The 144,179-nt window shown below is 37.6% G+C and overlaps 1 non-coding gene across 1 annotated transcript; it reads left to right on the plus strand.

The window, feature by feature from the left end:
• The first annotated feature begins 38,986 nt into the window (after positions 1–38,986).
• Positions 38,987–39,204, plus strand: LOC115833508. The gene has a single exon (XR_004028924.1). It is a non-coding gene; the product is annotated as a small nucleolar RNA U3 (small nucleolar RNA).
• The last annotated feature ends 104,975 nt before the right edge of the window (positions 39,205–144,179 follow it).

Genomic DNA, 144,179 nt, shown 5'->3' on the forward strand with positions numbered 1-144,179 from the left:
GCTTACAATAGCGAAGACTTGGAAGCAAACTAAGTGCCCACTAACAGATGAATTGATAAAGAATATGTGGTACATAAACACAATGGAGTATTATTTGGCTATAGAAAAGAATGAGGTCCAGTCATTTGCAACAACATGGATGGAACTGGAGATCACTATGTTAAGTGAAGTAATCCATGCACAGAAAGACAAACATCTCATGTTCTCACTTATTTGTGGCAACTAAAAATCAAATCAATTTAACTCATAAGCAGAGAGTAGAAGGATGGTTACCAGAGGCTTGGAAGGGTAGCGCAGTGTTGGGAAGGTTAATAGGTACAAAATAGAATAACTGAATATGACCTATTATTTGATAGCACAATAGGGTGACTGTAATCAATACTAACTTTATTGTACATTTTAAAATAATGAGTGTAATTGGATTGTTTGTAACTCAAAGTATAAATGCTTGAGGGGATGGATACCTCATTCTCCATGTTGTACTTATTTCCTATTGCACACCTGTATCAAATTATCTCATGTACCCCGTAAATACGCCTACTATGTACCCACAAAAATTAAAAATTAAAATTAAAAAATTTTAAAATTTGTGATGTTAGTGTATTTTTATAACCCAAGTGAGATGTAATGGATCTTTGAATGAGCCTGGTAGTAGAAAAGGAGTTACCAAAATTATTTCTATATCAGAAATATAATCTACAGTAGCCCTTTAGCTGATTGCTAACTCCTAAATTTGAGGTCTGGGCAACAGGATTAATGTAAAAATATAAAATTTGGCAGAAAAAGCTGATTGGGTCAGCAGTTGGCGAGATAAGAAATAATGAGATGAGTCTTGGACAAATTGAGTTTGAAAACTTAATAAGCCATCTAGATTTCTAACATAAAGTTAAAATCATGGACTTAGACCTAGGCCGGGTGGTTTTCAAACTTTGTTGCATATTGGAATCACCTGGGGGTATTTAAAAAATAATAATCTCTGGTTCCTATCCACAGACATTATTTAATTAGTATTGTGTGCATGTTTGGCATTGGGAGTTTTACAAGCTCCGTAAGTGATCCTAGTATGTATCAACTTTTGGAAACCACTTACAAAGGCAGAGAAATAGAGATTAAAGATGAAAACTTAGACTAATACACAGAGAGATGATGACTGAAGCTACTAGGGTTTTGACAATTACTTAGCAGGTATAATAAGATAATAATAGGGAGCAGATCCTTGAAAGACTCCTGTCCACTCATTGGCTATGAGAAAATAGTAGATGATTGACAACTGGGGTTAAGGATGCAGCCTCTGGCCACAGAAAGAATAAAACTACCAAAGTAATATCCAGGAGCCCATATCACAAATAATAATAACAATAATAACCTCTATTTGTCAAATTCTGCATTTATTACTCTACATCATCATTATCACCATCATAAGCAGTAGCAGCATTACCAGCATCATCATAATTATTATTATCACAGTCATCGAATGATTATATGCACTATGCACTGTTTCAGGCAACTTAAACATATTATTTTATTTAATTCGCACAACAATCCTATGAGGTCTTCATTTTATAAATAATAAAAGTGGGAGAGATTAAGGAACTTGCCTAAGGTCACGTATTGGCAGAACCAGGCTTGAATCCAGAAATATCTGACTATAGAGCCTGAAATATGCACCCATTCCATGTTCCTACCAGTTCAGGTAATTACCTTTAGTAATAAAAGAAAACAAGTTGTTATCGACTTTCCAACACAACTTCATATACATCTTTCACTTGATTCATTCAGAGAGGGTATTAGTGGCCTAGTTTTATGGAAGAGAAAGCTAACACAGACAGTGATTACATAACTTTCTTAAGGTCACACAATTTTATTGGTGGAGCGTGAATTATGTGAACACAAATGTACAGAGTTTATCAACTGTCTACCTGAAATAATTCCATGTCCTACCATCTCTCCCTGACTTAATTAGATGACTATCATCTGTCCTCCCTAGGCACTCTGTGTTTTTCGTTAACAGAACTTACCATACTGCATTGTAATTGGTTTATTAACAGTATCCCTCATTAGACTATGAGCTTAGTAAGAATTTTGCCTCTCTTGGCCTCAGAAATAACACCACACATCTACAATCATCTGATCTTTGACAAACCTGACAAAAACAAGAAATGGGGAAAGGATTCCCTATTTAATAAATGGTGCTGCAAAAACTGGCTAGCCATATGTAGAAAGCTGAAATTGGATCCCTTCCTTACACCTTATACAAAAATTAATTCAAGATGGATTAAAGACTTAAATGTAAGACCTAAAACCATAAAAACCCTAGAAGAAAACCTAGGCAATACCATTCAAGACATAGGCATGGGCAAAGACTTCATGACTAAAACACCAAAAGCAATGGCAACAAAAGCCAAAATTGACAAATGGGATCTACTTAAACTAAGGAGCTTCTGCACAGCAAAAGAAACTTATCATCAGAGTGAACAGGCAACCTACAGAATGGGAGAAAATTTTTGCAATCTACCCATCTGACAAAGGCTAATATCCAGAATCTGCAAAGAACTTTAATTTACAAGAAAAAAAACAAGCAACCCCGCCAAAGGTGGGCAAAGGATATGAACAGACACCTCTCAAAAGAAGACATTTATGCAGCCAACAGACTGCATGGTCATCATCACTGGTCATCAGTGAAATGCAAATCAAAACCACAATTAGATACCATCTCACGCCAGTTAGAATGCCAATCATTAAAAAGTCAGGAAGTAAAAGATGCTGGAGAGGATGTGGAGAAATAGGAATGCTTTTACACTGTTGGTGGGAGTGTAAATTAGTTCAACCATTGTGGAAGACAGTGTGGCAATTCCTCAAGGATCTAGAACTAGAAATACCATTTGACCCCGTGATCCCATTACTGGGTATATACCCAAAGGATTATACATCATTCTACTATAAAGACATATGCACATGTATGTTTATTGCGGCACTATTCACAATAGCAAAGACTTGGAACCAACCCAAATGTCCATCAATGATAGATTGGATTAAGAAAATATATACACCATGGAATATTATGCAGCCATTAAAAAGGATGAGCTCATGTCCTTTACAGGGACATGGAGGAAGCTGGAAACCATCATTCTCAGCAAACTATCACAAGGACAGAAAACCAAACACTACATGTTCTCACTCATAGATGGGAGGTGAACAGTGAGAACACATGGACACAGGGCGGGGAACATCATACACCAGAGCCTGTCAGGGGGTGGGGGGCTTGGGGAGGGATAGCATTAAGAGAAATACCTAATGTAAATGTCGAGTTGATAGGTGCAGCAAACTAACATGGCACATGTATACCTATGTAACAAACTGCACATTGTACACATGTACCCTAGAACTTAAAGTATAATTTAAAAAAAAAATACTATTCCTACACAATAAAAAAAAGAATTTTGCCTCTCTTATTTGCTGTTGTATACAGAGCCTTTGAACTGTACCTAGCATCTAGTAGGCACACAACAAAAATTGCTTCAAGTAAATGTAATTTGCTGAATGTGCTCTAGGTGACTTTTAGTGAATAGCTATTAATAGATGAGACAAATAGTTGTCCTATATCTAGACAAGTTTAAAACTGATTGGGCATTAATTACTCTATGCATTACAGTAGTCATCAAAAAAGTTGCAACAAAGAAAAATAAGGCTGTTGTGTGCAGCCACAGAATTTTCTAGACTCTGCCTCACAAATCTGAAAAGCTTCAACTGTTTTAAAGCTCAGCCTCATATAACTGAATAGCACAAATGGATAAAACAACTATATAACATTGATGAAATAAATTAAAGAAGACACAAATAAATAGAAAGACATCCCATGTTCATGGATTGAAAGGTTTAATATTGTTTAAAATGTTCATACTACCACCAAAAGTGATATAAAGATTCAATGCAATTCTTATAAAAATCCCATTGGCTTTTTTTAATTTTTTTTTTTTGCAGAATAGATTTAAAAAACCCTAAAATTCATATGTAACCACAAACTACCATGAATAGCTATAATGGTTAATATTTGCATCCTTCAATCCAATCAAGTTGACAAGTATTGTTCCTGGGTGTGTCTGTGAGGGTTTTGCCAAAGGAGATTAACATTTGAGTCAGTGGACTGGGAAAGACAGACCCACCCTCAATCTGGGTGGGCACCATCTAATCAGCTGTCAACGTAGCTAGAATAAAAAGTAGGCAGAACGTGGAAGGAGAACTGGCTGAGTCTTCCAGCCTGCATCTTTCTCCCAAGCTGGATGCTTCCTGCCCTCGAACATAAGACTCCAAGTTCTTCAGCTTTTAGGCTTTTGGACCTTCAACCACAGACTGAAGGCTGGCTGTGCTGTCTGTGTCCCTACTTTTGAAGTTTTGGGACTCAGACTGGCTTTCTTGCTCCTCAGCTTGCAGATAGCCTATTGTGGGACTTCACCTTGTAATCATGTGAGTCAATACTCTTTAATAAACTCCCTTTATGTATTTACATCTATCCTATTAGTACTGTCCCTCTAGAGAATCCTGACTAATACAATAGCCAAAGAAACCTTGAGAAAATAGAACAAAACAGGAGGCACAACACTTGCTGATTTCAAAACATATTATAAGGCTACAGTAATTAAAATAGTATGGTACTGGAATGAAGATGGGCATACAGAACAGTGGAATGCACCAGAACAGAGAGACCAGAGATAAATCCACACACACACAATCAACTAATCATTGACTAGAGTGCCAAGACATAAGGGGAGAATAGTCTCCTTAAATGATGTTGGAGAGACTGTGTATCATCCCAGTGCAAAAGAATGAAATTGGACCCTTATCTTACATTGTACTCAAAAATCAACTCAAAATGGACTGAAGACTTAAATGTAAGAGTAAAAAATCTAAAACACCTGGAAGAAAACATAGGGAAAAAGCTTCTTGACACTGGACTTGACAATGATTTCAAGGTTGTAACACCAAAAGCACAGGAAACAACAGCCAAAATAGACCAGTGGGATTACATCCAACTACAAAGTTTTTGCACAGCAAACAACAGAGTGAAAAAGCAATGTGTAGAATGGGAGAAAATATTTGCAAACCATAAATCAGATAAGGGGTTAATTTCTAAAATACATAAATAAGGAACTCAAACAACTCAATAGCAAAAGAAAAAAAAAACCCTAATAACCTGACTAAAAAATGGCCAAAGAATTTGAATAAACATTTTTTCAAATAAGACATACAAATAGCCAACCGGTACATGAAAAGATATTCAAGTCACTAATTATTAAGGAAATGCAAATCAAAACTACAATGACATATTACCTCAAACCTGGTAGGATAGCTATTATTAAAAAAAAACAAAGAACACAAAAGACAACAAGTGTTGGTGAGGATGTGGAGAGATAGGAACCCTAAAACACTGTTGATCAGAATGCAAAATTGTGCAGCAGCTCTGGAAAACAGTATAGAGGTTCTTAAAAATGTGAAAATAGAACTACCATATGATTTAGCAATCCCGCCTCTGGATATTTATCTAAAATAATTAAAATCAGAATTTCAAAGTGATATTAGCACTCATCATGTTTAACGCAGCACTATTCACAACAGCCAAGATACAGAAACAACCTAAATGTCCACTGATGGATGAATGGATGAGAAAAACATGAGATACACACACACACACACACACACACACACACACACACACACAATGGAATACTATTCAGCTTTGAAAAAGAAGGGAATTCTGAAATATGTGACAACATGGATAAGCTTTGAGGACATTATACTAAGTGAAATCACTCAGATAAGGAAAAATATTGTATAATATCACTTACATGAGGTATTTAAAATAGTCAAACACATAGAAGCAGAGAGATAAACAGTAGTGGCCAGGGATAGGGGAAAGGGGGCGATAGAGAACTGCTAATCAATGGGTTTAAAGTTTTGGTAATACAAGAAAAGTCACTTCTAGAGACCTTCTGTACAACTTTGTGCCGACAGTTAACAATATTAAATTGTACGCTCTAAAATCGGTTAAGAGTATAGATCCATGTTAAGTGTTAAATTTAAATTTAAAATTTTTAAAAAGACCCAGCAAGACTAGTAATAAAGCCAAAGTTAAAGATTGACATCTCAAGTAAGAACTTGACTTCATTCTCCATTAGCTACTTTTGTTGAGAGTGTATGAGGAAGAGGAATGTAGTTTCAAATTGGGCTTATTGTGAGTTCAGCCTAAAACAGAGCCTGGAGGGTTTCATATTTGTGAGTTTGACTAATTCCCTGATGTTAACTAGTTTTCTAATTATTTGCTTCTTTCTCCTCAAAACACAGAGAACATTCATAAGAAAATGAGATAACAAAATTTCTATTTGGTTTGACTGCATAGGGGATTCAAAATATAGACAACATGGACCCTGCCCTTGAGGAGATTCCAACTGAGATATAGAAATTGGTTTGACACAAAACTAAAATTAACCATTTAAGAATGATGAGAACAATTATATAAAGGTGAAAACTATGTGCATAAATGCACCCGGGGAAAGTCAAGTATCAGAAAGATCAGAGTGGGGACAAGAAAAAAACCCTTTATGTGGGCAGAATCACAAACAAAGTAGGTTGGGCTAGGGACAAGAATTGGAGCTCACCCAAGCTAAGGCATGCAGAACCACCCATCCTGAATCCTATTACTATCTGTTTTAAGGCTGCTTTTAAAAAGAAACGGGGAAGAGAGAAAAAGTTTTAGCCTTAATATAAAATTAGCAAAATTAACGAAACTGTAGGCCCAGGAACTGTCATGTGTGGGCTTATGAAACAACATGATTTCAGAAAGAGTTCAAGTTCTGTGATTTACTTTGCTGAATCAGAGAAATTTCTCTGAATTCCTAATTCTATACTTTGTCGCCAGCACACCCACCAGTCTGCAGTACTTGGTTTATGCTAAGCGAAAAAGAAAATCAACTCCTAGAAATTTTGCAAAATCCATTTTTAATATTGAATCTGTACATGTCATGATAGATTAAAAATAACAGAAATATTTGCTTCCATTTTTCAGCATTTGCAAAACAGACCAATTAAGAAATGAAAGAGCAAGGAGATGTCCATGGAAGTATAGAAAGATTTGGAGCACAGATTTCAGAGGGCTCAAAGTAGGAAATCAGGCAAGTGACTCATCATTTCAAGGCCTTAATAGAAAATGATAAATTGGGGCAATTGTCTGCATAATCTGAAGTACCCTACTGAAGGTACCTGAACCAGAAATCTAGGAACAAAAGCACTTGTTTCCACTTAAAGCAACTGCAAAATGACTGGCTGGCAAAACACAAGTTGCTAGGGCATCTTTTACCACTCGTAAAGGGACAGTTGTTGAGCTCTTACTTTGTCTTTGCAAAAGAAGCAGAAACACACTCTTCTCCATTCTATCTTAGCCACCCATTCGCAAACAGATGTTAGACTTACTCCTCATTGTCATCAAAAGTTGCATCCCTCTTCAAATCACTATTTCAGACATCCCACTCTGCGATACAACTTTCTGTTCTTCCAGTTTGCTTGCTCACATAGCTTCTCTGAAACAGGTCTTCTATTTCATTAAGACCTCCTCTCCATTTTCTCTTAGTCTTTCACTCCCCTCCTGCTTTACTTTCTATTTAGATTATATCTGATGGTTCATTATCCAATCAGACTTTCAGAAAGGCTGTTAATGCTCTTTTCCTTCTTTTCTTATTTTACGCTACCAGTAAAATACCAACACTGGATGAACCCCATCACCCCCATAATTTGTGACTACAATTGAAAGTTTTATTTAATATAGAAAATTCCAGAGTGAAAGAAATTAGGCATTACTTATAAATTTATGAAACATTATCAAGTTAGTACCAAATAGTTCAGAAATCTTATGTTTCTCTAGTAAGTGGGTTCTGTGTTTCAGCAAGGACTAGATTTCATTTTTTTCTTTCTTCTAACCCAACCAATTTACCTTCCACCTGCTAATATCTGTCTTGTGCATAATTGCGCCTCATATCTCACATAGAAAACAGCACTCAGGCATTATTCTATCTTCTTATACCGAATCTTCAAACCTACTTGCATCTGTGTTCGTCTTCTCCCACTGTCTTTTAGTTATAACAGAAAAGTAGCCATCATTCTATCAAAGATCAGATTTTTTGCATGTGCTATCTTATCATATCTTCTTCTCTATAGCATCTTTATAATCAGTGTCCAAAGATGTTTCATTATCTTCCATCTAAAATAAAATTTTCTTTATCACACATTCTTCCTTTCCATATCCATTCTCAACAAAAGCAAATTTCCTCAGAGTTATTTATACATTAACTCCACCTCCATGCTTTCCATTCCCTTTTCCATGGCTTCAATCCTTATCAGATCATTGAACTATCTCTTGCCTAAGTAGTCTGTTGACTTCCAGGTTGCTAAATCTAGTGGATTTCCATGTTGCTAAGCCTAGTGGACTCTTTAGTTCTCATCTTAGAGTTTTTGACATCAGTATTTGACTGAGTTAACCTCTCTACATTTAAAACTCCTTAGATTTCCTTACAATTTACTGGCTGCTTCTTCTCAGGCTCTTTATTCTGTCATAACAACTTCTTTTCTGAGCTTCAGATGGGTACAGAATATTTATGTACTTACTTGACATTTACAGGCATACCTCAGTTTATTGTGCCCTGCTTTATTGAACTTCACAGATAATTGCATTTTTTACAAATTGAAAGTTTGTGGCAAGCCTGCACCCAGTATGTCTACTGGCACCATTTTTCCAAGAGCGTGTGCTCACTTCATATCTCTGTGTCACATTTTGGTGATGCTCACTATATTTCAAATTTTATCATTATTCTTATACCTGTTGTGGTGGAAATTGATCTTTGATATTACTTTTGTAATTGTTTTAGGGCACCATGGACCATGCCCTTATGAGACAGCTAAATGTTGTATGTGCTCTGACTATTCCACTAACCAACCATTCTTCCATCTCTCTGTGTGTTCTCAGGCCTCTCTGTTTCCTGAGACTGAACAATATTGAAATTAGGCCAATTAATAACCATGCAATGATCTCTGAGTGTGCAAAGGAAAGAAAGAGCTGCACATTTCTCACTTTAAATCAAGAGCTAGAAATGGTTAAGCTTAGTGAGGAAGGCATGTCAAAAGCCAAGATAGGCTGAAAGCTACTTGAGTCAGTTAGCCAAGTTGTGAATTCAGAAGAAAATTTCTTGGAGGAAATTAAAAGTGCTACTCCAGTGAACACACAAATGATAAGAAAGTAAAACAGCCTTCCTGCTAATAGGAGTACACTTTGGTGTTCTGGATAGAAGATTTTGCCAGCCACAACATTCCCTTAAGCCAAAGCATAATCCAGGGCAAGGCCCTAACTCTGTTTAACTCTATGAAGGCTGAGAGAGATGAGGAAGTTGCAGAAGAAAGTTGGAAGCTAGCAGGGTTGGTTCATGAGTTTTACGGAAAGAAGTAATCTCCATAACATAAAAGCACAAGATGAAACAGGAAGTGCTGATGTAGAAGATGCAGCAAGTTATCTGTAAGTTATAGTTAAGATAATTGATGAGGATGTCTACACTAAAAACAGATTTTCAATGTAAACAATACAGGCTTCTGTGTAAAGAAAGACGATTCCACTGAGGATTTTCATAGTTAGAGTGGAGAAGTCAATGCATGGATTCAAAGCTTCAAAGGAAGAATTCTTTTGTTAGGGGTTAATGCAGCTGGTGACTTTAAGTTGAAGCCAATGTTAACTTACCATCCTGAAAATTGTAGGGCCTTTAAGATTTATGCCAAGCCTTCTCTGCCTGTGTTCTGTAAATGGAACAACAAAGCTTGGATGATAGTACGTATGTTTCCAGTATGGTTTACCGAATATTTTAAGCCTGCCATTGAGATCTACATCTCAGTAAAAAAGACTCTTTTCAAAATATCACTGTATATTGACAATGCACCTGTTCACCTGAGAGCTCAAATGACAAGGCGATTGATGTTGTTTTCACATCCACTAATGCAATATTCATTCTGCAGCCCACAAATCAGAGTAATTTTGATTTTCAAGTCTTATATTTAAGACATACATTGCATGAGGCAATAGCTGCTGTAGATAGTGATTCCTCTGATGGATCTGGGAAAAATACATTGAAAACCCTCTGGAAATGATTTGCATTAAGAACATTCATGATCCATAGGAAAAGATCAAAGTATCCACATTAATAAGAGTTTGAAAGAAGTAGATTCCAACCCTCATGGATGACTTTGATGCCTCAAGACTTCTGTGGAAGAGGTAACTGCAGATGTGGTAGAAATAGCAAGAGACCTAGAATCAGAAATGGAGCCTGAAGATGTGACTGAATTGCTGAAATCTCATGATAAAACTTGAATGGATGAGGAGTTGCTTCTTAGGAAAAAGCAAAGAAAGTGATTTATTCAGATGGAATCTACTCCTGAAGATACTGTGGACATTATTGAAATGAAAACAAAGAATTTAGAATACAGTTGTTCCTTGAACAACAGAAGTTTGAAGTGTACTGGTCCACTTATATGCAGGTTTTCTTCTGCCTCTGCCACCCCTGAGATAACACAATCAACACCTTCTCTTCTTTCTCCTCCTTAGTCTACTCAATGTGAAGACAACAAGCATGAAGACCTTTATTATGATCTACTTCTACTTAATAACGAATATATTTTCTTATCCTTATGATTTTCTTAATAACATTTTATTTTCACTAGCTTAGTTTATTAAAATAATACAGCATATGATACATATAGCATACAAAATACGTGTTAATCAGCTGTTTATGTTATCAATAAAGCTTCTGGTCAACTGTAAGCTATTTGTAATTAAAATTTGGGAGAGTAAAAAGTATATGCAGAAAGAAGTTTACTGTGGGTAAAATGCTATCAAATGGCATTTTATGCTACAGAGAAAACCTTTGTGAAAGGAAAAGTCAATTGATGTGACAAACTTCATTGTTGTCTTATTTTTAAAAATTGTCACAGCCACCCCAGGCTTCAGCAACCACCACCCTGATCAGTCAGCAGTCATCTCCATGGAGGCATGACTCTCCACCATAAAAAAGATGACAATTCTCTGAAAGGCTCAGATGATTATCAGCATTTTTAGAAATAAAGTATTTTTAAATCGAGTTATGTATTTTGTCCCTTTTTAGAAATAATGCTATTGTACACTTAATATATTGCAGTATAGTATAAGCATAACTTTTGTATGCACTGGGAAACCAAACAAACTGTGTAACATTTTACTGCAATATTCACTTTACTGTAGTGGTCTGGAACCAAATCTACACTATCTCCAAGGTATGCCTGTATTATTTATCACAAGCATCTCAAACTCAACAGCCCAGAACTGCACTCAATCTCCCTATCCCACCAAAAGAAGGCGCTCCATTTCTCAGTGTTCCTCATTCTTCTAAATCATACGGTAGCAGGACGAGCCACAGACAAAACCTCTCAGACACCGAGTTGTAGAAGGAAGGGCTTTATGCAGCTGGGAGCATAAGCAAGCTACTGCCTTAAAATCCGAGCTCCCCGAGTACACAATTTCTGTCCCTTTTAAAGGCTCACAACACTAAAGATTTTACATGAAAGGGTCGTGATTGATTTGAACAAGCAAGGGGTACATGACAGGGGCTGCATGCACCGGTGGTCAGAGAGAAACAGAACAGGGCAGGGAGTTTCACAGTGTTCTTCTATACAATGTCTGCAATCTATGAATAACATCGGTTTCTAAGTCATGAGTTGATTTTTAACTACTAGGTTTAGGCCAGGCAGGCCCAGGTCCGGTTTTGGGCCTGGCGTCATGCTGCCTATCTTTTATTTCACTTGTTTTTTTTTTCTTAAAACAGGTACTGAGTATAAAACAATATAAAACAATATGAGAGGGTCTCTCTCTTCCCTCAGTACCACCATCCACCTGTTTCTCATGAATTTCAAAGAAAATACCAAAACCTTAACAACATCCTGAACTACCAACCACTGCTATTCTTATCTTTGGCCAGTACACTTCCCTGCCCACTAAGATCCAGCCCCACTGGTTTTCTTTAAGTTTCTCAAATGTATCTCAAGGCCTTGGCACATATTATTTCTTCTCTTTCACCTTCACTCGTAGTTATACTTCAGAATTCAGCTTACATGTTTTTTTAATTCAAAGTAGATTTTTCCTAACCTATAATTTAAATTAGATCTCCTCATAAGTAGTGATTATAAATGTATTTTCATGAATGCTTATTTAACATCTGTATTACCATGAGATTGTTCACTCCATGAGTGCAGGGACCACTGTTTTATACATTATTGTACATGCAGTACCTAGCACAGTGCCAGTACATTGCAGGTAATTAAAATAGTTAATGAAGAAATTAATGCATAAATATATAAAGATAAAACATTAGTGGTATTCTCCGTGTTAAGAAAAGACCACCCTTTATTACCTCACTCATTAAATACAGTGTATACCTCTAAAAGTTTTTGCCAATAGGATATAACAAAAGTTTCAAGGGATTTAATCATTGAAAAATAGGTGAAAAATTCTTAGTATTTGTTCACTGTTTACCAAGAAAAACAATGAGATTGCACTGAAAATTTGATAGAACCCTTAAGATAGTTTAATAAGGTAATTAGTCTCAAATTAAATGTATAAAATAATTTTTTTCTATCAGAAACAACAAGTTAGAAAGTAGACTATAAAATAGATTTCAAGTAGTGAGAAAAAACATGTAATAATTAGGTATAAATAACTTCAAATCACAGATGTCAAAGTAAATGTGACTATGTCTCTTGCTCTGCTCTAAAACAAGCTAAAAACAAGGAGAATGAAAAATAGAGAAAACCTACGTCCCCAACGAAACTTTTTAAAAAATACTCTCAAGTGACAATCTATGCATAAAGCTGTCCAATGTGGAAAACAATTGACCTCATTGAATGACGAAACCAAGAGTAGAACACAAATCTCAGCAGATCTTTGGTAATATAGAAGGTTCTATAAAAGGGGATGTACATCCTTAGGGGCCACAACAATAATCTCTTAAAGATTTGTGCCTGAGCTCTCTTAAAACTATAGAATGGCAGAAAAATAAGGGATGAATGTTAGAATGCACAGATATGTCATCCATCAATGAATGAGGTGGGGGAAAGGGTCATTAGCAGCCAGCTCTGCAATATAGTTACAGAGAAATTCTGTAACACAAAAACTTCATTGCTGGTCAGTCTTTCAGTGGTTCTCAGCTGGATGTGGTACAATCTTTTACCTTCTAGGGTAGGTTTCTCAACCTCAACACTACTGATATTTTGGACCACATAATTCCTTTTGTGGGGGGATGTCCTGTGAACTGTAGAATGTTTAACAGCATTTTTGGCCTCCTCAGTTGTAGCCACCAAAAATGCCTCTAGATACTGCCAAATGTTAGTGTATTAGTCAGGGTTCCCCAGAAAGACAGAACGAATAGGATATTGTATATGTATATTATATATATGTTTATAAAATATATATTTATATATATAAAATATATATGTATATTATATATAAAAAATATACATATGTAATTATATATGTATATTTTTATATATGTATATGATATATATAAAATATACATGTATATGATATATATAAAATATACATGTATATGATATATATAAAATATACATGTATATGATATATATAAAATATACATGTATATGATATATATAAAATATACATGTATATGATATATATAAAATATACATGTATATGATATATATAAAATATACATGTATATGATATATATAAAATATACATGTATATGATATATATAAAATATACATGTATATGATATATATAAAATATATGTATATTTTATATATATCATATACATGTATATTATATATATATATAATATATATATAAAATATATATTTTGAGGAGAGATGATTTATTAAGAGAATTGGCTTACATGATTATGGAGACTCAAAAGTCCCATAATAGGCTAGAGAATCAAGGAAGTCAGTAGTATGGCTCAGTAAGTCCAAGTCTGAAAGCCTCACAATCAGCCCCAGAACTAAGGGTAGGGAAATGGGCACTGGTGTAAGTCCTGGAGTCCAAAGGCCAGAAGTTCTGATGTCCAAGGGCAAGAGAAGAAAGTTGTCCCACCTCTACAAGACAGAGAACAAACTTACATTTCCTCCTCCATTCTGTTCCATTTTGGCCCCCAGCTGGTAGGATGATGCCTACCCGCACTGAAGGTGGACCTTCTCCACTCAGTCTACCAACTTATACACCAGTCTCCTCCAGAAACACCCTCACAGACACAACTAGGAATAATGATTTACCAGGTATCTAGGTATCCCTTAATTCAGTCGCGTTGACATCTAAAATTAACCATCACAATCCCTTAGGAAACAAAACCATCCTGGTTGACACCACTGACAAAGGACATTTGTAAATGTGTGTGGATGTTTTTGATTGTTATAGTGATGGAGAGGTATATTACTGGCATTTAGTAAAAAGGTGTATGTGTGTGTCTGTGTCTGTGTCTGCTCCACTGGAAGTAGTAGAATAACTTCCTTCTGAATGCAAATTTCCAAAACTGACCAAGGTCTGAGCTGGAAGAAGAGGGTAAGTTTCAGATTACATGTAAGAAAAAAGTTTTTGTTCAGATTAGATTGAGTTTTGATATCTAAAAATATATTTTTAATTAATAACTGAAAATTACCAAGAAGCTATGAGATCTATCCAGTATGTCACTCAGGAGCAAGAAACATGCAACAAAGTATGCTTGAAGGAAAGTGGTAAAAGACAGATAAAGTTGATTACATTAATAAAATCCAACCCATGTGACACCTTAGTTATACAAAAGAAGACCAGAATATACAAACTGAATGAACTCACAATGTTCTAGAAAAGATGGACAAATATTAAAAAGACAAATCTTTGTAAAATTAGCTAATTTCAAAATCAAGGAAAGAATTCTACAGACATGATGCAAAATAATCACTTATGTATAGAAATAAGAACTCAGGTAAAGGACCTTGACAGCTCTGGATGTCCAGAAAGGTGGCAATGCAGCTGATGACAACATTACATCATGACATACTCCTGGCTGGGCGGCAGCTGTCGTGTTATCTTTGGCTACAGCAGTAGCCACTGCTGGTAGCCGGCAGATGGAAGGAAGGTGGGTGTCCGGCCCCGCTGGTGGACCATGGGGCCAAAGATCCCACCCTGCTCAGGGGCCAAGCCAGCAGTGCCTTCATCACAGCTAGGCAGCACTCTCCATCTGGGCTCGTGCCCCAGCTGCTGCCACCGACAGCCACTGACAGTCACCCAGGGAAGTTGGGGTCCAAACTGGATACGTACAGGGCCCTGGACCCCAGCACCGTGCCAACCCCAGAGGAACCGGCTCCCTGTGTCCTGCCTCTCTGGGAGCTCCACATGGGTAGCTAAGAAAGTGGTTAAATGATGGACAATTGGAAGCAGCTGTGGTCCATGGCACTCATGGAGTGGAATGAAAGGAGGAGTCAATTCAGCACATGCACCTGAGATATCTGGGTTTTTGCATTAGGACTGACTAGGCAAACAGCTTGACCCGTGGACAGTGAAGAGGGTGGAGGAACGGCCAACCCGGAAGTGGCATGGAGCCAAGGGAACTCCCACCCCCAGCCACGGGAAGCAGTGAGTGATCATGGGACCTCACCTGGGAACCTATCCTTCTCTTATTTGATCTTTGCAACCCGTGAATTAGCAGATCCCCTGTGAACCCACACCACTAGGGCCTTGGGTCTGATCAACAGAGCTGTGTGGAGTCTTGGCAGAGTGGCCGCTCAGGCACACCCAGGAGTTTTGCTTACATACCTGGGATCCATAGCAAGGTGGGAGATCCATCTGTACATGTTTCTAGGAAAAAGGCTGAGTCCAGGGAGCCAAGGGGCATCATTCTGTGGGCCCCACTTCCATGGCACCTCGTGGATTGAGACCCACTGGCTTGGAATTCCAGCCGGCTGGTGGCAGACGGCTGGAGACTGCCTGAATTGGGACTGAGTTCCCAGGGGAAGGGGCGGCCACCTTCTGCTGTTCAGTAGACTCAGTCATTTCAGCCTGCTGGCTTTGAAGAATACAGGCAGTCTGGATGAGGAGGGGTTTCCTACAGTGCAGCACAGCTGCCTTGCCAGATTGTGGCCAGACGGCTTCTTTAAGCAGGACACTGACTCCTCACTGGGCGAGACCTCTCTGCGGGGGCTTTGGCTTACCAACCCCGCCCCCCTCCCCCCCTCACCCCCGCAGCAAGGGATATACAGACAGAGCTCTGATCTCTCCCTGGGACAAAGCTCCTGGGGAGAGGGGCAGTTGCCATCTCTGCAGTTCAGTACACTCAGCCTTTTCAGCCAGCCAGCGCTGGAGAATACCAATGGTCTCGATGAGGAAGGGTCTCCCCCAGTGCAGCACACCTGTTCTAACAAAGGGACGCCAGATTGCTTCTTTGTACAGGTCCCTGAAACCATTCCTCCTGACTGGGTGAGACTTTCCAGCAGGAGTCTCCAGCCACCTCATACAGGCGTGTTCAGGCCAGCAACAGGTCAGTACCACCCTGGGATGGAGCTTCCAGAGGACAGAGCAGGCTGCCACCTTTGCTGTTTCACAGCCTTCACTGGTGATACCTCTGGGTACAGGAAAATTGAGGCAGCTAGGGTCTGCAGTGGACCACCAGCAAACCACAGCATCCCTACAGAAGAGTGGCCTGACTGTTAAGAGAAAAAAATAAAACAACAATAACGACTGCATCAACAAAAAACGACCCCACAAAAGACCCATGCAAACGTCAGCAACCTCAAAGATCAGACAGATAAGACCACAAAGATGAGAAAGAATCAGTGGGAAAATGCTGAAAACTCAAGAAACCACAGTGCCTTTTCTCCTCCAAATGACAGCAATACCTATCCAGCAAGGGCACAGAAAGGGGCTGAGGCTGAGATAGATGAATTAACAGAAGTAGGCTTCAGAAGGTGGGGGTAAATAACGAACTTTGCTGAGCTAAAGGAGTATATTCTAACCCAATGCACAGAAGCTAAGAATCATGATAAAACAATACAGGAGCTGATAACCAGGATGGCCAGTTTAGAGAGGAACATAAATGACCTGATGAAGCTGAAAAACACAAGATAAGAGCTTCACAATGCAATTGCAATTATCAATAGCAGAATAGACCAAGCAGAAGAAAGAATCTCAGAGTTTGACGACTATGTTTCTGAAATAAGACAGGCAGATAAGAATAGAGGAAAAAGAACAAAAAGGAATGAACAAAACCTCCAAGAAATATGGGATTATATAAAAAGGCCAAACTTACGACTGATTGGGGTACCTGAAAGAGACAGGGAGAATGGAATAAAGTTGGAAAACATACTTCAGGGTATCATCTAGGAGAATTCCTCCAACCTGGTCAGACAGGCTAACATTCAAATTCAGGAGATCCAGAGAACCCCAGTAAGATATTCCATGAGAAGATCAATCCCAAGACACACAATCATCAGATTCTCCAAGGTGGAAATGCAAGAAAAAAAGGTTAAGGGCAGCCAAAGAGAAAGGCCAGGTCACTTACAAAGGAAAGCCCATCAGACCAACAGTCGACCTCTCAGCGGAAGCCCTGCAAGCCAGAAGAGATTGGGGGCCAATATTCAACATTCTGAAAGAAAAGAATTTCCAAGCCAGAATTTAATATCCGGCCAAACTAAGCTTCATAAGCAAAGGAGAAATAAGATCATTTTTGGACAAGCAAATGCTGAGGGAATTCATCACTACGAGGTCTGCTTTGCAAGAGCTTCTGAAGGAAGCACTAAATATGGAAAGGAAAAACCATTACCAGCCACTACAAAAACACACTGAAGTATACAGAGCAGTGACACTATGAAGTAACCACATAAACAAGTGTGCAAAATAACTAGCTAGCATCATGATGACAGGATCAAATTCACACCTAACAATACTAACCTTAAATGTAAATGGGCTAAATGCCTCAATTAAAAGACACAAAGTGGCAAATTAGATAAAGAGTCAAGACCCATATACAGGAGCAACAAGATTTATAAAGCAAGTTTGTAGAGACCTGCAAAGAGACTTAGACTCCCACACAATAATAGTGGGAGACTTCAACATCCTACTGTCAATATTAGACAGATCATCGAGACAGAAAATTAACAAAGATATTCAGCACCTAAACTCAGCTCTGGATCAGGTGGACCTGATAGATAGCTACAGAACTCTCCACCCCCGAACAACAGAATCTACATTCTTCTCATTACCACAAAGTACTTAGTCTAAAATTGATCACATAATCGAAGTAAAACACTCCTTAGCCAATGCAAAAGAACTGAAATCATATAAAAGTCTCTCAGACTACAGTGTAATCAAATTAGAACTCAAGATTAAGAAATTTACTAAAGACTACACAACCACATGGAAATTGAACATCTTGCTCCTGAATAACTCAAGTAAATAATGAAATTAAGGCAGAAATCAAGAAGTTCTTGGAAACTAATGTGAACAAAGAGACAATGTGCCAGAATCTCTGGGATGCAGCTAAGGCAATGTTAAGAGGGAAATTTATAGCATTTAATGCCAATATCAAAAAGCTAGAAAGATCTCAAGTTAATAACCTAACATCTCAACAAAAGGAACTACAGAACCAAATCAAACAAACCTCAAAGCTAGCAGAAGACAAGAAATAACCAAGAGAGATAGAGACCTTAAAAATATTAATGAATCCAGGAGCTGTTTTGTTTTTGAAAACATTAATAGACTAATAAAGAATAAAAGAGAGAAAAATCGGACACAATCAGAAATGATAAGGGGGATATCACCACTGACCCGACAGAAATAAAAACAACCATCAGAGAATACTATAAAAACCTTTATGCACATAAACTGGAAAATCTAGAAGAAATGGAGAAATTCCTGGACACATAAAACCCCTCAAGACTGAACCAGGAAGAAATTGAATCCTTGAATAGATCAGTAATGAGTTCTGAAATTGAGGCAGTAATAAGTAGCCTCCCAACCAAAAAATCCCAAGAACAGATGAATTTATAGCTGAATTCTACCAGAAGTACAAAGAGGCACTGTACCATTTCTTTTGAAACTATTTCAAAAATTGGAAAGGAGGGACTCCACTCTAACCCATTTTATGAGACCAGCATCATCCTGATACCAATACCTGGCAGAGATACAACAAAAAAGAAAACTTCAGGCCAATATTCCTGATGAACATCAATGCAAAAATCCTCAATAAAATACTGGCATACTGAATCCAGCAGCTCATTAAAAAGCTTATCTACCACGATCAAGTCAACTTCATCCCCAAGATGCAAGGCTGGTTCAACATAAGCAAATCAATAAATGTGACTCATTACATAAACAGAACTAAAGACAAAACCCACGTGATTATCACAATAGATACATAAAAGGCCTTTGATAAAATTTGACATCCCTTTATGTTAAAAACTCTCAATTAGGTATTGATGGCTCATACCTCAAAATAATAAGAGACATTTATGAGAAACCCGCAGACAAGATCATACTGAATGGGTAAAAGCTGGAAGCATTTCCCTTGAAAACCAGCACAAGACAAGGATGCCCTCTCTCACCACTCCTAATCAACATAGTATTGGAAGTTCTGGCCAGGGCAACTAGGCAAGAGAAACAAATAAAGTGTATTCAAATAGAAAGAAAAGAAGTCAAATTATCTTTGTTTGCAGATGACATGATCCTGTATCTAGAGAACCCCATTGTCTCAGGCCCAAAGTTTCTTAAACTGATAAGCAACTTCATCAATGTCTCAGGATACAAAATCAATGTGCAAAAATTGCTCACATTCGTATATACCAACAACAGGCAAGCAGAGAGCCAAATCACAAATGAACTCTCATTCACAATTGCTACAAAGAGAATAAAATACCTAGGAATACAACTAACAAGGGAAGAGAAGGACCTCTTCAAGGATAACTACAAACCACTGCTCAAGGAAATCAGAGAGGATACAAAAATGGAAAAATATTCCCAGCTCATGAATAGGAAGAATCAATATCATGAAAATGGCCATGCTGTCCAAAGTGATTTATAGATTCAATGTTATGCCCATTAAACTACCATTGACATTCTTCACAGAATTAGAAAAAACTGTCTTAAAACTCACATAGAACCAAAAAAGAGCCCATATAGCCAAGAAAATCTTAAGCAAAAAAAACAAAGCTGGAGGTGTCACACTATCTGACTTCAAAGCATATGACAAGGCTACAGTATCCAAAACAACATGGTACTGTTACAAAAACAGGCACATAGACCAATGGAACAGAATAGAGAACTCAGAAATAAGACTGCACATCTACAACCATCTGATCTTCCAGAAACGTGACAAAAACAAGCAATGGGGAACGGGTCCTCTATTTAATAAATTGTTCTGGGTGAACTGGCTAGTCATATGCAGAAAATTGAAACTGAATCCCTTCCTTACACCTTATACAAAAATTAACTCAAGATGGATTAAAGGCTTAAATGTAAAACCCAAAACCATAGAAACTGTAGAAGAAAATCTAGGGAATACCATTCAGGACCTAGGCACAGGCAAAGACTTCATGATGAAAATGCCAAAAGCAATTGCAATAAAAGCAAAAATTGACAAGTGGAATCTCATTAAACTAAAGAGCTTCTGCACTAAAAAAGAGAACTATCATCCGAGTGAATAGACAACCTACAGAATAGGAGAAAATTTTTGCAATCTATCTATCTGACAAGGGTCTAATATTTAGAGTATACAAGGAACTTAAATTTACAAGAAAGAAAGAAACACCATAAAAATTGTGGAAAGGACATGAATAGACACTTTTCAAAAGAAGAAATACATGCAGCCAACGAGCATATAAAGAAAGCTCTACATCACTGATCATTGGAGAATTGAAAATCAAAACCACAATGAGATGCCATCTCATGCCAGTCAGATGGTGATTATTAAAAAAAAAAAATCAAGAAACAACAGATGCTGGTGAAGTTGCAGAGAAAAAGGAATGCTTTTACACTGTTAGTGGGAATGTAAATTACTTCAATCATTATGGAAGACAGTGTGGTGATTTCTCAAAGATCTAAAGCAGAAATACCATTTGACCCCAGCAATCCCATTACTGGGTTTATACACAAAGGAATATATATCATTCTATTACAAAGATACATTCATGTGTATGTTCATTGTGGCACTACTCACCTTAGCACAGACATGGAATCAACCCAAATGCCCATCAATGTTAGACTGGATAAAGAAAATGTGGTGCATACACACAATGGAATACTATGCAGCCATAAGCAGGAAAGAGATTATGTCCTTTGGATGGACATGGATGGAGCTGGAAGCTGTTATTCTCAGCAAACTAACACAGGAACAGAAAACCAAACACCGCATGCTCTCACTTATAAGTGGGAGCCAAACAATGAGGACACATGGACACAGTGGGTGGAACAACACACACTGAGGTCTGTTGGGGGTGGGTGGAAGGAGGGAGAGCATCAAGAAAAATAGCTAACAGATGCTGTGCTCAATACCTAGGTGACGGGTTGATCTGTGTGCAGCAAACAACCATGTCACACATTTACCTATGCAACCAACCTGCAAATCCTGCACATGTACCCTGAACTTAAAAGTTAAATACTTCCCATTACTGGGTGGGACTGTAAACTAGTTCAACCATTGTGGAAGTCAGTGTGGCAATTCCTCAGGGATCTAGAACTAGAAATACCATTTGAACCAGCCATCCCATTACTGGGTATATACCCAAAGGACTATAAATCATGCTGCTATAAAGACACATGTACACGTATGTTTATTGCGGCACTATTCACAATAGCAAAGACTTGGAACCAACCCAAATGTCCAACAACGATAGACTGGATTAAGAAAATGTGGCACATATACACCATGGAATACTATGCATCCATAAAAAATGATGAGTTCATGTCCTTTTTAGGGACATGGATGAAAATGGAAACCATCATTCTCAGCAAACTATTGCAAGGACAAAAAAACAAACAGTGCATGTTCTCACTCATAGGTGGGAATTGAACAATGAGAACACATGGACACAGGAAGGGGAACATCACACTCCGGGGACTGTTGTGGGGTTGGGGGGGGGGGGCGGGGAAGGATGGCATTAGGAGATATACCTAATGCTAAATGACGAGTTAATGGGTGCAGCACACCAACGTGGCACATGTATACATATGTAACAAACCTGCACATTGTGCACATGTACCCTAAAACTTAAAGTATAATAATAAAAAAGAAAAAGAAATTTTTTTTTTAAATTACTGAAAGCAAAAAAAAAAAAAAAAAAAAAAAACAAACCCTCAGGCTGATCTCAATCTTCCTGCTAAAATACAGTAGAACAGTATTCAGAAAATCCTCGGAGAAAGAGATTATGCCCCAAGAATGCTATGTCTATTCAATGTACCCTTCAAACATAAAGGTAACTGATAGCTGTTTTTAACATGCAAGAATGCAGAAATAAAGCAAACCTTAGCAATTCTCAGAAAAAAATACTTGAGGTTAAAATGAAGCCAAACAAGAGAACAATGGGAAAAAACCAATATGAAAAGAATGATAGCATTTACTTAAATGTAGAACTAAATTTAATGGCAAGTAGAATTACAGAACACACAAAATATATGGTTACAAAAATATAGAAAAACTAGTGAACAAAAAACAAACAGCTAACAATGACAGGTGATGGGAGGAGGCAGGAACTGGTTGTTAGTTGCCTATCAATGTCTATTCACTGCTTCTTCTTTACTAGCATAACACAACTTTTATTTGGGAAAGCAACATGTCCAGCTAAAAGTATTTGCTTTCTCACACTTTCAGCCTGGGTGGACATGAGACCAAGTTCTGGCCAATTAGGTCTAACAGCAACTTGCTAGATAACACTTACAGGAAAATTTTAAAGGACAAAGACTTGGTTGGCTGTTGTCTTGGTCTGGGGCTGCTATCAAGAAATGCCATAAACAAGGTATTTTATAAACCACAGAAATTTATTTCTCACAACTCTGTTGACTGGGAAGTCCAAGATCAAGGCAGATTCAGTATCTGGTGGGGGCCCCCTTCCTGGTTCACAGATGTCCATCCTCTCGCTGTTACTTCACATGGTGAAAGGGATGAGGGTCTCTTTGAGCCTCTTTTGTAAGTTGCACTAATCCCATTCATGAGGGCTCTGCCCTCATGGTCTAGTTACCTTCTAAAGGCCCTACCTACTAATATCATAATCTTGAGAGTTAGAATTTCAACATGTGAATTTGGGGAAACTCAAACATTCAGACCATTGCAGCAGCCATATCCCTTTCTCCTTGTTTCTGCTGTGAACATGAACTCATGACTGGAAGTTTAATACCATAAGGTGGCAAACATGAAGATGAATGTCCATGTGCTAAGGGCAGCAGGGTAGAAAGAGGAAAGAAGCCTGGGTCCCTGATGCCTTCTCTCAGGCATACCAACTTCAGATTGCCTAATCCTGGAGATCTTAGTGCATAGAATGAGCAAATTCCTTATGTATTTACCCATCATTAGTGTTGTATTTTGTTATTTGCAAACAAATGCATTCCAAAATGATACTGTGAGACACAGAGACATGGCATATGGGAAAGATATACTTCTCATTGTATACATTTTTGTATTATTATGTTTTGCCATGTCACTATCTTACATTGTTTATTTTTCATCTAGATAAATGACGAGTCAATGGGTGCAGCACACCAACATGGCACATGGATACATATGTAACAAACCTGCATATTGTGCACATGTACCCTAAAACTTAAAGCATAATAATAAAAAAAAAAAAAGAAAAAATATTAACCAAAAATGCTTAGTAATAAATAAGAATGTAGAATATATGTAACAAACATATGGACCTTACTGAAGTACCTAAAATAACATATTCACATAAGGTGACTTTAAAAGAGTTTAATTATTCAAAAACAAAATTTGAAACATATTTTTATGTAAAATTTACCAAAAGTTTAAAATATTTATCAGAAAAAAACAGATAAAATAGTCAACAAAATTTTGCAAAGAAAGTAATGAAGAGGCTGCTACATTATCTGACATTAAAATGTATTCTAAAATTACAAATTAGAATAAGATATAAGAATAGACAAACATATTTACATGATATTATAAATGTCTCAGAAGTAGATCTTAACCCATAGAAGAAGAGTATATGATTAGGCACCATTCCAAATTAATAAGGAAAGAAGGAATTCTTCAATAACGACACTGGAATTGTTGGTTGGCAACTAGGCAAATTTTTAAAAGTGGATTTTTTTAGTTTATACCATCCTCTAAGATAAATTCCATATGGACTAAAAATATTAATTGCAGACTTCTATTTCTAGCAAAATAGTGTACTAATTTCATGGACAAAATGAAAGAAGAATTGTTTAAATGCATAGATGTACTCTCAAGAAAGAGAAAGGAACTGGTGACAGAGCAAAGAGCATTAGGCAATAGGCACATAAGTTGACCCCAAATCCTCAAGAATAAAGGAAATTTAAACAATCCAATAAAGTGCAAGAAGAAGAAAAATGATTTTTTTTACTTTTTATTTTTTTAAACTTTTATTTTAGATTCAAAGATACATATGCGCAAGTTTGTTATACAGGTAAATTGAGTGTCCTGGGAGTTTAACAGATTATTTCATCACCTATGTAATAAGCATAGTACAGGATAGTTTTTCAATCCTCACCCTCCTACCACCCTTCACTTTCAAGTAGGCTCCAGTGTCTATTGTTCCCTTATTTACGTCCATATGTACTCGATGTTTAACTCTCACTCATAAGTGAGAACATGCAGTATTTGGTTTTCTGTTTCTGTGTTAGTTTGCTTAGGATAATGGCCTCCAGCTCCATCCATATTGTTGCAAAGACATGATCTCATTCTTTTTTGTGGCTACATAATATTCCATTGTGTATATGTGCCACATTGTCTTTATCCAGTCTACCATTGATGAGCATTTAGGTTGATTCCATATCCCACAGCAAATGTGGTGCTTACTGGTAAAATATTTAAAATGCAATCTCATTATTGGGTATATACCCAAAGGAATATAAATAGTTCTACCAAAAACACACATGTACTTGTATGTTTATTGCAGCATGATTCACAGCAGCAAAGACATGGAATCAATCCAGGTGCCCATCAAAGATGGACTGCATAAAGAAAATATGGTATATATACACCATGGTATACTATGAAGCCATAAAAAAGAGCAAAATCATGTCCTTTGCAGCAACATGGATATAGCTGGAGACCATTATCCTAAGTGAATTAATGTAGAAAAAGAAAAACAAATATCACATGTTCTCACTTATAAGTAGGAGCTAATCATCGAGTACACATGAACATAAAGATGGGAACAACAGACACTGGGGAATTCAAAACAGGAGAGAAAAGAAAGGGGCAAGAATTGAAAAACTATTTACTGGGGACTATGCTCACTACCTGGGTGACAGAATCACTCATATCCCAAACCGCAGCATCATGTGTATATACATGTAACAAACCTGCACATGTACCCCGAATGAAAATTTTAAAAGAAATGAAAAAAAAAAGCGAATAAAGTTTCTTATAGATGGTGAAAAATTATGGAAAATACAGTATTCCTTTTGAAGTTGAGAAAATGACAAGAATGACCACTATTGCTGCTTCTATTGAGCATATAGCAGAGGTTCCAGTTGGTAGAAAAAAAAAAGAAAAAGAAGTTAAAGGCCTGTGAGTTAAACATGAAGAACTACAATTGCTATCATTCACAGATGATAATGCTATAAAAGACAAACCATAAAGAGAGATGTACCATGCTTGTTAACACAGAGAAAATAAAGTTCACAGTTGTTTCCCAGTTATCAACAAATTCAAAAGAATTCCAGTCAAAATTTTGAAAAGGTATTTCATAGAAATGGGCCAGCTGACCCTAATTTGGAGATGACAAAGGCTTAAAAATAATAAAAAAAAAGTCAAAGAATAATAATAAAAAAACTTGCCCTACCAGATATAAAGATTCATCATAAAGGTATAGTGACTTAAAACGTGGATTTTGAGCCAGGAATAAAGAAATAAAATGATGGGACGGAATAGAAAGCCTAGAAACAGACCAGTATTTATATGGCAACTTGATATATGGCAGAGGTTCCCTTACTACGTCGTTACTTAAATGGTGCTGTGCCCATGTGATATTTATTTAAAGACAACCCTACCCCACACCATATACAGAAGTAATTTCATGTGAATCAAATACCTAAAGTTGATAATCCAAGCTTGAACATTTCTAGAGCAAGGAAAATATTTGTATGTCATTGAATTAAAATACTGTTTTTTAAAAAAAAAAAACAAAATAATACAAATCATAAAGAATATAGTGGATAGAGCTATATTAAAATTTAAAACTTAAGTATGATTATAACTTAAATGTAAAACCTCAAACTATAAAAACCCTAGAAGAAAACCTAGGCAATACCATTCAGGACATAGGCACAGTCAACGATTTCATGATGAAGGCACCGAAAGCAATTGCAACAAAAGGAAAAATTGACAAATGGGATTTCATTAAACTAAAGAGCTCCTGCACAGCAAAAGAAACAATCAACAGAACAAACAGACAACCTACAGAATGGGAGAAAATTTTTGCAAACTATGCATCTGACAAAGGCCTAACACCCAGCTTCTATAAGGAACTTAAACAAATTTACAAGAAAGAAACAATCCCATCAAAAAGTGGGCAAAGGACATGAACAGATACTTTTCAAAAGAAGACATACATGCAGCCAACAAGCATATGAAAAGAAAAGCTCAACATCACTGGTCATTAGAGAAATTCAAACAAAAACCACAATGAGATACCACCTCACTCCAGTCAGAAGGGCTATTATTAAAAAGTCAAAAAATAACAGATGCTGGCAAGGTTGTCAAAAACAAAACAAAGAAAAAGGAATGCTTATACAGTCTTGGTGGGAGAGTAAATTAGTTCAACCATTGTGGAAAGCAGTATGACAATTCCTGAAAGACCTATAAGCAGAACTACCATTTGACTCAGCAATCCCATTACTGGGTATACATGCAAATGAATAGAAATCATTCTATTATAAAGGCACTGCATGAGTATGTTCATTGCAGCACTATCCACAATAGCAAAGACATGAAATCAACCTAAATGCCCATCAATTATAAACTGGATAAATTAAATGTGCTACATATACACCATGGAATACTATGCAAACATAAAAAAGAAACGAGATCATGTCCTTTGCAGGGACATGCATGGAGCTGGAGGACATTATCCTTAGCAAACCAACACAGGAAGAGAAAAACAAATACTGCATATTCTCACTTATAAGTGGGAGCTAAATTATGAGAACATATGGACACATAGAGGGGAATCACACACATTGGGGCCCTTCAGAAGGTGGAGGGTGGGAGGAGGCAGATGATCAGGAAAAATAACTAATAGGTAGTAGGCTTAATACCTGGGTGATGCAATAATCTGTATAACAAACCCCCATTACACAAGTTGACCTATGTAACAAGCCTGCATTTGTACTCCTAAACTTACCGTAAAAGTTAAAAAAAGAAATAAATAGGGCCAGGCGCGATGGCTCACGCCTGTAATCCTAGCACTTTGGGAGGCTGAGGTGGGCGGATCACCTGAGGTCGGGAGTTCAAGACCAGCCTGACCAACAAGGAGAAACCCCGTCTCTAGTAAAAATACAAAATTAGCTGGGCTTGGTGGCACATGCCTGTAATCCCAGCTACTCGGGAGGCTGAGGCAGCAGAATCGCTTGAACCCGGGAGGCAGAGGTTGTGGTCAGCCGAGATTGTGACATTGCACCCCAGCCTGGGCAACAAGAGCAAAACTCAGTCTCAAAAAAAAAAAAAAAGAAAGAAAAAGAAAAAAGAAATAAATAAAACTTGGGTATGTCACAAATTATAAATTTAAAAGAAAAATTACAGATTTGTAACAGATACTTATTACATATATAACACACAAAGGATTTGGATCAATAAAAAGAATATAAAGAGTTTTCCATAATTTTTAAAAAGCAGTTTAAAAATATATAAGTGATATGAACCAGTAATTCACAAAGAACTCCACATTTATACAATTACATGTGCTAAAGTAGTAGAAATGTATAGATTAGAAATAGAGGCACCTATCTGGATAAATTTTAAAAGTATAATGTTAGATGACAAAGATCTGTTGGAAATGGATTGTATCTAGGCAGAATGTTAAAGCACACAAAACAATAAGTTATAGTGCTTATGGTTATAAATATATGTAGTAAATATAAAAACATGCGGGAAAGTTATGCAAATTTCAGCAGAGAAAGGAGAGCAAAGGGATAGAGGTGAGACTTTAGCTATAGCTGTAATTGTTTGCCAAAAAAAAAAATTTAACATGGCAAAATGTTAGCATCTGTTAAATCTATGTTTGGTTCATAGATATTGAGTATATTCAACTTATATACTTTTCTTATGTTTGCAATATATTATTATTAAAATTTCAAATTTTAAATGATTGTGAGAAAATACAGGTGAACATTTATTTGCTCATGGGGAAAAAAGAAGAGCATTTAAATATAAAAGCAAAAATAAATCACAAAGGTAAAGGCTGATAAATATGACTACATAAAAATGCAAAAAGGACATAAAAACACATCAAAAAATTTAGTTATAAGATGGAGCAAATATTTGTAATACGTGTGTATAAATGATAAGCATACATATAGCCAGTATTGTTAATGTAAAAAGAAAGTACTTTCAAAATCTAAATCTTCATCAAATGTTGAATATTAATAAACATGAATTCCATAAGGTTAATGAGTATATAGTGAAATCAGCACTTTTGTCAACTGCTAGTGGGATTTTTAAATGGTTGACCTTTGTGGATACCAGTTGACAACATTAAAAAGAGTATTAAAATTGTTCATACTAAAAATAGACATTAACCTGATAAAATGATGATCTCTAAGGAGTGAGATGACAGAAGTGACTTATAGTTTCTATTTTACACCCTTCTCTTTTTTTTAGTACCTGGTTTGTATTACTTTTATAATTTAAAAATTATAATTACTTTTTCATGTAAATTATTTTAGTAAAAAGCAACCCATTTTATATTTTGGTCCCAAATTCTACTTTTAAGGAAATCATTGCAAAGAAATTATTAGACATGCACAAGCGATATACCAGATAATTTCTGTAAATTTTATAATACACATATACACAATCTAAGTATTAAACATTAGGGGAATAATTAAATATATTGTGGTGCATAAACATGGTGGAGTAATATAATGATTTTAAAAGATATATTTCAAAAATAATCACAAAAGAAAGTCTTTACTATATGATTGTAAGAATAAGAAGGATAGCTCAATGATGCCATGTAGTGTCAAGTTAATGGAAAAAGGCTGTGCAATGTAATCCAAGTTGAGAAGGGGACAAATTGTTTCTATAATAATAAGGTCATGGTTATGCTGGCAAGGAATAAATTAAGGTCTTATGATGATTCAATGAAGGATTTTTAGCAGAAAAGAAATTCTCCTTGTGTGAGATGTACTTTTTTGTTTATATTTATTTTAGCTTTTCTTCAAGAATATAAAAATATTAAATAGCAGACTGTAATCCAGAGTGGAGAATCACCCTGACATTCTTCCCCCATCCCCACTTCCAATTATAGGACTAGAACTCCCCACTCTTTCTACCAGGAAGAAAAAGCAGTTTTACCTGACAATCCACGCTGGAAGCCAATGGTATACAAGGAAGGAGTAGGGAGAGAAAATTGACATTGATGTAGGACTTGCAAATATCTGATTGTGGGATAACAGGCACAGAAAAAATGGGAAGCAGGGTCTTCAGGATAAAGAAAAATAAAATAATAAAAGGAAATAAGAACAAATGAACTGAAGAGAAGAGAGGGTAGCACGAAGAAAAGAGAGCAGGCATTCTTCACAGAGCTAGAGAAAAAATTCTCGTGGGAAAATGAGAAAGTGCAGTGAACACACCCTCAGTAAATAGATGGGACAAGAGAGAAAAATCAGGGACTCACTAATCAATTTTTAAATGCACTGTCTACCAGCACCACTGTGTATGGTTTGGATTAATTACCAGAGGATTTGAGCAAAAACCAGCTTGAACTTATTTCTATGATGTTTACTTGTGAGGGTCACAAGATAATAACTGGTATTAGATAGACTAATCCCTCCTGCTCCCACAGGAGGGCAAGGAATGGTCTACGGGGCCTTGGGGAGATATGCCAAAGAGGCAATACTTCACCCAGAAAATTTGCCTTTCATCTCTTCCTCTCTGGAGAATATCTAAAGATATATGGGCCAAAAAATAAAGAGCCTACCTATACACACAAACATACATTTCAAGTTTTTCTATGCGGATCTGTATGCATATAAAAAAAAGAAATGTTCTAAAATATTATTAATGTTTTCCTGGTATTTAGAATTACAGGTGATTTTTATTTCCTTGTGCAGCACAGTATCTTATAAAGTCAATAAGAATAGTGGATTGACATTCAGACCCAAAGGAAATTAGAATTCCCAGAAGAGAAGGGAAGAAGGAAGAGTTGAGCAGTGAGAATCATAATGCAGAGTTTAAAATCAGAAATACTTAATTTATATTATATTGTAGGACTAGGTTTATTGCAGAAAGTTGAAATGCAGGTTAAAAGCTAGATGAATTTCAGTTGAAGATAAATAAATAACACTACACTCTTTAACATTTGAGTTTGTGACTGAAATTTTCTACTTCCTGTATTTGTTAAGCTGTGTAGAAACTTCAAAGTATGGCATGTTTGCATTTATTTCTTTGAACCCAATCAAAACAAACATTGAAATAAAGCTGTAAACATGTCAAAGATGCAGATTAATGTATGTTACTTTTTAAAGTTCTGGACTGGTAAAAGTCTGAATTTAAATCTAGAGGCACTATAAAAGAATATGTTCTGTATTAGAAAGCAAAATGTTCAAGTTAGACACTAATAGAAACTTGCTAAATTTATTTTAAATCCATATACTTCAAAATTGTTGGAAGCTGTTAAAATCTGTAAGTAAGCATTTGGATGATCTTTTATACTAAGAAAAAGTGAAAATTCTTCATTTCAAAAAGGGAGTGACATTTGATAAATACCTTGGTAAAAGTATAAACAAAGTACTATGGGAGCAAATGCAGGGGAGCCATTAGTTCTTTTGAAAGGTTCATAAATCTCTGGCAAGTTGAATCTGCAAACCTAAACATATAAAGTGATGACAGTGAACACTGATATCTCCTTTTCTTTGACAAATCCCCTTAATGGGCATGTGACTTATGTCAAGGTAAAGAGGATAAAATCAGAAATGCTTCCTGCTGCCCTGTAATAGAAGTAGTGTTACTAAGGACAGAAGAATAAACTTTTGCCTGTCATTGTTTAATTCAATCCAGGGATCGCAAACTCAGAGTACTTGGGCTGATCTGGCCTACAGACCTGTTTATTTTGGCTCATGATTTTCTTTTAAATAAATTTAAATGTCCTTTAAATTATACACTCTCCAGTACATCATTGTACATACCAATTTCTTTTGAAAATTCGGCTCCACGCAGTTATTAAGAATACAGACTCTAGAAGTCAGAGTGTATGAGTTAAAATTCAGTATCTATCACCTACTAGCCAAATAACCCTGGGAAAATGACAATCTCTCTGTGTAATGGTTTTCTTGTCTCTAAAATGAGGATAGTAATGGTAGGGTTTCGGTGAGAGTTAAATGAGTTAAAACTCGTAAAGCACTTAAAATAATGCTAAGCAGACAGTAAGCACTGTGCAAAGGTTTGTTAAATAAATATTGGTTTATCTCCAACCTAATTATGTCCTCTCCCTGGTCCCTGTAAGCATCTGGGCTCATACTTTTGGTTTAATTTTATCTGTAAGAAAGCTTTCATCTTGGTCTTTCATGTAAGCAATGTGTGTGGCCCCTCCATACATGGTATAAAATAAGGGATTCCAAAGAGTTCTATTTTCATATAAATATACCAATGACTGACTCATTACAATCATAAAAATCTTCTGAGCTAATTAAACTCTGGAGATACTAAGGGCACAATATAGAGTCCCTGTCCATAAGGGGATTATTGCCCAGTAAGAGACTGGAATTGTATATGATGAGTAAGTACTGTAGAAGATGACATATGCACATGATAAAGGCTAGGTGACCGAAGTCTGTTGGAGAAAGCCATGATCACAGAGGGATGGGGTGGACTAGGTAGGATCTATAGAGGGTATGGGACTTGAGCTAGTTCTTGAGGGAAGAGCGAGACTTAGATCTGCCTAGGGATTAGATAGATGAAAACATTCTGACAAGAGCCATGTAAGCAAATTACAGAGGCAGAATATATCTGAAATCTTGAGCAATTATGCACAGATTTGAGTAGAAAGTTGGTTATGGCAGAAATTATAGGAGATGAGGCTGAGCCCATGGATGAAGACTGCATTATGGAGAGTACTAAATGCCAGATGAAGGGCTGTACATTTTATCTTGAAAGCAGTAGAAAGTCGATGAAGAGTCCAGAACTGGGAGAGGTAAGTGGAGAGACAGTAAATGATTTTTGCAAAGAAATATTTAATGAATGAAGATTAATCTGTTCAGTGTAGAGGATGGAAAGGGCCAATGGATAGTAGGGCAATTGAAACACCAGAGAAAAAACATGAAAATTAGCTGGGAAACTATTGCAATACAGTCTGAGATTAAGTTGATCCAAGTCTGAATCAGGGTGGGACCATCAACCTGGAAAGGAAAGGAGGTAAGCCAATTTTTTGCCCAATTACATTGTATACGTCCAGTGAAATAAGTTAGCTCATCAAGAATTCTAATCTTCCATAGCTTTATGTGTATTTGTCCGTACTGAAACACACCAAAACATTCTGTTACCATATCTATTTCTTCGTAATCTAAAACCTCCTCCAGGTTATCAGAGTTGTCTGATTTCTTTTGTCTCTCTAGAACCTAGCAAAATGCCTGACACATATTAACATTTTTAAAAGTGTAAAACTAAACCAAAAACCAATAAATCCAGGTAACTTTTGATAAATGGAGAAAGAACAGCTGTTGAGCCTACTCTGTATTTGGAATATTAAGAGAATATGACAAAATAAGTTCTGAAAAAGGAGCAGATTCAGGGGGAAAGGAAAAAAAATTCCAGGAGTGAGAGATTTGAATCTTAATCTCTCTCTCTCTCAATTCCCCTCCCCCCTCTCTTCCCCTCCCCCCTCTCTTCCCCTCCCCCTCTCTCTTCCCCTCCCCTCTCTCTTCCCCTCCCCTCTCTTCCCCTCCCCTCTCTCTTCCCCTCCCCTCTCTCTTCCCCTCCCCCTCTCTCTTCCCCTCCCCCTCTCTCTTCCCCTCCCCCTCTCTCTTCCCCTCCCCTCTCTCCCCCCCCCTCTCTTCCCCTCCCCCTCTCTCTTCCCCTCCCCCTCTCTCTTCCCCTCCCCCTCTCTCTTCCCCCCCCTTCCTCTTCCTCTCTGTGATGGATAATACTAAATGTCAACTTGATTGGATTAAAGGATGCAAAGTATTGATCCTGGGTGTGTCTGTGTAGGTGTTGCCAAAGGAGATTAACATTTGAGTCAGTGGGCTGGGGAAGGCAGACCCACCCTTAATCTGGTGGGTACAATCTAATCAGCTGCCAGCGAATATAAAGCAGGCAGAAAAACGTGAAGAGGTGAGACTGTCCTAGTGTCCTAACCTACATCTTTCTCCCTTGCTGGATGCTTCCTGCCCTCAAACATCGGACTCCAAGTTCTTCAGTTTTGAGACTCGGACTGGCTCTCCTTGCTCCTCAAGCTTTGGACAGCCTATTGTGGGACCTTGTTATCGTGTATTAATATATATATACATATATATGTGCATATACACACACACACACACACACACACACGTTTATCCTATTAGTTCTGTCCCTCTAGGGAACCCTGACTAATACACTCTCCATCCATCCTTTAACAGGTAAAATCATTACTTTGGAGGGATAACAAAGTTATATATTTTAATAACTTGGTGAACATTTATTATAACTATAAAAAATAGAGCTTCATGGGGCGGCACCGAGACACAAGAGCAATCAGTTTGAGCTTAGAGTATAAAAGGATATAGAGCATCTGGGCAAGGTGGTGTATGAAATGTTGGGGAGTTAGGAAGCCTGAGATGGAACAAACCTGCCCATTGTGCACATGTACCCTAAAACTTAAAGTACAATAATAATTTAAAAAAAAAAAACAAAGAGTGGCTTCTAAAAGAGTAACAATCAGATTAATGTCATGTTAGCATCATCTTTGGGTTTGACCTTCCGCCGTCCCTGAAAAGATGAAGTCACATAATATTAATAGAAATGTAGAAGGGAAAATTTCAAATATAATCATGTTAACTTTGGGTAAACCAGCCTGCTATGGTCCACAGTTGTATTTCTACCTTCATAAACCCAGGGACACTGCTTATCTTAGGGACTATCTTTTGAACAGTTAAACAATGCAGAAAACTATCTCTTATCTCCTGGAGATAGATGGATTTCAGTGTTAAAGGAGCTTATAAAACTTGACAATTTCCCAGAGGTAAGGCATGGCCTTTATACTGAACTGCTCAAGAGGTATCTGCTCCCTTTCATCCTGAGAGATAACCATGAAATAGTTTGGCTGCAGCCTAATTCTCTGGCAGTAATATAACATATCAATATGGCTCAAATGAGTCATCACCATTAGTGAGGCATGGGCCTTGCACTGGATAGAGCATAGATTAATTCAAGAAATATTTATTGAGAATCAAACAGAATTGTACTTGTAGTGGCAATGTTGAATTTTCCCTGATTTAGCCACATATAGCCCAAAGCAACCCAGTTGTGATATTAATGGTCAAGGTTTAGGTATATACTATGGCCAGAAAGTGAAGCAAATAAACTTAACAAAAACTAATAAGGCAAAGTAAAGAACTAAAAATTTCATGAGCTTTAGAATAACACCTGGATTTGAGTCCTGGCTTTGACAGTCACTAGCTCTGTGAACTTGGAAAAGTTTATTAATTTCTCTGAGCTACACAACTGCACCTTCATAATGAGGATTATAATAATTTCTACCTCATATACTTGTTATTAGGATTAAATGGTAAACCCTTGATAATCTTATTATATACTTATAAGAATGGTACTTATGAACATCAGGCAAGCAGTTTTGGCCTCATGGATACCAAGTGCCTTAACCATCAGTGTAAAGCATTGTATCATTACAGATAGATTGGTATGGTAGATAGAATAATGGCCCACTAAAGATGTCCATGTCCTAATCCATATAAATATGTTACCGTACATGGCAAAAGGGATTTTTTTCAGATGTGATTAACTTAAAGATTTTGAGATGGGTAGATTATCCTGCATTATTCAGTTGGGCCCCAAGTGATTACAAGGGTCCTTAGAAAAGGGAGTCAAGGAGGTCAAAAACAGAAAAAGGAGATGTGATTACAAAAACAGAGGTTGAAGTAATGTGCTTTGCAAATGGAGGAAGGGACCATAAGCCAAGGTATGCAGGTGACCTCTAGAAGCATGAAAAGGCAAGGAAGCAGATTCTCTCCCAGAGTTTTCAAAAGTAACATAGCACTACGGATGCCTTGAACTCAGACTTCTTTCCTTCAGAACTATAAGATAATACATTAGTGTTGTTTTAAGCCAATAAGTTTGTGGCAATTTGTTAAGTAGCAAAGGAAAACTAAGAAATTTAGATTTGGTTAAAAGAATTCTGGCTAGCCATATGTAGAAAGCTGAAACTGGATCCCTTCCTTACGCTTTATACAAAAATTAATTCAAGATGGATTAAAGACTTAAATGTTAGACCTAAAACCATAAAAACCCTAGAAGAAAACCTAGGCAATACCATTCAGGACATAGGCATGGGCAAGGACTTCATTTCTAAAACACCAAAAGCAATGGCAACAAAAGCCAAAATTGACAAATGGGATCTAATTAAACTAAAGAGCTTCTGCACAGCAAAAGAAACTACCATCAGAGTGAACAGGCAACCTACAAAATGGGAGAAAATTTTTGCAATCTACTCATCTGACAAAGGGCTAATATCCAGAATCTACAAAGAACTCAAACAAATTTACAAGAAAAAAACAACCTCATTAACAAGTGGGTGAAGGATACAAACAGACACTTCTCAAAAGAAGACATTTATGCAGCCAACAGACACATGAAAAAATGCTCATCATAACTGGCCATCAGAGAAATGCAAATCAAAACCACAATGAAATACCATCTCACACCAGTTAGAATGGCAATCATTAAAAAGTCAAGAAACAACAGGTGCTGGAGAGGATGTGGAGAAATAGGAACACTTTTACACCGTTGGTGGGACTGTAAACTAGTTCAACCATTGTGGAAGTCAGTGTGGCAATTACTCAAGGATCTAGAACTAGAAATACCATTTGACCCAGCCATCCCATTACTGGGTATATACCTAAAAGATTATAAATCATGCTGCTATAAAGGCACATGCACATGTATGTTTATTGAGGCACTATTCACAATAGCAAAGACTTGGAACCAACCCAAATGTCCATCGATGATAGACTGGATTAAGAAAATGTGGCACATATACACCATGGAATACTATGCAGCCATAAAAAATGATGAGTTCATGTCCTTTGTAGGGACATGGATGAAACTGAAAAACATCATTCTCAGTAAACTATCACAAGGACAAAAAACCAAACACCGCATGTTCTCACTCATAGGTGGGAATTGAACAATGAGAACACTTGGACACAGGAAGGGGAACATCACACACTGGGGCCTGTCATAGGGTGGGGGGAGCGGGGAGGGATAGCACCAGGAGATATACCTAATGTAAATGATGAGTTAATGGGTGCAGCACACCAACATGGCACATGGATACATATGTAACAAACCTGCACGTTGTGCACATGTACCCTAGGACTTAAAGTATAATTAAAAGAGAAAATTAAATTTAAAAAAAAGAATAGGGAATCAAAAAAAAAAAGAATTCAGCAAGCTGCCAATCTTTCAAAAAATCAGCTTTAGGACTGGTATCATCAAATATCTTCATACCTTGGCACCACAGCAATCGTTACCTATAAACTATCAAAAAACCCACCTGAATTCCTCTTCCAAATCAAGGTGTCACTCTGGAACACAAGCCCTTGATTTTTATTGCTGGTAACATTTGTTGGAACATAATCCTAGAATGGTTACTATGATTGTAAAAGAAAATTTATATTGGTATTTGTGACCTTCCTCACAGATGATTTTCACTCTGGGGCTGCAAGAGATAGCAAGAAATATGTTCATCATTCCCTTTACCCTTTAAGGAAAAATAATCTGCTTCACCCACCTGGGCCTAAAGGGTGGTTCCAATTGAGTGATTGACTGGCACTGTTCTTATGAGCAACATAAGCCTCCTAGTTCCTGCTCAACAGCATCCAATTGCATTTGATGCTGAGGGGACAAGGGCACCACTGCAACTTTGCAAGTGTGCCATTTGTACTGCTTTGGTGTAAGGCAGAAAAATAGGAAATCTGAGCTACCATAGAAATATGCTTGGGTAAGTTGCTTGCCATTGTCCCAGGTTCTGTGCATAATTTCAGAAGAAAATGAGACAAATTTGAATGTTCAATTTCATTAGATTAGGAACGTGCTACTTTCAATTTTACAAAACTACTGAAGCATTTTCTCAATACTGAACCAACGCTGACTTATTTTTGAAAAAGTCTACCTTACCATGTAATACATTTTAACCATGCAATGGATGGTCGGGAATTCCATTCCTCCTTTTGTTATTTTGCATTTTTAAAAATGTAGCATCCAATGTAAAAATCACAATGGACACAGTATTTATATTCTCCTGTCAATGTCAATATATCCAGCTTTTTTAAAAAAGGAAGCAAGCTTCTCTCTGTTGAAAATAAAACCTTAACCATTAAGTTATCGGGGGAAAATATCAGACACACATAGAAGACAAAATTTTGTTTATTCCTTACATATTGTTCACAGTAATTCCAGATGTCTAATAGGCAGAAACATAAAACTTTTACCCATCGCACAAGATCCCTGTACTAACGCCACCATTTTAGGCAAATTACCAACATTAGACATCAAGCTCCTGTGCCATAGTTCAGTACAATGGCAGTTGTGCATACATTTATACATTCATCCCTCCATCCATTCAAAAAATATTTGTTGAGCACCTACATTTTACCAGGTGTATGGTGATGGGAATATCGAAGAGAACAAGATGGGTCTTTGCTCTCCTGGAGCTTTAAGTCTAACAAATGGTACATAGTAGACATGTTACATGTTTGATAAATTTATTGATACGTTTAGTTTCATACATACTTCAAAATTTAACTCTGAGTGTGCATGTTTTTGTAATCATTTGGTATTTAGAACTAAAGAGGGGAGATGAATCACCTATACCTAATTTCTTACACTCGTGCCACTGACAGTTTTATTATATTAATCGTTCTATCATGTTACCACTGATGGTAAGAATGATAACTTTAAGATCTTCAGTGATGGTTGCTATATTCTTATTAGGACAGGAAAGTGGACTCAGACACCTTTAATAAGAGTTGGGAAGGGCTTCTATGTAGCCTTAAAGAAATCCAGTTATCTCAGTGTCAGTAAAGAGTAGTGGTTTCCAAACAACTCGGGATATAAAATCAGATAACCTGGATTTGGATCTCAGCTCAATAATAATATTGGCCTGGAAGGGTTTTGAGGAGTAAATGAGACAATTTAGGTGAATCACTTGCCATAAAGCCCAACACAAAGCTCTCAGTAAAAGTAGTAATAGTAACAGTTGTTTTTGTCATTGTTTGTTGTTACTACATTGATTTCTTACAGCTTCAGTTAACTAATAATTTACTAAGGCTATACTTTCAGGGATCATTTTTATAGCTTATTACTAGAGGAGTTAATGTGAATGTGTAGAGCACCAGAAAACTTGAGGAGGAGGTGCAGCGTTCTCTCCTGAGCATAAAGCCGGCCCTCAGTATTGTGTTGCCTCACTGCAACTGCCATTTGCCATTGATGTTGATTGTTCTCTTTCACTGAGAGAGTAAGAGGACAGGATACGTTCTGAGTGGCTCCTGTTTATGTTATTAAAAGTAAAAAATAAAAAATAAAAGAAAAAGGAATTTACCGCATCCTGGCTACCCAAACCTCATAGGCTTTCAAATGTAATTGCAGGAGAAAATGTGACTTTGCTTCTCTTTTTGATCTATACATCCCCTCTGTCTAGTTCTATGCTGCACCAAAGTCTGTCCCTCCTCTCTCTCTCTCTCTCTCTCTCTCTCTCTCTCTCTCTCTCTCACACACACACACACACACACACACACACACACACACACACACACACACAGGAATTAAGCCAGAGATGGTATGTCAGCTGTGATGGATTGATAGTTCCTGCCTGGGATAATTTCGTGAGAGGAATCCTGAGATTCCACTGGAAATCAAAATATAAAAGTAGCATGATTATTAATGTCAGTTGAGGATTTGGATAAGTGATAGCATACATACTCTACTGTCAAGAAAGGATAGGTCATTAACACTTCAGTATAATTTTAAAACTGTTTATATTTGTAATACACACATGCCTTTTAAATATTAATGCTTATTATGGAATAAAAGTCTTGGTTCCCTATTAAATAAATTTCTGGCATTAGGAAGCAAGTAAGATTTTGTTGTGAGGGCTGCATTGCCTTTCTGAAATTATATGACGTAATGATCTGTTCTCTTGCATAACTTGGGCCTTAATTTAGTGATTCCACAATTTTATTTGCCATAAATAAAAAAGTAAGAAAAAATACTTCCCTTAACAAAAGTTCCACGACGATATCCCAAAGACATAACACTGTATATTCATACAATGGATTGCTCATCAGCAACTTAAAATGAAAGAATTGGCTGGGCGCGGTGGCTCATACCTGTTATCCCAGCACTTTGGGAGGCCAAGGTGGGCGGATCACAAGGTCAAGAGATCGAGACTATCCTGGCCAACATGGTGAAACCCCGTGTCTACTAAAAAAAAAAAAAAAAAAAAGAAAAAATCATCTGGGCGTGGTGGCGCGTGCCTGTAATCCCAGCTACTCTGGAGGCTGAGGCAGGAGAATCGCTTGAACCAGGGAGTCCAAGGTTGCAGTGAGCCTAGATGCACCACTGCACTCTAGCCTGGTGACAGAGCGAGACTGTCTTAAAAAATAATAATAATAAAAAAAAATAAGAATTACCGATATTTAGGTTGGTGCAAAAGTAAGTAATTGCAGTTTTTGCCAAAGTAATGGCAAAAACGACAATAATCAGCTTTGCACCAACTTAATACCTGTAACAATGTGGATAAATTTCACAGATATTTTGCTGAGAAAAAAGGCCAGACACAAAAAGGGGCATATTATATGATTCTATTTATGTATATTAATTTCTAAAACATGCAGAACTGCTGTATGCAGTTCTCAGACTCAGTTGTGCAACAGGATCACCTGGAGAGCTTGTTAAAACACAATTTTCTGGGCCCTGCTCCCAGTTTCCAATTCAGTTGGTCTGGGGTGGGGGCTGAGAATTTTTTTAATATGTCTGTCTTTTCTTTCTAGTTTTACATTATTTAACACCATTTAACATCTCATAGTCCAAGTTCCCTTTATTATTATTTTTCTAAGTTTTCTTGATTATTATTGGACTAGATATCTTTTCTTTATATATATACTTTAAGTTCTAGGGTACATGTGCACAACGTGCAGGCTACATAGGTATACATGTGCCATGTTGGTTTGCTGCACCCATTAACTCGTCATTTACATTAGGTATTTCTCCTAATGCTATCCCTTCCCCAGCCCCCCACCCCACGATAGGCCCCCGTGTGTGATGTTCCCTGCCCTGTGTCCAAGTGTTCACAGCAAACTGTCTCTCAGACCACAGTGTAATCAAATTAGAACTCAGGATTAAGAAACTCACTCAAAACCGCACAACTACATGGAAACTGAACAACCTGCTCCTGAATGACTACTGGGTAAATAACGAAGAGAATTTGTGTTTCTAATAAGTTTCCAGATAATGCTGATGCTATTGGTTCGGAGTCTACAATTTGAGAGCCACTGATAGATGGTGATATAAGTCAGAACAGTGATTATCTGTTTGTGTGTGTGTGTGTGTGTGTGTGTGTGTGTGTGTGTGGAAGGCAGGCAGTATTGATGGGGAAGGAGTGCAAAGGAACTTGCTGGGATGTTGTAAATTTTCTATATTTTGACCTGGGTGGTGATCATGTAGCTACATATATAAGTAAAATGTTACACAGCTGTACCCTTCAGATTTGTGCCTTTTACTTCATGTAAACTGTACCTTTAATTAGAGGAAAGAACTGAACTTTGGAATCAAACAAATTAAGTTTAAATTCCCATTTCTGCTACTTATCAATTCTGTGGTGTTTGGTAACTTACTTCACTTACATAAGCCCTGCTATTTTCATGTAAAAAACAAGTTTATAATAGAACTACATCATAAGGTGGTGGTGAGAATTCAATAAGATAATCCTTATATCATCCTTATACCATACTTGGCACAGAGTAAATACTTTGTAAGTATTTGCTATTATTTTAAGATGCAATTCTAATTTATAGGGATCAAGTAATTTTTCTCTCCTCCCCAACCTCACACTCCTATTCCTCCTCTCCATTTGCACTGACATTCTTCATCTTAGAAAAGCCCTCATTCCTCATTTTTTAATACCACCTTGACTAGTAGAGCTTCTACTGAAACAGAGCTATTTCTTTTTCCATTATAATGTCAGCAGGCCCTGGCCTGGTACCACCTGCATTCTTGATCAGCAAATAAGCAGCTCTATCAATCAAGACAGCTGTTTCTTGCTGCTCATCATGGGTACATAGTGTTTCCTGAATGTTACTGAGAGTCTCTGGACTAGGTAAACTACCCATGAAATACAACTCAACTTAGGTAAATAAGTTATAAATATGACTCAATGAAGACACCTCTCTGAGGAAATAATCCTGGCAATGGTTGGCTCCAAGGACACAAACCGAAGGTAAATATGGCCAGGTCACAGATTCAAGCTCTTTATCCCTGATTGCAGTTCTGCTGCAACTTACCGCCTCCATATTTTTTTGCTTTTAGGCTCTTTGAATACAGCTACTTCTCAAAATCTACTCTACTGGGGGTATTTTCCTAATTATCTTATTACTGCCCCCTCTTATTTCATGATATCAGGTAAGGCAGCATTTAGTTTGATTTAAGGCATGCTGTCTGAGCCCTTTCTCTGGGCCAAGCACTGTGCCACCTGATGCAGATACAGAACCAAAGTATACCTGTTCCCTATCCTTGAGCATTCTGTGAGTGGGATAAGAAAGCTATGTAAGTAGATGATGACAGATGAAGCAAAATGTATCAAGATAATCCTGAAGAGGAGTATCTAGATCTATATTGGAAGGCAAGGCCTATGGGAGGGGTGCTAAGAATGTTTCTTGGAAGAATTCACCTTTAAAAATTTTTAGAACAAGAAGTAGGCTAAAAGCAAGAGCTCCTTTCAGCATAAAGAAGAGACAGGATGTTGTCTAGGTGTTTGGATGGGGAAATAAAATTTAAGGATGAGATTTTATGTGTAGGCAGGTATGAAATAACCCAGAGATGATCAAGGAATGATGGGCTTGGTTGGGCCTAAAATAAGCATGGATAACCATTTTGCCAAGGGTCAGAGCTTATCCAAAGCAGAGTTGTATCAAGAAACTTTTCTGCCATACCTTTTGGTGTGCACATACCCTACATGAATAAACCCCCAAATTAACCTTTCTGGGCCTGAGGATAAAGTCCCCGAGAGCATAGATGCTACTACTGAACTGGGAAGGACTTTGAACACACCCCCATGACACATAGCTCAGAAAGCTATAGACACCTAATGAGTCCTGGTCTGCTCTTCCCCGCCCCTCCACCCAACTTACGAAAAAAATCATTTATAAATTGGGATTTTGAAGAGCCAAGAATAGGTGCAATAAAATATGTTGCTTTTGAAGATTGATATTGTGCTTATTAGTGGGGAAAAGCAGCCTCACTTTTATTGCAAAGCCCTGCAATTGATTAGACAGAGTGAAGACTCAACATTTTTCTCCAGTGTTTATATTAAAATGAATAAGGCATTTTGTTTTTCACAAGATTATTATGCAATGGCACAGCACATTTTTTCCAACCCCCTGTTTTATAAAGTTTTTCATGTAGGCGGGCCTGTTATGTAACTCTAACCCTGGCCCTTTATAATCGATCATGTTTCAAAGGTACTAACTCAATGTCCTGCAAGAAAGCACGTGAAATGCCATCTCTAAAAACTTGGGCCAGTACTCAGGATTCTATTAGGAGTCCCATTATTTATTCTCTGGCCATGATAATGATACCCTTTGAAAAGTGGTTGCTGGGAAGAACAAACATTTTCCCCTTTCCCTTCATGTTTAGAGATAAAAGGTCTGACATAAATTTCACCCATATGTTATATGGAGGGTAGATGATAACCTACAGTGAAAAACACAAACAAAAACATCAAGAAGTGAAATTGTTGTATACATGCGTGTGTGTGTATTTAGAGAGAGAAAGAGGGAGAAAGTAAATCCTCTATGAAAGCCCCCTGAATCCTTTTTCTAAATCACAAGGCAAAATAAATCCTTTACTCAAAAGATATGTTTTGCTTCAAAGGAAAGCAATATTCTGCCATATACGTTACCAAAATAGCAATGTGATCTTCAACAAGTTAATTCAGTTTTCTGAGCTTCAGTTTCTTCATTTATAAAAAGAGTGAATAGAGAGTATCAAAGGACTTCTGGTTGTGATGTTTCGTGTAACCTTAGATTGGAATTCCTCCATATTAATAAGAGATGAGGCTGAGGCAGAAAATGCTACAATGGCTCTCCTGGCCTAGTCCGCAGATTTCACTGCAGTACAGGCTAATAGACCTACTTCAGTTACCATGGTTGGGTTCAGGGCTGCTGCACTGCCCAAGCTCTACTATGAGAAGTAACATATATGCAGGGGTCCGGATAGGTTTATAGGCTTTGTTTCATTCTTTAGCCGCAAGCCGTTACAGTACCCTTGTCAACTTTTCCACTAAGCATATTCTTGGCTGCAAGAAGAACCAGGTGAAAAGAAGGGCTGCAGGTTCAACTCCAAGTATGGATCATGATTCCCTGAGCCTACAATGAACATCCTTTCTCCTAGATGCTTCCTGCAGCATTCAATCTCTTTAGCACTCTATAGTACATACCTTTATATTGCATTTTTTTTGTTTTTTTTTTTTGAGACAGAATCTCGCTCTGTCACCCAGGCTGGAGTGCAGATTGCGCAGTGGCGCAATCTCAGCTCACTGCAACCTCTGCCTCCCAGGTTCCACAGATTCTCCTGCCTAAGCTTCCTGAGTAGCTGGGACTACAGGCGCCTGCCACCACACCCAGCTAATTTTTGTATTTTTAGTAGAGACGGGGTTTCACCATATTGGCCAGGATGATCTCAATCTCTTGACCTCGTGATCCGCCCACCTCAGCCTCCCAAAGTGCTGGGATTACAGGCGTGAGCCACTGTGCCCGGCTTGTATTGCATTTTTCGTGTGTGTGTGTGTGTGTGTGTGTGTGTGTGTGTGTGTGAGTGAGAGAGTGAGAGTGAGAGAGAGAGAGAGAGAGAGAGCGCATGCGAGAGCACGCATCTGCCCAAGCAGTCTCTCAACTTCTTAGAATATAGACTGGTGTAGTCTACCACTTTCATCTGAGTGACAATATGAAATACTTAAGCATACTGGCTCTGAAGCCATGCCCTCTGGCTTCAAACACCAGCTCCACCACTTACAAGATGTATAGGATTTAATATGATATTGAACTTCTCTGAGATTCTGTTTTCTGATCCACAAAGTGTGAGTGGAAATAGTTTCTAACTCATAAGGATCTTGTGAAGATTATATAGGTATAATGTGAAGATAAGTATACAAGAAGATTTATTAGTAAAGAACTTAAAATATTGCCTGGTACATAAGTATTTAATGAATGTTAGCTACTATTACTATCTTAATATCTGAAAACTGAGAAAATTCAAAGCACATGTGGGCTAGAAATGATTAAGCCAATCTATTACTTACATTTGTTTTATTATTTTATGATTTACTTAAAAGCTTGCAATAGTAAAACATTTTCATCTAAATAATTGCAAATAATGCAGATATCTAGAAATTGAATAGGTAATGTGACCCTTCAAAACTCCCCCCACTACCAACACTAATATCCTTCCAGATTTTTTTTAATGCAAATGTAAGTATATATCATTTGGGTATTAAAATTGATGTCATGTACTCTGCTGTAACTTGATTTTATATCTCAACAATGAATCACAGGAATAACTTCCATGTCTCTGCACCTAATACACTTCATTTTTAAATGGCTGCATAATATTTTATCACATGAATGTGCTTTAATGCTTAACCATTCTACAGTCTATTACAACTAACTATGCAATAATCAGCTTTTGTATGTCTCCAAATGCACATAGGGGTATGTTTCTGGCACATACACATGGAAGTGGAAGTGCTGAGCTGATGCAAAGGTCTGCTTTAATATTTTATAGAAGCTGTCAAACTATCTTCCAAAGAGTTGTGCCTATTTATGTTCCTAAAAGCAGTGTATGTAAGTGCATTTTCTCCACATCTTCTCCAACATTTATAAGTGCTTATTTTTTCTCTGTTTGAATAGCTAAAATGGTATTGTGGTATTGTATTCTTGGCTGGGAATAGGAACTTTTCCCCAACTGCTAATGACAATTCACATTGAAAATCTCACCCAACTAAGCAGCTACTTTCTTGGTGCACAAGAATGGCTCTGTAGGAGCATACTGAAGGGACTTTTGCCATATTTGATAGTGATTAGAGCGCCAGTGCCAACTGCATTTGATGCTGCCATCATGTTTTGGTGTCCATCCTATTCTTGTAGACACTGCAGAAAGTTGCTATCTGAGACATTGTGCACAAGCCATTTGTAGAGACTGTATCATCTTTGCTTACAGAATTGCATCATGTTTTTGGTGCTGCTATATCTTCATTACGATCAACATTTCATAAGTTGTGGCTCCTGTCCCTCTAGAACTTATACCCCAACATAGCCTCTTCCATCGAGGAGAAGGAATGGAATCAGGATTTTCCAAAATCTATGTTCCAGGAACTGTATTATGCACTTTACGTATGTTATCATACTAAAGCTTCACAATAACTCTGAAGCAGAGTTATATACTGTTATCATCATTATGTTATAGATCAGATAACTGAAACTGAGAAATTAAGCAACTTGCCCAAGACCACACAGGTAGTAAGTGGAAGAGCCCAGACTACAAAGTAGGGTTGTCGCTTTCCAAAGCCCGTGCTCTTTCTGTTGCACCATATTTTCTCAATTTTCTGGAAGCATTCATATTTTTCCACTACCAGAGTTCTTATTTAAGAACACCTTGATGAAATCTTTTGTAAAATGAATTCATTAACCAATTAATTCCCACTGTGAGTGAAGTGTTGTTTTGTGTTTCTGAAGTTAGAAAAACATTCCGAAAGCAAGCACTTTCTTTTTTCACTACAAAGTCTTAGATTTATTTAGAGAACTTTCTATGGACTTTGTTTAGACTGCTGAGCATTCGACTATGGCTCCTTGTATCACCATTCAGAATTCAAGTAGCAGTGTATTTGGGGTGAGAGGGAATCATCAATGCTAAAAAAGCAACACCAACTGGCTTTTCAGAAATTCTGTCCCCATCAAGATAGATGTGCTCTGAGTCAGGCTGTGAATTAAAGAGAGGTAAAGCCAGTTTTTGGCCCTCTTGCCTGCCTCTGCCTCTGCCTCTCCCCAAAAGTCAGAGGTACTATCTCCCTCAGTTACTCAAAACCCAAGCATTAACTTTACCCTCCATCTCTGCCATCCCATCATCCCCTAAATAGGGCCCCTCACCCTTCTAGCCCATGTTTCAGATTTAAGCTCAGAGTAAAATTAAGTAAACTGGGGCTTCCTCAGATTCCACCTTAGTAGATAACTACAGCTGAGGAACCAATGATGTCTAAAACCTTTCTCAAAGGGCACTGGCACTTTAACAATAAACTTCTAAAAATACCATGCCCTAGAAATTTGTCTAACCTACCTTAGTTTCCCACATTGTAATTAAGCACAGATACAAACAAAGAGACACAGATTTGGAGAAAGTACAAATTTATCTCATCTCCTCCTATACATGATGCACACATATCCATAGAGGGCTGCTCTGTTCCACCCACACTCAACACCTAGAACAGCCTTTTTATCCTGACAGACAAATTAATAGTAATTTGTCATTTGTATGACAAATTACTATTAATATATTTCTAGCACAAAAGTAGCCAATTTCCCTAGTATTGTACCTTGGGTGTCATTAAGGTCTTTCAATGGTCATATTTCAAAGCTGAATCTTACACTCTTGACCTATCAAGACTGTGTCATTGAACCTGGACCATCCCATTGCATGGAACTTTGGAAGGAAAAAAAGTACATTAATAAATATACAGGCACATTGGCCCACATTATTTGTTTCTACAGAAAATTACGTATCTTTATCAAACTATGTATGAATCCACTTTTAAAGTCTAACAGAGAAAGAAATGCTAAAAGTTGACTTGGCTGAATATTGTAGCAATTCACAAATAACACGACCTAGGTAGTTATCTACCACACCCAAGGATGAGGTCAGCCCTCATTGAATTAACCTGACTTGAAGGTGTTAGTATGGGGTAGTGGCTAAGAATGCAGTCTCTGAAGCCAGTCACACTTAGATTTGAATCATGGCTCTGCCGGTTACTATCTATGTGATCTCAAGTAGGTCATGTAGCTCAGTTTTCTCACTTATAAAATGGGAATGATAATAGTGTTTATCTCATAGGGTTACTTGTGCAGATTAAACAAGTAAAAAATATATTAAAAATGCCTGAAATGGAGTAAGCTCTCAATAATCACTGGCTACTGATAACAACAACATGAATTATAAACATGCATATTTTCTTACATACTACAAGTTATGGGCTGGGGATCCAAAGTTCTATAAGCCACAGACCTAATCTGGAGCAGTTAATCATCTATCTACCTCCACCTCAGATGGCTAAAACCATCTGAAAGTTGCTGCTGAGAAGACCTGCTAAATATAAGTCCCCATCTATGGAAGCTTTTGTTGTGTTTTACCAACCCTACCCACAATAACAAATTGGCTTTCTGCCTTCAGATTATAAATGGTATAGCCTAGCAAGCCAGATTGGAGAAAAGAGTCTCTTGCTAAGAATCACCTCTAATGAAGCTGTTACTCCCTTTGACCTTTACCTAGTATTTGCTAAAGAGAATCCCCAGAAAGCAAAAAGGTGTTCAAAAGCCTCTCTAGTTTTCTAAGATAAGGAAGCTGCCACCATCCTCAGGCTGAGAGTTATGCAGCTGCTATTTTGAGAGCCCCCAAATAACTGGGGTCCCAGTAGCAAAGGAGCTGGCTACTCTGCCCTAATGGAAAATGAAAGGGAGTTGGACATGGGTGTTTACAGTGTGCCCTTCATGGTATACTTCTTTTACTTGGTAGACAGCCTAATACCTACTTGTTCCACCTGTGACTAGGAGGTACCTCACATGCAAAACTTCATGCTGGCAGATTCCCTCCTGGGTCTTGTCTGACCTGTTTTTAGTTTACACCTGCCTGACCGGTGTTCCTCTAGTTTTTGAAAACCAACTTTGTGTCCCAGAGAAAACCCAGCCTGGGGTAGCCTCTAGTTCTTCAAATGGAAGGTGCACATTCAATCCACCACCACAGCAGGAAATAAGTTAAAAGACTTTCACCTGCCTGGGCAATGAAGGCATAATGAGTCAGAAGAGCAGTACTGTCTCCCCAAATCACACAAGGCAAGAAGAAAGAGTCAGGCAGAGGGAGAGAAGATAAGGGAATAGGGTGTGAGTCACTTTAAATTCATAGGCAAATGCCTTAATAGTGTGTTTAAAGGAAGCAGTGGGAAAGTCAGGAGCCCAGTTTGCTAGACAGGAGAAATATAAGTTCTTATCTCTGGCCACCTACTGGAGCAATTTGAGTGTGGTGTAGAACTGGAAACTGTGGCAAGGGTGACTAAGCCCTGCTTCTTGTAGTAGAGAGTTAAACCTGCATTCAAAATGGATGCCAAGGCAATATTAAGTTATAAGAATTCACTACAGCTGCCTAGTGGTCATTAACTGTTTTTCCCCAGTTTACATGAGAACCACTCTTGTGACAGGAGTAGTCACCTATGGACACTTAACCACTTTCTCTCAGAAATAAAACTGCAATACATCAGAGTTGAAAAGATGTTTACAGGCTGAGCATGAGGCTATTGAACTAGAGCCTACTTGACAAATTAGAGAACAGAAGCCCAAAGATGAAAGTTGACTTTGCCCAGTGAATACCTGGCAAAATTCGGCCTAGAACTCTATCTCCTGGTTCACAGTCTGGTCCTTGAGGAGTTTACCAGACCAAAATTCTATGTTGCTCTTTCATGCCTGACCATAGGCAATCACAAAACTTTGCTTGCAAGCCTCGTGCAGAGAGGATGCCCTCCCCACAGCCAGTGCTTTGCAATTTTCTGTGGGGAGTTACAGTCAAGGCTCAGGCTGACCCCTTCAAGCCTGCCATGCTCACATATATCTGAATGCCCAGCTAAAGCATCTCTATTTGGAGACCTCCTTATTGGGGGTTTCGATTGAGGTACTTACAGGCATCTCTGCCTAGGTCTTCTTATTAGGGGTCTTGGCTGAAACACTTTTCTCTGCTCTGACTGAGTTCCTTTGCACTCCTAGCCCTTCCTGCTCTCCTTATCTCCAGCTCACAGGAAGGAACCATTAGTTTGTGGCTCTTTTGCAGTGAGAACTACCCTCATCTGCACTGCATCCATCTGACCCTTGCCCGGAGCCATTCCAAGGGAGAAATGGAACACTAGGGAGTTGGCATCATTTTTGCCTCTTGCTTGCACTTTTACAGTATGTAAACAAAAACTTGATTGTTATTTTCACTGTGGCTTATTGTTTTAATTGACCACCTGGAAAGGTGGCAGCTTGAGTCCGCTTTCTAATCTACTATTCTGATCTCCTGCCTCAGGATACCAGGAGTGGAACATAAGGACCAGCAAGATGGTAAAAGGCTCCACTGATTGTCCCCCATGCAAGGACACCAAATTAAGAACTATCTACACCAAAAAAGCACTTCAAAGGAACCAAAAATCAGTCGAGTACTCACAGTACCTGGTTTTATCTTCATATTGCTGAAAGAAGCTCTGAAGAGGTATGAAAAGCAGTCTTGAATCACAGACACCACCTTTCCTTCCTGTCCCAGGTAGTGGCTACGTGATGCAGAGAGAGAATCTATACACTTCGGACAGGAAGAATTCATTGAATTCGGTGTGGAATTCAGTGCTATGCTGTTATAGTGGAAAGCAAAACCAGAACAAACGCAGCTGGTACCCGCCCACGGAGGGAGTATTTATACCTTCTCAAGCCAGAAAGGAATCACCTGTCCCAGTGGTCAGCACCTGAGTTCTGACAAGCTTCACTACCATAGGCTGGAGTGCTCTGGGCCCTAGATAATACTTGATGGGTAGAGTGCTGAACTGGGCTCAGAGTCAGTGGACTAAGCAGGGGAACACGACCTACTGAGACACCAGCTGGGGCCACTAAGGGAGTGCTGGCATCACCCCTCCACTAACCTCACGCTGCACAGTTCATGGCTCAAAAAGGGACCCCATCCTTCCACTTGAGGAGACAGAAGACTGAGGAGGACTTTGTCTTGCATCTTAGATACCACCTCAAGCACAGCAAGAAAGAGCAACAGTCAGAGTGGTGAGGCCCATTTTTCAGGCCCTAGCTCCCAGATGACATTTCTAGACATACCCTGGGCCAGAAGGGCCTACTGCCTATAATGAAAAGACCCAGTTTTGACAGGATCACATGTGAACTGAAGAGCACTCGGTCTCCAAATAACCAGCGGCAATACCCAAGTACTACAGTGAGGGTCTTAGGTGAGCCTCTGAGAGTTACTGGCTTCAGGTGAGGCTCGGCACATTCCCAGGTGTGATGGCTATGGGGTAAAACACCCTCTGCTTCATAGTTGAAGAAATATTGAATTAAGAGAAATAGTCTTCAAAATATGACTCTACGTGGAAAAAACCTATTACTCTACACACACACACACACACACGCACACACACACAAAATTTATATACCTTGAAATATCTAAATAGGTTGGATAGGTTCCCAACCTGCTTTTATTTTATTTTATTTCATTTTTTATTTTTTATTTTTATTTTTTTTGAGACAGAGTCTCTCTCTGTCGCCTAGGCTGGAGTGCAGAATTATGTGGAGACCTTTTAAAATGCATATTATTGGGTTCCAATTCTTATATTTAGAAAAACCTAAAGACTCCAACAACAACAAAAAAACTGTTAGAACTCATCAACAAATTCAGTAAAGTTGCATGGTACAAAATCAACATGCAAAAATCAGTAGTATTTTTATATGCCAACAGTAAACAATCTGAAAAAGAAATCAAGAAAATAATCCCTTTTACACTAGCAACAAATAAAATACCTAGGAATTAGCCAAACAAGTGAAAGACCTCTACAAGGAAAACTAAATCATTGATGCAAGAGATCGAAGAGGAAAAACATGGAAAGATATTTCATATTCATGGATTGGAAGAATCAACATTGTTAAAATCTCCATACTACCCAATGCAATCTACAGAGTTAATCCAATCTTTATCAAAATACCAATGAAATTCTCCACAGAGAAAAAAAAAACAGTCCTAAAATTTATATGGAACCACAAAAGACCCAGAATAGCCAAAGTTATCCTAAGCAAAAACAAAAAATTGGAGGAATCGCATTACCTGATTTCAAATTACACTAAAAAGCTATAGTAACCAAAACAGCATGATTCTGGCATAAAAACAGATACATAGACCAGTGGAACAGAATAGAGAACCTAGAAACAAATCCATACATCTACTGTGAACTCATTTTCATCAAAGGCCCTAGAAAATACAATGGGAAAATAACAGTCTCTTCAATCAGTGGTGCTGGGAAAACTGGATATCCATATGCGGAAGAATAAAACTAGACTGGTATTTCTCACCATATTAAAAATCAAATAAAAATAGATTAAAGACAAATCTAAGACCTCAAAATATGAGACTACTACAAAAAAATTGGGGAAACTCTGCGAGACATTGGTCTGGGCAAAGACTTCTTGAGCAATATCCCAGAGGCAAGGAGAAAGGTGACCTTTGTACACTTTTGGTTGGGATGTAAATTAGTACAATCACTACAGAGAACGGTTTGGAGGTTTCTGAAAAAAACTAGAAATTGAGCTACTATATGATTCAGCAATCCCTTTCTAGGCATATACCCAAAATAAATGAAATCAATTATATCAAAGGGATATCTGCACTCCCATGTTTGTTGCCACACTGTTTCCAATAGCCAAGATTTGGAAGCAACCTAAGTGTTCATCAACAGGTGAATGGATTAAAAAATATGGTACATATACATAATGGAGTACTATTCAGCCATAAAAAAGAAAGAGATCCTGTCATTTGAAACAATATGAATGAAACTGAAGGTCAGTATTTTAAGTGAAATAAGCTAGGCACAGAAAGACAAACATCACATGCTCTTACATATCTGTGGGAGCTAAAAATTAAAGCAATTGAACTCATGGAGTATAAAGTTTACCAGAGGCTGGGAGGGCTAGTAAGGGGTAAGGGGTATGGGAGAAGTGGGATGGTTAACAGGTACAAATTAATAGTTAGAAAGAATAAAAAGACCTAGTATTTGCTAGCACAACAGGGTGACTATAGTCAAAATAATATAATTACCCATTTTAAAATTACTAAAATACAATTGGATTTTTTGAATCACAAAGAATAAATGTTTGAGGTGATGGATACCCTGTTTACTCTGATGTGATTATTGTGCATTGCATGCCTGTATCAAAATATCTCACATAACCCATAAATATATATGCCCACTATGTACTCACAAAATTTTAAAAAAATTTTTTAAAAAGAATACTAACAGTTATCTAGAAGGAAGACTATCTCGTAACATTTAAAAGTAACTTCATGCAGTATAGAATCTCTAAATTAAATATATCCTTATGAATTTTTAATCCATAGATTCCTTATTTTTGTGGTTTTCAAGATGTAGGTAGCATAAGAATTATGTGGAGACCTTTTAAATGGATATTATTGGGTTTTAAAGCTAGACATTTTGATTTAGTAGATTTAGAATAGGGATCATGAATCTGCATTTTAAACAAGGTTCACAGTTGAAGAAATACTGAATTAAGAGAAATAGTCTTCAAAATACAACTCTACATGGAAAAAACCTATTACTCTATACACACACACACACACACAATTTATATATCTTGAAATATCTAAATAGGTTGGATAGGTTCCCAATCAGCTTTTATTTTACTTTATTTTAATTTTATTATTATTTTTTTTTTTGAGATAGAGTCTCTTTCTGTCGCCCAGGCTGGAGTGCAGTGGTACGATCTCAGCTCACTGCAGCCTCCACCTCCCGGGTTCAAGCTATTCTGCTGCCTCAGCCTCCAGAGTAGCTGAGATTACAGGCGAGATTACAGCTGAGATTACAAGATTACTTGCCACCACACCCAGCTAATTTTTGTATTTTTAGTAGAGATGGGATTTCACCATGTTGGCCAGGCTGGTCTCGAACTCCTAAACTCAGGTGATCCACCCACCTCAACCACCCAAAGTGCTGGGATTACAGGCGTGAACCACTGCGCCAGGCCCCAACCTGCTTTTATCCAGATATTTGATATCTACTAGGCACTCAGTAGAATTTATTAGAACTATTTTTTGGTAAAATATTTAAAAATATCAGACACAATGGGGAATTCTTAGTGATAACCTTTCCAAGGGAACTCTCAATGTTTGTGTGGCAGGCTGAACTTAGCAGAATCAATTCAAGCCTGCTTGATGCCATATTCCAGTGAGAGAAGCTGTTTTTGTGTAAAAGACAAATGTCTGACAATCTCAAATAAAAGCAAGAAGATCCCAAATTGAGCTGAAGCTCTAGGGATGTAGAATTGATGGAAGGCCTTAATTAGGAGTTGTTAAGGTTCTCAGATTTCACCTGGTACTACAAAGGGAATCATAGGCTTCCCTTCTGATCTCTTTTGAATTCAGTGCCTCATCAGCACTTACAAATACAGATCTGTGGATGCTTACTCTCCTGCTTTAAATTTTCATTAGTTCCTCAATGACTACTGGGTAAAGTATAAAGTCTTTAACTTTGATACTGGTGAAAACAATTTTAGATCTCTTTTCCCACCATTTTTACCACACACTTTAGCTACTTCTTACAATTCCCAGTAATTCCATGATCTTTCATTGTTCTCTGCTTTTGTTCATAATATTTCCCCTGCCTAGAATGGCTTTTGTATAAATCTCTCATGAACTTTCACTCGTTCTTCCAGATCCACCTTAAATTTTACCTCTTTTATGAAGACTTTCATGGCACAAAAAAATACTGGAGAGTCTTGCTGGAATTCTCTCCTTGGGCTCAGTGGAGACTTTGTGCCTACTGTATAGAAGCTGCTTGAAGAATACACGTAATTCTGGCCTAGTAAACAAAAATACTAGACTCTAGAAGGGCAGAAATATTATCTTTTATCCATATGTCCTATTGGCTATTAAAAATAACACTGACACTAAAGTCATTATCTCTTCTCTAAGTTCATTCCTCCTTCTAAACTCCTGATTGTAAATTATGACATCATTATCTTAGTCTCTCAAATTCAAAGGTGCAGAATTCTCTGATTCTCTTCTCTCCCTCCATACAACCCATGTCCACTTAGTCCTTATGCTCTACAGCTTATACCTTAGACTCATCTCTAAAATCAATCATTGTCATCCCATCATCACTAACATCACTCCTTGCCTAGGTTATTGCAACAGCTCTTAAACAGTCTTTCCTTCTCCAGTACTGTCACCATTTTATCCATGCTCCAGGCTCCTACCAGAGTAATATTTCCAAAATGCAAAACTGACTATGTTACTATTGGAACTCAAATCCTCTAATGGCTCCCCATCATCTTCACTATAAAGTCCAAAAATGTTATCATGGCATGCAGTGGCCTTTCACTTTCGACCCAAACTATATTTCTGGGCTCAGCCTTTGCTATGCGTCCAAGAAATATTATATCATATAAACTCAATATTTTGTACAGATCTTGGGGCACACATGAAATTTCACCAAACTATGCTTCAGCACATGTGGAGTTTTTATGTCTTCACTGTTTTTCCAAGCTTTCTGCTCCAACTTGTACTGATTATTCAATATCTAGTCTGTATTACCTCATCTTATGAAGCTTCAAGTCTCATTCAAACTCCACTAAGCTGAATTAGTCCAGTAATTATTTCTTTGTTTCTACAATCATGCCTTATAAATACTTATAGCACTTATCTGGAAATAAGTCTGTATTTTCCATTAGACTATGAGCTGTTCCAGGATAGTGATCTGCCTTCATTCATCTCTGTTGTACTCTGCACCTACTGCAGAGTCTAACCCAAAGTCATTCCAAAAACATCCACTTAGTGCCTCCTAACTGTATTTTTAACAGCTCTTACTGCCAAAGGGGGCACAGAAATTCAGTAAATGCTTGTTGAGGAATTAATTCCCCTGCTGGGTTCCAAGAAGCCTCCACTTTGTGACAAATTTCTCTCAATGGCATATGAAGTTATAACACATTTAATTTTTTTTTTGGTAGAAATTTTAGCTGAACATTAAAAGTTGATTTATTTTTGTTTTTGTAACTGAGGAAGTGACTATGTACTAAAGCAGAACTGTCATATAAATCAAGCCAAACAACCAAATGAAAATGGAAATAAATCACTTACGATACTTGGATTAAGTGTGTTCATGTCCACCTGAAGAAATGACATTAAATGATATCGTCAGCCTAGTAGCTTGCGTCTCCCACTTAAAATAGACAAATCAGCCATTAGAAAATCCATCATCATAGGTTATTTGTATATGCTGTTTTCTTATCTATTGCCTCATTTGATTTGCACAGCAATGCTGAGAAATTGACAGGAAGGTTTTACCACATTTCTTTGTCTCTAAAATGGCTTAAATTGTAAGATGAACAATCAATTTAATTATAACTTTTCTAAGAAAATTTAAATATCATGTTAAATGGAACATAAGACTTATTCTGATTTCAGAGACTTTAAAGTATGAAAACAAAATTTTGTATTAGACCTGAGGACATGTGGTATGATCTCCTTTTGAAAATAGGAAAAAATTTGGTCTAGAAGACTAAGACTCATGTCACATAGTGATTAAGTAAGAGATACAGAGAAAGACTTGATTCTTTTGATAGGTAAGATAGTCTTCTTTTTATTCTACTAGATTTTCCTAATGTCTGGTCAATGGAGTAATAATCTTGTAGGAATGTTAATAAGAAGTGAAAGCTGTAATTAACTCAATTTGAGAAACTCAACATTAAAAAATAGGTTTCTTTACTTCTCAGAGCTTTTGCTATGCTAATTAATGTCCATTATGAATTTCCAAGATAGGACTATACTATACAGCATTGAGCAAGTTATTAGACCATATAATCTTTTTCTCCCTATTTTAAAGTATCTTGTGGACTGGTGTTCTGTGGAATGCACTTTGGAAAGCTATACTATACCAAGACAGAATTGTGTTAGCCTCCAAAAGGAATGAACCATAACTCTCAATTTGTTTACTGTCACTTTCAGAGATCATATACGGTAAAGCATCAAGTGGTAAATTCAATTGCCTGAACCTTGGCTCAATTCGGCTGTTAAAAATGCTGAAGTGGGATGTTCCATTCAAGAAAAACTGAGAAAGTAGCCATCCACATCATGATCAGCCAAAGTGTTACTAATCATTGTTATATAAAAAATATTACCCAGAAACAATCAGCGTTCTCTAAAGACAGCCTCCCACTAGGAATATAATATTTTTCTTCATTTGGAAAAACAACATCCTTGAAAATGTCTAGCAAATTTTTCGTGTTGCTTTTTGAGTAACACCTATAGATATGTCTACTAGTCACTAGAAACTTTAATTCATTCACCCAACAAATAATTCCTGAGTGCCTAGCATTTGCCAGGCACTATGCTCAGCAATGGGGATACAATGGTAAACAGGACAGCTAAATCTGTGCCTTCATGATGTCCACAGTCTAGTCTAGGAAACATTGATATATAAAATACCATCGAATAAACATTTCAGCCAAGTCTGGACATGCAAAATGCTGCAGAGCATGTGACATTTACCTGCATAATTCATATCCTAAAAAGTCTCAGACTGAATACCTGAATCAGGGATGCTAAAAGAAAACCAAGGGCTTACCTTAATAGAATGATTGGCCCAGCTTTTCTGCTTACATTGCCAGCAAAGTGCTGCTCTTAACAATGCAGCCTGATTCCAAAGACAAACAAAAATATCTAACATCTTTGCTTATGCCACAATTTTATCTGCACTCCCAGTAAAGAAAAAAAATAACATTTGAAAATGTATTTACAGAAATCTACTTGCCAGGTCCTGATTAACAATTGTTGTTTCAAAGATATTAGAATTTTCTCTAAGTTTAGTAATCCAATGGGATTTTAGGGAAATTAGAGATATAAAATTAGAGATATAAAATACCTGCTAGACTGCTACCAATCTGTCTCTCAGCAAGTGCCACATAGCAGCAAAAACACTGAGTCCCTCACAGCATTAAAACATTAAACACTATGTTGCTGACTAGAGTTTTTTCACTTTTCTTTTTATTTATATGCTACCTTATATGTTTTTCCATTTTGATACAGAAGGATACATTTATCTAATAACTTCCTTCACTGACTAAACATTTATGTTGTTTTATTCTAAAATGATATACTATAATTATTCAAATAGCTATAGACCAAGTGAACTCTCTCTTTTTCATTTTGATGAATTTCAGTAGTTCCCCCTTATCCATGATTTTTTTTGTGGCTTCAGTTACCTGTGGTCACTGTGGTCAGAAATATTAAACAGAAATTTTCAGAAATACGCAATTGATATAAGTAAGTTTTATTTTAACATATTGATATAATTATTCTATCATTAGTTATTACGGTTACTCTCTTGCTGTGCCTAATGTATAAATTAAATTTTATCATAGGTATGCATGTATAGGAAAAAAACTAGTATGTATGGTTTGGTATTATTCATGATTTCAGGCATCCAATGGGAGTCTTGGAACATAGACAATGCAGATAAGGAGGGGACTACTGTACTGTTTTTGCTCCTGTCTCCATCTTATTCGCATTCTCTCTTTTATTACCAGCTTTGGTGTCTGATTCCAGGATTCTGATGATAGTAACTATAAGGGAGGATCCAGCACTAATGTATATGTTTGTCAAAAAGACCACAGGGCCCTTATTTGTGGTGTAAATTCAAAATAGTGTTTTCTTATGTTTTTTATTTTTAATGTTTTGGAACCATACTAACTTAACACAGCAGGATATGTTGAGTGCTTCTTCCTGGTTGGGTTGGCAGGGGCTGGGCCTATCATCTGATTCATAAGCTTTCCTTAATTCCGGCCTGAACATTGTTCAGGTCTATGAGAATGGTTTCAAGGGAGGGATGCCATGGAAAAGAATAGTCAGATTCATTTATTTCCAATTAGTGTTTGTTGAGACACTTGAGCTATCAGCTCTTGTAACTATGAATCCTTTATTAAATACAGTGAGCAGGTAATATTGTATGTGGTAAAAATTATAAGTAAGATCTAGGGGGTTTACTCTTTGCCAAACATTTTCCTAAACACTTTACATGTATCAACTTGTTTAATTCTCACTAATGCCCTATGGGGAGGTACTGTGTCAAAATCTCAACTTCATAGGTGGAGAAACTGAGGTACAGGAATATTTACTCATGACGACAGTTAATACATGATAAGACTTGGCTCTTGTAGCCACTAACTGCTTCAAATCCTTCCCCACTTCCCCTGATCCACTCTTAATCACAAGCAACTACTTTCCAAGTTTCCCTTGTCCTCTGTCTTCTGAGTAGGTTTGATATATGGGAGGCGTGTATGAGAAATTGTAGAGCAGAAGCTGGAGAAAAGCCCCAGTAGACAGCCCTCTCTCCATAGCCCCAGGTCTATCTGAGCAGCTCCTTCCTGGGTTTTAGTATCAACTAGACAGCCTAGCTTCTAGATTCTGGTAACACCACCTTCTTCCATTGCCCCTATAGTCCCAGAAGTGGAAGCAGCTTCCTGTTGGTGCTGATCTCTTGATGGCCTCACTGTCTCCTGCTTAACTTCTTGAGTCCATCACTCATTCAACCAGCCTCCAATATGAAGCTCCCTTTAGCTTAATGATCTAGATTAGTTTCTGTTTTACTGGCCAGACCCTAACAGATAAAATTTTGAATTCAGACAGTCTAGCCCCAGAGTTCATGCACTTAATTGCTATGCTATCCTTACTCTTCCAGAGAAGAATTTCATTCCACAGAATTTTTCAAAGAGTCTAAGAGGTGAATAACCCAGACTGTAAACTATCTTCTTTAAATTATGGTTGGCTAAGGGTAGGCCATAACTATCCCAGGGCCCCATATTAGGCATTAAGCTCTGTGAGGACAGTAATTTTGCATGTTTTGTTCATTGCTTTATCTCCAGTACAGCACAATGCCTGGCATATAGTAGGTGCACAATAAATGTTTTTTGAATCACTAACTGAGATCCACTTCATTTTTTTCTCATGTAAGTGAAATTGACAATAAAATTTGTCACTTGTAATATTTATTCAGCATTATGTGTGTGATAATTAATACATTATGTGTGTATTATATGTATTAATAGCAAACATGTGCTTGGGAATCAAACTGTCTGGCTTCAAGTCCTAGCCCTACCATTTACTAGCTGTGTGAATTTGAGCATGTTACTTAATCTCTACAAGCTGCTAAAATTAGGATAATACTGGAATTTATTTCTTAGGGTTGTTGTAAGAATTAAATGAGATAATATATGTAAACTGCCTAATACAGGCCTGGCGTATGATAAATACTCGTTAAATGGCAGTAGATGTTGTTATTACTATAGTTATGCTGTTACTATTATTATTACTATTGTTGCTGTAATTAGACTTTCTCCTTTCTGAAATGGATGCTTGTGTTGTAACATTTCCTCCAGAGTTAAAGACTGTTTTGAACTGATTTTCTGCCTACAAGACCCTTCAGCCTCTGCTTTCTCCATGCCTCCCTGCTATAGAGGCTGAAGGCCTTTAAAATTGCAGACTGAAGTCCATCACATTCCTGAGCCTCACTGACAGTTGAGAAGATTTTGAATTGTTTTATCTGTCCTAAACCTAATACCAGTGTGTCCAGGACAAGCTCAGAATTAGTTACCATGTACTTTATGAACCTCAACTTCCTTACCATTTCCTGTTATGTTTAGCCAGTGTACATAACTGGGATTACTGTCTCTGTTTCCACATTGCACTCTAGTTTCTTTAGTGGGTCTAGATGTTGAATCCCTGAATCCCTGATTATCTTTTGCTGATAGAGACATACTCCTTATTTTTGCCCTCAAACAAATGGACCTTATAGAATCACAGTGCTACCATATTTCTGCATACAGAGATAACCATTACTTGGAAACTTCTACTAATGAGCATCCATATACTATCCAATCACATTAGGCCACCCTCCCCCTTATAGATCTATGCTGGCTAGGTCCAAACATGCTACACTGCTATGGACACTAACTGCTAGCTTGATCCTTAAGAAGGCATTGATTGCTAAACCGGTTTAGTGCCACAGCCCTGACCATGTTCTCTCCTGGATTATTTTATTCCCCACTGGACCTCTAAAGCCCTAGTGGCTTTTATGGCCCAGCTAATATGGGTTAGAACAGTGTTTGTGCCCACACTATATGCAGTTAGGTACATCCCACACATTGTATAAATGAGAACGCTGAATCTATTGGATCCAAAACCATTCAGCCAGGTATGCTCATTTGGTTATTTTTTTTTGCATTCATTCATTCAACAAATATTTACAGAGCACCTCCTGTGTATCCTATACTAAGAACAAGAGATACAGAGATGAATAAAGCAAATCTGTAACTTCAAGGAGCTTACCTTCTGCACGTTGGAGCTCACCAAGAAAACTTCCTACAAGATTCCTAGGCCCTCTGCTGTTTTTTCTATTCTTCTAGAAAATCCTTACAAAGATCATACAGCACTAGCCTACTGGCTTCCACAATAATTTCACTGCAAAAAAAAAGTAAATTTTGTGTTGCTAATAACATCAGGAGTAAAACTGATTAACACTATCATCCACCCACACACTCACACACTCACATAGTAAATTATCAGCACTTAGGGGAAATAATTATTCTCATTTCATCAAAAACTATGGCCCCAAAGTGTCAAAGAATCTACAGATTTGGTTTTAATTTAGAATGGATGAACTGATTGCCAAGTTAATTGGCCTCATCAAGTCAGACCTTTAGCCATATTCTGTAAGTCAGGAAAATAAAATAAGTGTGATGTCAGACCAGCCTTCATGTCAGCAGCTACCCTCTCCAATCAAGCTCACAATCCATTCAGAATGTTCAGTTCAATCCATAGCAACTGGAATGACTAGACAAATCTTTCAAAAGCAAAAGACACCATTACTTCCTCTTGTTTGCATCTTTCATTGTCAATAGGTAATTAATCACCAGGTTCCACCTCAGCGCTATAGAAATTTTTCTCATCATTTATTATATGAATAACTAAGGAGAAAAGGTCTCCAATGACATAATATGCATAATGTGCATTTTAATTGGAAGGCAATTTAGATATTTATTTAGACTAAGCTCATGCACAAGTTATTTCTAATGATGGAAAGCTGCTTTGGTGGAACTAATTATGATAAATTACTAACAGCAGTTGTAAATGAGAATTATTCAGCAAAAGTCATCAATAGAGCAAAAGCCAAGTTCAGACATAGTTGTGAATGCTCTGTATGAACTTCCCATGAAATTTTTAAGAGGGCCCCTCTTGTTCTGTTTTACTAGACAATGAGTCATTGAAGTGCATTAAGATCTTCTCAGCATTGTGCCAGGTGTGATGGCTCACGCCTGTAATCCCAGCACTTTGGGAGGGCAAAGCAATGGGATCACTTGAGGTCAGGAGTTCAACACCAGTCTGGTCAACATGGAGAAATGCCGTCTCTACTAAAAATAGAAAAATTAGTGAGGCTTGGTGGCACGCTTGTAATACCAGCTACTCGGGATGTTGAGGCAGGAGACTCACTTGAACCTGGGAGGCAGAGGTTGAAGTGAGCTGAGATCACACCACTGCACTCCAGCCTGGGCAACAGAGTGAGTGAAACTCCATCTCAAAAAAAAAAAAAAAATTCTCAGCATTAGCAGCTACTGTAAAATAAAGATACATCCTAGATCCCTAGACATGGAACTCTAAATTTCTCCACAATGCACTTAATTTTTAGAAGACCTGGGGTGCTAAAACAATGCTGAAATAGCTCACGTAAGCTTCACTTTTCTCAGAAATCAATTTTATCTTGGTACAAGAGGTGCTGGGCTTGACGGAAAGCAGTTAGATGAAAATTTAAGTTTGTAAATTGTTCATTTAATCTCACATTTGCTGTCCATGAAAAATAAAAGTGGCAATTTCCATGTGTTCACAAATCAAGTGCAGCAGAAATCCACTTCTAACCATGCAAGGCCCATTTAAAAATAGGTTGGACAATCAGAGTCTTTACTGTCCAAAACAATTTTGCCCAAGAGTCAAGCTATTTTCTGGCTTCAGACCTCATCACCAAGCACCCAGGTTTTGTGCACAGTAAAATATTCTAGGGTCAGTAGAACCTCCCACTTTTGGTTGTTATTTTGAACGTATGTACCACAGTAAAGACAGATCACTACCAGAAATCCTTGTTCCCAGCCTTCCGGAGAACATTCTGGGTATGCAGCTCTTAATTTTGTTTACTTACTTAAGAACTGCAAAATGTATAGCAAATAATTCAAACCCCCTCCTATCCACTGCTCATGTTATGAAATAAAACATCACAGATATAAATGAAGCCACCCATGCATCTCTTCCTGTTTCTATACCCTTCCTTTCTCCCCAGGAAGTAAGCACTTATTGTAAATTTTCTATTCCCATGCATTTTTAATACTATACACATATACACCCGTAAACAACATATAATATTTTCTTTTTGTTTTATAATATCATACTGTATGTATTTTTCCATAATTTTTTTATTCACTCAATATTGCAATTGTTGAGATTCATCCGTAATGATGCACATAGCTCTTGTTGAATCCTTTCTACTTCTGTAAGTATTCCAGTGTATTCATGTACTACAAATTTATAAACTTTTCTCTGTAGATTCACATTCAGATTGTTTCCACCTTTTTCCTATTACAAATAATGCTGCTATGAGAATGTTTCCTGGCACTCATGTGCAAGATCTTCCCTAGAGGGGGTGTATTAGTCCGTTCTTGCACTGGTATAAAGAAATAATGGAGACTGAGTAATTTATAAAGAGAAGAGATTTAATTGGCTCATGGTTCTGCAGACTGTATAGGAAGCATAGCAGCCCCTGCTTCTCGGGAGGCCTCAGGAAGCTTCCAATCACGGCAGAAGGCAAAGGGTGAGCAAGGCATCTCACATGGTGGGAGTAAGAGCAAGGGTGGGAGAGGCGCCACACGCTTTTAAACAACCGGATCTTGTGAGAACTTATTCACTATCATAAGAACAGCACCAAAGAGATGATGCTAAAACATTCATGAGAAATCTGCCTCCGTGATCCAATCACCTCCTATAAGGCCCCACCTCCAGCATGGAGGATTACAATTAAACATGAGATTTGGGTGGGGCACAAATTCAAACCATATCAGGGGGAATATCTAGGGATGGAATTACTGGACTGTAGGGTATATCCACATCTTCACCTTCACCAAATGATAACAAATTATTTTCCAGAGTAATTGTACCAATTTACATGCTTGGCAACAGTGTAAGGAGGATTCCACTGCATATTTTTCAAAAAAAAATTCTTCAGAAAGTTATTCCTTTGATACCTCAACATTACTTGCAAGTTCTGTTCCTATAATGCTGAGTTTTTTTTTTTAGAAATGTAGACCCGAGCCAGTCAGCTTGATTAGCTGGGCTCCACCTGGGGAGCCAAGTGGTTACTTCAAGCTCCTACTTAGCAGCTTAGTCAATCACAGGACAAAAAAGGTGAGGCACAAGACCGTCATCTTTCATAGGTTCTACTCCTCCCTCTTCACTTTCAGGACCCATTGATTTGATACCCTTCCTCTGAGCACAACCATGCCACTGCTAGTCACTGCTTATGCTCCAGTCAGCTCCTATTCTCATCACAGCTTACCTGTAAATCACTTATTCATTTATTCATTCAGTCAGCTACTCAATTATTCAACAAATATATACTGAGTGCCTATAATTTTCCAAATGTTATATCATGGGGTTAATAATGGGGGCTATATGATAAAGTTAAACACGAAGGGAAATGTCATAGTGGATAAGACTGATACCTCTTCTGCCTTATGTTCAAAATTTCCCCTTTTTATTGGAAAATATGATCAATTACAACAAGATGAGTAAGAAAAGAACAAGTACTAGTTGGGTACCTACTATGAGTTAGTATATCCATGGGTAAAAATGACAACATGTTCATTCTTGTGCGTAAAATATTTGTACAGTGACATGGCCATCAAGGTTCTGATGCAAAGAAAAGTAAGTAGAGAGTAAGCCATTATTTATTAAGTACAAATATGTTTCAGGGACAAAGCTGTTATCTCCTTTTAATTCCATAACAGCACTGTGAAATAAGAATTATTATTTTTCCCATTTAGCAAAAAAGAAAACTGAACCTCAAAGAAAATCAGCAACTTGCTCAAGGCCTAATAGTAAGAGACTGACCTAAGAGTTAAATTGTGATCTAACCCTACCAGTCCATGGCCTTTTATGGCTGATAGTAGGAATTTTAAATACCATGAGTCAGACAAGAAAAGTGCAGTTTCCCACTCCAAGCAACTATATGCAGTCCAGACAGACAGGATGTAATTTGCTGATGTAATTTTTGCTAAGGAAACATAAAAAGAATCTTTAATCATTTTGAGTAGGCTGAGGTTCCATTGTCCGTGACAGATGGTGCCTCCCTCAGGACAAGGTCATGATGCACAAGTCTTGATTCGCTTCCCAGTCTGTTTCGTATCATGAGAGCTAAGGACTATATCTCTGGCTTTAGGGATCCTTCCATGTAAGTTTCCCTACCACCCCTAACAAAAGAAACGGCCAAAGCAGAACTAGCTGTGACATCATAGGCAGTGCTTGAACTCTCTTTTCAATGCACAGGACTTCTCTGGATTTGACAGCTACCAATAAAACTGAGTGAAAGGAAAATTAAATGACATTATGGAGTCAATTCCAATGGATCTAAGAATGGCAGCTGGCAGCAACCTTGCTGCTGCTGGATAGAACATGGAAGTCAAATCTCAGCTTAAATGTCACCTCTTCTGAGAAGCCTTCTGTAAAAACCCAAGCCTGGACTAGTGTGCTTCCACAGAGCCATGTAGCTTCCCCTACCATAACACTGATCCCACTGTATTCTTTTTCTGGTTACCTGCCCATCTCTTTTGTCAAGACTGTTAGCTCTGTGAGAGGAGAGACCATACATGTCGTTTCTTTCTTATATTTATAGTGCCTAGCACATTAGCTGGTACAAATAGATGCTGAGTGTGTGTATGTAGGCTAAATCAATAAATGGACAAATAAAATTAGGGCTGAAGTCCATCACCCTGTCTTCTCAGAGAAAGAGACCCAGAAGTGGTCTGATTTAAGCATTATAAGAAGCTGGAAAGCAGGAACCCACTGAACTGCAAAACATCTACAACACCTAATTAGCACTTCTTGTGTGCCAGGCACCATTCTATTTTATATTTATTCACTTGATTAATTCTCAAAATAATTCTGTGAAGTAGGTGCTATTACTACCCCTATTTAACAGATAAGAAAACTGAGGCTTGGAAAGGTTCAATGACTCACCCAATGTCATTTCACTAGGAAGTGTTGGAGCTGGCATTTGAACCCAAAAGTGAGGCTTCAAAGTCCAGACTTTTAACCACTTGGGTAAACCACAAAAGTACAAAGGTGATCCTGGTTTTTGTACCAAGATAGAGTGCCGATAACACCACCATGTTTTCTCATGTCAAGGCCCTAAAACCTTTATTGGACTATACTTTGTAACCCTTGAGAGACATTACCCTATTCCATGGATCTATACTCCCGGACCTAATATATTTTGGTTGTTATGAGAAAGTGAGATGCTAAGCTCTGCACAAGAAGACCTGTAGTTGAGTCATACTAACATTATACTTTGGGTAAATTACCTTAGCTTGGGCTCTGGCATCAGACAAAACTGGGTTTGGTGAATACCTGCTGTAACATTTACTAATGATGAGATCTTAAACTATTTAAATTATCTGAACCCTATTGTCTCATCCATAAGGAAATATTAGTATTTATCTCAAAAAATACTGTGAGCACCAAATGTGATAGATTATGTGAAATGCTTAGTAAGGTGCCTGGCACAGAGGGAATGTTCAACAAATGTAACTATTCCCTGTAGAGTTTATTTTCTTCCTCTGAAAAACAGGAATCCTGCTACATATTTCTGTTATGAGGACTAAAGGAGATAAGGAGTGTATGCCTAGCAACAGGCTGTTGCACTACTGTCTCCTTCCTCTCCTTTTCCTCTGCTGGCAACCCAGCATTAGACTTGCAACTATACTAAAATTACTCTTTAAAAGGTGATCTATAACTTCCAAAATGTCAATTCTAATGCTCTTTTCTTAAGTCTCATTCTATTTTCCCTGTCTGCTACATTTTTCATTATTGACCACCCCTCTTTCTTAAATTTCTCCCTTTTTAGTCACTCTATATTATGTTGCCGTTACTGCTGCTGCCTTTGCTCCTGCTGCTACATAAAATATCTCCCGCACTAGAAGCTTCTCTCTTCCAGCCTCTTCAACAGATATTTTCCAAGGTTCTAGCTCTGGGACACTCCAATTCCCACAAAGCCCACTCTTGCTAGGCAGTCACATAGCCTGCAGCTGCAAGAGCTAACTCTGTGTAAATGAGTCCCAAATGAATGACTCTGACCTTAACCTCAACTGAGTTGAAGTCATAAATCTCTATTTCTTGCTGGATTTCAAACTTGGCAATATATCCTGCCTTCCTCCTCAAACCAGTACTTCCTGTCATGTGGTCTCACTACTCTTCTAAGCCACCAGAGCTTGAAACCCTAGTCGTCCCTTTCAGTTTAGCCTTTATTATTTTTTTGTCCAAACTCTAATAGTAGTTACCAAATAAGCCTCCCCGATTTCAGTCTCAACTGGCTCTACCACATCCCTCAGCTAGCCCTGGATTCATAGACCAAATAAAGCCACCCTCAGGCCTAGAATGACACATGGATACAACAGTGACGCATTTAAAACTTCAAATGCGTTAACCCAACAATGTTGTCTTCAAAGCCCTTTACTAATTCAAGTCTCTTCTAAACTTGGCAATATTATTCTCCTTAGTATTTCCAAAGTGAATCTAAACTTCACCATGGATTTTTATATGTTCAAGTTATTCTTTCTGCTTGGTCTGTCCCACAAAATCCTCCCTCCCTTCAAAGACATTTATGTTTCAAAAGCACACTCATCCTTTAAGCATTCCTAGAATCCCACCTAAGTCACATAGCTATCTTCAGACACCTCGGTGGAAATTTCTCTCGCTTTCTCTTATGATTCCACAGCACCTAATTTTTACCACCCCCCCATAAAGATTTACATAGTCAATCTTATGTTAAAATTACTGAAATATATACCTTTCTAAAGGACTAGATTACAAGCTATTTAAGGACAAGGGGGATCCTATATGTTTTTATTTGTAAATCACCCACAGAATCAGAGGGTTTCACACATGGTAGGAGCTCAGGAAGAATTGTGTGTTTCTGCAAGTGTATGTGTATCTGTGTGTATGTGAATGTGCACATTTTAGTGTAATTGAGCCTTATGCATGCTGAATCTCCAAGAGCTCTACAATCATTCTTAACAAAGAACCCCATAGACCCTCATGTGCTCCCTGAGTAAGTAGACTTTAGAAGCCTACCTGAGCTCCAGAACCCAGCCCAGTGAATAGCCTGGGTTGGGCATTTAACCCATAAACTTCTACCTCACTATCAACAGCCTGTAGTCAGCAAATGTAACTTACCTCTATAATAGCATTTATTACACTTTGTAGTAGACATCTCTCACTGATGTCCTTTATACTGTGAGTGCCAAAGGGACAGGGACTCAGGTCTCTTGAAAACATCTGTGAATATGTAAACTGACCTGTATGGAGATCAAGTTCATAACTTTGAATCTGGTAAGTTCACAAGTTATCAGTTACATAATTTGACAACTTGGAGAAGCCATCGGCTGAGATAATCTTAAAACTCCACTGGCTCAGCTCACTGCAGCCTTGGACACATATATTGGCAATGGCTGTTTATAATACACAGTGAGCAGCTGGTTATCATGGCCTTACCATCATTAATTCACCCTTCAAATTTAGAGTGACACCATTATAGTAAGCATTAATAATTTTAAGCATAATAATTGTGATAACAGCAGGTAGCTTTGAAAACTATTACCCATGTTTCAATAACACATCCTGAATGTTAAGCTTAAAGCAGTCTCCTGAGTAGAAGAGGAAATGGAAATATTCCGATAATAACAGTTTATAGTAATAACAGTTTATACTAATAACAGTTTAGAGCTCTAGCTTGAACTTGCTTGTGTATGTCCTTTATTTTTTGCATCTCTGGGTAACATCGCTATGGAATTTCATTTTTCAAAACTACTGGAATGAGCTGATCTCATTTGATAATGCTGCAGTTATAGAATGGCTACAGTTCAAGCAGCTTCTAAAAATCACAGGGCCCCAGAAATGTCAGGGCCCCAAAGTTCAAAAGTAAAATATATAACAATCTCTTATCTGTTAAAAGGGTCTGCTCTGTATAAATGGATCATTTAGGAATGGACAATTTAGAAAAAATACTGAGGTGCAGTAGATAAAAACAACACATCTGAGTCCACCAAACCTGGGTTTCGAACCCTGGCTTGGCCGCTTCCCTTTGGCAAATTACTTTATATTCCTTCTCCTAAGGTTTTTGTGAGGTGGAGAGAGTAATGCCCGTCTCATTTTGTTCAGATGATTATGTGACATAGTATGTATAAAACACCTGACACACAGGAAGTACTTAATACATAGTACTATTATTCTCATTTTGAGTTGGTATATAGCATAAGTCCAGGGTTGTGAATTTGACCTCCACATAGGCCAGTTCACATATTCATGGATGTTTTCAACAAATTCCTTTGCCTTAACCCAGGCCCTGGGTAGCCAGTCCTAAGAGTCTCTGCCTGTTTGGAGCTCACAGTGTAGAGGGCATCAGTGAGAGACATCTCCTACAAGGTGTGATAAATGCTATGATAGAGATAGACACAGTAGAAGAGAAGGCTTCAGTTACCATATTGTATGTGGAAGAGAAGGTGTCACAGTAGAAGAGAAGGTCTACACAGTAGAAGAGAGGGCTCAGAGAAGGCTTCTGGAAGGAGGTGGGATCTGAGTTTAAACTTGAAAGAAGAGTAGCCATTACCAGGAGGGAGAAAAGGGAAAGAGACTTTTGCCAGGGGAGACAGCATAGCAAAGACTAGTTGATATTTCTGTTGTAACAAACTAAACTCCCAATCCCACTCAGTCCCTTAGACAGAATCCTTTAGGCTCTAAGCCCTCAGACAGAGAGAACATAGTTGGGTAATGGAAAGCTTTCCTGGAAGAGTAGCTCAAACTGTTCACCATGCTGATGAATAGGGAACTTGTAGCATTATCTGTCTGTGATTAGGATAGCAAATCATTTACATAGGGTTCTCAAAGACCTTCAAGATACCAATAAACTGTCAGTATTTAATGAAAAAAAGACAATGCTACTTCAGCTAAAATTGGTAAATCGAAGACATTAAAGATTGGTTCTAAAGGATTTTAAGATGCATGAAGATTTGGGCTGTCTGGGAAAACTACTATGTGAGTCTGAATCAGAAGGAAGCTTTTCATCATCTGTTGTCTAGATTAGAGGGCTTTTTGAATCTGTGTGCAAGAGTGACAGGTGTGCTGAAATATTGACCACTAGCACTCAGGGGTCTGGGGGCAGCGGGGGTAGCACTAGGGTAGCCAGAGTCTTGGACTATTCAACTCTGGCAATAAGAAGTCTTTTCCTTTTACTACAGTGTGAAAATAATATTATTTTGTATGTACCATGAAAAGAAAAGAATTGAGAAACATTGCTATGGAGTTCCTTCTCTAAAGGTGAAAATGCTAGCCTACATTACATTAGGGCTGGAGAACTAAGGGTAACATCATCATCATCATCATCACTGTGTCATTATCATCACCAACACCATCAAAAACATCATCACTACTAGTAGTATTTCTATTATTAAGGCAAATCTTTTATTCTGAAAGACTCACTTGGGTCACAGCACAGTAGGCAATCAATACATGTTAATTTCCTTCCTTTCCTTGCCTAAAATGTTTGAATTAGGACTTGCTACCATTGTTAGCACGAGACATAGCATTCAGAGAAGGCAGTTGTCTGCGCTATGCAATGTGCAGAAATCATAGCTCAAACCTTAAAAGCTCCCTCTTCTGAGTAGCTGATGTTGGTTTTCCCAGTGGGATGCAATCTGCCACCACATCCGTCATTCATAGGAAGTTACTTCTAAGACTTAATATTCTTTCTGGCTATTCTTGGGCATTGATCTCTGAAGATGAGATATCTGAACAGAATTCTTTTAACCCTATCATTGCACATGTAGCACTTAGCCCTCTTAAAGGCCTTCCCTCTGCTGCTACTACTGACTGACCCTCAGGCACATAAATGCTGACAAATGCCCTTGTTCTTGAAATAATAGACTTTCAAATCATATATCCTGGAGAGATGGAGTGCTCAGAAATTTCCCTAGGGCATGACAAAAAATCAAATTGAGCTTCTATTTTTCTCACTGTTAGGATTCTTAGTTGTAAAGTTGAGATGCCACTAAACCCTGAGACTGGACTGAGCCTCTCTTCAGTCTCGCACCCCTTCTTTTGCTCATCTCATCAAAATACTTGCTGTATTGTAATTCATCTCTGAAATACTTTAGGTCAGGAACTGTATCTTAAACTTTGTCATAAACCCAGCAACTAATATAAAGCCTAGCACATTATAGGTGCTCAGCTAATATTTGTCAAGTAAGAGAATAAATGAATGGAAAAAATGAATGTTGGTAAAACCATTTTAAAATGTTTTCAGCAAGACCTTCAAGAGCTTCATATCCTCCTCCTCCACTTCCCACTATTTTGCCTAATGTACAGAATCAAATATGAGAAAATAACCCTTTCCCCTTTTTCCTGAGGAAAACTAATTATTACAAGAGTCCTAACATGCTAACTGTGCTTTTTGACCACCAACTAAATGTATACTCCATTATTTAATCCCAGAAAATAAAAAAGAAAATAAATAACTGAAACCCACACACTTGGCACTTAAGCCTTTCTACTGTAAGCCATCTTTTTGGCCTCTCATCTCACTGTTCCCAACCTAAACATATATTGCAAATGTGCCATTCTTCTCTTAAATCTCATTTTCAATGCCAGCCCCACTGAGAACGAGTATGCCCAGATACTATGCCTACATATCTGCGGCTGGCACTAGTTGAATGGCATTACCTTGGGTCTAACTGTAGAGGTCCAATAGGAAGTCTTTCCTTACAGGACTGCTAGGGACTTTCAATGAAATAGTGTATACAAGGCACTCGGCACAGTGTTTGACACGTAGTAAGTGCTTGATACATGTGAAATAGCTACCTCATTTCCTGATCCTCTGAGTGAGAAGGCATCAAGTCCTCTTATTCTTTCAATTTACTCTTTAGCACACTTTACCAAAAACCAAAAAAAAAAAAAAAAAAAAAAAACAAGCAGGATCACCTACTACATTTCTTTCTACATGATTCTTTGCTTTTGCTCCAATCAACAAAAGGTTACTAAACAATCCACAACTGTATAAAATTCCAATTCATTCACTTTTGTCCAATCCCTCCCCAATGTCCCTTTTAAAGCCAATGTTTTATTTTCCTTTGAAGAGGTTATTGCCCTTCCCACTGGAGACTTTGCAGTTTTTAATAACCTATTATATACCTATACCTTTCTTAAAGGAACCAGAATTCTATTTTTATTAAGAATGTATAAAATTATATTGAAACAAAATAATTTATCTTAACAAAGCTACACACAGTAATCATTTCATTGGATACCATGTGATGATTTCTGCTACCCATACCCACACCACCTGAATTCACAAGGAAGCTGTCCCTGTCAACACCAATTTACTTGTACTTTCTTTTCTCTTGAACTCTGTCATTGGTTGCTATACAAATCCTTCAACTTAGCCTTTCCAATCTCATAATTTCTTGTAGATGTCCAGAGTTTTCTCAAGGTAGATGCTCATTTCTCTCATGCTACTTTTGAATTCCCCCTAATATGTTGCCTTAAGTTAGATAGTTTTTGGCAAAGAATAGGGATTTATTATATCCTGTTGAATGAACGCATGATCATTAGGTAAGAAATGATTCTTGGAATGAGTGGGGCTCAGGTAAAGACGGCTGCATTCTCTGTGCAGTCTATCCCCCACTGTAACTACTTCTCTAGTATCTGGTAGCTTCTCCTGAAAGAAAAACCCTAAGTGTTCTTCTACCAGGCCTAAGCAAAGCTGGGAAGAGATAACTGTCTCAGGTGATTTTCTTTCCAACGTGGTAGTTTAACAAAAGTCCAAGGAAACATATGCTCCATTCCCCCAGGTTTTCTTGTTGTTATCCCACCTGCAAGAGACAGAATTTCATCAGCTAAATACTCTTCAATATATCCAGCACCTGGCAAAATGAAAACAGGGAAATTTGCTGCCTTGATGGGGAAAAAAAGCATTTTAATTTAGCCTGGAAAAACAACTTAGTAGCCAATAAATACATTTGGACCACAAGGGAAAATAAGTACGTCTATCCAATATTAAATGAGGGAGACAAGAACTGCAATTTAGAGAATAGAAAGTACCATTCAGAATAAAGCCAGTGCTGGGTCTTATTTCATGTTCAAATTAAGAGAGAGGAGACTACTTAGTAAAGGCTTCTTTTCCCCCTGTGTGTGAGGCTTCTATATCCTATCAAAGATGGGATGGGGTATGCATTTGTGAAGATGGAGGAATGCATTCTACAACTGAATGCCTCCTATCTGACACTTTTCTAAAAGTTTCTGGGGAATTCCAATGATGTTGGAGTTATCAAAAGATAAAACTGCTGTAATAAGGCTGAGAGGCTCAAAGGAGTTCTGGAAATTGCTTAGTGAAGAAGAGGTAGAAAGAAAAAACCAACACACATTATCTTATTTAATATATACAATAACTCTAGGAAACATTTACTATTATTACTCCCATTTTAGAGATGAGGAAGCAGAAGTTAAGAACCTCAAAGATGGCTAGAATTATATAAAACTTTTAATAATATTTGGCTGGGCGCGGTGGCTCACGCTTGTAATCCCAGCACTTTGGGAGGCCGAGGCGGGCGGATCACGAGGTCAGGAGATGGAGACCACAGTGAAACCCCGTCTCCACTAAAAACACAAAAAATTAGCCGGACGTGGTGGCGGGCTCCTGTAGTCCCAGCTACTTGGAGAGGCTGAGGCAGGAGAATGGCGTGAACCCGGGAGGCAGAGCTTGCAGTGAGCCGAGATCGCGCCACTGCACTCCAGCCTGGGTGACAGAGCGAGACTCCGTCTCAAAAAAAAAAAAAAATATATATATCTATATATATATATATTTAATTTTCTCCATTCATTTTATAAACACAGCAAGCACACTTCTGAGAGGAGAGAAGTTTTCTCAAAATTACATAGCTACAAAGTAGCAATATGAGGAACTGAATCCTTCTGTCTCTAAATCCCATACTTTATCCACTATGTCAAGCTCCTTGCCTGTCCAGCCCAAATTCAATCCCACCATTTTAAACATATCTCTTTACTTCTTATCCTCAATTTATCTGTAGAATGTGATTTAATATTTCTAGCTTATATTCATCTGCTATTCAAGTAGTATTTCTGGCCAGGCGCAGTGGCTCATGCCTGTAATCCCAGCACTTTGGGAGGCCAAGGCAGGCGGATCACTTGAGGTCAAGAGTTCAAGACCAGCCTGGCCAACATGGTGAAACCCCCGAATCTACTAAAAATATGAAAATTAGCCAGGCGTAATCCCAGCTACTCAGGAATCTGAGGAAGGTGAATCTCTTGAACCCAGTAGGTGGAGGTTGCAGTGAGCCGAGATCACACAACTGTACTCTAGCCTGGGCGACAGAGTGAGACCCCGCCACAAAAAGCAAACAAACAAACAAAAACAAATAGTATTTCTTAAGTGTCAGAAACTATGGTAGGCATAAGGCCCTAGAGTGGACAGTAAAATATGCAAGAAAATTCTATTTCTGTTGGCATTTAAAGTCTAGTGGGCAACATAAACATCAAAGAAATAATCAACAAATAGTTAACTACCAACTATGAATGTAATTAAGGAGTATTACAGATTATATGAGTGTATAATAAGAATAATTTGGCCTGGAAGGCATATGCTCAGTAAAGGTCTTTCAGGGAAAATGAATTTTAAACAAAGATCAGAAAGGTAAGTAGGAATTGGTCAAGCAGAATTCAGTTTTACCATTTTGAGGCCTATATGTTTGATGGTTTTATTCATTCAATAAAATTTAGTGTCTATCCACTTAAATATTATTTTTATATTGCAGAAGTAATTTCATCTTCAACCATCTACTATAGAAACATAAGCAGTCAGATGTCTTAGGAAAATGTTCTGACAGTAACTCAGTCTCAAAAAGCACAGTTTTCTCAAACATTTATTAGTTAGCTTTACCTAAAGAACTGTTGCCAAAAAGTTTACAAACTGTCTTTAAAGTAAGTGCAGAACTTGAACAAAGGCACTAAAATACCTCTTCTCAAATCCCTATTGAAATGATCAAACAAGTCTGCTTACTGGAATTATTAAGAATTTCAGTTCCTTTCCCATATATTTCTGCCAATTGTATCACAATACTAATTTAAATTTATATCAATTAGTCATTCAGTTTAAAATAGGATATGATCATTATAACAGCACACAGATAAAGAATACAAAGAGAATCTACTCATATGTTTTGAAGGCTTCACACTGAGATACAACCTCCTTATTCAAAAATGAGTTAATATAACTTGAAATCAATACAAAGCAAATGAAATTTTGCTGAAGCATAAAACAAAAGGAAAAAAGGTGAAGGAAGTGGTAGATGATGAGCATACTTTTGAAAAAGATTTACTATAGGAAACAAATTAATTTAAAATAGTATCTGCTTTGTACAGAACAGAATTTGAGGAAATTTAAACTCTGAAATAAGCAGACGAATTAAAAGATAAAATGATTTAAGAAAGAAATTGGCTGAGCCACAGAATGTAATGTAGCAAAAAATGTTATAACAGATTTTTTAATAATATTATAAGATTTTCCTTTGGCATTTAATAATGAATCTGCTCTAAACATCATTTTGTTACTTCCATAGATCTGTAGAAAGAAAAGAAAAGAAAAGAGCTAAAACTAAATAAAGATACTCGTCTGATTAGCAAGAAAATATACAAATGTATATATCAGTTGGGAAAATCACAACAATATCTTTGAGATTGTCAGTGGGTTAAATATTACAAGGTTGACAAGCAATTTCAATTTCCTGTGACAAACATAGTGAAACAACCACTGCCATTAACATTGTTCTAAGGTTAAGGGTTACATTTCAGAGGGGAAAATACCAATCTTTTAAAGGTGGGATGTCTCAAGAGAATTTTGTGCAAGCAAACTAGTAAAGAATTCAATTTTGTGATGACAAGATACAGATGAAGTATTGATTTAACTTTAGCAAGCCCTTTATCCCACGTAGCTGATGCTGTTTTTGTTCTTTGTACCTTATTTGTAAATATTATCCACCTAGACCTTATCTTTACAGCAAAGAATAACATATGATACCACTCTTTGCATTCTCAAAAATCCTTTTGCCAAAACCTTATAGAAAAAATAGGCAAGAGATATTACAAGACAGTTTACAGTAAAATAAATGCAAATATTTCTTAAACAGTTGAAATATAAAAAATGCAAGTTAAACTTATGTTTTGATACAATTTTTTACCTATCAAATTGGAAAAAAATCCAAAAATTTAGTAAGATCACTCTGTTGGGCCGTGGGAAAGTAGGCCCTTTCATACATGTCTGGAGGGAATGCAGGATGATACACTTCCTATAGAGGAGAATTCAGTAAGATTTAACAACCTATTTATTTACCCTTTGACCCAGCAATCCCTCCTTTGGGAGTCTATCCCAAAGATACATTGTCAAAAATATAAAATGGCGTATGCTGAAAGCTATTCAGCGCAGCAGTATTTATAATAATGAAACACTGGAAGCACTCCAAATGTTTATCAATAAGGGACTATGTAAATAAACTGGAAAGTCCACACAATGGAGTACCTTGCAGCCATAAGAAATAAGGTAGAGCTCTATGTACTACTATGGAGTGATCTCAAGGATATATTGTTTTGTAAAAAAGTGGGGTACAGAACAGTGTGTTAAATTATACTAGGTTTACATAAGAAAGTGAGAAAAGTTATGAATTATGGATATCTATATCTATATTTGCTTATATTTTTAAAAAGATACAATGGAAGAATAAATGAAAAGCTATTTTTAAAAAGCGATTACTTATAAGGAGAGAGAGAGAAAGAGCAGGATGGAAGGGATAGAGAGAGAAGCTAGACTTCTTCTAACGTACCTTGTTTTTTGTTTTTGCATTGTAATGTAAATGTGTTATGTAATTATAAAATAAAATTAAGTTAGAAAAGCAACTGTTAAAAATGAAAAGAATAAGCTTAATTATATATCAGGTTATTGGCATAACCACAAAAATAATTATTTCAAGAGACTTTTACACACAGTAGGTTGGTTATACATCCCCAGTGGGATGCACCCTAAGGACAAAACATTTTTAAAAAGTAACTGCAGAGGATACTTAAATTACATTTGTAAACACTTTGTTAGCAATAATATATTTATATTATTGTTTTGAAAGTACATATAGTAAAGAAGCAATCATATTTGCACTATAAAAACCTATGATTTTCAGCATCAGATTAAAATGACATAAAATTAAAGAAATTAAGTAAAACTCATAAATTTGAATTGAAAATATGAGTATAAAATCACAATCTATTTTTCTAGCTCTGTCCATTGAAAAGGTGGGAAAAAATAGTTGGGTATGGTGGTGTGCACCTATAGTTCCTGCTATTCAGGAGACTGAGGTGGAAGGATTGCCTGAGTCCAGGAGCTCAAGGCTGCAGTGATCTATAATTATGCCAGTGCACTCCAGCCTAGGTGACAGAGCAAGAACCCACATCAAAAACAAAAACAAAAAAAAAAAAAGAAAAAGAAAGAAAAAGAAAGAAAAAGAAAAAGAAAAGTGGTGATTATGTTCTGAGTACTGGACATACAACAACAGACAAGACAGGGTGGCCCTTGCAATATCCGGAGAAGTGCCCAGTGAGGAAAGCAGAAAAGTAAATATGCAGGGATGATTCACTAGGTGGAACCTAGTAGGGTGGGTAAGTGCTGGAATACGCCCAGCTATAACACAAAGTATATTGAAATGAAAAACAAACAAAAAATCTCCAGATGCTCAGGTTCCCTGAGACACCAAAAAACTCAGTCTGCTTGCTTTTTCAACTGGGAGGCTCCTGGTATGGTGCAAGTTCTCAGCCCTGGTCACCAGCTTCCTGGAAATAGACTGGGTGCTGTTGGGGGAGGCTTGGTGGGAGTGAGACTGACCTTTGAGACTGCAGGCTGTGTGGGAGCCGGGTAGGCCTGTGACTGCTGGCTTTCCCCCACTTCCCTGGCAACCAGTATGACTTAGTAGAGGCAGCCATAATCCTCCTGGGAATGTAACTTCATTGAACTGGGAAGCATACCCCCAACCCTAACAGCAGACACAGAAACCCCCACCCAAGGAGAAGTTGAGCTCAGGCATGCCTATCCCTGCCCCCATTGGATGGTCTTTCTCTATCCTCCCTGGTAGCTGAAGATGAAGGTCATAATCTCTTGGGAGCTCTAAGGCACTGCTCACCACCTGAGAAACCTGAATACTTAACCAGATAGCCCTAGGGCAAGTTTGCATCCTCCTTACAGGACCACAGCTGATGCACTCTTGAAAGTGCCACCTCCTGGCTGGAGGCCAATGAACACAAAACTAGTGCGCTAAACAAAAATACAACCAACGACCCTCAGAGAGTCCACTTCTCTCCCCTGATACCTCCACCAGAGCAGGTGCTAGTATCCACAGCTCTAAGACCTCAAGATGGATCACATCACAGGACTCCTGGCAGATACTCCCCAGTACCAGCCCAGAGCCTGGTAGCTCTGCTGGGTTGCTAGACCTAGAAGAGCAAAAAAAAATCACAGCATTTTGGCTCTCAGGAAGCTGCATTCCTAGGGAAAGGGAAAGAACACCACATCAAGGGAGCACACTGTGGGACAAAAGAATCTGAACAGCAGCCCTTGAATCCCAGATCTTCCCTCTGACATAGTTAACCAAAATGAGAAGGAGCCAGAAAAACAATTCTGGTAACATGACAAAACAGTGTTCTTCAACACCCTCAAAAGATTATATCAGCTCACCAGCAGTGGGTCCAAACCAAGACAAAATCTCTGACTTGCCAGAAAAAGAATTCAGAAGGTCGATTATTATGCTAATCAAGATCGCACCACAGAAAGGTGAAATCCAGCTTAAAGAAATAAAAAACATGACACAGGATATGAAAGGAAAAATTTTCAGTGAAATAGAGAGCATAAATAAAAAACAATCACAACCTCTGGAAATCAACGACATTAGAGAAATGCAAAATGCACTGGAAAGTCTCAGCAATAGAATTGAACAAGCAGAAGAAAGAACTTCGGAGCTTGAAGACAAGGTTTTTGAATTAACCCAATTCATCAAAGACACAGAAAAAAGGAATTTTAAAAAATGAACAAAGCCTTCAAGAAGTTTGGGACTATGTTAAATGTCCAAACCTAAGAATAATTGGTGTTCCCGAGGAAGAAGAGAAATCTAAAAGTTTGGGAAATACATGTGAAGGAATAATCCAGGAAAACTTCCCCAGCCTTTCTAGAGCTCTAGCTATCCAAATACAAGAAACTCAAAGAACACCTGGGAAATTCATTGCAAAAAGATCATCACCTAGGCACATAGTCATCAGGTTATCTAACGTCAAGACAACGGAAGGAATCTTAAGAGCTGTGAGGCAAAAGCATCAGGTAACCTATAAAGGAAACCCTATCAGATTAACAGCAGATTTATCAGCAGAAACCCTACAAGCTAGAAGAGTTTGGGGTACTATTTTTAGCCTCCTTAAACAAAACAATTATTAGCTGAGAATTTTGTATCCAGTGAAACTAAGCTTCATAAATGAAGGAAAGATACAGTGTTTTCCAGACAAAGAAATGCTGAGAGAATTCACCACTACCAAGCTAGCACTAAAAGAATGGCTAAAAGGAGCTCTAAATCTTGAAAGCAACCCTCCAAATACACCAAAATAGAACCTCCTTAAAGCATAAATCTCACAGGACCTATATAAAAAACACAATGAAAAAAAAACCAAGTTATTCACGCAACAAATAGCACAATAAATACAGCATGATAAATAGAATAGTACCTCATACCTCAATACTAACATTGAATGTAAATGGCCTAAATGCTCCACTTAAAAAATACAGAATGGTAGAACAGATAAGAATTCACCAACCAAGTTTCTGCTGTCTTCAGGAGACTCACCTAACACATAAGGACTCACATAAACTTAAAAAAAAAAGAAAAAGTAAAGGGGTGGAAAAAGATATTCCATGCAAATGGACACCAAAAGCAAGCAGGAGTAGCTATTCTTATATCAGACAAAACAAATTTTAAAGCAACACAGTTAAAGAAGACAAAGAAGGACATCATATAATGATAAAAGGACTAGTCCAAGAGGAAAATATCAAAATTCTAAATATATATGCACCTAACACAGGAGTTCCCAAATTTATAAAACAATTACTACTAGACAAGAGAAATGAAATAGACAATAAGACAATAATAGTGAAGGACTTCAATAATCCACTGACAGCACTAGACAGGTCATTAAGACAGAAAGTCAACAAAGGAACAATGGACTTAAACTATACCCTAAAATGAATGGACTTAACAGAGATTTACAGAACATTCTACCCAACAACTGTGGAATATACATTCTATTTACCAGCACATGGAACATTCTCCAAGATAGACCATATGATAGACCACAAAACAAGTCTCAGTAAATGTAAAGAAATCAAAATTATAGCAAATAATCTCAAACCACAGTGAAAAAAAATTGGAAATCAACTCCAAAAGGCACCCTCAAAACCATGCAAATACATGGAAATTAAATAACCTGCTCCTATGAAAACCTCTAGGATACAGCAAAAGTGATGCTAAGAGGAAAGTTCGTAGCATTAAATGCCTACATCAAAAAGTCTGAAAGAGCACAAGCAGACAATCTAAGGTCATGCCTCATGGAACTGGGGAAACAAAAACAACCCAAACCCAAACCCAGCAGAAGAAAAGAAATAACAAGGGAGAGAAGATTCAAATAAGCTGAATTGGAAACAAAACGGGAAATATTACAACTGATACTACACAAATACAAAAGATTACTCAAGGCTACTGTGAACACCTTATGCACATACAATGGAAAACCTAGAGGAGATGGATAAATTCCTGGAAATATACAACCCTCCTAGATTAAACAAGGAAGATATAGAATCTCTGAACAGATCAATAACAAGCAACAAGATTAAAATTGTAATTTTAAAAATTGCCAAAAAAAAAGTCCAGGACCAGATGGATTTACAGCTGAATTCTATCGGACATTCAAAGAATTGCCACCAATTCTATTGACACTATTTCAAAAGACAGAGAATGAGAGAATCCTCCCTAAATCATTTTATGAAGCCAATATCACCCTAATACCAAAAACCAGGAAACGACATGACAAAAAAAGGAAAACTACAGACCAATATCCCTGATGAAGATAGATGCTAAAATCCTCAACAAAATGCTAGCTAATAAACAGAATTAAAAACAAATATCACATGATCATATCAAAAGATTCAGAAAAAGCATTTGACAAAATCCAGTACCCCTTTATGACTAAAATCCTCAGCAAAATTGGCATAAAAGGGACATATCTTAAGGTAATAAAAGCCATCTATGACAAACCCACAGCCAACATTATATTGAATGGGTAAAAGTTGAAAGCATTCCCCCTGAGAACTGGAACAAGACAAGGATGCCCACTGTAACCATTTCTATTCAACATAGTACTGGAAGTCCTAGCAAGAGCAATCAGACAAGAGAAAGAAATAATGGGCATCCAAATCGATAAAGAGGAAGTCAAACTGTCACTGTTCACTGATGATATAATTGTATACCCAGAAAACCCTAAAAACTCATCCAAAAAGCTCCTAGCATAGGTAAATGAATTCAGGAAAGTTTCAGGATACAGAATTAATGTACACAAATCAGTAGCTCTGCTATACACCAACAGCGACCAAGCTGAGAATCAAATCAAGAACTCAACCCCTTTCATAATAGCTGAAAAAATACCCAGAATACTTAGGAATATCCCTAACCAAGGAGGTGAAAGACCTCTACAAGGAAAACTACAAAACACTGCTGAACGAAATCATAGATGACACAAACAAATGGAAACACATTCCATGCTCTTGGATGGGTAGAATTAATATTGTGAAAATGATCATACTGACAAAAGCAATCTACAAACTCAATGTCATTCCCATCAAAATACCACAATCATTCTTCACGGAACTAGAAAAATCAATGCTAAAATTCATATGGAACCAAAAAACAGCCCACATAGCCAAAGCAAGACTAAGCAAAAAGAACAAATCTGGAGGCATCACATTACCCGACTTCAAAATTTACTATAAGGCCATAGTCACCAAACCAGCATGGTACTGGTATAAAAATAGGAACATAGACCAATGGAACAGAATAGAGAATCCAGAAATAAACCCAAATACTTACAACCAACTGATTTTCAACAAAACAAACAAAAACATAAAGTGGGGAAAGGACACTCTATTCAACAAATGGTGCTGGGATAATTGGAAGGCCACATGTGGAATTGCAACCGGATCCTCATCTCCCACCTTATACAAAAATTAACTCAAGATGGATCAAAGACTTAAATCTAAGACCTGAAACCATAAATATTCTAGAAGATAACATCGGAAAAACTCCTCCAGACATTGGCTTAGTCAAAGATTCATGACCAAGAACCCAAAAGCAAATGCACCATAAACAATGATAAATAGATGGGACTTAATTAAACTAAAAAGCTTCTGCACAGCAAAAGAAATAACCAGCAGAGTTAACAGGCAACTCACAGAGTGGCAGAAAATCTTCACAATCTATACATCCTACAAAGGACTAATATCCAGAATCTACAAAGAACACAAACAAATCAGCAAGAGAAAAACAAATAGTCCCATCAAAAAGGGGGCATAGACAATTCTCAAAGAAGATATACAAATGGCCAACAAGCATATGGAAAAAATGCTCAACATCACTAATTGTCAGGGAAATGCAAATCAAAACCACTATGGGACACCACTTCGCTCCTGCAAGGATGGCCATAATAAAAAACATAATAGATGTTGGCGTGGATGCAGTAAAAATGGAGCACTTTTACACCGTTGGTGGGAATGTAAACTAGTACAACTACTATGGAAAACAATGTGGAAATTCCTTAAAGAACTAAAAGTAGATCTACCGTTTTATACAGCAATCCCACTGCTAGGTATCTATCCAAAGGAAAACAAATCATTATATGAGAAAGATACTTGAACACACATGTTTATAGTAGCACAATTTGCAATTGTAAAAATATGGAACCAGCCCAAATGCACATCAATCAATGAGTAGATAAAGAAAATGTGATATATATAACCATGGAATATACACCATGAAGTACTACTCAGCCATAAAAAGGGATGAAATAATGGCATTCACAGCAACCCGGATGGAAGTGGAGACTATTATTTTAAGTGAAGTAACTCAGGAATGGAAAACCAAACATCATATGTTTTCACTTATAAGTGGGAGCTAAGCTATGTGAACACAAAGGCCTAAGAATGATACATTAGACTTTGGGGACTCAGGGGAAGTGGTCTGGGGTGGCAAGGGATAAAAGACTACACATTGGGTACAGTGTACACTTATTGAGTGATGGGTGCACCAAAATCTCTGAAATCACCACTAAAGAACTTATTCATGTAACCAAACGCCACCTGTTTCTCTAAAACCTATTGAAATAAAAATAATGAAAATAATAAAAATAAAAATGAACCATACAGAGGATGGAAGGCATAGAGATAATCATTGCACCTAAAGAAGAGGCAGAGCAAATGGAAAAGAATCAAGAAGCAAAGATATAAAGAAGAAAGCTTTCCTGAGATGAATAATGGCCTAAGTCAGCAGACGGAAAGGCTCACTAGACACCAGACTAAATTTACTTTCAAGTGACTAATTTCTAAACACATACAGATGATATTTTTTTAACTTGTGCAAATAAAGAAAAAAATCTTATAGGTATCCAGATGTGTTTTTATTTTTTCAAAAAGCTATTTGTCCACAAACAAAATCAGCCTTATCTCAGCTTTCTCCCCTGCGAAACTGTGAATATGAATGGACTACATGTTGACTCTAAGACACATATGTAAAACCAAGTGATTCAGAAATACTAAAAGTAAATGAATAGATAATAATGAACCAAGCAAATACAAATAAAATGAAATCTGAGTTGTCAAAATTAACATACAAGGCAAAAAGTAGAATCCAAAGCAAGACACAGGGTGGGGAACATCACACTCCGGGGACTGTTGTGGGGTGGGGGGAGGGGGGAGGGACAGCATTAGAAGATATGCCTAATGTAAATGACGAGTTAATGGGTGCAGCACACCAACATGGCACATGTATACATATGTAACAAACCTGCACGTTGTGCACATGTACCCTAGAACTTAAAGTATAATTTAAAAAAAAAGACAAAGAATGTTCATTTAAAATTGTTTCATGATTCTGATTCTCATAGTTATCAAATAATATAACTATTATAACTAACTAAATAATATAACTAATAACTATAATAATGTGTCAAATAATATGACTGAAATAGGTAAATAATAATAAAAATATAAAATTCATTTTATTTATATTGATAACCAAAAACAAAATATCTTTTAGCCAAAAACACTTTAGAAACATCTATGGAGAAAAGTACAAATTTTAAGTGGAAAATACAAAAAAAAAAAGAAAAATTATTTTCCACAATGAAAAGATCTTGTATTAAAAACATGTTAATTCTTCCCAGTATGTACATTTGATGCAATTCAAATCCAAAGCACATGGATAATTTTTGTACCTTCACAACATGTTTTCGAAATTTACATTAAAAAAGGATGAATTTGCACTACTATACAATGAATCAGATTACATTATTTTGACAATAGAAAGCAGAAATAGACATATCAATGAAACAAATTGGAAAGCCCAAGAGGGTGAACCAGTATATTTAAATATTTAGTATATAATAACAATGGCATTAAAATGTACTTGGGATATATTATTTAATTATGGTGATGCCATAAATGGTGAACATTTTCTAAAAATATAAAGTTAGATTCACATATTGCAAAATGAAGTAATTTCAGGAAAATTTTGCTTATCTGCTGTTTGGATAAGAAGACTTTTCTAAATCTAAACATGAAGAAAGAAACCACACGGACAAAATATGACAGTTAATCACATAAAATTTAAAACATTGCTATGTCAAATAACACCATAAACAAAGTTAAAAGGCAAGTAACAAATAAGAAAATATTCACAACACATACCAAAAGAAGATAATATATATTATATATAATTTAACATATATTGTGATCTCACAAATCAGTAAGGAAGAATAGTATACATCAATAAACACATGAGAAATGGAAATTAACAAACATTTCATAAAGTAGAAACACATGAAACAAAACACAAATTAAAACAAGACCAACTTGACAGCTGAAAATCTGTAGCATAATGATTGGATTATATTACCCTGTAATTGTGAGAGTAGTGAAATAGACACGCAATTATTCATAGAAATACAAATTACACAATATTTTTGAAAGGCAAGTTGTTATATGTACCCACCACCCCAAAAAAGGGCAAAAATGTGTTTATCTTTGGGCCTGCAGCACAATTCCTAGGAATTTATGAAGAAGAAATAATGAGACATTCTTAAAAGAGTTATGCTATAATGGTAGTAATAATAAGCCTCAATATTTATTGAGAGCTTGTAATATCCTAGGCACTGTGCTATGCATGATCTCTTTAATGTCCGTGACAAACTTACAAGGTTGTTAATATTTTCAATTCCATTTCACAGATGAACAGCTTGAGGGTTAGAGAAGTTAAGTGACTTTTCAAGATCACAATGCCAGTCAGTGAGCGACAAATCCAGGATTCACACGCAGACCCATGTAATTCCAGAGCCTGAACTTTTGAACTATCCCCCTATTGTTGTAAATAATATATTACTTAATAAATTATGACTTACGCATATGAAATAATGCCATATGGCCTTTAAAGTTATAGTGCATATTAGGTAATAACAGGAATATGCTCATAATTTACTGTTAAGTGAAAATGTTTTACATTTTAGAGCACATATTTTAAAATGTATACCATTCTAACTATACAATAACAAAGAATGCCTATATTTTTGCCTATGGAAAAAGTAGACAAGACCAAGCTCGCTCTGTTCATTTTTCTCACTACAGTGGGCTCATGCTTCTGACACAATGCAAGCAGCTGAGATCACACCCACTGTGAGCAGGCAGCTGAGATCATTGGTAGTGGCTTCCTTGGAATCCCCATGTATCCATGTATTCTGAAAGCAGTCTCTTGACATACTTTACCAGAGACTTTCCAGTGGTTGTGTAAGCTTTTAATTCCCTGAATTATTCTCCCTCTGTATCTCCATGTATGTATGTAAAATATTCAGAGTGATTTCTGCTTTTTTGAATGGACACTGATTAATACAGGATTTAGTATTAGGAGATGGTGATAAACACCTGCTAAGTGATACCAAAGGCACCATAATCTCCTGAAAGGGATTTTACATTGTTGTATAGAATAACCTTCAGTTTTTCCTTAAGTTTCTCATTAGCAGTACCTCTGTGTTTCACTAATAACAGGTCTGTACTAACACCTATAAAGAAAAAAATTTACTAATGCTAATCGACCCTATGAACTTAAACGAAATAATAATCCACTCAGAAGAGATGTACCTGGACAGAGGTGTTGAATTTGAGTGTCTTCAAGACCCTGCTAAGAAGGGCAATTGGTCTTACTCCACTGAAGTTTGCAATAAATAGAACTGGTTTATTTCTTATAATAATTAATCATTGTTATTATTTATAGAAAACTTACTAAAATGGAATTAAATTGAATGTCAGATTAAGCACAATTCAAACTGTGTCAAGTTTAAAGCATAGAATAAAGGGCCAAAAGAGAACAGCAGTGTGAGATTGTAATAATAATAATACCTTGGATTTATATAGCTCTCATCCTCCCACAAGCGCAATATGAATGTGAACAGCATATATAAGTAGATGAAGAAGTAAATGCAGTTTGGGTTTCTCAAGTCTGGATTTAAAAAGCTCTGACGGAAGAGACTAGCAAATGGAAAATCAAAATCTTAAGACCAATTTGAAAAAGCTCCTCATGGAAACACATATTTCAAATATTTGTTTGCCATTCCTGTTAAAGGGGCAGGATTCTCAAAATAAAGCTGAGATGTGTATGTCAGAGATGGGAATCAAAATAAATGAACAAATAAAAGATAATATATTAGTGTAATCATCCCTCAGGTGTGATAATTAAAATGTAAGCTTGTCCATAAAATTTTCCTAAATTGCCTCAGCGACAAGTGATCTCTGAACTCCTGAAGAGTTTTGCATCAGTTTCATGGGCCACAAACTACAAACTTCACACAGTTCACTTTGTAATAGAATTATTTATGTCTATTTCCTAGATCTCTCACCAGACCACTAGTTCTCAAACAGTGTTCTTTAGAATAACTGTAAAAATGCATTTAAGAACTAGATTTGGGTGCCTTATTCTCAGAGATTCTTATTCAGGGAGTCTTGGATGGGCCCAGGAACATGCATTTTTATAAGCTCTTCTGGTAGTCTGGTATGGATACTTCATGTCTAGAATGTAACTCCTTTGAGGGCAGGGAACTTGCTCCACGTCACATCATCATCCATCACATCATTCATATCATTGAAGCATTTTATACAATGCTATGCATATAAAAGCTTGCTCAGCAAGTATTCATAAAATGTATGAATAAACATGAAATAACTAAATGTACAAGGTTATCTATTTAAAGGATAAAAGAGCTGGGTGTGGTGGCTCACGCCTGTAATCCTAGCACTTTGGAAGGCCAAGGCAGGAGAATTGCTTGAAGCCAGAAGTTAGACCAGCAGGGGAAACATAGTGAGACTCCCTCTCTCCCTGAAAAACAAAAACACTTTTTAAATAGCCAGGAGTGGTGGTATGCACTTATAGTGCCAGCCACCGAGGAGGCCAAGGCAGAAGGATTGTTTGAGCCCAGGAGTTCTAGGCTGCAATGAACTATGATGGTGCCACTGCACTCCAGCCTAGGTGACAGAGTGAGACTCTGTACCAATAAATAAATAAATAAATAAATAAATAAATAAATAAATAAATAAATAAGCAATATACTCTTCACATACTGTATTCACAGAAAGATAATCCTATATGGAAGTTTTCCTGTAGGCAGGTGTTTCTTAAGCTGAATTCTGAAGAAAAAGAGGGTATTTATGACAGGAAAACAAAAGGCAGGGAAGGCAGAAGAACGAATAATAATATAGAGGTAAAAATATATGGGATATGTTTAGGAAATAGTCATTAGAAATTCCTATGTCTATATTTCTTCCTTTTTTAAAGTCAGAAGTTATAGGTCTCCTTTAATTTAATACATGATCAACAGGTTTTCACTCTGCTCTTCTCCTATAAAAACCTGCTGATTTGACTTATAATAATGTCCCAAGTGTCTTCATTTTAAAAATTCAAATTCCTTGGCATGAGAGACACAGCCCTTCATGACCCAGTCCTTCTGTATATTTATCTTCCCAAATACACACATGTGTATGCATGTTTGTGTACATATGCATGTACACACACACACACACACAATTACCTGCTTTTGAATTTCACTAAACTGCCTGCAGTTCTTAAAGATACAGTGGCTCTGTGCTTTTTCTCCTCCCACACACTACCTCATAGCCATAGTAACTCTCCGCTTCAAAACTAAAATCAGGATCACATGATCTAAGACCTATTCTTTGACCACACATCAAGGTTCCTCCCAGCACTGGACTAAAGTTCTTCCTCGATGCTGCCATAGCTTTCTGTGCAACCTCAATAATATCACATATTACATTGTATTATAATTTAATCCAACTTTTTTTCTACAAATTTATTGTCCTACATGAACACAGAAAAATACGATAGAATATCTACAACTTGAACAGTCCTCTCTGTGGTAGGAAGACTTTCATTGCCCCCAGTAATGCCCATTTCCTGGTATTTGTGCTCTTTGTGTGATCCCTTACCCTTGAATGTGGGATGATTTATGGGCTTTTTGTAATGAGTAGAATACAGCAGAAGTTATAGGATTCCACTTTCAAGACTAGGTTATAAAAAGACTGTGGCTTCCATCTTGGGTATTCTCGCATATTCTCTCTCTCCTTTCCAGTTGACGTGTTTTGAAAACACTCAGGTCGATGTGATGAGAAACCAAGGCCTGCCAGCAATCACATAAATGAGCTTGGAAGCCAATCTTTTCAGTCCAGGCAACGTCTTTGTGAAATTAGAAGCAAATTCTCTAGTCCATGTCAAGCCTTGATATGATTACTGCTCTAACCAATGACTTGGCTGTAACCTCATAAGAGACCTCCAATACAATTTTGAATAGAAGTGGCAAGAGTAGACACCCTTGTCTTGTTCTTGATCTTGGAATGAAAGTATTCAGTCTTTCACTATCAAGTACGGATTTACCTGCGGGTTTTTCACAGATACCCTTTATCACATTCAGAAAATGTCCTTCTATCCTCATTAGATGAATGTTTTTCACTCATGAAAGGGTGTTGAATTTTGTCACCTTTCTGCATCTACTGAGATAATCATGAGGGTTTCGTTTTTAGTTTATTGATATGATGTTTTACATTAATTGATTTTTGGATGTTAAACTTTTTGTTGCTGGGACAAATTCCATGTGATCATGTATGTGATTCTGTTTATATGTAGCTGTATTCAGTTTCCTAGTATCTTATTGATTTTTGCATCAACATTTATTAAGAGATATTGGTCTATAGTTTTCTTGTGATATCCTTGGCTGGTTTTCATACCAGGATAACACTGGCCTCATATAATGAATTTGGAGTTATTCCCACCTATTCTACTCTATTGGAAAAGTTTGTAAGAATCAATAATAATTCTTCATTAAACAGTTGGTAGAATTCAGCAGTAAAGCCTACTGGGTCTGGGCTTTTATGTGTAAGTAGTTTTTGATAACTAATTTAATGTTCTTGTTATATGTTATGTATCTATTTGAGTCTTTTTCTTAGTCAATCTAGCTAAAGTTGTCAACTTTGTTGATCTTTTTGAAGAACCAATTTTTTTTATATTATTGATTTTCTCTACTGTTTTTCGATCCAAATTTGATTAATTCCTGATCTAATATTATTTATCTTATTATGCTTGCTTTAGATTTAGTTTGCTCTTCTTTTTCCTATTTGACATAATTTTCTTAGCCCAATATAGCTTTGCTCCCACCCACTTCCTTTGTGCTGTCATTGGCAAATATATTCCATTTCTGTATATTATAGGCCCCAAAAACACATTATACAACTATTGTTTTATGCATTTTTTAATTGGTTAAGAGAAGAAATGTGCATTTATTGTATATTGCATAATTACATAATTACCTACTCATGTTCTTTATTTCTTCCTGTGGATTCAAGTTACTGTCTGGAGTCATTTTCTTCAGCCTGGAGAGTTTCCTTTACTTTTTCTATTGAGGTGAGGCCTGTATGCTAGCAACAAATTGTCTCAGTTTTTGTTTATGTCGTAATGTCTTTATTTCATCTGCATTTTTGAAAGATAGCTTACTGAATATTGAAATCTTGGTTAACAGTTTGTTTTTCTTTGTGTACTTCAAATATGTTATCTCAATGCCCTCTGGCCTTTATAGTTTATGATGACAAGTCAGCTTTTAAACTTATTGGGGTTTCCCTGTATATGACAAGTCAATTTATTTTATTTATTTATTTATTTATTTATTTCTGTTTTAAAGATTTTATCCTTGCCTTCACCTTTCAGCATTATTACTGTGATGTGTCTGTTTGTGGATCTCTGCATTTATTTTACTTGGAATTTATTAAGTTTCCTGGATGTATAGTTAATTTTTTAGATAATATTAAGTACATATGGGGAGTTTTCAGCCATTATTTCTTCAAATTGTTTTGTTCCTTTCCCTCGGTCCCCTTTTTCTGACACTACCATTATGTTTATGTGGCTGTGTTTAATAGTGTCCCATATTTCTCTGAGTCTCTTTTTATTTTTTTCATGTGTTTTTCAGATTATATAATCTATATTGGTTTATCTTCAAGTTCATTAATTCTTTTTTTCTGGCAGGTTCAAATACACTGCGGGTCAAATACTAGAGGATGAGCAACTCTTGTAAATTTTTATTTTAGTTATTGTACTTTTCAGCATTAGAATTTCCACTTGTTTCATTCATATAATTTTTATCTCTGTATTGATATTCTCTATTTAATATGAGATTGTCATATTTGCCATTACTTCTTTTCTCATTTTTTTAGTTCTTTGAATATATTCATAATCACTATTTTGAAGTTGTTGTCTGTTAAACCTGGTACTTGGTCACTCTCACATTTTCTGTTGCCTGTTTTTCTCTGGTGTATGAGCCCTACTTCCTTGTTTTATTGTATGTCTCATAGTTTTGTTGAAAAGTGGACATTTTAGATAATGCATTGTAGGAATTCTGGGTACTGCCTCCCCCAGGTCTTGGTATTTTAATTTGTTTGTTTGTTTAGGGACTAACTGGATTATTTTAGTGACACTCCTATCATCTCTATCTTTCCAGGGAATAGTAAGCTTCTGATGTTGCTCTCAGGTGGCACAGCTTTGAATATACCCATATTTACCCTAGGATGACAGTAGTTTTGTTGGGGCTCTATTTGACTGTTTCTTTCTCTGATCAAACCCAGCTATTTGATTGACTCAACTCCACTAATTGCCTATTGATTGCTCTATTGCTTTCATCACTGCCCTGTGACATAAATTGTTCCAAAGACTAACTTAATAAAATTTGGGCTCTAATTGAAGAGATAGTTTCTGAAATCATTGTTTGAAATTTGTACTAACCCAAGGAAAGCTCCTCCCAGCTGTCTCTTTCACCAGTCTTCTCCAGCAAAGCAGTCAGCCTACGGCTTTGCCTATATCACTAATGAGTGTACCAATCAACTCCCAGTTGTTTTTCACAATTTCATCTGTTTCTGAAAGCACCCTTTAAATTTCAGTCTCTTTCTCAAATGAAATCAGTTCAATTCTTTTGAGAAGAAATTAGGAGCTATCTGTTTTTAGGGCCTGTTTTACCTCCACGAAAAGTTACTGAGCCATGATTCTGGAGCTGACTGTAGGGACAATTGCATGCTTCTTTCTCAGTTACACCCCCATACACACAACACACACACACACACACACACAGACACACACACAGAGTCTCTCTCTCTCTCTCTCTCTCTCTTTAGGAGCTGAGTGCTTGGTGTAGGGGCCAGACAGTAGCCTCTGAATTTTTCAGCTTTCCACTCCCAGCATGCAACCACCATTTTATGAGCTGATACAAGCACAATCAGGGCCCCAGCATTCTCAGTGACATTTCACCAAAATAGAGCTTCTGTTCTATCAGTGAGAGCTGGACAGAAGGGACACCTCAGCTTTCAACTCTGCTTACCAGTACATAATCTCACCAATGGGAAGCTAAAGACAAAATGAAAAATGCTCACGGGAAGACAGTCCACCAACTAGGAGCTGGTGAGAGAGCCCCGTGTTATTGGTTGCACCAGTCTGGAGTGGCGTCTCCACTGGGAGACTCAGGTTGGGGCGGGGAGATAGCAGGGTATTGGCTGAAATACCACAGACTCTTGCTGATTTTATTGAGTTTTAGCAGACTTTCTTAAATAAACATTTTTTTCATGTCCTGTATGCCCTTAGAACAATTTCCAGAGACTTTAAATGGTTTTTAAAATAATTTTCACTAGCTCTTTGAAGAGCAGGTCCACAGAGCTCTTTACTATTATACCAGAAATGATTAGAATCCCTCTCTCTTTCCTTCTACAGACAAAGAAAACCTAACTCAGCCTGGAGCAGGCTCAGGATAAATAATACCATATAAATTGAGTATTACTTTATGGTATCTCCTGAGAGAGATCCTTTTTTATGGAAAAAAAAGTTACAAAGAAGAATTGAGGCCCTTCCATAAACAGAGTGTAAAAAGTATCATGGAGACTGGGGTTGGGGGAACAGCTTGACTCTTTTTAGGTCAAAGAGGCTATGCTTACATTACTTGTCCATTCATTTGGGAAAAAATAACAAATTTTTCTTTCCCAGCAACAAAAATAATTCCCATATTTCCCAGAAAACACTGGGTTTTTGCAATTATTATTCTCAAAATTTCCAGACACCATAATAGTTTAAAGATTAAATGAGCTTCTCAACTTTGAAATGTAGTCTGAAATTTCAGAAATATTTATTGGGAAACTACTACTTGTAGACAACTATCATTAAACATTCTGTGAAAATAAAAATGAAGTCAAAGGCAGGAGGAATGTGTGAGATAGTAGGAGACAAGAGGGATACTCTTGAAACAGTCAGAAAAATCATTTTTAAACAGTATTAATAAGTTCAAGCAATATACCACTCTATAAATGGTATGGCAGGTATGAAAAGTATGTTCTGAGCATGGCAATTTAGTGAGGGAAGGCCTCTAAGAGGAGGCATGTTCTGATGTGGGTCTTGAATGAGGCAACACAGATTAAGGTTAACATGGTTAAAAAATTAAAACTAACATTTATATGGCAGCCAAAAAAATCTAATCCTAATTTATCTGTCTGCATTCATGTTTATTTGCAGAAGAGTGATACATTGCTTTATTACAGAATAAATAGTAATTTAGATACATTTTAAAATTTTGAAAAGAAAGAAAATGAAATGATGGTTTTATTAAGTTACAGGCAGTTTTTCAAAGAAACACAGTGATACATTCTTCCTGTCCTGGTTATTTACAAGCCAGTAACTTCAGTATATAAATTTTGCTTAATGACACTTGCCAGATATTTAATTATTGAATGTTACATAAAATATGTAGACATTTGTACTTTTAAAAGCTTAAAATCCTGTCAACAGCCACATTTACATTATGCCCCTCCCCTCCTTTTAAGCCAGAAACTATAGATCCACCTCAGTTTAGTTCATGATGTACAGGTTTTCACAGCTAACAAATAAACAAACAGGAACACATACTCTAAGTGCCTAACAACAGCCCAACAATGTTACAAGATTCCAACAGGTGCAATTTACTGCACAATGAAATTGTGAAAGTTATCAAAGATGAAAGATTTTATTTTTATAATAATGAAAGAGAGAGCAAAATGGGTTATTTAGGTCCCTGTCTTCATGGAGCCTTAACTACAGTTTGAAGTATGAGTAATTCAATTAATTGGTCCAAAATAACACTCAAAATGTATGTTAAACTTCTTTTTCTCCAATCCACATTCACCTCATCCCCCAGTACAAACTAACTTCCATCAGAGTTTAGTGATGAAGAGCATGGTCTCTGGAGCTATATAGACCTCAGTTCAAATCGCAGATTTGCCATTTGGTGGCTGTATAAACTTAGGCAATTTATTTAGCCACTCTCTGTTGTAGCTCCCCCATATGTGAAATGGGAACATTAAAATATGTTTAATGAGTTTAAGTGGACTAAGTGAGTTATACATAAATAATATACTGTTTATGTACAGTGCCAAGCATACGATGAATGTTCAGTAAAATAGCATGAGGCACTTGATAAACATTTGGTGACTAGATTGAATACATCTAACTTCCCAGACAGATACTTAACTCAAAAAAAAAGATGTAAGTGTTTTCTTTAGAACAGAGTTAAGTGGATGAGAACTGTGGTATTCATTCAGTCAGGTGAGAATTATACCAGACTGAGATTACTGGGCAACCTGCAGGGCTCCACAACCAGTTAATCACAGGTAGTCACAACATAGTCATTGTAAGAACTTCTGCATCATGTTTTTTTTATGACACACAAGCATTTGTAATTTAAGTACCCTAAAGACCCCTGCTTGTAGCCTCCTTGTAGCCCCATCATAGTTGGCAGCACCATCATAATCTGACCTTCACCCTCTGCTCAGAAAACCTCTCCCTGCCCCAACCTAATCCTGTTTCTGGGGTAATGAATTAGGGGTTCCACAATGGAAGGTTTTTGGGGTTTTCTGTTTGTTTGTTTTTTTTTTTTTTGACGGAGTCTTGCTGTATCGCCCAGGCTGGAGTGCAGTGGCGCAATCTCAGCTCACTGCGACCTCTGCCTCCTGGGTTTAAGCGATTCTCCTGCCTCAGCCTCCCTAGTAGCTGGGATTACAGGTACATACCACCACACCTAAGATTTGTATTTTTTAGTAGAGATGGGGTTTCGCCATGTTGGTCAGGCTGGTCTCAAACTCCTGACCTCAAGTGATCGGCCCACCTCTGCCTCCCAAAGTGCTGGCATTACAGGCGTGAGCCACCATGCCTGGCCTGAAGGGTTTCTTTTTTTTAAGATTTTTAAAAATTAAGATAAAATTCATATAACATAAAATTCATCACTTTACCTACCTTAAAGCCTACAAGTCAGTGTTCTTTAGTATAATCGAAATATTGTGCAACCATCACCAATTTCTAATTCTTGAGCATCTTCATCACCCCAAAAATAAACCTCAGGCCTATTAAGCACTCACTACATTCCCCACTACCCCAGGCCGTGGTAAGCATTAATCTGGCAGAAAGTGAAGGGGTAGCAGGCACATCACATGGTGAAAGCAAGAGAAAGCCAGAGAAAGAGTGAGAAGGAAGGTGTCACACATTTTTAAATGACTAGATCTTACGAGAACTCACTCACTATCCTGAAGACAACACCAAGCCGTGAGGAATCCTCCCCAATGACCCAGACACCTCCCACCAGGTCCCACCTCCATCATTGGGGATTACAATTCAACATGAGATTTGGGCGGGACAAATATTCAAACTACATCAATCTCTATATCCACTCTTATGCCAAAACCACACTATTTTGATTACTATAACTTTATTTAATTATTGAAAAGTATGCAACTTCCCATTTTGTTTTTCCTTCTCAAAATTATTTTTGGTACTTTTTGTCCCTTGCAATTCCATATGAATTTTGGGATAAACTTATCAATTTCCACAAAGAAAAGGCAGTAGGATATTTAACAGGAATTGCATTGACTCTGAGGATAAATGTGGGGGAGCATTAACATCTTCCAATCTATGAACACAGCATATCTTTGCATATTCTAAGGTCTTCCTTAATTACTTTTCACAATGTTTTATAGTTTTCAGCATTTATGTTTTGCACACCCTTGGTTAAATTTATTCCTAATTATTTAATTATTTTAGATCCTCTTATAAATGAAATTGCTCTCCATAATTTTATTTTTGGAATTTTTATTGCTAGTATGTGGAAATACCGCTGATTTTTCTGTAAATTGATTTTGTTTTCTATAACTCTACTGAACTTTTATTAGCCCTAGGAGTTTTATATTGTTGTTGTTCTATTTTTTGTGTGTGTGGTTCCATTAGGGTTTCCTATATATAAGATCATACCAACTAAAATAGATGTAGTATTACTTTTTCCTTTCTAATATGCACATTTTTAATTTATCTTTCTTGCCTAATTGTCCTTAAATTTCCAGTATAATGTTGAACAGAAGTGGTGAGAGCAGACAGCATTGCTTTTTTTTTTTCTGATATTAAAGAAAAGGTGTTCAGGCCGGGCGCGGTGGCTCACGCTTGTAATCCCAGCACTTTGGGAGGCCGAGGCGGGCGGATCACGAGGTCAGGAGATCGAGACCACGGTGAAACCCTGTCTCTACTAAAAATACAAAAAATTAGCCGGGCGTGGTGGCGGGCGCCTGTAGTCCCAGCTACTTGGAGAGGCTGAGGCAGGAGAATGGCGTGAACCCAGGAGGCGGAGCTTGCAGTGAGCCGAGATCGCGCCACTGCACTCCAGCCTGGGTGACAGAGCAAGACTCCGTCTCAAAAAAAAAAAAAAAAAAAAAAAAAGAAAAGGTGTTCAGTATCATGTTAACTGTAGATTTGTCATAGGTGCATTTTATCATTTTGCATAATCTCCCTTCTATTCCTAGTTTGTTGCATATTATTATCATAAAAGGATGTTGCATTTTGTCAACTTTTCTTCAGCTAATGAGATGATCATGTACTGTTTTTTTTTCATTCTATTAAAATAATATATTACATTGGTTAAAATTTATATGTTGAACCAGCCTTTCACCCTTTGCATAAAACCCATCTGGCTATATTATATCTTTCTTAAATGATGCTGAATTTGCTTTGCTACTATTTTGTTGAAAAATTTTGCATTTGTATTCATAAGAACTATTTATCTGGGGACTGATGTCAGAAAGATGGCAAAATTAGAAGCCCTAGCATCTCCCTTTCTTCCATGGACACACTGATTTAATGATAATAAATTGACCAATACCCTTTGAGAAATCTAGAAACCAGTTTAGAGGCCCTATACCCTGAGCAAGTGTGAGACCATCCTCATCAAAGCCAATAGGAAATTATGAAACAACTTCTTGTTATAATCCCTTCCCTAAGTCCAATGCCATATAATCAAGAGGAAACCCCAAACTCCCACCTTCTCACAGGGGATAAAATGAAAAGAGTGGACCATCTATCTAATGCTCTTATTTTTCTGGTGGTTATCCAGGGGACAGGCTTCAGTACTGCCAGCCTCAGAGTATAAATAGGACCTGGCATACTCTAGATACCTGGGGGCTTCTCAACACACACCAAAAAATGTGTTCAAGGCACGTTGCGACCCCAGAAGTCCCATGGTACTCCAGGTACATACCAAAAGGAGCAAGACATTATGTACTACTGAGGAAGAAAGGAAGAAAGGAAGGAAGGAAGGAAGGAAAAAGAAAATAAAAGAAGAAAAGAAAAGAAAAAGAAATCATCACCAAATTCTTCCAATTGGGAATTTACATACTCAAGTCCAGAGGAAACTCATATGCAGACAATGTTTGAGAGGCCCCCAGAATCTCTGGTCAGGAGTAATTATGAAAGATTTTTTTTTATGTAAGGACTGGGAAAGGTGGCTATTTTTTCTGATGAGCAGATAATAACACAATGAAGGAGAAGGAAAAAACAGGTAAACATGTCTCAACAAAAGGAACAAAATAAAGCTTCAGAAATCAACCCTAGTGAAATAGAATACACAAAGAGAATCCAAAATAACTTTCATAAAGATGCTCCACAAACTCAGGAGGAAAAGGCATGAACAAAGTGAAGATTTTAACAAAGAATATAAAATTTAGAAAAACAGCCAAATAAAAACTAGAAGCTGAAGAAAACAATAGCTAAGCTGAAAAATTCACTAAAGGGGTTCAACAGCAGACTAGATCAAGCGTAAGAAAGAATCTGTGAATACAAAGAGGGGTCATTTGAAATTATAAGTCAGAGGAGAAAAAAGAAAAATAATACATAAGAATAAAGAAAGCTTAAAGGACTAACGGGACACAATCAAATTGATCAATATATTCATTAGGGAAGTCCCAGAAGGAGAATATACAAAGGTCCATAAAGCTTATTCAAATAAATAATGGCTGAAAACTTTCCAAATATGGAGTATGAAAAGAACATCTAGATCCACCAAGACCAACATAACCCCAATGAAGATGAACCAAACAAGTTCATGCTGTGACACACTACACTCAAATTGTCAAAAGTAAAAAATAGAGAGAATTTTGAAAGTAGCAAGAGAAAAGTAACTTCTCATGTGTAGGAAATTTCCATAAAACTATCAGTAGAATTCTCAGCAGAAACCTTGCAGACCAGAAAGAATATGAGATAATATTTTCAAAGGACTGGAAGAAAAAAAAAAAACTCTGTCAACCAAGAACACTATACTTGGCAAAACTGTCCTTCAATAATGAAGGAAAACAGAAAAATTTTCTCAGACAAACAAAAGCAGGGGAGTTTATCTCCACTAGACCTGTCTTAACAAGGAATCCTAAAAGAAGCTCTTCAGATTAAGGCAAAGAAAAGCTAAAGAGAAACACAGAGAGCATATTGAAAGTGGTTAAATAACTACAAAAATATTTTAAGGAATACACAATATAAATAGTTGTTATTTATAATACTAATAACATAAAGCATGATAGGAGAAGAAGTAAAAGTGTACAGCTTTCATATGTAACTTAACTCATAAGCAATTTTAACTAGGATGTTATCACTTTAAGATATTTTATTTAAGTCACATGGTAATGCCCAAAAAATACCTATATAAGATACATGTCTTAGTCAATTTGGGTGGCAATAGCAAAGTATCATAGATTAGGTAGCTTATAAACAATAGAAATTTATTTCTCAGAGTTTTGGAAGCTAGAAGTCTGACATCAGGGTGCCAGCATCGTTAGATTCTGGCTAGGGCCCTTTCCCTGTTTGCAAACTGTTGTTGTTGTTGTTGCTGCTGCTGCTGCTGCTGCTGCTGTTGTTGTTTTGTATCCTCACATGGCAAAAAGGGGAAAGAAAGCTCCCTGAGGTCCCTTTTATAAGATCACTACTCCATTCATGAGGGTTCCACCCTAATGACCTAATTAACACCCAAGGGTCCCACCTCCTAATACTACCATATTGGGGGTTAGGATTTCAACATATGAATTTGGCAGAGATGTAGCATTCAGTTCATTGTAATACATAAAACAGAAAGAGAAAGAAATAAAATCACATCACTATTAAATAATCAAGGAAATACAAAGGAAGACAGCATGAGAGGAAACAGGGACAAAGGAACTACAAGATAGACAGAAAAATTGTAATAGTATAGTCCTTTGCTATTACTATTTGTTTTAAATGTAAATGGATTAAACTGTATAATTAAAAGACATAGGGTTGCTGAATGGATAAAACACGAGATCCAACTATATGCTGCCTGCAAGACTCTCACTTTAGCCTTAAGGAGACGCAATGACCAAAAGTGAGGGGATGGAAAAGATAGCCCATAAAATAATAACCAAAATAGAGCAGAGTTGGCTGTATTTATAGCAGACAAAATAGACTTTAAGTCAAAAATCATCCCAAAAGACCAAAAAGAACACTGTATAATGATAAAGGTGTCAATTCACCAGGAAGGTATGACAGTTATATATGCCCTCATCATCAAAGCACCTAAATATATAAAGCAAGTATTGAAGAACTAAAGGGAGAAATAGACAGCAATACAGTAATACTTAGAGACTTCAATACTCCATTTTTCAAAACTAAATAGGACATCTAGACAGAAAATAAAGAGAACAGTTGACTTGAACAACACTACAGACCAAATGGACATAACAGACATATACAGAACATTCTTTCCAACAACAGCAGAAAAGACATTCTTATCAAGCACACAGGAAAGACCAAATATTCTCCAAGATATATGGGATGTTAGGACCCCCAAAAAAGTCTTAATAAACTAAAAAGCTTGAATCATACTAAGTGTCTTTTCCAACCACAATAGAATGGCATTAAATATCAATAGCAGCAGGAAAACTGAAAAAATTCACATATATGTGGAAACTAAACAATACATTCATGAGCAATCAATGGGTCAAAGAAGAAATAAAAAATGAATTTAGAAAATATCTTGAGACACACAAATATAAAAACACAACATATCAAAACCTGTAAGATGCAACAAAAGCAGTACTAAGAGAAAAGTTTATAGCAATAAATGCCTACATCAATAAAAAAGATCTCACTTTACACCTCAAAAAATTAGAAAAAGAAAAAAAAATCCCAAATTTAGCAGAAGGAAGGAAACAATAGCAACTAGGGCAGAAATAAATAAAATAGAGAATAGAAAAACAATAGAAGAAACTAACCAAACTAAAAATTGTTGTAAAGATAAACATTATTGACAAGTTTTTACCTAGACTAACAATAAAAAAGAAAATTCAAATAAAATTAAAAACAAAAGAGTACACATTACAACTCATGCCATAGAAATCAAAAGAATCACAAGAGACCACAATGAACAATTCTATACCAAAAACCTAGAAGAAGTGGATAAATTCCTAGAAACACACAAACTACCAAAGCTGAATCATAAAGAAATAGAAAACCTGAACAGATCTCTAACTAGTAAGGAGATTGAATTAGTAACTAAAAGGCTCCCAACCAAAAAAATTAAAACCCAGGATCAGATGGCTTCACTGATGAATTCTACCAAACATTTAAAGAAGAGTTAATGCCAATCCTTTTCAAACTCTTACAAAATCTTGAAGAGAAAGGATTATGTCCAAATTTATTTTGAGTCTAGCATTACCCTGATATTAAAACAAGATGATGACACTACAAGAAAAGAAAACTGCAGATCAAAATCCTTGAGGAAAACAGATGCAAAAATCATCAATAAGATACTAGCAAACCAATTCAACAGTTCATTCAAAGGATTATGTGCAACCACTAAGAGGAAGTTATCCATGGGATACAATGATGTTTCAATATAAAAAAATCAATTAATGTGATACATCACATTCACTGAATAAAGGATATAAATCACATGGTTATCTTAACAGATATAGAAAAGTCATTTGAAAAATTCAACACTCTTTCATAATAACAACTCTCATTAAACTAGGAGAGAGAAATTATTTCTACATAAATAAAAAGCCCACAGATAACACCTTAATGGCAAAAAGCTGAAAGATTTTCATCTAAGTTCAGAAACAAGGCAAGAATGTCCATTCTCACCACTTCTACTCAACATAGTACTGGAATTCCTAGCCCAAAAAATGAGGCAGGAAAACAAAATAAAAAGCATCCAAATGAGAAGGAAAAAAGTAAAATTATTTTTGCATATGACATAACCTCTTATGTAGAAAACCCCAAAGATTCCACAAAATAAAACTGTTAGGACTAATAAACAAATTTAGTAAAGTTGGAAGATACAAAATCAGTATACAAAAATCAATGGCTTTCCTATACACTAACAACGAACTATCCAAAAAGGAAATTAGAAATGAGATCCCAATATAAGAGAATCAAAAGGAATAAAGTACTTAGAACCAAACTTAACCAAAGAGGTGAAAGACTTGTACACTGAAAAATATAGAACACTAACAAAAGAAATTTTAAAATACACAAATAAATAGAAAGATATATCACGTTCATAGATTGGAAGACTTAATATTTTCTATCTACCCAGAAGTGACCAAAAGATTCAATGCAATCACTCTGAAAATCCCACTTTTTTTTTAAAGAAATAGAAAAAAAAATTCAAAATTTATATGTAACCACAAAGGACCATGAAAAGCCAAAGTAATATTGAGAACAAAGGTGAAAGCATCACAATTCCTGATTACAGAATATATTATGAAGCAATAGTAATTAAAACAGTATAGTACTGGCATAAAGACAGACAAAAAGACCAATGGACCAGAATAGAGAATTCAGAAATAAATCTATGCATATATAGTTAACTGATCTCCAAGAATTTCAGGAATACAAAATGGAGAAAGAACAGCCTCTTCAACAAATGGTCTTTGGGAAGCCAGATATTATTTACACATAAAATAATAAAATTAGGAGGTGGCCAATTTAGTGTGTGCAGCTCTTAGGGAGAGGAATAGAAGGGGCAAGTGAATACATCACATTCAACTGAAACATCCAGGTATTCACATTGGGACTAATCAAGGAAATGATCCATGGAGAATGGAGAAAAGCAAGGCAGGACAACAGCCCACCAAGGAGTGACACAAGGGAACCTACCCCACCCAGGAAAGTGGTGAGTGAATCTGCAACCCCAGGAACCCATGCTTCTCCCATAGATCTTTGCAACCCTTGGGTCAGGAGATCCCCTCATGAACCCACTTTACCAGAATTTTCAGTCTGACACACAAAGCTATCTCGAGTCTCAACAGAGCAACTGCTGAGGCATGTGTGGAGAGTCAGGAGCCTTAGATACTTGGGCTCTCTAGGCTTCCCAGCAAAAGCAGCTGCAACTCTGACAAAGTTGAAGGTTAGAACTCCGTACATACCCCTAGGAAAAAGGCTGAATGCAGGGGGTTGAGCAGTGACAGTCTGCAGGCCTCACTTCCATGGCAACTCACAGGATAAGACCCCATGGCTTGGAATTCTAGCCAGCCACCAGTAGCAGTGTTGCACATCCCTGGGATGGAGCTCCTAGGGGGTAGGGCAGACTGCCATCTTTGCTGTTTGGGCTACTTAGCCATTCCAGCCTTCAGACTTTGGAGAGTCCCCAATCCCATTCCTCCTTATTGTTGGGTGGGACCTCCCAATCAGGGACTCCAGCCACCCCTGGCAGTGTTCTCCACCCAACAGAGATTTGAAGTCTCCCTGGGATATAGGTCCCAGAGGGAGGGGCAGGCCACCATCTTTGCTGTTTGGGTGGCTTAGCCATTCCAGCCTTTGGGCTTTGGAAAGTCCAAGCTGACCAGGGGCAGAAGCAGTACCTCAGCACAGCACAGCTGCTCTACAAAAACATGGCCAGACTGCTTTTTTAAGCAGGTCCCCTATCTCGTTCCTCATCACTAGTTGGGGCCTCCCAACTGGGGTTTCCAGCTACCCCCACCAGTGTTCTCTGGCAGACAGAAGTTTCAAGACTCCTTAGGACAGAGCTCCCAGAGGGAGGGGCAGGCTGCCATCTTTGCTGTTTGGGCAACTTAGCTGTTCCAGCCTTCAGGCTTTGGAGAGTCCCAGCTGACCAGGGATGGAGGTGGTCCCCCAGTATAGCACAGCTGCTCTTGAAAATGTGGCCAGACTGCTTTATCAAGTGGGTCTCCAATCCTGTTTCTCTTTACTGGGCAGGACCTCCCAACCAGCGCCCCCAGCCACCCCCACCAGTGATCTGTGGCTAACAGAGATTTGAAACCCACCTGGGACAGAGCTCTCAGAGGGAGAGGTGGGCCACCATCTTTGCTGTTTGGGTGACATCTATTCTGGCTTTCAGAATTTGGAAATTCCAATATGATCAGGAGCTGAAGCAGATCCCCAGCACAGCACAGGTACCCTACAAAAATGTGGCCAGACTGCTTTTCTAAGCAAGTCCCAGTCCCATTACTCATCACCAGGTAGGGCCTCCCAACCAGGGTCTGGATCCAGATACCCCTGCCAGTGTTCTCAGACTGACAGAGGTTTTAAACCTCCCTGAAATGGAGCTCCCAAGGGAGGGGAGGGCCACCATATTTGCTGTTTTGGTAACTTAGCTATTCTGGCCTTAGTGCTTTGGAGTGTCTGAGGTGACTAGGGGCTGAAGCAGACCCCCAGCACAGCACAGCTGCTGTATGAAAACATGGCCAGACTACTTTTTTAAGTGGGCCCCCGATCCCGTTTCTCCTCACTGGGCAGGACCTCCTAATCAGTTCTCTAGCCACTTCCTACAGGTGTGTTTGGGCTAGTAACATGTCTGTACCTCCCTGGAGAAGCTTCCAGTGGGAGGAGGAGACTGTCATCTTTGCTGCATTACAGCCTTCACTGGAGATACCTCTAGGTACTGGAATATCCACGGTGCCTAGGGACTGGAGTGGGCCCCAGGCATACCGCAGCAGCCTTACAGAAAAGTGGCCAGACTGCTATGATATGCCTGTTCTTATATCTCCTTACTGTGTAGGTCCTCCGGGCCTAGGCTTCCATCTACCCCCTGCTAGAGCTATCAAGCCAGTAGCAGCTCGGCAACTCCCTGGACAGAGTCTCTAGATGCAACTGAAAGCCTCTGTGGCACTGCCTTTACAATGGAACTGCCCTTGGTACCTTCAGACTAATGAAGCAACAACGACTCTCAGTGCTTTATTCACACCTCCAACACACTGTAGTCGACCCAAGGAAAGAAGGCCAGTCCCTCTCCCGTGGGTCCCACACACCCCCGACTGCTTGTCACAGACAGGGAACCCCTGGCTTGGGCCCACCACACAGACCCTCCATCCTGGGCTGATTGATTGCACTGAGTGATTGCTAACCTGCCTCTCTCTGGGGTGGAGCCTCCAGGAGACAAGCAAAAGACCGTTGGCCACAACCACTACTAAGGTCCCTTCCTCTGATGTCTCCAAGTGGGGAAGAAACATAAACACTGAGATCACTCCAGAGGTGCAGTGGGCAGCCCAGGAGTGCCAAGTCCTGAACTACAGCCAGAACTCAAGTGAAGAGGAACCCACACATTCACAGCATTGAGAGGGAACACAGATGCAACTGCAAGGATACATAGGGGAGCCACACAACTGAGGAAGAATCTACCAACTGACCAATAAGTGCCACCTACTGGATCACACGCCAAAGCTTCAACACCAAAAATAACTCACTAACATATCCCCACCTGAAACCAGAGACCAGATGTTAGCTTCAAATAAAGACCCTGCACAAAGTCTCAGCCCAGTGAAAACATCCAGAAAAGAAGACTACTGACTGTACTCAATCTACACTGCAGTTAAACAAACACACAATTGCAGAGATGAGAAAGAACCAAGAATTCTGGTAACTCAAATGGTCAGAGTTTTATGTATCCTCCAAACAACTGTACCAGTTCTCTAAAAAGAGTTCTTAATCAGGCTGAACTGACTGGAATGACAGAAATATAATTCAGAATATGGACAGGAACAAAGATCATCAAGATTCAGGAGGATGGCAAAACCCAATACAGGGAAAATAAAATTCACATTAAAGTGATGCAGGAGCTGAAGGACAAAATAGCCAGTTTTTAAAAAAGCCTAAGAGGTCTGACGGAACTGAATAACACAATACGAGAATTTCACAATACAATCACAAGTATTAGCAGTAGAATAAACCAAACTGATGAAAGAATCTTAAAACTTGAAGACTGGTTCTCTGAAATAAGACAATCAGATAAAAATAAAGAAAAAATGAATGAACAAAACCTCTGAGAAGTATGAGATTATGTAAAGAGGCAAAATCTACCAATTATTGGCATCCCTGAAAGGGAGGGGGAGAAAGAAAACAACTTGGAAAATATATTTCAGGATATTGCCCATGAAACTTCCCCAGCCTTGCTAGAGAGGCCAACAGTCAAATTCAGGAAATACAGAGAACTCCTGCAAGATTATACACAAAAAGATTATCCCCAAGATACACAATCATCAGATTCTCCAAGGCTAAAATAAAGGAAAGAATGTTAAAGGCAGCTAGAGAGAAAGGGCAGGTCACCTACAAAGGGAACACCATCAGGCTAACAGCAGATCTCTCAGCTGAAACCCTACATGCCAGAAGAGATTAGGGACCTATATTCAACATTCTAAAAGAAAAAAAAATCAACCAAGAATTTCATATCAAGCCAAACTAAGCTTCCCAAGCAAAGGAGAAATAAGATTATTTTCATATAAGTAAATGTGGAGGGAGGGAGTTCATTACCACCAGACCTGCCTTACAAGAAATCTTGAGAGGAGCACTAAATATAGAAAGAAAAGACTGCTACCAGTTAATTCAAAAACAAACTTAAACACATAGACAGGTGTTACTATAAAGCAACCACACAAACAAGCAAATATAATAACCAGCTAACAACACAATGACAGGATCAAATCCACACATATCAATATTAACCTTGAATGTAAACAGGCCAAATACCCCATTTAAAAGGCACAGAGTGGCAAGTTGGATTAAAATGCAAACTGTAAATACTCCACTGACAGTACTAGGCAGATCATTGAGGCAGAAAATTAACAAATATATTCAGGACTTAAACTCAGTATTGGACCAAATGGATCTGATAGACCTCTACAGAACTTTCCACCCCAAAACAGTAATGGCGTGCTGTCTTCAAGAGACCCATCTCACACAAAATGACACCCATAAGATCCAAACAAAGGGATGGAGGAAAATATACCAAGCAAATGGAGAACAGAAAAAAGCAGAGGTTACAATCTTAATTTCATACAAAACAGACTTCAAACCAACAATCAAAAAAAGACAAAGAAGGGCATTACATAATAGTGAAGGGTTCAATCCAAAAGAAGATCTAACTAACCTAAATATATATGCACCTAACACAGAAGCACCCAGATTCATAAAGCAACTTCTTAGAGACCTACAATGAGACATATACTCCCACATGATAATAGTGGGAGACATCAACACTCCACTGACAGTATTGGACAGATTATTGAGGCAGAAAAGTAACATATATACAGTACCTGAACTCAATATTGGGCCAAATGGATCTGATAGACATCTACAGAACTCTCCACCTAAAAACAACAGAATATACATTCTTCTCATCACCACATGGCACATACTCTAAAATTGACCACATGATGGGACATAAAACAATCCTCAGCAAATGCAAAAGAACCAAGATCATACCAAACACACTCTCAGATCATTGTGCAATAAAAATAGAAGTCAAGACTAAGAAAGTAATGCAATTACATGGAAATTAAACAATATGTTTCTGAATGACTTTGGGGTAAATAATGAAATTAAGGCAAAAATCAAGGAGTTATTTGAAACTAATGAGAACAAAGATACAAAATACCAGACTCTCTGGGACACAGGCAAGGCTGTGTTAAGAGGGAAATTCATAGCACTAAATGCCCACATTAAAAAACTTTGAAAGATCTGCAATTAGCAAGCTAACATCACAACTGAAAGAATTAGAGAAGCAAGAAAAAATCAACCCCAAAGCTAACAGAAAATAAGAAATAACTAATATTAGAGCTGAACTGAAGGACCTTGAGACACACACAAAAAAAATTCATAATATCAATGAATCCAGGAGTTGTTTTTTTTGAAAACATTAGAAAGAAAGGAGAAAAGGTCCAAACAAACACAATTAGAAAAGATGAAGGGATTCATCTGATCCAACACTATGACAAACCCACAGCCAACATTATACTGAATGGGCAAAAGCTGAAAGTATTTCCCATGAAAACCGGCATAAGACAAGAATGTCCTCTCTTACCACTGCTATTAAACACAGTATTGGAAGCCCTAGCCAGAGCAATCAGGCAAGAGAAAGAAGTAAAGGGCATGCAAATAGGAAGAAAGGAAGTCAAGTTGTCTCTGATTACAGACAACATGATTCTATATCTAGAAAACCCCATAGTCTTGGCCCCAAAGCTCCTTCAGCTGATAAACAACTTCAGCAAAGTTTCAGGATACAAAATCAACATAGAAAAATCACTAGCATTTCTATATACCAACAACAGTCATGCTGAGAGCCAAATCAGGAAGGCAATCTCATTCACAATTTCCATTAAAAAAATAAAATATCTGGGAATAATGCTAACCAGGGAGGTGAAAGATCACTACAATGATAATTACAAAACACTACTCAAAGAAATCATAGAAGACACAAATAGAAAAACATCCTATGCTCATGGATAGAAAAAATCAATGTCATTAATATGGCCATACTGCCCAAAGCAATTTACAGATTTAATGCTATTTCTATCAAACTACTATTGACATTTTTCACATAACTGGAATAAAATATTCTAAAATTCATGTGGAACATAAAAATAGCCCGAATAGCTGAGAAAATCCTAAGCAAAAAGAACAAAGTTGGAGGCATCATGTTACCTGGCTTCAAACTATACTGCAGAGCTACAGTAAACAAAACAGCATGGTGCTGATATAAAAACAGACATATAGACCAATGGAACGGAATAGAGAGCCCAGAAATAAGACTACACACCTACAACTATCTGATCTTCAACAAACCTGACAAAAACAAGCAATGGGGAAAAGACTCCCTATTAAATAAGTGGTGCTTGGATAACTTACTAGCCATATGCGGAAGACTAAAGCTGAACCCTTTTCTTACACCATATATGAAAATCACCTCAAGGTGGATTAAAGGCTTAAATGTAAAACCAAAACTATTAAAACCCTGGAAGACAACCTAGGTAGTACCATCCTGGACATAGGAACAAGCAAAGATTTTATGACAAAGACACTAAAAGCAATCACAACAAAAGCAAGAATTGACAAGTGGGATCTAATTAAACTTAAGAGCTTCTGCAGAGCAAAAGAAACTATCAACAGAGTAAACAATCAACCTACAGAATGGGAGAAAATACTTGCAAACTATACATCTGACAAAGGTCTAATATTCAGCATCTACAAGGAACTTAAATTTACAAGAGAAAAACAAACAACCCTATTAAAAAGTGGGCAACCCTATTAAAAAGTGAGCAAAAGAACAGACACTTTTCAAAATAAGATACACATGCACCAACAAACATATAAAGAAAGCGCAACATCACCTATCATTGGAGAAATGCAAATCAAAACCACAATAAGATATCATCTCATACCAGTCAGAATGGCTACTGCTAAAAAGTCAAAAAATAACAGATGCTGGCAAGGTTGCAGAGAAAAGGAAACACTTATACACTGTTGGTGGGAGTGTAAATTATTTCAACCATTGTGGAAAGCAGTATAGTGATTCCTCAAAGAGCTAAAAGCAGAACTATCATTTGACCCAGCAATCCCATTACTGGGTATATACCCAGACGACTATAAATCATTCTACCATAAAGACTCATGCACCAAATATTTATTGCAGCACTGCTCACAATAGCAAAGATGTGGAATCAATCTAAATGCCAATCAATGACAGATCAGAGAAATAAAATATGGCACATATACACCATGGGGTACTATGCAGCCATAAAAAAGAACGAGACCTTGTCTTTTGTGGGAACATGGATGGAGCTGGAGGCTATTATCCTCAGCAAACTAATGCAGAAACAGAAAACCAAATACTACATGTTCTCACTTATGAGTGGGAACTAAATGATGAGAACTTATTAACACACAAAAAAGGAAACAACAGACACTGCAGTCTACTTGAGGGTGGAGGGTGGGAGGAGGGAGAGGAGCAGAATTCCTGGATGATTAAATAATCTGTACAACAAATCTCCATGGCATAATTTTACTTACGTAACAAATCTTTCCATGTACCCCCAAACCTAAAATAAAAGCTTAAAAAAAATTACATATCGCCAAAAAAGAATAAAATTGGACTCTTATCTTACACCATGCACAAATACCAACTCAAATAAATTAAATACTCAAATGTAAGACATATAACTATAAAACACCTAGAAGAAGACAGGGAAAGCCTCTTAATACTGGATTTGGCAAGGATTTTATGAATATAACACCAAAATCACAGGACATAAAGCAAAAATAGACAAGTAGGAATATATCACATTAAAAAGCTTCTGCACAGAAAGGGAAACAATCAACAGAGTGATATGGCAAATTATGAAATGTGAGAAAATATTTGCAAATTATATCTCAGATAAAGGGTTAATTTCCAAAATATATAAGGAATTCCTACAATTTTATGGCCAAAAACATAACCTATTGGAAAATGGGCAAAGTACTCAAGATTTTTCCAAAGGAGACATACAAATGGGAAATATATATATGAAAAGTTGCTCAGTATCACTAGTCATCAGAAAAAAAAACACAAATGCAAATGACAATGAGGTATCATCTCACACCTGTTAGGATATCAAATATTAATTTTATAAAGAGATAACAAGAGTTCTCAGCAATGTGGGGAAAAGGGAATTCTCATACGCTGTTGATAGGAATGTAAATTAGTCACCCATTATGGAAAACAGTGCGGAGGTTCCTCAAGAATTAAAGATGGAACTACCATATAATCCAACAATCCCACTTCTGGGCACTTACCGGAAAGAACTGAAATCAAGATCTCAAAGAGATATCTGCACTTCCATATTCTCTCTAGCATTATTCACGGTAGCCAACATCCAGAAACACTAAAATATCCATCAACAAATAAGTAGCTAAAGAAAATGTGACATATACATACAATGGAATATTACTCTGCCTTAAGGAAGTAACACTTTCATATGTGACAACATGAATGTACCAGAAGGACATTATGATAAGTGAAGTAAATCAGTCGCAGAAGGACACATACTGCATGATTTCAGTTACATAAGGTAGATAAAGTTATCAAGCTCTAGAAACAGAGAGTAAAATGGTGATTGACAGGGGCTGAGTGGAAGAGGAAACGAGAAGTTGCTCTTCAATGAGTATAAACTTTCAGTTACACAAGATGAATCAAGTTCTAGAAGTCTACTATACAACCTCGTCAGCTACTGGGAGGCTATTGTATATTTTTGGTGGTATTATATTGCCTTGATTTTTCATGTTTCTTGTTGTATTATGTTGATGTGTGTGCATTTGAAGAAGTAGGGACTTGTTACAGTCTTTTCAGACTCGCTTTGTCTGGGGAAAGCCCTTCACCAGTCAGCCCACCCAGAGATTTTGGGCAGCCTGTCTGACACAGTCTGAGGGGAAGCTTGTTGCTGGAGTCCTTGGGCAAGCTGTCTTTGTGCTTGGCTCTGCGGGGGTGGGTCTAAAGTCTGTATTCACTGGGGTAGACCTGTTGATTTGATCGGTGGAGATGGGCCTAAAGCCTAGGTCAACAGGGGCTTACCTGGTGCTAGGGCCAGTCTTGAGTATGAGTCTACAGGCGCTAGTTGTGTGCTGGAATGGGCCTGACACTTGGGTATACCGGAAAGGGCCTGCAGCCTAAGCCCATGGAAACTTGCCTGGTGCTGGGTTGGGCCTGGTGCCTGGAACCACTGGGTAAGGCCTGGAGCCTGAGTTCATAGGGATTGGTCTGCTGGAGCTTGGGGCCTAAAGCCTGGGGCCAGCCTGGTCCTGGGGCCAATGTGGTGCCTGGGTCCATGAAGCCTGGTTGGAGCCTAGGATCACAGGTACTGGCCTGGTGCCTGGGGCCACTGGGGTTAGCCTGGACCCTGGGGCCATGGGGACCTACCTAAAGCCTGTGTCTGGTGGTGTTGGCCTGTAGGTTGGGTGTGCAGGTGCTGGTCTAGATGCTAGATTTGTGAGGGCTAGCCTGGGTCTTGGGGCATTAGGAGCCAGTCTGGATCCTGGTACACAAGGGCAGTCCTGGAGCCTGTGTCCATGAGGGAAGGTCCAGTGCTGGGGCCTACTGGGACAGGCATGGACCCTGAGTCTTCTGGTGCATGAGGCAACAGGAGCTAGCCTGGCATAGGCAGACCTACAGCCTGTATCCACAGGTGTCCACCAGGTGTTTGAGGCCACGGGTGCCAGTCTGGTGCTGGTGTGGTCCTGAAGCCTGAAGCTGGATGGGGCTGGCTTGGTGCTGGGTGGGCCTGAATCCTGTATCTGCAGAGGCTGGCCTGATGACTGGGCAGTCAGCTTGGTGATGTGTGCAGTCTGGAGTCTGGGGTCACCAAAGCTGACATGGCTTTCGGCCAAACCTGGATCCTGATTCAATGGGGGCTGGCTTGGCACTAGGGAAGGACTGAAGCGCAGGGATATTCGAGATCTGGGGCTATTTGGGGTTTTCCTGGTACCGAGGCAGGCCCAGAGACCAAGTCTTCCAAGCAGACTTAGAGCTTGGGGCTGTGCAATCTTGCCTGCACTGGAGCAAACTTGGAGGCTGTCGACTGGGTCCAACTTGGAGCTTGGGTCCATGGGTGCTAGCCTAAAGACTAGGGTTGCAGGAGTCATCCTGGTGCTGGCATGGGCCTGAAGTCTCTACCAGTAGAAGCCAGCCTGGTGCTGGGAGCAATCTGGAGCCTAATGATGACAATCTTACTCCACTAAAGTGGAGATTTTTATTTTTTATTGTTTGCATTCCCTCTTTTTTATTTGTTTTGGTTGAAACATAATAATTGTACCTATTTATGGAATATTGAATAATATTTTGATACACGTATACAACGTGCAATGATCAAATCATGGTAATTAGCATATCCATTACCTTGAACATTTATCATTTCTTTGTGTTGAAACATCCAAAATCTCCCTTCTGGCTTTTTGAAAATATACAATAAATTATTGCCAAACACATTCACCCTAAATTGTAACAGAACACTAGATTTTATTCCTTCCATCTAGTGGTAACTTTGTAGCCATTAATCAAACCCTCCCTTCCTAGTTTCTAATAACCAGAATTCTACTCTCTGCTTCTTCGAGATCAATTTTTTTTAGCTGCCACATATGAGTGAGAACATGGTGGTATTTATCCTTCTGTGTCTGTTTATTTCACTTTACATAATGTCTTCCATGCTCATTCATGTTGCCATGAATGACGGAATTTCCTTTTTAAAAAAAATTTCTATTTTTTTATCTCTTTTACTTTAAGTTCCGGGATACATGTGCAGAACGTGAAGGTTTGTTACATAGGTATATGTGCACTATGGTGGTTTACTGCACCTATCAACCCATCACCTAGGTTTTAAGCCCAGCATGCATTAAATATTTGTCCTGATGCACGCCCTCCCCTTGCCCCCACACTCCAACAGGCCCCAGTGTGTGTTATTCCCCTCCCTATGTCCATGTGTTCTTATTGTTCAACTCTCACTTATGAGTGAGAAGATGTGGTGTTTGGTTTTCTGTTCCTGTGTCAGTTTGCTGAGGATGATGTCTTCCAGCTTCATCCATGTCCCTGCAAAAGACATGATCTCATTCCTTTTTGTAGATCCATAGTATATCATGGTGTATATGTACCACATTTTCTTTATCCCGTCTAGCATTGGTGGGCATTTGGGTTGGTTCCATATCTTTGCTATTGTGAATAGTGCTGCAATAAACATAAGCATGCATGTATCTTTATAACAGAATGGTTTATATTCCTTTGGGTATATACCCAGTAATGGGATTGCTGGGTCAAATGGTATTTCTGGTTCTAGATCCTTGAGGAATCACCACACTGTCTTCCACAATGGTTGAAATAATTTACATTCTCACCAACAATGTAAAAGTGTTCCTATTCCTCCACAGCCTCAACAGCATCTGTTGTTTCTTGACTTTTTAATAATCGCCATTCTAGCGAGGCTGGGGGAGGAGCGCCCACCATTGCTGAGTCTTGAGTAGGTAAACAAAGCTGCCTGGAGGCTAGAACTGGGTGGAGTCCACTGCATCTCAAGGAGGCCTGCCTGCCTCTGTAGACTCCACCTCTGGGGGCAGGGCATAGCCAAATAAAAGGCAGCAGAAACCTCTGCAGACTTAATGTCCCTGTCTGACAGCTTGGAAGAGAGTAGTGGTTCTCCCGGCACAGAGCTTGAGATCTGAGAAAAGACAGACTGCCTCCTGAAGTGGGTACCTGACCCCCAAGTAGCCTAACTGGGAGGCACCCCCCAGTAAGGGCAGACTGACACCTCACACGGCCGGGGTCAGGAGTGGACCTCCAGCAAACTCCAACAGACCTGCAGCTGAGGGTCCTGACTGTTAGAAGGAAAACTAACAAACAGAAAGGACACCCACACCAAAAACCCATCTGTACATCACCGTCATCGAAAACCAAAGGTAGATAAAACCACAAAGATGGGGAAAAAACAGAGCAGAAAAACTGAAAATTCTAAAAATCATAGTGCCCCTCCTCCTCCAAAGGAACGCAGCTCCTCATCAGCAATGGAACAAAGCTGGACGGAAAATGACTTTGACAAGTTGAGAGAAGAAGGCTACAGATGACCAAACTTGTCCGAGCTAAAGGAGGAAGTTCGAACCCAACGCAAAGAAGTTAAAAACCTTGAAAAAAGATGAGACGAATGGCTAACTAGCATAACCAATGCAGAGAAGTCCTTAAAGGACCTGATGGAGCTGAAAACCATGGCATGAGAACTACATGACGAATGCACAAGCTTCAGTAGCTGATTCAATCAACTGGAAGAAAGGGTATCAGTGATGGAAGATCAAATGAATGAAATGAAGCGAGAAGAGAAGTTTAGAGAAAAAGAATAAAAAGAAATGAACAAAGCCTCCAAGAAATATGGGACTATGTGAAAAGACCAAATCTATGTCTGATTGGTGTACCTGAAAGTGACAGGGAGAATGGAACCAAGTTGGAAAACACTCTGCAGGACATTATCCAGGAGAACTTCCCCAACCTAGCAAGGCAGGCCAACATTCAAATTCAGGAAATACAGAGAATGCCACAAAGATACTCCTCAAGAAGAGCAACTCCAAGACACACAATTGTCAGATTCACCAAAGTTGAAATGAAGGAAAGAATGTTAAGAGCAGCCAGAGAGAAAGGTCGGGTTACCCACAAAGGGAAGCCCATCAGACTAACAGCTGATCTCTCAGCAGAAACTCTACAAGCTAGAAGAGAGTGGGGGCCAATATTCAACATTCTTAAAGAAAAGAATTTTCAACCCAGAATTTCATATCCAGCCAAACTAAGCTTCATAAGTGAAGGAGAAATAAAATACTTTACAGACAAGCAAATGCTGAGAGATTTTGTCACCACCTAGCCTGCCCTACAAGAGCTCCTGAAGGAAACACTAAACATGGAAAGGAAAAACCAGTACCAGCCCCTGCAAAAACACGCCAAATTGTAAAGATCATCGATGCTAGGAAGAAACTGCAACTAATGAGCAAAATAACCAGCTAACATCATAACGACAGGATCAAATTCACACATAACAATATTAACCTTAAATGTACATGGGCTAAATGCTCTAGTTAAAAGACACAGACTGGCAAATTGGATAAGAGTCAAGACCCATCAGTGTGCTGTATTCAGGAAACCCATCTCATGTGCAGAGACACACATAGGCTCAAAATAAAGGGATGGAGGAAGATCTACCAAGCAAATGGGAAACAAAAGAAGGCAGGGGTTGCAATCCTAGTCTCTGATAAAACAGACTTTAAGCCAACAAAGATCAAAAGAGACAAAGAAGGCCATTACATAATGGGAAAGGGATCACTTCAACAAGAAGAGCTAACTATATTAAACATATATGCATCCAATACAGGAGCACCAAGATTCATAAAGCAAGTCCTTAGAGACCTACGTAGAAACTTAGACTCCCACACAACAATAATGGGAGAATTTAACACCCCACTGTCAACATTAGACAGATCAACAAGACAGAAAGTTAACAAGGATATCCAGGAATTGAACTCAGCTCTGCACCAAGCGGACCTAATAGACATCTACAGAACTCTCCACCCCAAATCAACAGAATATACATTCTTCTCAGAACCACACCACACTTACTCCAAAACTGACCACACAGTTGGAAGTAAAGCACTCCTCAGCAAATGTAAAAGAACAGAAATTGTAACAAACTGTCTCTCAGACCACAGTGCAATCAAACTAGAACTCAGGATTAAGAAACTCACTCAAAACCGCTCAACTACATGGAAACTGAACAACCTGCTCCTGAATGACTATTGGGTACATAGTGAAATGAAGGCAAAAATAAAGTTCTTTGAAACCAATGTGAACAAAGACACAACATACCAGAATCTCTGGGACACATTCAAAGTAGTGTGTAGAGGGAAACTTATAGCATTAAGTGCCCACAAGAGAAAGCAGGAAAGATCTAAAATTGACACCCTAACATCACAACTAAAAGAACTAGAGAACCAAGAGCAAACACATTCAAAAGCTAGCAGAAGGCAAGAAATAACTAAGATCAGAGCAGAACTGAAGGAGATAGAGACACAAAAAACCCTTCAAAAAAATCAATGAATCCAGGAGCTGGTTTTTTTAAAAGATCAACAAAATTGATAGACTGCTAGCAAGACTAATAAAGAAGAAAAGAGAGAAGAATCAAATAGACGCCATAAAAAATGACAAAGGGGATATCACCACTGATCCCACAGAAATACAAACTACCATCAGAGAATACTACAAACACCTCTATGCAAATAAACTAGAAAATCTAGAAGAAATGGATAAATTCCTCAAAACATACACCCTCCCAAGACTAAACCAGGAAGAAGTTGAATCTCTGAATAGACCAATAACAGGCTCTGAAATTGAGGCAATAATTAATAGCTTACCAACCAAAAAATCCAGGACCAGATGGATTCACAGCCAAATTCTACCAGAGGTACAAGCAGGAGCTGGTACCATTCCTTCTGAAACTATTCCAATTGATGGAAAAAGAGGGAATCCTCCCTAACTCATTTTATGAGGCCAGCAGCATCCTGATACCAAAGCCTGGCAGGGACACAACAAAAAAAGAGAATTTTAGACCAATATCCCTGATGAACATTGATGCAAAAATCCTCAGTAAAATACCGGCAAACCAAATCCAGCAGCACATCAAAAAGCTTGTCTACCATGATCAAGCGGGCTTCATCCCTGGGATGCAAGGCTGGTTCAACATACACAAATCAATAAATGTAATCCAGCATTTAAACAGAACCAAAGACAAAAACCACATGATTATCTCAATAGATGCAGAAAAGGCCTTTGACAAAATTCAACAGCCCTTCATGCTAAAAACTCTCAATAAATTAGGTATTGATGGGACGTATCTCAAAATAATAAGAGCTAGCTATGACAAACCCACAGCCAATATCATACTGAATGGGAAAAAGCTGGAAGCATTCCCTTTGAAAACTGGCACAAGACAGGGATGCCCTCTCTCACCACTCCTATTCAACATAGTGTTGGAAGTTCTGGCCAGGGCAATCAGGCAGGAGAAGGAAATAAAGGGTATTCAATTAGGAAAAGAGGAAGTCAAATTGTCCCTGTTTGCAGATGACATGACTGTATATCTAGAAAACCCCATTGTCTCAGCCCAAAATCTCCTTAAGCTGTTAGGCAACTTCAGCAAAGTCTCAGGATACAAAATCAATGTGCAAAAATCACAAGCATTCTTATACACCAATAACAGACAAACAGAGAGCCATATCATGAGTGAACTCCCATTCACAATTGCTTCAAAGAGAATAAAATACCTAGGAATCCAACTTACAAGGGATGTGAAGGACCTCTTCAAGGACAACTACAAAACACTGCTCAGTGAAATAGAAGAGGATACAAACAAATGGAAGAATGTTCCATGCTCGTGGATAGGAAGAATCAATATCATGAAAATGGCCATACTGCCCAAGGTAATTTATAGATTCAATGCCATCCCCATCAAGCTACCAATGACTTTCTTCACAGAATTGGAAAAAACTACTTTAAAGTTCTTATGGAACCAAAAAAGAGCCCGCATTACCAAGACAATCCTAAGCCAAAAGAACAAAGCTGGAGGCATCACGCTACCTGACTTCAAACTATACTACAAGGCTACAGTAACCAAAACAGCATGGTACTGGTACCAAAACAGAGATACAGACCAATGGAACAGTACAGAGCCCTCAGAAATAATGCCACATATCTACAACTATCTGATCTTTGACAAACCTGAGAAAAACAAGAAATGGGGAAAGGATTCCCTATTTAATAAATGGTGCTGGGAAAACTGGCTAGCCATACGTAGAAAGCTGAAACTGGATCCCTTCCTTACACCTTATACAAAAATTAACTCAAGATGGATTAAAGACTTACATGTTAGACCTAAAACCATAAAAACCCTAGAAGAAAACCTAGGCAATACCATTCAGGACATAGGCATGGGCAAGGACTTCATGTCTAAAACACCAAAAGCAATGGCAACAAAAGCCAAAAGTGACAAATGGGATCTCATTAAACTAAAGAGCTTTTGCACAGCAAAAGAAACTACCAACAGAGTGAACAGGCAACCTACAGAATGGGAGAAAATTTTTGCAATCTACTCATCTGACAAAGGGCTAATATCCAGAATCTACAAAGAACTCAAATTTACAAGAAAAAAAACAACCCCATCAACAAGTGGGCGAAGCACAGGAACAGACACTTCTCAAAAGAAGACATTTATGCAGCCAACAGACACATGAAAAAATCCTCATCATCACTGGTCATCAGAGAAATGCATATCAAAACCACAATGAGATACCATCTCACATCAGTTAGAATGGTGATCACTAAAAAGTCAGGAAACAACAGGTGCTGGAGAGGATGTGGAGAAACAGGAACACTTTTACACTGTTGGTGGGACTGTAAACTGATTCAACCATTGTGGAAGACAGTGTGGCAACTCCTCAGGGATCTAGAACTAGAAATACCATTTGATCCAGCCATCCCATTACTGGGTATATACCCAAAGGACCATAAATCATGCTGCTATAAAGGCACATGCACACGTATGTTTATTGCGGCACTATTCACAATAGCAAAGACTTGGAACCAACCCAAATGTCCAACAACGATAGATTGGATTAAGAAAATGTGGCACATATACACCATGGAATACTATGCAGCCATAAAAAATGATGAGTTCATGTCCTTTGTAGGGACATGGATGAAGCTGGAAACCATCATTCTCAGCAAACTATCACAAGGACAAAAAAACCAAACATCACATGTTCTCACTCATAGGTTGGAATTGAACAATGAGAACACTTGGACACAGGAAGGGGGCATCACACACTGGGACCTGTTGTGGGGTGTGGGGAGCGGGGGAGGGATAGCATTAGGAGATATGCCTAATGTAAATGACAAGTTAATGGGTGCAGCACACCAACATGACACATGGATACATATGTAACAAACCTGCACATTGTGCACATGTACCCTAGAACTTAAAGTATAATAATAATAATAATAATAAAATTTATAAGAATAAAAAAATAATAAAAATAATTGCCATTCTGACTGGAATGAGATGGTATCTCATTGTGGTTTTGATTTGCATTCTTCTAATGATCAGTGATGTTGAGCTTTTTATCATATGTTTGTTGGCCGCATAATGTCTTCTTTTGAGAAGTATCTGTTCATATCCTTTGCCCAATTTTTGATGGGGTTGTTTGTCTTTTTTCTTATAAATTTGTTTAAGTTTCTTGTAAATTCTGGATATTAGACCTCTGTCTTACGGGTAAATTGCAAAAATTTTCTCCAATTACCTGTAGTTTGCCTGTTCACTCTGATGATAGTTTCTTTTGCTGTGCAGAAGCACTTTAATTTGATCTCATTCATCAATTTTAGCTTTTGTTGCAATTGCTTTTGGTGATTTCATCATAAAATCTTTGCCCCTGGCTATGTCCTGATGGTATTGCCTAGGTTTTCTTCTAGGGTTTTTATGGTTTTGGGTTTTACATTTAAGTCTTTAATCCATCTTGACTTAATTTTTGTATATGGTGTGAGGAAGGAGTCCAGTTTCAGTTTTCTGCATATGGCTAGCCAGTTTTTCTAGCACCATTTATTAAATAGGGAATCGAATCCTTTCCCCATTGTTTGTTTTTGTCAGGTCGATTTTTGCTGAAGATCACATGGTTGTAGATGTGTGATCTTATTTCTCAGGTCTCTATTCTGTTCCAATGGTCTATATGTCTGTTTTGGTACCAGTACCATGCTGTTTCGGTTACTGTAGCCTTGTAGTATAGTTTGAAGTCAAATAGCATGATGCCTCCAGCTTTGTTCTTTTTGCTTAGGATTGTCTTGGCTCTGTGAGCTCCTTTTTTGTTCCATGTGAATTTTAAAACAGGTTTTTTCTAATTCTGTGAAGAATGTCAATGGTAGTTTGATGGGAATAGCATTGAATCTATAAACTACTTTAGGCAGTATGGCCATTCTCACGATATTGATTCTTCCTCTCCATGAGCATGGAAGGTTTTTCCATTTGTTTGTGTCCTCTCTTTTTACCTTCGGCAGTGGTTTGTAGTTCTCCTTGAAGCGGTCCTTTGTGTCTCTTGTTAGCTGTATTTCTAGGTATCTTATTCTATTTGTAGCAATTGTGAATGGGAGTTCATTCATGATTTGACTCTCTATTTATTGTTGGTGTATGGGAATGCTTGTGATTTTTGCACATTGATTTTGCATCCTGAGACTTTGCTGAAGTTTTTTATCAGCTTAAGGAGTTTGGGGGCAGAGATAATGGTGCTTTCTAAATATAGGACCATGTCATCTGGAAACAGAGACAATTTGACTTCCTCTCTTCCTATTTGAATACCCTTTATTTTTGTCTCTTGCCTGATTGCCCTGGCCAGAACTTCTAATACTATGTTGAATAGGAGCGGTGACAGAAGCCATCCTTGTCTTCTGCTGGTTTTCAAAGGGAATGCTTCCAGCTATTGCCTATTCAGTATGGTATTGGCTGTGGCCTTGTCATAAATAGCTCCTATTATTTTGAGATATGTTTCATCAATACCCAGTTTATTGAGAGTTTTTAACCTGAAGGGATGTTGAATTTTATCAAAGGTCTTTTCTGCATCTATTGAGATAATCATGCGGGTTTTGTCATTGGTTCTGTTTATGTGATGGATTATGTTTATTGATTTGCATACGTCGAACCAGCCTTGCATCCCAGTGATAAAGCTGACTTGATTGTGGTGGATAAGCTTTTGATGTGCTGCTGGATTCTGTTTGTCAGTATTTTTTTGAGGATTTTTGCATCAGTGTTCATGAGGTATATCAACCTGAAGTTTTCTATTTTTGTTGTGCCTCTGCCAGGTTTTGGTATCAGGATGATGCTGTTCTCATAAAATTAGTTAGGGAGGAGTCCTTCCTTTTCAATTGCTTGGAATCATTTCTGAAGGAATGGTACCAGCTCCTCTTTGTACCTCGGGTAGAATTCAGCAGTAACTCCATCTGGTCCTGGGATTCTTTTGGTTGGTAGGCTATTTATTACTGCCTCAATTTTGGAACTTGTTATTGGTCTGTTCAGAGATTGGACTTCTTCCTGGTTTAGTCCTGTGAGAGTGCATGTGTCCAGGAATTTATCTATTTTTTTTTTAGATTTTCTGATTTATTGACATAGAGGTGTTTATGGTATTCTCTGATGGTAGTTTTATTTCTGTGGGGTCAGTGGTGATATCCCTTTTATCATTTTTGATTGTGTCTATTGGAGTCTTCTCCCTTTTCTTCTTTATTAATCTAGCTAGCAGTCTATCTTATTAATTTTTTTTCAAAAAGCCAGCTCCTGATTTCATTAATATTTTGAAGGGTTTTTCGTGTCTCTGTTTCCTTCAGTTCTGCTCAGATCTTAGTTATTTCTTGTCTTCTGCTAGCTTTTGGATTTGTTTGTTCTTGCTTCTCTACTTCTTTTAATTGTGGTGTTAGGGTATCAATTTGAGATCTTTCTAGCTTTCTGATGTGGACATTTAGTGCTATAAATTTTCCTCCTAACACTGCTTTAGCTGCATCCCAGAGATTCTAGTACATTATCTCTTTGCTCTCATTGGTTTCAAAGAACTTCTTGATCTCTGCCTTAATTTCATTATTTACCCAGGAGTCATTCAGGAGCAGGTTGTTCAATTTCCATGTAGTTGTGTGGTTTTAAGTGAGTTTCTTAATCCTGAGTTCTAATTTGATTGCACTTTGGTCTGAGAGACTGTTTGTAATTATTTCAGTTATTTTGAATGTTGACCCATCATGCTAGGTTGGGGAAGTTCTCATGGATAATATCCTGAAGTGTGCTTTCCAACTTGGTTCCATTATCCCCATCTCTTTCAGGCACTCTCATCAGTGGTAGGTTCAGTCTTTTTACATAGTCCCATATTTCTTGGAGGTTTTGGTTATTCCTTTTCTTTCTTTTTTCTCTAATCTTGTCTGCCTGCCTTATTTCAGCAAGGTAGTCTTCCATCTGTGATATTCTTTCTTCCACTTGATCCATTTGGCTATTGATACTTCTGTATGCTTCACGAAGTTCTCGTGCTGCACTTTTCAGCTCCATTAGGTCATTTATGTTCCTCAGCAAAGTTTGTTACTACCCAACTTCTGAAGCCTACTTCTGTCAATTTGTCCATCTAATCTTCCATCCAGCTTTGCGCCCTTGCTGGAGAGGTGTTGTGATCATTTGGAGGAGAAGAGGCCTTTTGGGTTTTCAGAATTTTTCCATTGATTTTTTTCTCGTCTTCATGAGTTTGCCTAGTTTTGATCCTTGAGGCTGCTGCCACTTGGATGAGGTTTTTTGAGGATTGTTTTTGTTGATGCTGTTTTTGTTGCTGGTTGTTTGTTTGTTTGTTTCTCTTTCAATAGTTAGGTCCCTCTTCTGTAGGGCTGCTGTGGTTTTCTGGGGTTGCACTTCAGGCCCTGTTCATCTGGTTCTCTCCCACACCTGGAGATGTCACTTGAGGAGTCTGGAGGACAGCAAAGATGGGTGTCTCCTCCTTCATCTGGGATCTCTGACCTCAAGGGGCATTGACCTGATACAAGTAGGAATGTTCCTGTACAGGATGTCTGAAAAACCCTGTTGGGGGGGTCTCACACAGTTGGGTGGCACAGGAAGTAGGACCCATTTAATGAGGCACTTTAGCTGTCCCTTGGTGCAAGGGGGTTGCTGCGCTGGGGTGAAACCCACTCATCTTGGCTGCCTGGATTCCTCAGAGCTAGAAGGAAGAAAGACTAAGTCTGCTGGTCAATGGAGATTGTGGCCATCCCTCCCTCTAGGGGCTCAGGCCCAGGGAGATCAGAGTTCTGTCCCTGAGCCCTGGCTGAAGTTTGAGTTCCTACAGGGAGGCCCTGCAGCTGCAGTGTTGGCTGCTGCCTCTCCCCCAAGGAGCTCAGATGGCTTAGACTGCAGGCAGCCACAGCAGTGGTTATGGCCACCCCTCCCCCAGGAAACTTGGCAGGCTTAGGCCAATCGATTCTATCCAAGTGAGTGTTGAGAATCTGTGTGGCTTTGTAGTTGGAGCCCAAGGCCCCAGTGGCATGGGCTCCCGAGTGGAATCTTCTGATCCATGGGTTGCACAGCTCCATGGAAAAAACATGGTTTGCCACGGTGGGTAGCACACTCACTCACCATCTCCCTTGGCTGGGGGTATGGCCTCCCCTGCCCCGTGTGGCTATCAGGTGGGCTGCCACACCACACTGCTCTTCCTTCCTCTCCATGGTTCACACCAGCTGCCTAGTCAGTCCTAATTGGATACCTTGGTTGCCAGTGTGAGATTTTCACTCTGTTTTGGATCTTCTTGATTGGAAACTCCAATCACTGCTGCTTCTAGTCAGCCATCCTGGCCCTGCCCCTCTCCAGAATTTCATTTTTTAAGGTTGAATAGTATTCCATTGTGTGTGTGTGTGTGTGTGTGTGTGTATGTGTATCACATTTTCTTCATTCATATATTTATGGACATTTATGTTGATTCCTTATCTTGGCTATTGTGAATACAGTTGCAATAACCAAGATACGGAATCAACCTTGGAATCAAGGGGGGTGCAGATATCTCTACAATATACTGGTTTCCTTTTCTTTGGATAAATTCATAGTTGTGGAATTGCTGGATCATATGGTAGTTCTATTTTTAATTTATTGAGGAACCTCCATACTATTTTCCACAATGACTGTGCTAATTTACATTCCCATCAACAGTATATAAGAGTTCCCTTTTCTTCACATACTTGTCAGTATTTGTTATTTTTTGTCTTTTTTATAATAGGCTGAGATTTGAAGTATATATAGTTCACATTCAGCCCAGATTCAATTGGAAGAATACTGGAGTAGAATCAAACTAGTAAATGAAAAAGAAAATTCCATTTTTTAAAGTGCATCCCCAAAAGCACTTTAATTTTTTTTTAATTATCTATAATACAAGGTAATTTTGAAATAAAACTGAGGGTTGAAAAGAATAGCATTGTTTTTCTAGTTATAGAGTTCATAGTTTTGTTCAAATTTCTAGCTTGAAAAAAGTAAAAATGTTTTGGCTTGGGCCTGCTTTCACAGATTTTGAATTATGGAGGATAATGAGGCCCTCGAAATGTTTACCTTGAGGACAATGGAGCCCTCAAAATGTTTACCTTTCAAGACCTAAGTTCCCCCAAAATGGCTATTTGAGGGTCAGAGCCCAGTCCGCTGTTTGAAATAAAGCAACATCTGCTCTCTGCTCAAAGTCTACATAGGATAAGAGACGGTGGACTCCTGTAGAGCTCTTAACTGAGGAGTTTCGAAACTAGGAGATGGTGTACAGTCAGGCTTGGGACTGACCTTTCTTAATAAATACCTGACACAGAAGGGTAACAAGCATCATCTCAAGTTCTTTGAAGAGTAGCCAAACATGCTGATTCTACATTGCAATGGTTCTAAATGGATTCTTATTCAGGAGCTTTTCCACTCCCTACAGAGCCACAGAAATATGAAGTAAAGGTTGGTGCAGGGGATGACAGGGTTGTGGGCATGCCAGCATGCCAGCCTTTTTCTTAACAACTGCCTTAGCAAGTACAGCCACCATTTGAATTCCCTCTACCCTGGGGATAAGCAATTGGTAGAGAAAATAAAATATATATTCTTATAAAATCCAGAAGTTGAGGGAAGAAAGAAAAAGAAAGACCTGACACTGTGTGGCAATGTAGAAAGTTCATTCTCAGTGTGTTCCCCATTCCTACATTAAATCTCTTCTCAAGGATTAAACTCTATTCAGAAGTTCATTATCTACCTCTCCTTAGCCTGGCATTCAGACAAACCTATGCTACCAGGCAGCTATAACATTGAGCACATAACTTCAGCCTTTCTAGGTCTTATTTGCTTCATATGTAAGATGGAGAAAATAATGAAATTTATCTTACAGAGTGCTTATAAGGATTCAGGAAATGATAAAGCAACTGAAAAGTACCTAGTCCCATGTCTAGCACATAAAACATACTTAGTTAAGTGTCCATTGAATCTAAAGTCGACCTGATCAGCTTATGCCTCCTCAGATGTTACTGAGCACCGTGCTTATGTGTTCTCCCACTATAACATGCATGCAATTGATCAGAGTCTTTCACTGTCTCAAGCTGAAGAATTTACTAATAATGGATAGTTCAGGAAAGAAACAGAGCAATAAAGGTTTCTGGTGCGGTGATGGGGGAAGGTAAAAGCATTTCCACTTTGGCCATGAAGAGAGAGTAGTAAAATAATTAGCCACAGGTGACCTGTCAGAGGACAATGTTCTAAGTATTTGTATTAAGACCAAGGTTTATGAACCAAACTGGAAGTAAGAAACCTGGCATCCCTAGTCATGTCAACCCAGCTAGATTCATCCTATGCTTATGGAAGATTGTTCATGCCAGTAATCTATCTCCTTGGGCATCATCAAAGATAAGACTTTATACTCAACAACAACAATAACAATAACAACTTGGGGCACCAATTGATTAATTGCTCTAGTTTAGACATTGTGCTAAAAGTTTGTCCATGTATTATCTCATTTAATCCTCATAATCACTTTATGAAGAAAGTAACATTATTATGCATTTTTTTACAGGTAAAGTAACTGAAGCTCAGCGAGGCTGCATATTTTGACAAAGGTCATATAAAAAGGAAATGATAGAGCTGGCATTTAAACCTAAATCAATCTGACTCCAGAGTCCATGCTCTTAATTGTGACACAAACAGGCTCTCAGTGGGACCTTTTCCTGTTGCTGTTCCCATTATTGCAACATAATAATCTACTCTAAAATTAATGACATAAAAATAATTGTTATGCTCACAGATTCTGTGGATCAGGAGTTTAGAAAGGTCACAGTGGAGATTATTTTCTGAGAAAACTCAAACGGTTTAGGGATGAAACAGCTTGTGTTAGAGAATCCATTTCAAGATTTCTTTTTCGCTCACATGTCTACTGGTTGATGTTGGTTGACAGCTGAGACCTGGACCTCATCTTGGGCTTTCAACTAAGATACCTGTGTTTGACCTCTCCACGTGACCTGACTTTCCTTCATCATGGTGGTCTAAGAGTAGCTAAACTTCTTATATGGTGATTCAAGTCTCCAAAAACAAATCCCCCATGGTCAAGGCAGAAAATGCTTTGTCTTATATTACCTATCTTTGTAGGTCACACAGTATTATTTCCATTTTCCTTTAATATTTGAAACAGTCATAAGCCTGCCTAGATTCAAAGTTGGGGGGGGAGTTTAGATTCCACTATTGCAATGACAGTGGCAAGATCGCATTGTAGAAGAGCATGTGCGATGAGAGATATTATTGCAGCCATTTGGAAAATATAATATCCCACACATCCCCCACCTACATTTCAGTATAGAATGCGGGAAAGCTGCTGAGGTAACTTTGTCAGTGGTAGTCTATTTCTCAGATCAATTTCTTTGTACCTTGATGTGTTTTGTTGGGTGCATAAACAGCCTGAAGCACTGCAGAAAGAAAGTTTACCTCTTTGCCCTCAAGAGAAGAAATATGTCTTATGTGAAAATGCTCCAAGGCATGTAAATATTGGTTTCAGCTGGTTTTTACACCAGAAAACAATCACCTTTGAGAACCTATTCTGTGTTTTAGACTGTGCTAGGAGCTAAGATATTTAGCAGAAGTAAATTATAACCTATTCTGTGTTTTAGACTGTGCTAGGAGCTAAGATATTTAGCAGAAGTACATTATATAATCTCTATTCCTAGAGCTTGGTAAGATTTGCACAGTACTAGACTAGAAATTAGACTACTTCTTTGCCATTTACCCCGCTATCTGGAGCAAATCACTTGTCTTGTCAGAACATCACTTTATTCCTCTACCAAGGGGAGAATCTGCCTTAACCTAATACACAGGCTTTTGGAAGATGACAAAAGCTCACATTTTAAAAGAATGAAGAACTAAGTTAATATGAAATATAATCATCTTTGAAAAGAAGTATGTTTCCACCTGCAAACACCATACAAAATAGATAAGAAACTTAACAGAAAATTATCAATAGCTAATTCACAAAATACTAGAGAGAATGCCATGTGGATTCTGGAGAAGTATCCAGGAGTGAGGACTGCATGAGTAGAAAACCAAAATATGGTAAGTGGATGTATTATTTAACTACTGTTGCATAACAAATGGTCCCAAAACTCACAGGCATGCAAGAATAATCATTTATTCTAATGGTAATGGGTCTTTGGATCACCTGGGTTTGTCTTATTTAAGTTGGCTAGATTTGGCTCCAAGCTGTTGATCAGGTCCAGGACTGTCCCATGTTTCTCTTATCCTCCTTGTACCAGCAAAGTACTTGAAGCAAGTTCAAATTGTAATGGCAGAAGCACAAAGGGAGCTAATCTCAACCAGATAAGCACATTTTCAAGCTGCTTCTAGCAATATATCTGCCATTGTCACATTGGCCCAAACAAGTCATTTGGCCAAGCCCAACATCAAGGGACAGAGATGTAGATTCTGCCTGTCAAGAAGTTATTGTAGGATGTGAACATATAATATCACGATAAGGAAGTGAAGAATAATGAGCAATAATTCAATCTAACAGTAAGAGAACATAAGAAAAGCCAGTAAAAACTGGAGCCTAGGTCAATAGAATACATGGGGCATGGGGGTGAAGAAGACAAGAATTGTAGGGAAATAAGGAAACATACGACATGCAACACAAGGCTACCTTATAGATGTTTCTGATTTCCATGACATGATGTTTGGAAAAGTTTATCTTTCTAGTTGTTGATTTAAAACGGCAATCTGAATCACTGTGAGGTATCTCTGTTGCTTATATATGCCCTAACAAATCTTTAAAAACTAAATAAGTTAGCAAGAAAAGAATGAGTATTTGATAATTTCAGTGTAATTCCTGGGGCCATCCTAGAACCATCTGTGAGGTGAGTCTTGGCAAAGGAACAAATTAAATAATGGTGTCATTAAGCAACATGCATATTCATGCAGATGCTGTTGTTTACACATTCTTTTCTGTCGTGGCTAAATAAAACATGGCACCATTTATGTGCAAATTACCACACAATGATTCTGCCACATTTCTAAATGACTGAAGGGGGTGTTACTGGATGAAGGCTTTCCAAGTCCCTGGCAATTATATGGTGGGCTACCCAAACTGAAGGTCAACTGGTAGGCTCCACTGTATTAGGAAATGAGGGTTAGTAGAACTATGAGCCCAGGGAGGAAGAGCATCTGTAAGACACAAGGTCCTAGACAAAGATGAATCAAAGGCCAGGTAAGCCACAGAAATCAAGAGGTCCATTGATAAGGATGAGGCAAAAGAGGAAAGAACTAATATTACTGAGTGTCTACAATATACCAGGTAGCATGCTAGGTGTTTTATACATACTATAATCCTCTTAATCACTGCTATGGTTTTAATAACTGTCCACTCCAAAACCCATGTTGAAACGTAATCCCCAATGTGGCAGTATTGAGAGGTAGGGCCTCTAAAAGGTGATATGAATGAATCTATTCATGGATTAATAAATTAGAGGGTTAATGGGTTATCATGGGAATCAGACTTGTGGCTTTATAGGGAGAGAGACATGAGCTAGCACACTTAGTTCCCTCACCATGTGATGCCCTATGTCACTTTGGGACACTGCAGAGAGCCTTCACCAGCAAGAAGGCCCTTGCTAGATGCAGCCCCTCAACCTTAGATTTCTCAGCCTCTATAACAGTAATAAATATTTTTTCTTCATAAGTTACATAAGTTTTAGGTATTCCGATACAAACAACAGAAGACAGACTAAGATAATTACCTTATGAAATATATGGTATTTTGTCTCATTTTGCAGATAAAGAAACTGAGACTAATTGAGGTAAAACGACTTGCTTAAGTTCACACCATCTTGTATGCTGCAAAACTAAGCTTGGTTCTCTCTGAATACATAATTTACATTCTTTACATACTCTGCAGTCTATATCTTTCCATCACAGCATGTTATCTCCTCACAAACAGGACTGAGGTATTTGGGGAAATGGCTAGGCGAACAATACACAGTAGGTACACAGGAAATAAGCAAAGGATGGGGTAGGGTGAGGTGGGGTGGGAAGCAACAAATAGGAGAATCCAGATAAAACATAGTGCAATGAGTAAAGAAGAGCCTTCAGTTTTCTCCTCCAATTAATAACCAATCCTGAATGAAACTGGCCTGGAGTCTTGAAGAGGACAAATAGAAACATTGGTCTGAAAACTCAGCACCTTTGGCTGGCCAGCTGGGCCCTGCATTCAAAGCATTATTTGTCAGAGGCTCTTCACTGACAAGGCCTTTATGTAGATATTAACACAACTAGTTTCTGTGGTCTTTCAAACTAGTGAGTAGCTTGTGTAAATATTAAACTGGAGATAAAGGCCATTGTGTGAACTCCATGTCTTTTCCTCTGCTGGCCCACTGAACATTAACGCTTGCAGACAAAAAAAAATGTTTACAACTGCTTATTCTAAGAAAAAATCACTAGAAGACTAGTATTTGTGTTAGGAAGCCACTATACTTGGGCTCTCAGGAGAAGAACATCAGATAGATCTCCTCTTTTTCTGGAAACCTGGGATGCCTTTCAGAGCACAGGCTAAGAAGGAAAAGAAAAGAAGGCCAGCTTAATACCAAAAGATGGAATTTACAATAAAGCTTGTGTGAGCCGATTGTGTGTTGACTGGGAATTCTTGAATTATAGGAAGTAGCTAGATAAAGCCTTTTCTGCTTACTAGCAAGGCTGACCACACATATAAATGATCTGAGTTTGGGATTTATCAATTGACTTTGGGCATTTGCTTGTGAAAACAAAAAACTTCCATACTGAAAATTCAGTTCTTCAGATTGAAAAACATTTTGATCTCGTTAAAATGTAAACATCTTGGCCGGGCGTGGTGGCTCACGCCTGTAATCCCAGCACTTTGGGAGACTGAGGCGGGCGGATCACGAGGTCAGGAGATCGACACTATCCTGGCTAACACAGTGAAACCCCGTCTCTACTAAAAATACAAAAAAAAAAGAAAAGAAAAGAAAAAAAATTAGCAGGGCGTGGTAGCAGGCACCTGTAGTCCCAGCTACTCGTGAGGCTGAGGCAAGAGAATGGCGTGAACCCGGGAGGCGGAGCTTGCAGTGAGCCGAGGTCGAGATCGCGCCACTGCACTTCAGCCTGGGCGACAGAGCGAGACTCTGTCTCAAAAAAAAAAAAAAAAAAAAAAAAAAAAAAAAATTAGCTGGTCATGGTGGCGGATGCCTGTAATCCCAGCTACTCAGGAGGCTGAGGCAGGAGAATCACTTGAACTTGGGAGGCAGAGTTTGCAGTGAGCCGAGATTGCACCATTGCACTCCAGCCTGGGCAACAAGAGTGAAACTCCGTTTAAAAAGAAAAACAAAGTAAACATCTTTAAGCGGGGTAAGACTTTTTAACTCTTTTTATCAGTTAATTGTTATGCGCTATGCTTTTCTGGACTCTTTCATCTAAAACAAACTTTTTCTATAAGCGGCCAGAGAGTAAATATTTTTTATTTTACCATGACTACCCAACTCTGCTATTGCATCATAAAAGCAGCTGTAGACAGTGTGTAGAGTATCAAATATTCCAATAAACCTTATTTACAAAAAAAAAGTTATGAGTCAAATTTTTCTGACCCCTGATCTTAACAGAATTTCTCTGAGAAGAAAGGCTAAAGACCATGGGTAGTCTTTAGTCTGTAGACAACAGAAAAACTAGGGGGCTGTCCTACAAGTCATCTAAGTGAACAAAAGCCATTATAAGGATCACAGGCCATTATAAGTCCACCATGTAACCAAAACCCCCAAATCTGAAGAAGGATAAGGAATTCCTTTCCATTCATAAGATTTTTACAAGGAATGATGATTTCACAAAGAGTAAACCCATAGCATAGAGGAAATCATCTTGCCTGAAAGCTTACCTTCTCCAGGCCAGCTCTTCACCCTAGTCTTCCGGTGAAGCTCAATGACAACTGTATGTCCATTCACATACTTTTCTACAATCTTAGAGAAAAAATACCTGTTTCACATTTTATTCCCACTAACTCCTGTTGGTAGCTATTTATTGTAATTGCAAAAATGGTAGTATACATTAATCAATAATAGGGTGAGTTCAGGATTCTAATCATTCTTAACTTGATGAAAATAAAATTATGTGCTTACAGTTAATGAGCTAATGAGTATTCTGTCAGACACTGAGCTTATCTTTTATGCTTTTGTTATAGGCATAAATTAATTCCAGACATAAAGATATGACTATCAGAATTAGCCTTATTCAAAGATAGCAGAAGTAGTGAAGTGAGGGGGTGTGCTGAAGCTGTGATAGGTGGCATAAAAAGGCAAGCTTTGAGTTTCAGTTTCAGATCATACAAAGATCTTGGAATTTGTCACTCCTGTCCTTAAAACAATCAAAGGCTGAACAAACAAAACCTATGGCATTTCTTGGACCCATATGACAGCTTAAGTCACAGAGCAAATCACTACCCCCAAATCTGGAAAGACAGTCACATCCAGAGAAACGTAGCCCCCAAAACTCGCTTACCTGTTGCAGAAGCCACAGAAATTCTTAATCTGGTAGGGAAACTTAAATGCTCATTTAGACTGAATCTGAAGGCTGAGGGCAGATGACCTTGACAGTGAAAAACTTCTGGGGTCATAGGCAAGTTCCTCACATATATGTGGGCTTTCACTCCAGGAATTTACCAAATTCTCCCAGTGAGGATCTGAAAAAAATTATCTTATGGTCCTTGTTGGTACTTATTAATAAGTAATTAATACTATTAATATAGTTTTAAAAGAAGCATAAGTGACATGCCAAGCGAGGAGATAAAATGGAATCACATAAAATACTCAAATAAACCAGGGAAGGTGAAAAAAGAGAGAAAAATAGAGAAAACATGAAACTAATAGAAAACAAAGGTGGTATATATTAATCCAGTTATAACAATAATGAATTAATTTTGAGTAGTTGAAATATACCAGTTAAAAGACAGATTGCCGGAGTAGATTTTTTTAAAGATTCAAATATTTACTTATAAGCTGTCTATAAGGAAATCACTTTAAATATAAAGTATCAGATATATTAAAAATGAGGGGACAGAGAAGGATACACTATGCTAAAACTAATCAAAAGAAATCTGAAGTCATCATATTAATTTCAGATAAAGCAGAATTCAGAACAAGGGAGATTATCAAGGATAAAGAAGGATATTACACAATGACAAAACAGTAAATTCTCCCAGAAGACATATGCTATTGTTTAAATATTTGACCCCCCAAGCCTCATGTTGAAATTTCATTCCCAATGTTGGAGGTGGTACCTAATTGGGAATTGTTTGGGTCATGGGGAAAAGCCCTCATGAATAAATTAATACTCTCCCTTGGCAGGCAGTGAGTGAGTTCTCACTCTATTAGTTCCCATGAGAGGGTTGCTAAAAAGAGCCTGCCACTTCTCTCCCCTCTTTTTCCCTGATTTTCTCACCAGGTGATCTCTGAACATTCTGGCTCCCTTTTGTCTTCTGCCATGATTGCGAGCAGCCTGAAGCCCTCACCAAAAGTAGATGGTTGGCACCATGCTTCTTGTAAGGCTGCAGAACCATGAGCCAGATAAAACTCTTTTCTTTACAAGTTTCCCAACCTGAAGTAATTCTTTATAACAACACAAGCAGACTAAGACAACATAACAATACTTAAGATGTATGTGAGTCACAACAGGATCTAAATCCATGAGGCAGAAACTAATAGAGCTGAAAAGAGAAATAGACAAATCCACCATTATATTTGGAGACTTCAACATCTCTCTGTTAGTAATTGACAGATTAAGCAGGCAGAAAATCAGTAATGATATAGACAAGACAAATCAGTATGACATGACCAATTGACTTGATCTAACTGATATTTATAGAATATTCCATCCAATAGCAGCACAATACACACTCAGCTTAAACTTACATGGAATATTCAGCAAGAAAGACCACATTCTGGGCTGTAAAACCATACCTAATTTTTTAAAAATAATATAAATGATATAAAGTATGTTCTGAGACCACAACAGAATTAAACTAGAAAACCAGTAATAGAAATATTGCGGAAAAATGCCCAAATATTTGGAAATTAAACAACAAACTTTCAAATAGCTCATGGGTCAAAGGAGAAAGCTCAAGAGAAATTAAAATATATTTTGAACTAAATATAAGAGAAAAGACATCTTATAAAAATATGTAGGATACATCTAAAGCAATACTAGGAGGTAAATTTGTAATATCAAATACATATATAACAAAATATATAAAATTAATACTCTAAGTTTCTACCTCAGGAAACTAGAAGAAGAGGAAATTAAACCTAAAGTGAACAAAATAAAAGAAATCATAAATATTAGAGTAAAAATCAATAAAATTGGAAATAAGAAAACAATAAAGAAAATTGACAAAACCAAAACTTGATTTTTTGAAATGAGCAATAAAATTGATCAACCTCTAGCAATGTAACTAAGAAGAAAAGAGGGAAGACACAAATTATCCATGTCATGAATGAAGGATGAGTCAGCACTACAAATCCTGCAGACATTAGAAGTATAATGCTATGAAAAATTAAATGACCACAAATTTAATAATTTAGAACAAATGGGCCAAATCCTTGAAAGACACAAACTATCAAAACTTACTCAATGAGAAAATGATAATATAAATAGCGTCCTATTTACTAGACAAAATAAATTTGTAGTTTACACATTTCCAATTAAAAAAACAGAATATAACAGGCCCCAACAATTTCATTGCTGAAATTTGCCAATTATTTAAGGCATATATAATAAAAATTATACTTTTCAGAAATTATAAAATAAGGGAACACACTCCTCAACACATTACCAAAACCAGTCACCAAAAACTATAGATCATTATCTATAATCAGCAAAAATGCAAAAATCCTAATACTAGCAAATCAAGCCCAGCAATATATTTAAAAAGCACACATCAGTCAAGTGACGTTGTTTTCAGTAATGTGACATTGGTTCAATGATCTTAAATAAATCAGTACAATTCTATATATCAATAAGCTTAATAAGAAAAAAATAAATGGATATAGAAAAATAATTCATTAAAATTCCAAACCCATTTATAACAATAGTGAAAAAACAAACAAACAAAAACTAGGAATACAAGAAAACTTCCTTAACCCAAAAAGAGAAGACATGAACAATCTACAGTTAATATTGCACTTAATGATGAGAAACTAAACTCTTTTTGCCTAAGATCAACAATGAAGCAAGGATTGGAAACCAGTATAATATGTCAAGAAAAAGAAAAGATAAAAAGACAGGACAGGAAGGAATAAAACTGTCTTTATTTATAGAAGATAAAATTGTCTATGTAAACTGCCCCAAAGAGTAAGAAATAAAAAGCTGAAAATAAAAACAACCATAGCAAGATGGCAGTATACAAGTTCAATGTACAAAATTCAATTGCTTTCATATATACCAGGAATAAGTAGTTGGTATTTCAAAATTTTGTAAAACACCATTTACAATAGCCTCAAAAATTAATGATGTTTTTATATGTAAGCTTGGAAAATATATGCAGGATCTATAGCAAAACCTACAAAATACAGATGAAGAAAACCAAAGAAGTTTCAAATAAATGAAATTGAAATAAATAAATAAATGAATGTTCATGAATTGAAAGATGTAATATTATTAACATATTAATTCTTTCCTATCAAAAAATTTCAGCAACCTTTTTTTAAATTTGATTTTATTTTTAATTGCCAATAATTGTATATAATTATGGGGTACAGTGTGATATTTTGATACATGTATATGTTGCAAAATTATCAAATCAGGCTAATTAACATATTCATCACCTCAAATGCTTATTGTTTTCTTGTGGTGAAAATATTTAAAACCCATTCTTTTAGCCATTTTGAAATGTACAATACATTATTACTAACTATACTCATGATGTTGTGCAATATAACATATTGACAAACTGACTCTAAAATTTATAGAAAAAAGCAAAGTTACTAGAATAGCCAAGACAATTTTGAAAGACAAATTTGGAGAACATACATTACTCAATTTCAAGAATTACTACAAAGTTCCAACAATCAAGAGAGTGCAACACTGCTGAAATTATAGATATATTGATCAGTGAACATAATAGAGTGCCCAGAAGTAGACATGCACAAATATAGTCAACTAATTTTTGACAGAGACATGAAGGTAATAGAGAAAGGATAGTTTTTTCAATAAATGGTGCTAAAACAGTTACAAGTCAATATGTAAAATAATGAATAAATAAGGCTGGATATGAACTTTACACCTTAAAAAATTAACTGAAAGTGAACAAGTTATCAAAGAAGATATACAGAGAGCAAATAAGCATATAGAAAAATACTCAACATAATTTGTCTTTAGAGAAATGTAAATTAAAGCAACAATGAGATACCAATACACACCTACTAGAATGGCTTAAATACACACAGACACACACACACACAAATGTGACAAAACTAAATACTAATGAGGATTCAGGAATGCAAAATAGTACAGCCACTTTAGAAGACAGTTTGGTCATTTCTTATAAACATTTTCTTACCATATGAACAAACAATCATACTCCTATGTATTTATCCAACTGACATGAAAACTTAGTCCCACAAGAACATCTCATGTGAATGTTTACAGCAACTTTATTCTTAATTACCAAAAACTGGAAGCAACTAATATGTCCCTCATTATGTGAATAACCAATCTATGCTATACCCAGAAGTGGAATACTATTTAGTGATAAAAAGGAATATACTATAAATCCGGCTGGGCGCAGTGGCTCAAGCCTATAATCCCAGCACTTCGGGAGGCCGAGGCGGGCGGATCATGAGGTCAGGAGTTCGAGACCAGCCTGGCCAATATCGTGAAACCCCATCTCTACTAAAAAATGCAAAAATTAGCCAGGCATGGTGGGGTGCACCTGTAGTCCCAGCTACTTGGGAGGCTGAGGCAGGAGAATTGCTGGAGCCCAGGAGGCAGAAGTTGCAGTGAGTCGAGATCTCACCACTGTACTCCAGTGTGGGTAACAGAGTGAGACTCCTTCTTAAAAAAAAAAAAAAAAGAAAGAAAGAAAGAAAAGGAATATACTATAAATGCATGCAACAGTGTGAATAAATCTTAAATGCATATTGCTAAATGAAATAAGTCAGTGTGAAAAGGCTGCATCTCATAACATTTTATTTATATAACATTCTGGAAAAGGCAAAACTATAGATAGGGAAAACATATCAGTGGTTACAAGGAATTTGCAGAGGTGGGAACAGTCAAATAAGTGAAGCACAGAGAATTGTTTAGGGTGGTAAAATTACTCTATATGATACTGTAGTGATGAATACATGATAGTATGTGTTTGCTGAAACTCATACAATCTTACAGCATATAGAGTAACCTTAATGTATACAAATTAAGGAAAAACTCATTTTGGGGATCCAAGATGGAATGCAGACTGTGGCAAACTATCTAACTGTGTTACAAATGTATGATATAACCTCATGGAAGAGGATGAAGGTTAAAGCTGCTAATCTAAGTATCTTTGGAAATGAATGGGATCTATATGACTAAATGCAAAAGGAACTATTTATAAGCACTGCACTCTGGTTGGTAAAGTTGTTTCCCATGGAGGTATGGGTTAACAATTCTAATACTTCTGTTCATGTATACTGGGATTAAGCAATAAGTAAATGGACAGATGTTGGAATCCAGGATTCTCAGTATTGAAGGGGAGGTTGCAGATAAAGCAAAGAGAGGAGGCTAGAATAATCCATATGGTAATGGATTAGAATGAGTGACATCGATATGAACACAAGTTTAGCTTAATGTGGAGAGATATACATAGATAAATAGGTAATTAGAGGTAGACAGATATAGATAAATGTATATACATGAGTTAGTATACACACATACATTTCCTAGCTCTGGTAGTTGGAAGGGCCTCAAAACAATCTAAAGGCAGTAGCAACAATAAGCACAACCAGCCCCCTGGATCTTAGTTTCTAATACTATTCTCCAGTAAAAGGAACCTGAGTCCTTTGGAGAAATAGCTGATTCAAGGGCTGGAGCAGGGACTATACAAGATGAACTTGGAACATCACTGCCAGAAAAGAAGGAAAAAAGTGCTCAGATAGACATACACACACACACACACACACACACACACACGCACACACACTGAAGGGAGCATATCAGAGGGACATGGGAGCCAATTAAAAGAGCTCACGGTGGCCAAAAATGGAAAAAACTGAGCAATAAAATAAATGAATTGGTATTACTGGACTACAAAAAGTATAAAATAAATGTCCATGAGTCTATACTGACATAAATAAATGATTGACTAAAATATAAATGGGAGAGAATAGAGAAATCTCCCAGTCCAAATTGCAAAAACAATGTGTAGAGTTGTCCATCAGTATCTGTAGGTTCTATATCCGTGGGTTCAGTCTATTGCAAATGGAGAAAAAAATAAAAATAACAATACAATAAAAATAATGTGAATAAAAACCAATACAGTATAACAACTATTTACATAACATTTATATTTTATTAGGTATTGTAAGTAATCTAGAGATGATTTAAAGTGTATGGGAGGATATGTGTAGGTTATATGCAAATACATCATCTTATAATAAGGGAACTGAGCATCCATGGATTTTGATATCCAAGAGGGGTGGGTCCTGGAACCAATACCTGGAACCAATACCAATACCTCATGGAAACCAAGAGACAACTGTACTCTGCCCTCAAGGAAGTGGAGCATAAAACTTCGCATTTCTTAAATTTGTTCTGGACATAGTGACTTCCTTTCAAAGAGTATAGCATGGAAAAAGGGACAAAAGGGGAACTTTACAATGGAAAGATTTGCCAATCTCCATGTCAGCCAGATTAACATCAACAGTGATAATAAGTCATGTGGATAGCATGTAACATTGATATGATGTGATGAGAACGGCACTTTACCTCTGTGATCTTCCTTCTCAAAACCTATAGCCCAACTCTAATCATGAGAAAACATCAGACAAATCCCAGTAGAGGGACATTCTAAAAAATACCTAACTAATACTCCTCAAAATTGTTAAGGTCATCAAAAATAAGGAAAGTCTGACAAACTCTGCGTGATCTCACTTATATATGTAATCTAAACAAGTCTAACTCATAGAAATAAAGAGTAGAATGGTGGTTATGAGAGGATGGGTGGGGGTGGGGGGGTTTTGTCAAAAGATAAAAAGTTTTAGTTAGACAGTAGGAATAAGTTCTAGTGATCTATTGCACAGTGTGGTGACTATAGTTAGTGATAATGTATTGTATATTTTAAAATTGTAAAAACAGTAGATTTTAAATGTTTTCACCACAAAAAATGAGAAGTATGTGAGATGATGGATATATTAATTAGCTTGATTCAATCATTCCACAATGTTTATGTGAGTGTATAAATACATATATATGTATATATATATATCAAAACATCACATTGTTCCCCATGAATATGTAGTTATTGTCATTTAAATGAACAAAAAACAAAGTTTGAGAAAAATGTCACAGTCAAGACAGCCTTAAGGAAATATGATATCTAAATATAAGGTGGTATCCTGGATGGAATCCTGGAAGAGAAAAATGATATTACATAAAAATTAAGGAAATCCGAATAAAGTCTGAACTTTAGTCAACAATAATGTAATTATTATTGGTTTATTGGTAGTACCCAAATGATGTTGGGATCACTTTAATTGAGGTTAATCTAATTGCCAATTCTCTACTACTGCTTATAGCCAAGTTCCTGGAAAGAAGTGTCTATAAATCATGTCTCCATTGCATTATTTCCCATTTCTTCCCAACTCATTCTAGTTCCTTCTCTGTCCCCACCACTTCACCAATATTAATTTCTCTCAGCTTTACCAATGATTTTCTTGATGGACAATCCAATACACGCTTTTCAGATTTCATGCCCATTAATTTCTCAACAGTATTGGCCAAAGTTTTAACTCCCTCTCTTTTGAGGCTATTATTTCTCTTAGCTTCTGGTATTCTGGTTTTCCTCTTAGTTCTCTGGCTGCTCCTTCTAGGCACTTTCATAGGCTTATCCTCAAATAGTTTCTTAATGTTGTAGCCTGGAGCCTTGTTTTAAAACCAAGATTTCAATTGCTCACCTATATGTTGAGGACTAACTAATTAATATCTTCAGTCCGAACCTCTTCTCTGACCTCCACAGATGTGACAATTTTCTGAAAATCTCCATTTTGCTACCTGGAAAGCATATAAGAGTGCCTGCCCTTACATTTCCTTAATTGCCATAATCACAATATCAGTATGTATTTGTGTTATTGCAGGTCAATATTCATCTGGTTCATTGTACTGACAAGGAATGCCTCTGTTTTGTTCACCATCTTGCACATAGTAAATGCTTGGTAAATATCCAAATATAAGCTCATTGCATTTCAGGTATGCAGTTCTTTTCTGGTCCTCGAATACCTTTTCTCCCCTCCAGAAATTTTTACTTATCGTTGATTCTATATGGAATGTTTTTTATTTCTGACTTCACATGGACAGCTTCTGCTCATCATCCAGGCTACCTTTCAAGTGTCATTTCCTCAACAAGGCCCTTCATGATGATCTGATCTAGAGATGCTCCCTACTCTTACCACAGTCATAGCACATTGCAACACTATTGTGCGTTCTGAACTGGGTTTATTGTTTATTTATGTCACCAGTAGAATATAAGCCTCCTAATAATAGGGAGCTGGTCTGTATTGGTCACCAGTACAACCTTTGTACCTCACAAATAATAACTCAAGAAACTCAATAAGTGAATTTTGTAAAAATAATAAAAGGTTATTTAACCCAGTTATAAAAACTTTCCATGAAAGAGAATGAGAGATTACGTGCTACTAGGAGATACAGAAATATTTTATGGAGGAGGAAACATTTGAATTTTATCTTCTAAGATAAATAGGACCACAAATTCAGAACATGGATATGCAAGTGTAGAATTTTCAGCTGTGGGAAAAGCTCGAGCTAAAGCCAAAATTGGAAGAATTGAGTCTTTTTCCATCATGCATGGCAAATAGGTCAGTATGGCTAGCAGAAAAATAAAGCTGAAAAGATACACTGAGATTATATTATATGAGGTTTTACATTAGAATATGTGCACTAGAAAGCATTTTTTAAAAGGAAAAGATCAGCAGCATAATCAGATCTATGTTTTTGGAAGGTACATCAAAGAGCAGTGTGAAAATGACAGCACAAAAAAGAGACTGGAAGTAGAAAAGCCAGTTAGGAGACTATAGCAATATGCCACAAGAGGAATAGAGTCTGAATTTGAGAAGTGGCCTCAAAGAAAGACAAGAGGGGGAGATCAAAAGAAACCAGAAAGATTTGTTTGCTAACTGCATGTACATGTTGAGGGGAGGATGAAAAGTTTACATTCTGCTTTGATAGTGACATTATTTATGGTACTATGAAACTGAGTAGGCAAAAAAAAAAAAAAAAAACATTAGGATGTTGGAGAAGTGTATTCAGGTTTGGAGAATAGATTTTATGATCACTGGATATATGAGTAAAAGGTACAGCTGGTAGTTGAGTGTTTCAGTCTAGAATTAAGAGGAATAGGCTGGGCTAGAGATTAATATTTGAGAATCATCAATACATATATGGTACTTAAAACATGGTTTTAATATTCTTGCAACTTTTTGTATATCTAAAACTACTCTAAAATTAATAGTTTATTAAATGTCATTTTCTGAGACAAGGTCTTACTCTGTCACCCACGATGGAGTGCATTGGCATGATCATTGCTCACTGCAGCCTGGAACTCCTGGGCTCAAGTGATCTCACCTCAGCCTCCCAAGTAGCTGGGACTACAGGTTCATGCCACCACTCCCAACTAATTGGTGTGTGTGTGTGTGTGTAGCTCTCACTATGTTGCTCAGACTGTTCTTGAACTTCTGGCCTCAAGCCATCCTCCTGCCTCAGGCCTCCCAAAGTGCTGGAATTACAGGTGTGAGCCATCATGCCCAGCCTAAATTTTATTTTTAAATGGCAAGGCAAGCTTCATCTAAAAATGTATATCCCCAGCCCACTTACATATAATCTGAAGTGCCACCATTGAAAGCCATCACCCCTAAGTTCTTATTTTGTGAAGGAAGTCCTCCTGGGTATTCCGTTAAGTATTATCATTGTGTGATTAACATTTGAGGCAGGTGGTTATTTTTTCTTCTTCTTCTACAGCTAGCTAATAGAGAGTACTGAGGTAGCAAGGTTTTTCACTAAGAAGGGAGGGTTACTATGGAGCTGACACCAGGAAGGTAGAGATGAATAGGGTGCCCCAGCAGTAGTACCAGTCCTGAGGACCCAGGCCCTGTGTTTGTGAAAACCTGCAGAATAAACATAGCAGACAGAGAGGCAAATTGAAGCAATTCTAACTTGCATGTGAAGGGAAAGGTTTACTGGTTCCTGCCTACTCTTACTTCAAGGGCCTCAGCTTGGTGTCATAGTACTTCTGCTGGTAGCACCCTCTTCAAGCAGTTCACATCTTAAATTAAGAACAGTCTTTCTCTAGTGATTTATTACTTTAGAACCCTACACAAATGGTGAGGAAATCTGAGTAGCACTTGACTGTCTATTTTGTCATAAGTTGCAGGAAGGCTGAGAAGAAATAGTTAGGGAGCGGGTAATTACAGAAAGGAATACAAACTCAGATGTTTCGCCTCTCAGACACGTTCCAACTTGTGTCTGAGTTCAGCTTAGCATAGGTGAAATCTCACTTAGCCAAATAAACATGCCTGTAAAAATATCCAGTGGATGAGGATGAGAGAATCAAATTTTTATCAAGCAAATGCTGTTTTCTCCAAGGGCTCAATATCACTTCAGAGCCATTTTATATTTTTATTTCCTGGATCTTCAATGTGTTACGATACTCCAACAGGAGTTAAACATCTCACTGCTTCCTCCTCTAGCTTCCCTGTCAATAGTTAAATGTAAATATGTAAATAAATAATTTAAAACAGTAGGAAAACCTTCTATGTAATGGTTTTCCACTGGGACTCCTTTTCTGTTCTTCTGGCTATGTGAATTACCTCTCCCTTATGAATCTGTAAGCCTTGGTTTACTTAAGCAACACATGTCTGTCATCCTGTGGGTTTTTCACAGAGGAGCCCTTTATAGGCAGAACTGGACAAAAGAAAAACAGCTTGGTCCAATGGATAGCAGATCTAGATGATTATCAAAGTTACCTGAAGAGCTGGTTAAACTTACAGATTTTCAGGCCATGCCTCAAACCTTCTGAATCTGAATCTTTGAAAGTAGGGCCTAGGAATCAGTATGCTTAAAAAGCATTACAATTCTAGATTTAATGAAACAAGAAACAAGTTCCTTGTAGATTCTGGATATTAGCCCTTTGTCAGATGGATAGATTGCAAAAATTTTCTCCCATTCTGTAGTTGCCTGTCCACTCTGATGATAGTTTATTTTGCTGTGCAGAAGCTCTTTAGTTTAACTAGATCCCATTTGTCAATTTTGGCTTTTGTTGCCATTGCTTTTGGTGTTTTAGTCATGAAGTCTTTGTCCATGCCTGTGTCCTGAATGGTATTGCCTAGGTTTTCTTCTATGGTTTTGATGGTTTTAGGTCTGACATTTGAGTCTTTAATCCATCTTAATTTTTTGTATAAGATGTAAGGAAGGGGTCCAGTTTCAGTTTTCTGCATATGGCTAGCCAGTTTTCCCAACACCATTTATTAAATAGGGAATCCTTTCCCCATTGCTTGTTTTTGTCAGGTTTGTCAAAGATCAGATGGTTGTAGATGTGTGGCATTACTTCTGAGGCCTCTGTTCTGTTCCATTGGTCTATATATCTGTTTTGGTACCAGTACCATGCTATTTTGGTTACTGTAGCCTTGTAGTATAGCTTGAAGTCAGGTAGCATGATGCCTCCAGCTTTGTTCTTTTTGCTTAGGATTGCCTTGGCTATACAGGCTCTTTTTTGGTTCCATGAAATTTAAAGTAGTTTTTTTCTAATTCTGTGAAGAAAGTCAATGGTAGCTTGATGGGTATAGCATTGAATCTATAAATTACTCTGGGCAGTATGGCCATTTTCACGATATTGATTCTTCCTATCCATGAACATGGAATATTCTTCCATTTGTTTGTGTCCTCTCTTCTTTCCTGGAGCAGTGGTTTGTAGTTCTCCTTGAACAGGTCCTTCACATCTCTTGTAAGTTATATTCCTAGGTATTTTATTCTCTTTGTAGCAATTGTGAATGGGAGTTCACTCATGATTTGGCTCTCTATTATTAGTGTATAGGAATGCCTGTGATTTTTGCACATTGATTTTGTATCCTGAGAGTTTGCTGAAGTTGCTTATCAGCTTAAGGAGATTTTGGCCTGAGACGATGGGGCTTTCTAAATATACAATCTTTTTCATTTGTCTTCATAATTTTCTTGCCTGGAGGATAGGGCCAAGTTTACCATCTATCTGCAATCAATATAAGGAATGTATTTTTCTTTGCTTAGTCTCAAGCAAATAACTTTCCTAGTTCCTTATTCAATCTTACTTTAGTCACTGGAAACTACTCTAGAATTATCCCATTTCCTTTTCTATGTCTGCCAGGCAACATGGGGTTAGTACCAGAATTTAAATACCACAATTTATAACCCACCAAATCTAAACAGAAACAGTCACAAAGAAGCACAATTTTCCAGGGTAGGATGACTTTCTAAATTTTGTTTGGCAAGTGCCCAAAAGGTTG

The sequence above is a fragment of the Nomascus leucogenys genome, chromosome X (genome assembly GCF_006542625.1).
Source record: "Nomascus leucogenys isolate Asia chromosome X, Asia_NLE_v1, whole genome shotgun sequence".
Taxonomy (NCBI): domain Eukaryota; kingdom Metazoa; phylum Chordata; class Mammalia; order Primates; family Hylobatidae; genus Nomascus; species Nomascus leucogenys.